Source organism: Phodopus roborovskii, unplaced genomic scaffold (genome assembly GCF_943737965.1).
Source record: "Phodopus roborovskii unplaced genomic scaffold, PHOROB, whole genome shotgun sequence".
Lineage (NCBI taxonomy): Eukaryota > Metazoa > Chordata > Mammalia > Rodentia > Cricetidae > Phodopus > Phodopus roborovskii.
In genome coordinates this window covers 90672-195115 of record NW_026126638.1, presented here as the reverse complement: position 1 = coordinate 195115, position 104444 = coordinate 90672, and the positions used below count along the sequence as shown (strand labels likewise).

At 44.6% G+C, this 104444-nt stretch overlaps 3 protein-coding genes and 1 pseudogene across 5 annotated transcripts; 2 read left to right on the top strand and 2 right to left on the bottom strand.

The window, feature by feature from the left end:
* Positions 1-13005: 13005 nt before the first annotated feature.
* LOC127212868 (sorting nexin-21-like) lies at positions 13006-13858 on the top strand (annotated as a pseudogene).
* Positions 13859-23457: 9599 nt separating this feature from the next.
* Necap1 (NECAP endocytosis associated 1) lies at positions 23458-37939 on the bottom strand. Its single transcript, XM_051207938.1, has 8 exons — positions 37807-37939; positions 29569-29669; positions 29313-29417; positions 28468-28549; positions 27658-27766; positions 27050-27230; positions 24238-24340; positions 23458-23847 (listed from the first exon to the last, which is right to left on the bottom strand). Exons 1-8 carry the CDS (start codon positions 37899-37901, stop codon positions 23799-23801), a joined length of 825 nt encoding a protein of 274 aa, XP_051063895.1. The 5' UTR covers positions 37902-37939; the 3' UTR covers positions 23458-23798.
* Positions 37940-55743: 17804 nt separating this feature from the next.
* C3ar1 (complement C3a receptor 1) lies at positions 55744-63890 on the top strand. Its single transcript, XM_051173171.1, has 2 exons — positions 55744-55945; positions 61101-63890. The coding sequence occupies exon 2, from the start codon at positions 61109-61111 to the stop codon at positions 62549-62551; it is 1443 nt and encodes a 480-aa protein (XP_051029128.1). The 5' UTR covers positions 55744-55945; positions 61101-61108; the 3' UTR covers positions 62552-63890.
* A 5710-nt stretch (positions 63891-69600) lies between these two features.
* On the bottom strand, positions 69601-90770 carry Foxj2 (forkhead box J2). 3 transcript variants are annotated; one of them, XM_051173268.1, is made up of 12 exons: positions 89878-90770; positions 89294-89368; positions 82455-82801; positions 79663-79737; positions 78292-78360; positions 77999-78139; positions 77376-77571; positions 73336-73761; positions 72890-72991; positions 71627-71836; positions 70982-71080; positions 69601-69708 (listed from the first exon to the last, which is right to left on the bottom strand). In XM_051173268.1, the coding sequence occupies exons 3-12, from the start codon at positions 82785-82787 to the stop codon at positions 69620-69622; spliced, it is 1740 nt and encodes a 579-aa protein (XP_051029225.1). In that variant the 5' UTR covers positions 82788-82801; positions 89294-89368; positions 89878-90770; the 3' UTR covers positions 69601-69619. The 3 variants fall into 3 exon arrangements, with proteins under 3 accessions (XP_051029225.1, XP_051029224.1, XP_051029226.1); XM_051173267.1 differs by lacking the exon at positions 89294-89368; XM_051173269.1 differs by lacking the exon at positions 89294-89368 and having other exon boundaries at positions 73372-73761.
* Between the last annotated feature and the right edge of the window lie 13674 nt (positions 90771-104444).

Genomic DNA, 104444 nt, shown 5'->3' with positions numbered 1-104444 from the left:
ACTGTACCCACAGCGCCCTCTTTAGCTGGACAGTCGGGTTCTAGGTGTCACTTTCTGAGACGCTCCTTGACCTGGCTGCTCTCCAGCTGTGTACAATGTGCACGACTGTAAAATGGGGCAGATTATTATCCTTTCAAGGTCAGTGAAGAATTGTGCTGGGATTTTAATGAGGATTGCATTGACTCTGTAGATTGCTTTTGGCAAGATTGCCATTTTTACTATGTTTATCCTACCTATCCAAGAGCATGGGAGATCTTTCCATCTTCTGGTATCTTCTTTATTTTTTAAAGACACAAAGTTCTTATTATATAGGTCTTTCACTTGTTTGGTAAGTGTTACCCCAAAATACTTTATGTTGTTTGTGGCTATTGTAAAGGATGATGTTTCTCTGATTTCTTTCTCAGCCTCTTTGTCGTCTAAATAAAAGTAGAGTTACTGGTTTTTTGTTTTTTGTTTTTTGTTTTTGTTTTTTTTTTTTTGAGTTTATCTTGTATCCTGCTAGTTTGCTGAAGGTGTTTATCAGCTGTAGGAGTTCCCTGGTAGAGTTTTTTTTGGGTCGCTTATGTAAACTATCATTTCATCTGCAAATAGAGAAAGTTTGACTTCTTCCTTTCTAATTGGATCCCCTTGATCTTCTTTTGTTGTCTTATTGCTTTAGCTAGAACTTGTGGATTCTAAGAGATTCATATAAGGTCCCTCACAGAAGGGGGAAGGGACAAGTTCTCCAGAGCACATGGGGGGGGGGGGTAGTGAGTGGAGAGGGAACTAGGAGAAAGAGAGGGGGAGGAGAGGAAAGCACGTGGGACTAGGAAGATTGAGTCGGGGAGGAATAGGAGACAGAAAAGAGAGAGCAGGAGAGAGAGAAAGAGAGAGAGAGCATAAAAGAGGGAACCATTATAGGATTGAAGAGGAAATTGAACCTAAAGAAATGTCCAGATACCTACAAGACTGACTCCAACTAACAATTTGAGCAACAGTGGAAAGGCTACCATAAATGCCCTTCCCTGATAATGAGATCAATGACGAATTTATCCACCATCATGGAGCCCTCATCTAGTACCTGTTGGTAACAGAAACAAACACCCACACCTAAACACTGAGCTAAACTAGAATCCAGATGCAGAGAGGGAGGACAAGACCACGCTGCAGAAACACAGAGACAGAGGACCTGAACAAGGAGGAGCTAATGGCCCCCAGACTGATGGCTGGGAATCCAGCATGGGACTGACTCAGACCCCCTGAACATGGGTCTCAGCCAGAAGGACTGGGCAGTCTAAGGGACCTCAGACAGTGGAACCAGGATGTATCCCTGGTGCATGGAAGGACCTTTGCGGACACATCCCCCATGGAGGGATACTGCCTTAACCTAGAGACAGGAGAGAAGTCCTAGTCCCTACTTCAAATGACTTGACAGATTTAGATGACCCCTCCTGGATGGCATCACCCTACATGTGGAGTGGGGGGGGGAGAATTGGAGGGGAGGGTGGTCAGGGTGCATGTGAGGGGGAGAGAGAGGGAAAGAGGAAGGGAGGGAGGGAGGGTTAGAGGGAGAGGGAACTGGAATCAATATGTAATATATATATATATATATTTTAAATAGTTTTAAAAAAAAAAAAGATGGGCCAGATTTCCTATGTCTCTCTGGCTCCCAACGTCTGCAATCTGTGTTCCTTCTTTGTATGAGTGAGGAGCTCCTGAAACAAGCCAACCAATGCCATGCCCTGGGATGGGCTCTGGACTTCCTTTTCTGCTGTGTCAAGTTCCCTGTTTGCTTTTCTAGTTGAGGCAGGGTCCGGGTGTCAGCCATCTCTTCCAGCTGTTCCTCAGCTTTCTCTAGAGTCTCTGCGGAGACTGCCTGGATGTCATCTACTGTCTTCATTCACGCTGTGTGCTGCTCCTGAAAGTAACCCTGCAGCCAGGCATGCACCCCACATATCCAGTGTCTCACAGCTGCTCTGATCTTCACAGGCACATGAGGGCTCAAGGCACTGGGTGATTAACCCTTACGTGTCTTCCCTACTGGGTCAACACAGTTCTTTTCAACTCAAGAACAGGAAGATATGCTTCGTAGGGCTTGGCTAGGAAGCGCAGGTGCCCCCAACACACACACTTCCACACTGTGGGGTTGGAGGGAACAGGCCCTCTATTAGTAATGTGGCAAAGTTGCAATAAGCAAGAGAAACCACGGAAAATCTCAGAAGTAGACACCAGAGGTGTGGCAGAAGAAAAAGCCAAATGTTAACAAATCAACAGGCATTCTTAAAATACCTGAAACTCAGAAAACAAATGCTAGATATAAATATAGATATAGACACATATATCTATACACATATAGATATATTTGGTTTTTTGAGACTGGATTTCTCTGTGTATTCGTGGATATCACGGAACTTGTTCTGCAGACCAGGCTGGCCTCAAACTCACAGAGAACCCACTGCCTCTTCCTCCCAAGTGCTGGGATTAAAGGCCTGCACCACCATCTTCCAGCCACATTAGATATCTTAAACTGAGTGCTGTGAAATATTTAAAAAGCTATCCAAACAACTAACTCAGAATAAACCAATGAACCATCCACCAAATCAATGGTGGTCCAAGCCCCAAAAGGAATTCACCAACATCCACCCAAGAGACATTGGAGGATGGTTGAGCACAAGGGGCCCATACAGGTACCTGGTGGCAATCTAGGAAATTTCTCTAATGAAAATGAACCATCGTGGGATCCCACATTCAAGTATCAAAAGCTGTTAACCCAAAATCACAGCTCTCACCTCAAGGAAAGTAAGGGACAGATTCTGGAGTCAAATGTGAGTGACAATAATCTGGGAACATGGAGTCATGTTCCCAACACCATGTTCTAAGGTGCTGACAATTTCATAAAGTTTTTACAGTTTATAGCAAAGAGACATAAACTGGAGTGCTTTCAAATGCCTTCGTGGTGTAGAGACATGGCTCAGCAGTTAAGAGCACTGGTTGCTCTCAAAGAGGACTAGGGTTGGTTCCTAGCACACATGTGGTATTTCACAACCACCCTTAACTCCATGCCAGGGCATCAGACGGTGGGGATCTGCCAACCTCTTTTGACCTCCAGAGACATCAGGAATGCATGTGGTACACGTGTCTGCAGGCAAAACACTCGCAAATATAAAATGCATCAAATTTTTAAGTATTTTATTTTATGTGTCTGGGTATTTTGCCTGCGTGTATGTCTGTGTACCATGTGCAGGGTGCACTTACATAAGAGGGGCATTGGGTCACCTGGAATTGGATGGAGTTAGAGACAGTTGTGAGCTGCTGTGTGGGGGCTACAAGTTGAACCTGGGTCCTCTGGAAGAGCAGCAAGTACTCTTATCTACTGGGCCACCTATACAGACCCATAAAGTTAATGAATCTTAAACATTAATTAAATTACATTAGTAGACAGTTATGGCAAAGTGGGGTTGCGGGCCTCACATGCTCTTGAATGACATTTTCAGATTCTAAGCTGGCGGAAGCTAGTGGTTAATACTTTCCCAAAGGGTTTATGTAGCAGTCACAAGAATGTTAGGTAAAACACGGAGGTGGGCAATGAATGATTAATAAGGGATCTAAAAAATATTAGAAGATAATGTGGTTCTGGGATGCTGCAGTACTCCAAATCTCCAGTCACGTGCGTTCAGCCAATCATCCCTGGAGAATCTCCACATGGGTGATTCTTTCTTTCAGCTCACACAGTAAAGAGGGCATCCATGTGATAGATCTGGATCAGGAAGCCCAGCTTCAAGCAGGGTGAGAAGGGCATTGAGAAACATGAAATCATTGAATAGGACTGCACAGCCCCCATCTAGCAGAAGAACACATAGAAACCAAAGTCTGGGGAGCCAAAGCAGAGGAACTTTCTCACAGACTCCAAGCTGCTCATAGATTGGGAAGAGTCTCACAGAGGTAGATAGGACATGTAAACCCCAAAGAAATGTACAGAGGAATGGCCAGCATCCGCCTGCAAAGCATATGCACTGTACCAGATCCATCAAAGGAAGATCCTGAGGGGAGAACAGAACCACTACTGCAGGGGCACTCCCAGGAGTGGGACAGGTTTCTGAGAGCTAGGGAAGCGACAAGAGGCTTGCCAGAAAGTTCTCATGTTCTTTGTTCGCAGCAGCTCTTTCCGGCCATATCTATTCTTCCCTTATTTAACATCCAGAATTAGTTTAGCCAGCTGCTACATCGCTCAGTCCTGCTGTTTTTGTCCTACATCCCTTCTATTCCTTGTTACTTTTGTTTTTCCCTTTACCTCTCTCCTGAAGAACACAGGCTGGCCTGATTTGTAGGGTCTCCATGTCCCATCCTCCTGGAAGATGGTGTTTTTAACAAAATCTCAATTGTTCAATTTTACCAATAAAGATTTGGGATCCAGATGCTGGGGTGAAAACCTCTAGCTCAGAGAGGCAGAGAAAACACCCAGCTGACCTCCCTCCTCAGCCGATGTCCCAGAACCTCTCTCCTGCCATCTCAAGTCTCCTCAAACTCAGTGCCCCTCTCCTCTACTTCCTGTGCACCTCTCTCTCCATCCTCCTGACTCCCTCTTACTCTCTATGGTTCTTTTCTCATGTCAACTTCCTGACAATTGGTCACTTGCTCCACCTCTTGACCTACAGTTGACTTCATATAATCCTGTTTACAGTATTCAAGCATAGAGCTCTTAGATTAAAGGGCTGAGCCACACCACAACTAGAAATATGTGTTTCCAGTAGTTAATACAATCTCAAGGTTCACAGTGTGATCAAATATCCTATAACAGGAGGGTCAGGCTGTTGTGTGTTATTTGCTCACACACAGCTCTACCTCTCTCGCTCCCCACACTCGTTTCCACCCCCACAGCCCCCCTTCTGTTTATGTTCCACTCATCTGCCTCTGGCACCCCCCAAACTGATCACTATGTGAGGTGGACTCATTTAAACCCTGCCTTCCACAAGATCTCCTGAGCAAATGGGGGGGGGGGTTAGGAAAAAGAGAAGGGGTGAAGGGGAGGGGACAGGAGAATAGGAGGGAGCAGGAAAATTGTGTCAGGAAAAGAATAGAAAAGAACAAAAAAAGAGATACCATAATAGAGGGAGCCATTATAGGTTTAAAGAAAAATCTGGCACCAGGGAAATGTCCAAAGACCTACAAGGATGACCCCAACTAACAATCTAAGCAATAGTGGAGAGGCTACCTTAGATGCCCTTTCCCTATAATGAGATTGGCAGCTACCTTAAACGCCATCCTAGAGACTTCATCTAGTAGCTGATGGAAGCAGAAGCAGACACCCACAGCTAAACACTGAGCCAAACTCCTGGAATCCAGTTGCAGAGAGGGAGGAGAGATGAGCAAAGGGGTCAAGACCAGGTTTGAGAAGCTCACAGAAACAGTTGATCTGAGCAAGGGGGAGTGCATGGACTTCAGTCTGATAACTGGGAAACCAGCATGAGACCGACCCAGACCCTCTGAATGTGGGTCTCAGTTAGGAGGCCTGGGAAGAGTATGGTACCTCTGACAGTGGAACCAGGATGTATCCCTAGTACAGGAACAGACTCCAGGAGCCCATTCCCCATGGAGAGATACTCCCTCAGCCTAGAGACACAGGGAAGGCCTAGGCCCTACCCCCAAATGATATGACAGACTTTGATGATCCCTCATTGAAAGCCTCACTCTCCCTGGGGAGTGGATAGGGGATGGGATGGGGGGGGTCTTGTGGGGAGAAGAGAGGATGGGAGGGACAGGGAACTGGGATTGATATGCAAAATAAGAAAAAAATATTAAAAATAAAAAAGAAATAGAAATATAGAAAAAATAAAATAAAATAAACCCTGCCTTCAACTAGACTTATTCTGCTGTTTTTCCTTTCCACTCAAGCACACAGTAACTACTAGGATCCCTTTGCTCTCTAAAATGACTGGCATGCAAGGAGTAGCTTATTGTTTTAGTGGACTCTTACTCTATTTTCATAGTAAATGGTTCACAGGTAATGTCTATTACTAAAGACAGTATTTTACTCTCAAAGCAGTGCTGGGGATCAAGTCTGCGTCACTGACAAGCAGCCCAACATGGGAAAAATCACACCTACTACAATCCTGTCTGTCTCAGAAACTATAAATAAAAGACTGGAGAGATGACTCTGTGGCTAAGAGCACTGACTGCTTCTCCAGAGGACCCAGGTTCTATTCCCAGCAACGCATGGCAGCTCACAACCTTCTGTAACTCTAGGCCCAGGGATCCTCCTCTGGCTTCTGTGGGCATCATGTATGCATGTGGTATACAGACATACATACAGGCAAGACACCCAGCACATAGATAATTAATAATAATACTTTTTAAAATATGCAAATGTTTCCACTGGAAGATATGTTCAAATCTTTGTTTTAATTATTCAACAACCAAACTCCAAGTGTTTTTCTAGTGGAAAACAAAAACCAAAAAATGTAACTCCTCCAAAATTCCCAATCCCACAGTAATTGTCCCCAATGAAAGTGACTTAGAAGAAACAGAAGACAAACAATGCAAAAGCATGGTAGTAAATTAATGTGGTTTAATAAGGATCAGGAAAAACAAATAGGCCAAATAGATGCTTATTCAGGGAGAAATAACTTACAACAGAGACAGATGAACACCAGCAGGTTCCTGGTCCCAAGGACGCCTCCAGATGCTCTTCTGTCCCTGTGCTGCAAGCCAGAGAGCTCCAGGACTCCTTCCCCAGACCTAGTTCCCCCAGGTAATGTCCGCCCCGTCCCCATCCCCAATGGGCATGGTGCGGACAAAGTGAATATGTCACTACAGTAAGTAAGTTCAAGTAAGTCAAAGAGGACACAAACTCCTGGATGAATTCCAAGACACAGACAAACGTGAATGAAACATGGAAGTCAATTCAGGATGTGAATACATAACAATAAAGAGATATAAATGCTGACTACAAAACAAACTGAAATGAAGCTGGAAATGAAAATTTCAGGAGGTCAAATGTAAGCTCAGTGAAAGCCTCTTTAGTGGGATAGATCACCATAAAGACAGACAATCGGGCTTCACAACAAGGGAAAGGAATCGGTACACTCAGTCAAGAACAATGTTTTAAGCACACAAGTGGGACACGCGGGATTTTGAGATGCTACAAAAACAGAACCTAGGAAGTGTGGCCCTAGAAAATAGGAAGAATCAAAGACATGGAAAAGATTTTCAACACAATCATAGCAGAATTTTCCCCAAATCTAGAGAAAGAGAAGCCTGTTCAAGGTCAAGAGGCATATAGAACACCAAATAGACATAACCAGAAAAGAAACTCCCAAAGCCATCTCTAGAAAGGGCATGGTAATGAGCTCTTCATGCTGACAAGATAGGTTACTAATTGCAGTCTCCTGCATTTTTTAATTCAAGCTCTTACAGCTATAAACTTTACTCTTAGGACTGCCCTGGCTATTTCTCTGGAAACATGTGGATAGTGCTCTCATTTCATGGTTTCTGGGAACATTATCTATTTCTATGTCCCCATTTCTCTGTATATGTGTGTGTGTGTGTGTGTGTGTGTGTGTGTGCATGGATAGGGTTCCATGAACATGTGCAAATGTGTATGTCGCCAGTGGTCAACACCAAGTTTCCTCTGCTGCTCTCCACCTTATTTTTTGAGAGAGCCTCACTCACTAAACCTAAAGCACACCAAATCAAAACCAGCTGGCCAAGAATCCCCCGGGATCCTCCTGTCTTCCTCTTCTCAGTGGTTGAATCACAGGTTCATGCCACGAAACCCACCCTTGTTTGTGGGCAGGCACTGGGGATCAAAACTCAGGTCTTCAGTGAATCATCACCCAAGCCCCTTGCGCTAGCTAGCTCTTTGTCAACTTGACACAAGCTAAGAGTCATCTGAAAAGAAGGAACTTCAGTTGAGAAAATGCTTTCATCAGATCAATCTGGAGGCAGGACTGGGGAGGATTTTCTTGGTTGATGTAGGAGGGCCCAGCCCACTGTAGGTGATACTATCGCTTTGCAAGTGGTTCTGTGCCACAGACCGTAAGATCACACAGTAATTATACAGCCATTATTTCCTGACACGACCCACTAGAGCCATGGGCTCTGTGTAGAGGTTTTTAAACCAATACGAGGGTCATATTTGGTGTTACAGTCTTATGAATAAAAGTGGCTCTTTCTTGCCGTAGATTCTTCCTGTAGCTTATTCCTTTCTGTAACAAACTTGGGATTTACTTCCCACAGTTCAGCACTATCTGATCATTTACTGGGCACAACTTCTCCATGAATTTGGAGTTTACTAATTACATTCCCTAGCTATGTGTGAAACCTGTCGTTCATTACCAGGCCCTAGTTTACTGATTACATTCCTTAGCTGTGTGTGAGGCCTGTTTCCACTATCAGGCCCTTGTTTCCCTCTCTCATGTAATTGTAGACGTCTGCCTTTCTGCAATTATCCTTACTGATTTGGTCAGTGTTTAGGGCCCAGGCAAAAGCACTCCATCTAAGACATTCCCAGATATCCAAGGACATAGAATTACTACACACCCAAAGCTGTTGATTCATAGCTGCCCAGATGGATAGAAAAAATAAGCATGCCCTAGCTTTACCTCACTGGCAGACAGAGAAGAATAACCTAACTAACCGCGCACCAAAAGCTTCTCAAGCTTCTTACATTCACCTTCATCCCAGTTATTGACCCAAGATCTCAGCTCAGAGATTTACTGCTTGTGTTTCCCCTGAGAAGATAACGGCAAAGGAAATCAACCCATCTGCTCACCCTCAGGTGAAAAGTAACCTTTCCTGAAGGCCTGTGCCCACTGAAGCCCGAGCACTGGAAGGGCCAGGTTCAGTTGCTTGTGCAAATTAAACTTAGATCCTCTCCTTGACTGACACCCCTAAGCAACTGATGCTAAAAGCCTCCCTTAGCAGGAAACTATAGTGAAAGTGCAGACAGCAGACCAAAAGCTGCTTGCTTGCATTCCTCTGTTTAGTTGCCTGGTTACCCAGTACTCCCTGTGCATGCTGGGAGAACAGCAACTGCTGAGTGAAAAGACAATCTTTGCCTTCCTCGTGTTTTTACTGAATATAAACTTTTAGCTTTCTATTTAACCACTTAAAAATGTAGCATAGCAGCCGGGCATTGTTGGGGCACACCTTTAGTCCCAGCACTCGGGAGGCAGAGGCAGGCGGGTCTCAGTGAGTTCTAGGTCAGCCTGGTTTACAGAGCTAGTTCCAGAACAGGCCCCAAAGCTACATAGAAACTCTGTCTCAAAAAAAAAAAAAAAAAAAAAAAAAAAAAAAAAGAGCATAACACACCAGTCGCCCTTTCTAGAATTCTCTGATGATTCAATCTTTTAACTAACCTCCTTCCCTCTTAAGGAGTTCACAGACTGCCAGGACTTGCCCTATGTGAAGATTCTGACCTGTCTTTTAATGGTGCAAAAGAATTACAGCCCTGGAACCCCCCCCTAGGGCTGTAAAATTGCTGGTCGTAATGATACATAAACTGGGAACATTTGTTGAGAGATATGGAGAATAATAAAGAGACATGGATAGAAGGATCATGTTGTAAGTAGTTTCTTTTTTCCCTCCGATTTTAGTTCCTTCGCTTATTTGTGGCTCCTTTTTTTTAACCTTGAGCGAAGATTTTTAGAAGCTGGCCTTCTAACGCTTTCGATAGTCCTGAAGTACATAAGAAAACAGTCTGAGCAAGCAAGGAGGTCCACGCCTATAAACAGCGCTCCTCCACCGCCTCTGCATCAGCGCCTGCCTCCAGTTCCTGCTCTGACCTCCCTGAATGGTGGACTCAAGATGAAATAACCCTTTCCTGCCTGGTTTGCTTTTATCACGGCAACTGAACCCCTAACTGTGACATCCATACTGCTCTACTTCCATCAATTATTCCCTGTTCATTCAAAAAGCCTGTTGTTCAATCTCCAAATATTTATGTGCTATTGATTTCTAACTTTATTCCTTTGTTGTCTGATAAGATACAAGGCATTGTCTTAACTTTCTGTGTTTTTAAGGCTTATTTTGTGGCCTATAACGTGATCAGTTTTTAAGATGGCTCCATGGGCTGCTGAGACTTATTCTCTCTCTATTCAGGAAGATCATTTGTAGATAACTATTGAATCTGGTTGGTCTTTGCTGTGCTTGGTTCTGAAGTTTCTTTGCTGATTTTAGTTTTAAAGAGCTGTCTAACCATGAGAGTGGAGCACTGAAGTCTCCCCTGTTACCGTATCAGGACCCTTTGTGAATTTTGATGTTTCTTTGACAAAACTGGGAGCCACAATATTTCACAACTGTTAAATCTTCCTAATGAATCATTCCCCATTCCTAATGAATGTTTTCCCTGGACCAGCAGGTCATTCTTCAGTGACAGGACCTTGAGAGGAAGGACCAAGGATGAGGGAATAATAAAGAAGAGAAGAAAGTTTGGGATCATTCTTGCCAAAATTGATGGCTCATGCAAGCAAGTTTATCAACTACTGCATCTTATATACAATTTTCAGGGGAGAATGAGAGTCAACAGAAGCTATCATATCATGAGACAGTCAACCAGAAGCTCATCAAACAATGTTGCACAAAGGGAACAAGGATATCTCAAATGCCTCACAAACCCAACACACAGCAGTCTTTGGAGTGATAACCACAGTCCTTTAGGGGTAGGAGCTGAGTTCCCAGAATCCAAAGCCACAGCTTCCTCAATTCCCTGGCCTGCCTCTGCCCTCCCAGTGCTGGGATCAAAGGTGTGTGCCACCATGCCAGACTAGTATTGTGCTTTTAGTCCAGATTTTCCCTTAATGGGATGATGTGGTTTCTCCCTCCCCAGGGATCATTTGTATCAGGGACCACCAGAGTGAGAAGGGTCCTCTAGTCTCAGCAGTTCAGACAAGTAAGTGTGTCCTTCCAGAGGAGGACAGAGCATAGGCAACTCTCCCTCAGGATTTCTTAGCTAGAGCTCTCCCAGCCACCCTCTCGGACTCCCAGAAAGTTGCAGCACTGCCTGAATGAATTGAGAGACTAAGTCTTCTATGGGCAGAGTGTTATGTGATGTGGGCTCTGAACTATGTAGAAGACCCACCCTCCTGAAAAGCCTGTGTGTGCCAGCAGCTCGCTGGTTTTCACAGTATAACATCTCACTGGTTTCTACAGCATGGCTCTCCCCTTGGAGTCATGTTCTCTGGCTGGTAATCTGGTGTTCGGGTTTCCTGGCCATGCTTCACATATTCTCTGACTTGTACTGACTCTGTGGCGGTCTCCTCTGTGTAGTCTTCACCAGCCCAGTTCTATCTGAATTCCTGGTGCCGCTCCTGCATGAAGATCGGTAGAGATAAGTAACACTAATCTGCCGAATGCCACCATGGCAGCAGCAGTAGGGTCCAAGTTCATTAATGATGCAGCTCCCAGGAGGCAGCTCACTGGCAGCAACATTTGAGGCTGACACACAGTGTGGCTGTGGCAGCCATGGCTCCAGCGGCTGCATTGGTGGGAGCAGTGGTGATGGGCGCTCAGGCCCATTCCTGGAGACATTCAAGGAGCTGGAAGGAGCAGCTTAGCCCCATGGCAACCACAACCCTCACTATACAGTCACCCCTCACTCAGGTCCAGCTTCTAAGCTTCCATGTTACCCACAGTCTTAATCATCTTGTCCTAAACATATTGGTTAAACATCTCTAGTGTTCCACCAAGAAACAAACATCCTTGGGGCTTATACTGATTATATGTATTAGGCAGAATATATCCAAAATTTATCAAATTTAAAATGGGGGCTGAAGATACGGTTCAGTTGGTGGAGCACTTCCCTAACATGTACAAAGCCCAGACTGAACTCAGTCCCCAACACTACACACACTGGGTGAGCTAGTTCACACCTGTCATCCCACTACCCAGAAGGTGGACGCAAAAGGTCAGGAGTTCAATGTCATCCTTGACTACCCTGGTATACATGAGACCTTGTCTCAAAAAAAAAATCTAAATATTAAAATGGAGCCCTCTTTTAAAAAGATTTATCTTTTATTTTATGTATATGTGTTTGTATGTATATACCACATGCATGCCAGAGGGTCTCCGATCCCCTGGAACTGGAGTCACACAAATCATGAAACTGGGTGTTGGGAACTGAAACTGAATCCTGGTACTCTATTAGAGCAACAAGTGCTCTTAACCACTGAGCCATTTTTCTAGCCCCCAACTGTTTTCTAGTTTTCTTGATTGTTTTTTGGGGGGAGGAGGGGAATAGGGTTTCTTTTTGTAGTCCTGGCTTCCCTGGAAGTAGCTTTGTAGATTCACAGAAGATCCACCTGCCTCTGCCTCCCAAGTTCTGGGATTAAAGGCAGGCGCCACTACTGCCTAACTAGTTTTACTTTTTTATGTATCAATTTTATCTTAGAAAATATATGCCTACGGGGCTGGAGTGATGGCTCAGAGGTTAAGAGTACTGGCTGCTCTTCCAGAGGTCCTGAGTTCAATTCCCAGTAACCACATGCTGGCTCACAACCATCTGTAATGAGATCTGGTGCCCTCTTCTGACCTGCAAGGGTATATGTAGACAGAACCCTGTATATATCATAAATAAATCATAAAAAAAAAGAAAATTATGCCTTAAATGTTCTCACTTAAGAGACATTTAGTGGTGTTTTGTTTTGTTTTTTATCAAAAATGTATGAAATGGGATAGGCACATGACTAGTAGAAGAGTGTTTGTCTAGCCTATGTGAGACCCTGGGCCCACCCTCAACACCACAAAGAAATCTGGTGATAATGGAGTCAGGCACATCCATGTATTGAGGAGCTTCGAGATGCTGAAAGGAATAATCTAAGCACTAAGAACACTAACAGGGCTGAGGAGATTGCCCAGCAGGTAAAGCATTTGCTACACAAGCATGAGAACCTCAGTTTGGATCTCCTGCACCACCCAAAAGCCAGGTGTGATGGTGTGTGCTTGGAATACCAGTGCTGGACAGGTAACATCAAGGGGATTCGTGGACTTGGGGGACAGCCAATCTAGCCCAGTCAGCCAGCTCCAGGTACAATGAAAGACCCTGCCTCACAAATAAGGTGGAGGGGCTCTCTCCTGGCCCTGGACTCTGGTGCGCTCCCCGCACCAGATTTCTGGAAGAAGTCTAGGAACACCCTAGTTCCACAGCGGCTGCTCTTTGAAGTGACTAGCGCCAAAGTCGTCAAGGACCCTCCCTCCAACTCTACACCTCTCTGTGATGGGCCCAGGGCCACCAGATCACCAGCCAGCCCAGATCTCCTGCCGCTACTCGGACTTCGAGCGGCTGCACAGAAACCTGCAGCGCCAATTCCCGGGCCCATGGCTGCCATCTCCTCCCCCCACCCCCACCCCCCTGCGGCGGAACTTCACTACAGAAACCAATGCCCGCCAGCCGGGCTTTTGAACAGTTTTTGAGCCACCTGCAGGCAGTGCCCGAGCTAGCCATGCTCCAGACCTGCACTACTTCTTCGTGCTGCCTGAGCTGCGGCAGGCGCAGAGCCTCGCCTGCATTGGCCTTTATGGTGAGGCTCTGGCGCTCTGGGCCAAAGCCTAGCAGCTGCAGATTCAGTTGGGCGCCGGTTCTGGCCCAGACCGCCCCCTGTTGACTCTGGCAGGGCTGGCTGTGTGCCATCAGGAGCTGGAGCATCCTGGGGAAGCTCGAGCCTGTAGTGAGAAGGCATTGCAGCTGCTGGGGGACAAGAGACCCCCAACCTTTCTTGGCATCCTTTCTAGAGACTCACATGCTGCTCTCCTGACAACGGCACACTGAGGCCCAACTTCAGTCCCTACCGGAGGCAGGCCTTACCCCCATCCCACCCACCCCACCCCACCCCCCATCCTCAAGGAGTGGTTTATCAAAGAGGTGCTGGACTTTCACCTGTCTTAAGGGCATTCCGGGAGAGGGGCTGCCCCAGGTCAGGGGGCTGGAGGCCATAGAGGATGCAGTGAGCAACTAGGGGATGGAAAGGGTTCTGGGAACCCCTAAAGTAGTTCCAGAAAGAGTCTGCAGCAGACTGAGAGGAACTTCGTCAAGTGAGGCTGGACTCCCAACAGGCTTTGGCTGGGGTTACCCTAGGATGATACAAGGAGGAAGTTTGGATACCGGCTTTTCGGCCTAGTACAGCCAGATCAATGTTTCCTTTTCCATGGGCCTCTGCATCAGTAAAACAGCTTGGCTGAAGGGCTGGGGACTACTACTGGAGTTTAGAGACAGGAGGAGGGCTGTATTTCTGCCCAGGGAAATGAAAGGTAAAGTACTCCCGTGTTAGCAATTTCTTTCTTGGATATGAGAGGTAGGCAGCCCAGCTCTCAGCTGTGACTCCTGCCTCAGGAAAGGCAGTAAAAGAGTTCTTTAAAGTCCCAGGCCAAGCCAGATATCTTTGACTACAGCTCACTCGCGGATGCCTGAGGCTTCAATCGGATCACACCCTCCTGGGTGCAGGTCCTGACGCCACAGCCGCCCACGCACTAGCCCTCTAGAGCCACCTGTGGACGGGGAAGGTTGAGGTTGGCCTCTGCTTCAGTACAAACTTGCTTTGCCTGTGGAAGGGGTTGACACAAGGCAGAGCTGCCCCACACAGGGGTGCATTGGAACAACCCGTGGTGAGCCTGTTATAGCCGCAGGGGGAGGGGCTACCCCTCCACTTGATGGCCTAAAAGCACTTTCACACATCTGATCACAGGGAAAGGCGCTCTGACATCAGTCTCCACAGGCTTGGCCAAGCAGACTGCTGCTTCTCAGGCCACTGGTCAGAAATCCCCTTCTTCCCTTTTATGATAAGCCAAGCAAGTCCTCCCTGCTGGTCCTCCACCACCAAGGGTAGAGGGTAGCTCAGAGAGGACCTGAGACCATGAGGTACGACCTCCTTCCCTTTCCATCTAGAGGTTCTTAGCCTTGGTGGCTATCCTTAGGAAGCTAACTTGGGCTCTCTTTACACACAGCAGAGCCCACTCTGGTCTAACTAGCCAGTAAGACAGTACACTAAATGACGCTAAAGTTCAAAGAGGCTCAGGCTTGGCCCCAAGGAGCAGGTCAAAGCTGACTGAGTGTCCTAACTCCAAGGTCAGGAATCTTGTCCTATGATGCTGGTAGTTTCTGAGTAACCCTTTCCTGGCTGTAAGGGATTGCTTAAGTTTTCTTTCTTTAAAGTGTACTTCATCATAAAAGAGCTAGGGCTCTAACATTAGACATCAGTGAGTCTGGGTTTCTCATGGTTCCCTACAAGAGCATCCTTAGAGACCACTGAGTACCCTGCCCCATCCTGCCAACTCAGGGAGCGCCTTAAAACAGTTTACAGCTGGGCATGGTGGCACTCACTTTTAATCCCAGCACTCAGGAGGCAGAGGCAGGTGGTCTACAGAGCTAGTTCCAGGACAGCCAAGGCTTCATAGAGAAACCCTGTCTTGGAAAAGCAAAACCAAACAAACAAAAAGAGCATTTCCTGGACCTGATCCAGGACCCACTGGGGCAGAATGCAATCTGTTTAGAAAAAGCTCCCTCAACTAGGAGCCTGGTGGCTTACTACGTTTAAATAGTGCTGTCTAACATAACCTGTTTATTCAGAGAGAAAAACTAAGAAGCAGGGCATGATGGCTCCTGCACTTGAGAGGTGGAGGCAGGGGGATCAGGAGTTCCAGGACAGACTCCACACCATATAAAGTTCAAGACAAGCAGGGGTTACATGAGACCCTGGTTGATTTAAGAGAGAAAAAAAAAAAAGGCTGGGGTGCAGTAGCACAAAGATATTCACAGTAAGTTCTAGGCAAGTCACAGCTCCATAGTGAGATCTTACCCTTACCCTTCCCTGCCCTTCCCCAAAAAAGAACCTTCAGAAAGGAGAAATGTGGTTTGGGTATCTGCACTGGGTATCTGAAATAAACACAATCATTCCTGTCCAAAAAAAAAAGTGAAAGGTTGTTGTTGTAAGTTTTCCGGCCCGGCAGGGTCCTGCTGCCCTTGATCCCCAAATAAACACACAAGGCTTATATTAATTATGAAACTGTTGCTGGTGGCTCACACTTCTTATTGGCTACTTCTGTCTCAATTATTAACCCATTTCTATTAATGTATGTATTTCCACATGGCCTTGGCTTACTGAAGAACACTGTGCATCCTCTCTTCCTGGGTGCTACATGACTACTCTGTCTGCCTACATTTCCCAGAATTCTCCTCACCTCCTAGTTCTGCCTATACTCCCTTCCTGGCCAATCAACCAATCAGTGTTTTATTCATCAACTAATCCGAGAAACACATATACAGAAGGGCAACCCCCATCAAATGGTGATCGAGGGAGGCCTCAGGCTTCCACTTGTACATGCACACACTTGTATCCACATACACACAGAAGCATGTACATACATACACAGAAAATAAATCAATACATACAAATATATAGGCATGGGAAAGAGTTCAAAACATCATAAATTCTAAGGTAAAATTTATTTTAGTATAAATTTTATCTAAGAATATTTAGGTAAACTTAAGCACACAAAAACTGATTTATAAAATGTGTCAAGATTTTGCAGCAGGCCAATGTACCAAGAATGATGGCTGCCAAGGGTTCAGCCATGAAGAGAACATCTGTATCGCCCCCTCCAAGGTCATGCAACATCTCAGGGAGTGGGGGGCTCTAAGAGCCAGAGGAGTAGTTGCATGGCCAGAGGGGTGACAATGACTTCTGCACTCTTGAACTCAGAGCAACTGGGATTACTGTATAAGACTGGGCCTGTAGACCCGGACTGGGGGATGCCTGAGGCCCTACCCCTCCCGAAGGGTTTGTGGGAGAGGGAGGGACATGTTCTTCAGTGGTATAGCCACAGAAAGGTGCCCGTGCTACTATACACAAACTCCCACCCGTGTTCCTGTAAGCATCCCTAATGAAACTCACTGGGTCATTTTTTAAAAAAGACACAAAAGGAGAAGAGACGCCAGCAGAAGTGGGACAATGACAAGACAAGGTAACAGAGGAGGTGAATGCGCTCAAAATACATCATGCGCCAGTGTGGAAATGTCATAAAGAAAACCACTATCGCAGTAGTTAATAAGTGCTAACAAAAACATTTTAACACATTCCACATTATTGCTATCAACTGATTTTACAACTAAATTATAAACCCATTAGTGGATCAAGCCACTGATCAGACCACAGCCCTTGTATTGATTGGGTGGTTTTACTTGACACAAGCTAGAGTCATCAGAGAGAAAGGAGCCTCAGCTGAGGAAATGCCTCCTTGAGTTCCAGCTGTAAGGCATTTTCTCATTTAGTGGTCAATGGGGAAAGGCCAGCCCATGGTGGGTCATACTATCCCTAGGCCGCTGGTCCTGGGATAAAGAAAGTGGGCTGAGCAAGTCATGGGAAGCAAGCCAAAAAGCAACTCCCCTCCATGGCCTCTGCATTAGCTCCTGTCTCCAGGATCCTGCCCTGTTTGAGCTCCTGTCCTGGTTTCCTTTAGTGATGAACAGCGATGCTGAAGTGTAAACACTTTCCTCTCCAACTTGCTCTTTGGTCATGGGGTTTATTGCAGCAATAGAAACCCTAAGACAACCCTCATGGCCAATTTACCTCTCACTGTCTGGACCACATTGGGCACACTTCACATCTAAACCCTAACACCAGCGTAGTTGTTTGGGATGGAAAGACCAGAAAATGCAAGGGCACTGAGGAGCAAAACAACTCAATGAAACTGAATCAGTATGGCTGCAGTATGAAGATGAATGGGGGTGTTTCCCTTTTTTAATGTAAGTACGTACAATGGCCAGAATCACTCAATACATAGCTTACCATCACTTTAGGCACACAAGGGTAAAGTTACATTTAACTTCTCTATGCTGGAGATGTAGGTAACCATACAACACCTTCGAGATTCTGTAGTGACTGAGATAGTTCATAAAGCACTTAGCTATTGCAAAACAAGGAATCAATGGTTCAAAAACGTAGACAGTGAGGCTGCACTCGGTTTGGGGTTTCCGACTTTCTGAATCTGCATGAGATTACAGAATGAAGAGCTTGGTCCTCCAGGTACATTCAGTCTCCCTAAATTTGTTCTATGCAGGTTGTCTCCCTACCATCTGACTCTCCATTTGCCCCTTATCCAATGACTCCTCCACTCCATATCCCAGAGGGTACCTACCCAGGTGGGGAACAATACCATGCTCCAGCTCTTGCCATCCCATCTCCTCCAGTGGTAGCCAGAGTGAGACCAGGCATCCGGACACAAGTGCAGGGGCTGGGATGGGGCTGCACAGTTAATGGTGGCAGATACTTACATAGAGCTTGCCAAGTGCCAAGCCTTCTTCCATGCGCGCCATTTATTTCCATCAGTGATGAAACCTACAGAAACTAACCATAGACCATTGATTATTCAAGCCACTTCACTGTCACAATGACTCTGTGATGTACTGCTTTCCTCATTTTTCGAGCCAGGCGGTAGTGGCACACACCTTTAATCCTAGCACTTGGGAGGCAGAGGCAGGTGGATCTCTGAGTTCGAGATCAGCCTGGCCTGCAGACTGAGTTCCAGGACAGCGGGGGCTCTCAAAGAAACTCTGTCTGGGGGTAGGGAGCAGGAAGAGTCGTCTTTGCCATACATTCAGCTCAAGGCTATCTTAAGCTATATGACATCCTATCTCAAAACACACAAATAAGCCTGGGGCATTTAATCCCAGAATTTGGGGAGAGAGGCAGACAAATCTCTGTGAATTCAAGGCCAGCTTAATGTACATAGTAAGTTCCAGAACAGCCAGGGCTACGTAGAGACGAACAAATAAACAAAAAAGATCTCAGATGACCTTCATGTCTTTCTTCAGGGTCCCCTTCATCAGCAAGTCTGAAACACATTATTCCAATTGTAGAGAAAGCATGCCCTCTAGTGGTCTCACAGTGACATTTCTTTCCTGCCATAGCATAGTGTCAGAATGAACAAGAATTTTTTTAAAATACTGAAGGGGGATAGGGCAGGAGGGGAGGGAGAGGGAACTGGGATTGACATGTAAAACAGGCTTGTTTTTAATTTAAATTTAAAAAAGGAAAAAATAATGAAAAGCAAACAAAAACATCAGTAGTAGCCCTTTTTATGCCAATTCTTAGAATGTGATATTATTAGATTGATGGAACAAAGCATGAGCTCACAACAGACAATCATTTTACTTCTGACTCAAATGAAAATATTACAAGCACACTAGACATTTTTAGAATATGTGCTGTCCTCATATCTTGTATATTTCAAAAGTAAACTAGGAATGGACAGAGGAATGAAGGAGAGAGAAAGGGAGGAGGGAGGGAGGGAGGGACCACAGCCTTAAATATGTTCCAGTCTTCAAGAACCAAAAAGTAGGGTGTGATGGCACAAGCTTTATCCCAGGTTTTAATCCTTGAACTCTGAGTTTGAAGCTACCCTGGTCTACACAATGAGTTCCAGGAGAGCCGCCGCCATTTACAGAGACCCTCTCTCAAAACACAAAATAAAACAAAATAAGTAAATAAACTTCACCCTCCTCTCTAACCTAGGGCTGGGGGCATGGCTCGGTGGGTAAGAGCACTGGCTGCACCAACATCCACAGAGGAGAGTCAGACAGACACTCACCTATGACCAGCATGGAAGAAATGGAAACTGAAGGGAGTCTGGGACTTGTTGCCCATCAGTCTCACTGAAGAACAAGCGAACGGCAAAGCCCCATTTTCACTGACTGAGCCTGTCTCAAGGGGAGAGATGCATGTGGTAGATCAGGGCACCCCAAATCTTCCTCTGACCTCTATGTTCTCTCTCTCTCCCCCTCTCTCCCACACACACACACACACACACACACACACACACACACACACACACACACACACGGCCCCCAGACCTTGGTAGATCCCCAGGCCTTAGCACAACTGACTTCATGACGGAGGTATCATTCAGACTGTAAAACTCGGCATGCAGACAGCACCACCTGCCAAAAACTAAAATAAAGTCTTGAGCCATTGAAGTCCACAGTTCTGGCAAAGCCTTTTGGCTTCTGGAGTTCTGTTTCTGGCTAACTGTTCTTGTTAACTGAAATATGTCAACCAGGATGCGGGTTTTGTACTTAAAAGTTCGAGACTGGGATTCTGAACACCCAGTGTAGTCACCAACTGACTAATAAAGACTTTCTATTGGCTGGAATCCATGTCTGAGCCGTCTTCTCTGGTGGACAGCCCACAACCACACACAGAGGTGTACATCACACAGCAAGGAGAATATTATTTAAGCTTTAAAGGTGCTGGGAAGATGGCCCAACAGTCACAGTGCTTACTTCTTTCACAGAGGGCCTGAATCAGTCCCATGTCACACAGCTCCCAGGCACTGTAACAATTCCAAGAGAACTGACACTTTCTTCTGACCTCCACAGACATGTGCACACAATAGTAATAATAAATCTCTAAATAAAGTTATAAAGAATATATATTATATATAAATTTCTGGTAGATAGGTAATCTTTCTGAGATATTTACACAGAAGAAAGACTCCTGGATTATATAGTATTTATTCTTTTAGTTTGTTTTTGTTTTGTTTTGGTTTTTTTGGTTTTTCAAGGCAGGGTTTCTCTGCATTGCTTTGGAGCCTGTCCTGGAACTAGCTCTGTAGACGAGGCTGGCCTCAGAATGTCTGCCTCCCGAGTGCTGGGACTAAAGGCATGCGCCACCAACACCCGGCTTATTTTTAGTTTTTTAAGATCCATTTGATTTTATGCGTTATGTGTATGTATGTGCACTGTGTGTGTGTAGATGCCTGCAGAGGTCTGAAGAGGGCATCAAATCTCTTGGAATTCATCCAGATTCCCTGCAAGAACAGCAAATGGTCTTAACCCCTGAGCCATCTCTCCAGCCTGTTTTTAATTTGTTGAAGAGCTGCATACTGATGTCAGTGATGGCTGGGACATTTGCTTTCTCACCAACAATATGAAAAGTGTCCCTTTTCTGCACTCTTCACCAACATTTGCTTTATTTACTCTCTCTGTGTCTATGTGTGTGAACACAAGAGCCACAGCACAGGAATGGAGGTCACAGGACTAGGTTCTCTCCTTCCCTCATGTAGGTTTCAGGGATCAAACTCAAGTATTCAGGCCTGGGGGCAAGCACCTTTATTTACTGAGCCCAACAGTTGCTTCTTTTATTATTATTATTGTTATTTACATTCCAATCCCAGTTCCCCCTCCCTCCCGCTCCCTTCACTCCCCTCTCCTCTCATCTGCTCCTCGGAGAGGGTAAGGCCTCCCCTAGGAAGTCTAAGTCTGTCCCACCATCTTGTTGAGGCAGGACTAAGGTACTTCTCCACCCCCACCACACCCCTGTGTCTAGGCTGGGCATGGTATCTCTCCATATCGAATGGGCTCCACTAAGTCAGTTTACGCTTTAATGTTAGATCTTGAACCCACTCATACATTGTCCCAGTCACACCATTGTCACCTATATTAAGGGAGTCTAGTTTGGTCTTATGCAGGTTCCCCATAACACTTGCTTATTTATTTATTTACTCTGTGTGTGTGTGTGTCTTAGTTGGAGTTTCTACTGCTGTGACAAAACACCATGACCAAAAAGCAAGTTGGAGAGGAAAGAGTTTATTTGGCTTACACTTTCATATCACTGTTCATCATCAAAGGAAGTCAGGACAGGAACTCATATAGGGCTGGAACTCAGAGGCAGAAGCTGATGCAAAGGGGTGCTGCTTACTGACTTGCACAGCTTGTGTCAAGTTGACCAAAATTAAAAAAAAATAAAAAATAAAATAAAAAAAAAAAAACAGCCAGCAGTGTCCATGGCACACATGTGATGAAGACAACTTACAGGACCAAAAGTCAGGTAATCAGGCCGGATGGCAAGCACTCGCCTGCTGAGCCATCTCACTGGCCTTTTTGACTTTTTGATACTAGTCATGCTTCATTTCCATACTATAAAATTTTCTTCTCCTTTTCACAGTGCACCATCACCTGAGCTGCTCTTGTGTCTGTGCACTTTACCCAAAGTGCCATTGCTGCACGGGTCACCAAGGCCCTTTCTGTAAGTTCTGAAGGGGGTGAGGGAGAGCTGAATGATAAATGTCTGCCACAGCCCTGTTTCTTAAGACTGACAAGTGCATGTGCCCTCTTACTACTGATGGCCCTTTTGTCCTGGGCCAGTTAAGTTAAAAAGGCAAACGAGGCTGGGACTGTAAGCGGTGAGGCACTTGCCCAGCATGCACAAAGGCCTGGGTTTAACTCCTACCATTGGTAGAGAGAGACAGGACATAAACCAAAAGATGAAAAACAACCTTTTTTTCATATCTTTAATCACCATTATTGCACCAACACAGCATACGCTTTATATACATATATCTTCATTTTCAATTTTCAGCAATTCAAATACATAATATATTATCATCTTAAGAATACAAAGAACACAAAATGGAGGAAGATTGAGAAAATAGGTTTCCCAATAGTTAGTCATTATATTGTCTATATTTTCCTCTTAGTGTTTTATTGGAACCTTAAACATCCTGCCATGGCTCTGCAAGAAAAGAGCTGCCTGGAAAGGGGAGGTAATAGGGTGGGAGGGAATGGACCCAAAGTCTGGAAAAGCTAAGAAAATTATCCAAGAGAAATAATGTATTTGAAATTAAATATAAGGACCCTCTTCAGGCAGAACATACATATTCAAACAGGTGCTCACAGAAGAATGTAAATCCTCCCAACCCCTCCTCAAATTGCCCAACAAACAAAGTGGATAGTACCCAGACCTGAACAGGGCTCTCTTCACAGCATTGTAAAAGGAATGGTGGGCAGAGGGAGGGAAAAGTGATGGGACTGTAACTCGCTTTAAGATATCCTAGCTGGGTATCAAAGCCTGGGGCAAAGGCTGTCACAGGTACAGCTGTGGTTTAGCCTCCTTCACACTGACAATTATATAATAGCAGCTTTCTGTGGAACAGCTAAATAGACTACACGAAATGTTTATGAAAAGGGATCCAAACCAGGCAGCAAGGCATGTGGGTACTGCATAAGAGCTAAGTGCTTCTACTGCTCTGCTCTGTACATCAAGTTAGACTCTTACGTTCGGGTCAAACACACGGTGAGTAAAGTTAACGCTATACATGATATGCAGCAAAAACAATTCTGTAGATTACAACTTGGGAAAGCTCAGCCGCATGATCCTCCTTCATCTCAGAAATATCCACTGTCAAAGATGCTGCACTATTCAACAAGTAGAAAACAGTGAGGTGCCACCAACACAACCTTTTACCAAAGGAGAAGACATGTAAACACTCAAGGTGATGGTGCTGGGGCTCACTGGATGCTCACTGAATGGGAGAAGCCAGAAGGAGGCCTTACAGGAGAGCCCTGGGATTCATACGGCTCTTTCTGCAAACCTACCCCCATGAAAATCCTAACTCTGTAAGTACTGAGACCAGCCTGCCCATTTTTAGTCTCCAGAAGGCATTTGTCTCCAGAAATTGATAACTGGGGCATCACAAAGAGATACACAGGAGTCATGAGATGATTCTGAAATAAATTCAAGAATTTACAAATGTTTGAGGTCACTCACACTCTCAAAGTTGGCCTTCTGAACTCTGCACAGTCGGCCAGTGTGATAGTTTCCCGCTACTCCCCTGCCTTGGTTGTGAGCAGGAAACAACAGGTGGTCTCCTGGCATACAGCAAGTAACAGAGGTAACAAAATAATCCAGCCTGAAAGCAACAGAGAAGCTACGGAAAAGATTGTCCACTGATTTTGGTTCTGGGAAATGAAGCGGTCCCTCAACTCCCTCACAGAATGGTGCCCTCAGGGTCATTTTTATTCTTCAAGTGTGTCCTTAACATCATGCCAATGACACTCAAAACTGGACCCAGTTGGATGGCTGTGGTGCCTGGTTCGGAACAGAGCTGCAAGACAGGGGAAGAGACAGAAAGCCAAGGCGGCACATGAGTATAAGAGTCCAGTCAGCCTCTCCCGGCAGCTTCCCCCCACCACCACCACTCCCACCCAGCATTTCTTCCTGGACTCACACTGAAACCCACAAGGTGGCAGCTGCTTCCCTGACTACACACATCCTCTACAACAGTGATTCTAACCTGTGGGTCACAACCCCTATGAGAGCTAAATAACCCTTTCACAGGAATGACATATCAGATATTTGCATATGCTTCATAAGAGCAGCAACATTACAGCTATAAAGTAGTAAAACAACCTTATTAAAGGGTCAGCGTTGGGAAGGGGGAGAACCACTGGCCACACCCTAAGGGACAGGCTGTTGGGTGCACTGTGCCCATTACCTGGATGCAGTGCTAAAGTCTCCCCACAAGTCACTGCTTGTAGAAACTGGAGCTGGTGCTGAAGTCGTGACAGGAGCAGGGGAATCCAGATCTAAAAGGATATCTGAACAATTGGGGGAGGGGGTGTTAATTATACGTCCACAGGGAAACCTACGTCACAGCACTCAAAACTGGAGACAGTTCAGATGCCCGTAGGTAATGGTTAAAACACTGCAGTAAATATGTACACTTGCCAACAAAAGGGAAAAAATTCCACATCGGAAAAAGCCAATCCATTGACCTAACACTCCTAAAGAAATAACTTGATATGAACACAAAGCAGATGAGAGATTGCCAAGGGTCAGGGATGGGAGAACGAAGGCTCGGAGGGGTGTGGCCATAAAGGGTGACACCAAAGATTCTTACAACAAGGCTGGAGAGATGGCTCAATGATTAAAGCACGCACGCACGCACTCTCTCTCTCTCTCTCTCTCTTAAGAGCTGCTCTTGCAGCTGGGCGTTGGTGGCACATGCCTTTAATCCCAGCACTTGGAAGGCAGAGGCAGGCAGATCTCTTTGAGTTTGAGGCCAGCCTGGTCTGCAGATCTAGTTCCAGGACAAGCTCCAAAGCTACACAGAGAAACCCTGTCTCAAAAAACCCAAAGGGGGGAAAAAAAATAGCTGCTCTTCCAGTGGACCCAAGTTCTGTTCTCAGCCCCTAAGTCTGTGGCTCACAACCATCTCTAACTCCAGCTCCAGGGGCTTGATGCCTTTGGCCCTGAGGCACCTGCACTCACATTAAATATAATAAATCTTAGCCAGATGTTGGTGGTGCAGATTTAATCCCAGAACTTGGAAGGCTGCAGGAGGATCTCTGAGTTGGAAGCCAGCATGGTCTAAGGGAGTAAGTTCTAGAACTACACAGAGGACTCTGTGTTTAAAAAAAAAAAAAAAAAAAAAAAACACCACAATAATAAATGTTTGAAAAGACAGAAAGTGATGCAGACTTGTTCTGCAGCCTCATGCCTCACTGTCACAGTGGATCCACACAAAACCAAAGCCACCTACCTATGCACTCATGTACACAGATGAGAAACTTGATTAAGATTAGAAGACAACGTCAACATCAATGGCAATTAAAAAAGTTTTGTACAACGTTATCAGTGAGGAATACTGAACAAAGAAGACACCAGAGTTTTTCAGTGTTTTTCTTTTTCTTTTTTTAATTTGAGGCAAAGTCCCAATAGTTCAGGCTGGCCAGGAAATTACATCATTTCGGGTGACACTAAACTGCTTCTACCTCCAAAGTGCTGGGATGTGAGGTGTGTACCACCACACCTGCTTCCCTTCATTAGTTCTTATGACTGTGCATGAATCGCGATAATTTTCAAAATAAAGTTTAATTTAAAAAAAAATCAATCTTCAACTGTATGGTCACAAGGTTTTAAGACATTGCATTTATATTCCCTCCTTTGATGAAATAGAACTAAGGTGACCCCAGAACACAGGAGGCAGAGGCAGGAGGATCTCTGTGAGTTCAAGACCAGCCTGTTCTACTGAGCAAGTTCCAGGACAGCCAGGCTTAAACAGAGAAACCCTGGGGAAAAAAAAAAAAAAAAAAAAAAACCTACCAAACTCTAACACCTGGTTTTCTAATATTAAATGGGTAAAATGCCTGGTTCTCTAATATTGTGTGTGTGTGTGTGTGTGTGTGTGTATGAATATACACATAAAACATGCACACGCCAGCCTTGGTTACACAGTAACATCCCCTCAAATAAAAAAGAAAAAGAAAGGGATTCCTTTGACTGCTAACAGTCTCACTTTTGAATGAGGAAAATACAACCACACCTGTTTTTTACGGCTGGCCAGTAAGGACAAGCACAAACATTTGTCTGGTGGGTTTCTCTTTAAGCAGAGGCCCGCAGCTCACAACGGACCATGCAGGCTCTGACTTTAGATCCTCTGGCTTCCCCAAGGACTGCCCTGCATGTATGGCTGCCACCTCGCTGAAGATGACAAACGTGAACAGACGAGATGTGGTCTCTTCATGGAACAGCTACTGTGCTCCAGGAGCTGGGCTAGGCACTGTACAGCATTCACCTCACGCCTGGGCAGTTTTTCTCCTCCACTTTGCACACAAGCACACTGAGACTCAAAACCTTAAGTAAGCCTGTGGTGGCACACTCCTAACCCCAGCACTTGGAGCCAAGCAGCTCAGGGATGCAAGGTCATCTTCAGCTACACAGCACATTCAAGGCACCTGGGCTACATCAGACCCTGTCTCAAAAAATAAAATTAATTGACAGTAAATAAGTAACTTTTTAGAGAACTTGAGTGATGTTTACTAAGCACATCCAGACATGAGTAGGAAAGCCACATTCAAAACCATGTCATACTTCTGACCTACAAGCCTTTTAGCCTCTAACCAACAAACAATGAAGGGCAGAGGCCTTCTTTTGCCCATTATTGTATTAGTTTTAATTATGTGTATGTGTGACTGTATGTGGGTCTGCACACGTGAGTACCTGTACCCTCAGAGCCCTCAGATGCCCTGTAGCTGCCTGACCCCGTGGGTGCTGGGAAGCACACTCACAACCCTATCTGTAGGAGCAGCACTTACACTTTAACCATCTCTTCTCCAACCTTTTAAATAACCATGTTGTTTTTGTCAAAGTACCTACTAGACACCACTTCACCAGACAAAACTGGCCCCTTGCCAAAATCACCATGATGGTTCCAAAGCAACTTCCTAGCAAAAACTTCTTGGCAAATGGCTATTATCCATTTAATCCATAATTCAGTTATTTTCAAAGTTAAGTATGAGATTTACCTGCATCATTGCCTCCATGGTTAGATTTTGGAATAGGCGGTGGGGTGACGTGGTTGCTGATGGCAACTGAGGACGGTGGGGGAATAGTGACTTTGCCTCCAGGTGGAGGTGGTAGTAAGCTCAGGCCCCCAGTCCCTGTGGCCCGGGGCTTAGAAGTACCTCCTTTCTTGGTTGTAATGTTCTGTGAGAGAGAGAGAGATCACTAACCTAAAGAACAATGTTTTTAAAAAAACTGATCTCAGCCGACATACACCCTTAATCCCAGCATCCAGGAAGCAGAAGCAGCCAGATATGTGAATTCAAGGTTAGCCTGATCTATATAGCAAGTTCCAGGCCAACCAGGGCTATATATAGTGACACCTTGTCTCCCAAAAGAAACAGAGGCTGGAGAGATGGCTCAGCAGTAAATAGCACTGGCTGCTATTTCAGAGGACACAGGTTTGAATCCCAGCACCACCTACAGCCGCTAACAGCCATCTGAAACTCCAGTCCAGAGGATTCAACACCCTCTTCTGGCCTCCACAGACACTGCATGCCTATGGTGCATAAACATATATGCAGGAAAACACCCATACACATAAAATAAAATAAACAGAAATCACACTTACCCCAATACTCAACTTGATGGTCTGTCCTTCCTTGAAGCCTAAATCCAACTTGGGGCGATTATCTGTTTCCTGAGATTCTTTGGAAATCTCAGTTTCCTGCTTCACCCACCTTTGGGGAAATAATTTATCTCAATTTAGAATTCCCTAAAGAAGCAGGATCTTAAACAAATCTGGCTAAATCTCACTCAGACGAACTGAACTTCCAGAAAGATATGAGAGGAAAAGGAAAAGAATATGCCAGAGAGGCCAGCTGGGTTCAGACTGGGGAGCAACAGGGAATGCATGTATACACCCCTCCCAACAGTCCTCAGCCCTCGGCAGAGTACTGCCCCAAAGGAGACGTGCCAGTTACCATGTTCTTAGAGTTGCCATCTCTGGGCTTTAAGTTTCAGGGTTCTGAGAATAAAGAGAGAGAGCTACACTGTCCTAGAGACAGGAAGAGATATGGTGCCAGGTGCTGCTCACTACAGCTGCTCACTCAGTCTGGCTGAAGAAAATACATAGGCACAGAACACGCCAGCAGCATACCTGGCACACAGCTGTCCATGGACAGGTTGGCTGCTGCCGTGTGCCACCCTCCAGCACCTTTTTAATAGAAACGTCAATTCCCCACGTCACAAACAAGCATGAACCCAAACCACCACACAAGGACTAAAATACATTACAGGCTGTACGGATAGACAAGAGCAGGTACAAAGATAAGGAAAAAGTAAAGGACAGACTACTGAATAAACCACATGGAGAGAGAAAGTAGAAGCACCCCCAACCCCTACCTATTAGCCCTGAAATCTAAACAAAAGCTTCACTCACTTGAAGTGATCTTGCAAGGAAACGTTAAAGTCAAAGGCGTCCCCCCGATCGGTGAAGCCAATGCCAATGAATGCACTACGCCCTGTGAAAAGGAGGAATCTCAGAAAACGTGTTCCTTATGACAACTTCTGCCTAACAGAGACAAACATGTCACACAAATTGCATAAAATCTGCTTAGTATTTTCTCACAGACCGGCAGTCAGCAGATAACATGCAACTGAATGAACCAACTCTTCCCACAGCCTGAGTCTGACAATGAAGTTCTACTGAAACACAGGCACATCGACTTGGACAGATGTGTCTGTGGCCACTTGACCCTGCAACCACCAAACTGGGAGCAGTTACAACTTGGCCCAAAAAAAGCCAAAAATATTTATTGTCTGGTTACCGACCTATTAAATAATATGAGGAGGCTGGGCATGGTAGTGCATAAGCCCAGCAAAGGCGGGCCAATCTCTGAATTCAAGACCAGCCTGACGTACTGCAAGCTCCAGGCCAGCCAGGATTACAACAGTAAGGCTCGAAACAAAAACCAAAAATTGCAGAAATGGCTGAGAACTACAGCCCTCAAAAATGGATGATCCGAGACAACGCCATCAAAAGCCACGCAGCAACTATAACAGGGTCTCTTCCCTTAAATAAGCATTTTGACTAATTGAACTTAAACTCAATTGAGCTTATGCTCCTGTCTACAAAATGTTAACCCCTTCCCTTCGATAGCCATAGTAAGTTTGCAAGCAAGGGAAGCAAAGTTGTCAAAAGGAAGAGAACTGTAACGGACAGTTTTATCCGAGCTCATTCGCTATTTCCTGACCGCACCCCACCAGGGACCCCAACTCCCTCACCGGTACCATCCTGGATCCTGATCACAAAGTAGCGGCTGGAGTCTGCCACCGTCTCCACAGCAATGCCAGGGTACTGCTCTACTGGTGCCTGAGCAAAGAGCTCCCCTAACAGCAAGAAAGAGACCTCCTTGAGCAGAAGAAAAGCTAACTCCAATTAACAGGTATTTGTCCATGCCAGCTCTCGATTTGAGGGGACTGGCGAGTACACCAACCCCGCCTCCCCCACCACCCCGTTTGAGAGGGCCCCTGAACCTACCTGAAACTTTATCTTCAAGTTTGATGTAGGCGATCTTCCCTTTTGAAGTGATTCGGAGGCGGCCAGTCCAATCAGGCTGGTCTAACTTCCAGTCAGATGCCCTGTGAAAACAGCAAGCCTGAAGCCTCAGGTAATACAAGGCTGGTCTTGAACTCAGAGATCTGCCTGCCTCTGCCTCTGCCTCTGCCTCCCGAGTGCTAGGACTTCACTGGCCATATCTGTTTTCCTGGGCTAAAGGGCCTTTTCTTTCTGCCTACTAAATAATCATGAGAAATTACTCAAGTTCCCCTTAAACTAGGGCCTCATTTCTAATGTATAATGCAGACGTGGTGGGGTAGGCCTACAGTCCCAGCACCAGGGAGGTAGAGACAGGTGTATTTCTGTAAGTTCTACAAATCAAATTCCAGGGCAGCCAGGGCTGTTACACAGAGAAACCCTGTGATAGTCTGAATAAAACTGGCCTCCATAATCTCATAGGGAGCAACACTATTAGGAAATGTGGGGTCTAGAGAGATGGCTCAGAGGTTAAGAGAACTGACTGCTCTTCCATTAGTCCTGAGTTCAATTCCCAGAAACCACATGGTGGCTGACAACCATCTATCATGAGATCTGGTGCCCTCTTCTGGCATGTGGGCATACATGCAAACAGAACACTGTATGTGCAATAAATAAATAAATCTTTTTAAAAAAGGAAATGTGGCTTTGTTGGAGTGGGTATGGCCTTGTTGGAGGAAGTGTGTCACTGTGGGGACAGGTTTTGAGGTTTCCTTTGGTCAGGATACTGCCCAGTGTCTCTGTGTCTGACTGTCCTTCTCTCTCTCTCTCTCTCTCTCTCTCTCTCTCTCTCTCTCTCTCTCTCTCTCTCTCCCTCCCTCCCTCCCTCTCTCCCTTTCTCAGCTACCTCTCCAGCATCATATCTACCTGCACGCTGCCATGCCCTCCACCATGATGAAAATGGACTGACTCTCTGAAACCATAATCGAGTTGTATCTCTTCACAGCAATGAAAACCCTAACTAAGGCAGGAGTTGGTACCAGGGACTTCTGTGATTGGCCTAATCATGTTTTTGTGTGGGGAAATTTGTACTTTGTCACTTTGGGTTTGGAAAGCAGTAAAATGCTTTAAGCACTTCTTAGTGGGCCATGCCAGTAGGAACATGGAAGACAGAGGTGTTAAGAGTTATTTGAGGGCTGGAGAAATGGCTCAGCAGTTAAGAGCGCTGGCTGCTCTTCCAGAGGTCCTGAGTTCAATTCCCTGCAACCACATGGTGGCTCACAACCATCTGTAATGAGATCTGGTGCCCTCTTCTGGCCTGCAGGGGTACATGCAGACAGAATAGTACACATAAATAAAGCCTTTAAAAAAAGAAAAAGTTATTTGAACTGACTCAAGAAGTTTCAGAGGAGGAGACTCTTAGTATGTTGCCTAGAAATAGTTCTCGAGATATTTTGGTGAAGGAAAGTGGCTGCCTTTTGCCCTTGTCTGAAGATAATACCTGAGGATAAAGTGAAGAGATTTGGATTAATTCTGTTAACAAAGGAAATCTCAAAACATTCTCTGCAGTGTGGTCACTAGTGTTCATGCTTATAAAGACTGATAATGAAAAGGAGCACGCTGAGCAGGGTAAATAACAAAATCTAAATTCTGAGGAGAAAAAGAGCACCAGGAAGCAGAATGGGACCTGCTTCTGTTCAAGGAGATAAGTGGATTGAGAAACGGATGAAGGGAGTGGTGACCTCGGGGCAAGACTGCAGCTAAATTTCCAGAAAAATTTAGAGCCAGGTGTGGTGGGACACACCTTTAATCCCAGCACTGGAAAGGCAGAGGCTTGGGGATCTCTGAGTTTAAGGCCAGTGTGGTCTACAGAGGAAGTTTGGGGACAGCCAGCTTAGGCAGTGAAGGACAGAAAGCTGGTGAGGACGAAATTGAATGAGGAGACTATGTTCCAGCTCTAGCAAGCAGCAGAATTTGGCAGCTTTAGCCACGTCTAAGGATAAAAGAACAAGCCTCCATGCTTAAGGAAAGTCACTGAGGCCAGGAATGTGTCAGCGGTGTCCCTGAATGGAGGCCTCATAGTAGAGAGGCCATTACATGAAGCTGTGAAGTCGAAGCCTGGGTTGCCTTGGAGACCCTAAGATGCTGGAGATGCCAGAGCTGGGGACGCCTGCGAGGAGAGATGCTCACAGGGAGTGGAACCAGCCCAGGTGAAGGAAGTGTGCTGCAGTCAACAAAGCTGAATGGAGTTGGAGACCTGAAGAGCGTTTGACATCAGACATTATAGAGTCCGGAGTTTGCCCAACTGGTTTTCAGTCTTGCTTTGGTCCAGTATTTCCTCACTATGAGGCCCTTAATTTGAGTCCCAACACCAGAAAACAATAAATAAATAAATAAATAAATAAATAAATAAATGCTAAGCTGGGATTCAAGGTTTATGCTTTCAATTCTAGCACTCAAGAAGCAGAGGCAGACAGACCTCTGTGGTTCAAGGCCACCCTATTCTACATAGTAAGCCCATCTCAAAAAAGAAAAAATACAATTTTCTCTTATGATGCTACTCTCCTACCTATAGATGACTTCTACCCAATGGTGCTTCATTACTCGGGGAACAACAAAATCCATCTGCCAAATGATGTGGCCTGAGTGACAGAAGCTTCCAAAATCACTAACCATATATCTTTCACTGATTTTAACCAGTATTTACAGGGTACTTATTAAGTGGGAGGCACCACTGTAGATGCTTGGGATATAACAGCAAACAAAACACTCTCCCCACTCAGAAAGTTCACATTCCAACAGAAGGCAAACAACAAAAAAGGAAACGTAATAAATAACAGTATCAGTATCTCGGGTTACTAGTTTAAGGTGAGAGGGAAATGCAGGGGCAGATAAAGTCTAGGAGTACAATTGGGGCACAGGTTACAGGATTTAAGAGCGTGACCAGGAAGCTGAGAGCAGAGCTCAGTGGTCAGATGCTTGTACAGCATTCACCAAGCCCTGGGTTCAATCCCCAACACCGAAACAGGAGGCAGTCAGGGTAGCCTCACCAAGAAGGTGAAACATTAGGCAAAAATTGGCCCAAAGGTTGTGGCGATAACCACCTGCTCCATAGGAAGAGTTCAGGTCTGACACTGTAAAACTGGCCAAAGCCTCCCGCTCAGGGGGACACTTAAAAAGGTAGAGCAGGTGAAGGACCTCTTCTGGGTGCCTGAGGGAAAACCCTGTAAGCACTGGGCTAGTGCAAAGGGGCTGAGGTAAGCGCACGCTTGCTGGGAGAAGGAAAGAAAGGCAGACCGTGCAGGGCCTTGTGAGCCACCGGAAGCACTGCAGCTCTCACACGGAGCGAAAAATTAGCTGCGCCAGGTATTAGAAAGACATGTGACTCAGTCCTTCTTGGATTCTAAAGGGATCACTTTGTCTGCTGTGGAAAAGAGATGTAGGATGTGATGGCTGAAGCAGGGCAATTAGTTAAGAACACTGTAATAAGTCATGAGAGGCGCTTGCATGGAAGACACAGGAGCCAAAGCCACTGGCTAGATTCTAGATGAATCTAAAGTAAAGGCAGCAGGATTCTCTGATGCTAACGTTAGGTGTAGGGGCCAGGAGAAAGAGAAGTCAAGGTAAACCCCAGACTGTTCTGCCAGGGCAAACAAGCCACAATGGCTAAAATAAGGAAGGCTAGTTGTGGACCCTGTCTGGGCAGATAGAGGTTGGATTTTTAGTATGCTTAATTTGAGACATCTAGAAGCAGACAGCTGAGTATATGAGAGCAAAGTTCAGGAAAGACATCTGCAATGAAATTACCACTGTTTATAAACCACCTGAAAACCCAAACACATGTTATCTGTGTTTATATGAACCTGATTAAAATCCAATATATTATTTATGACCAAGACTATCAAACATTGAATTTAGATATGTTTTGTTAAGAGTATAGAAAAGGGAGAAATATGTAAATAATTTCTTATGAACCCGAAGACTGCAGAGTGTGGTGTGTATTCGTCAAGTCCTTTAGGAATGAAAAGCAGGAATATTGTGACTTCAAGGGAAGACTCAGCAATACAGGGAGTGTGAGGCTTGCTTGAGCTACAAAGTTAAGGCCCTGACTCGAAACAAAACAAAAACAAAAACAAAAAATAAAAAAGACTCCAAGACTTACAGGCAAGAAAAGTAACAAGACATATCTGAACAAGAGAAAGATTAAAAAACGGTAAGCTAAAAGGAAAAATTAACAAAAAACAGAGGATTTTGTCTTTGCTGTGTTTGGGATCAAACCTAGGACCTTGAGTATGTTAGGCAAGCACTGTAGCATGCAGACAGGGGTCCCAGCAGAGCTGTGAACAGGACTGTAAAATAATCCCTGCTGTGCCCTTCCCTCTTGACAGTCTACCTTTAAAGACTCTCATTCAGATCCAGACTAGAACATTCTACATGTCCTCGTGAATTTTTTTTTTAATTACATTTGCTTGCTTGCTTATTTATTTTGGGGATGGAGGTACATACAAGTCATGAAACACCTGTGGAAGTTAGAAGACAACTTACAGGAATCTGTTCTCTCCTCCTATCATGTGGGTCCCAGGAATCAAACTCAGATAATCAGGCTTGGCAGTAATCACTTTTACCCACTGAGCTACCTAGCTTGCCCCTATTAATTTTTCCAATAAACCACTATTTATTGCAGTCAAACCACTGACAGACATAGCATAAATGGGAAATATTAGGAACAAGCCTATTGATGTATTTTTTGGTCAGGTACCTTATCTATCTTTAAATATTTAACAAATTCTCAATAAATAAATGGATACATGCCAGCAATTTCCTTCATCTTTGATCTCTAATCCCTCTCCCTCTCCAAATTCAAAATAAATGGATACATGCCAGCAATTTCATCTTTGATCCTTACTCCCTCTCCCTCTCCAAATCCAAGCCTAAAGATTCTTGGTTTTGCTGGTCTCCTAACAATACTATAAACAGGCCAGGTGTAGAGAAAAAGCGTTAAGTCCCACCAGCTGGGAAGCAAAGGCAGGCAGATCTTTGCAAGTTTGGAGCCACAGGACTACAATGAGACCCTGTGTAAAACATAAATAAACCTAATTTCAGTTTCTTTTCACCTTACCAATCAAAATGTAATTACAAAGGAGAAGGAAAGAGAGGTAATAGCCATCAAGCACCTACTACATGCCATATACATATTACATGAATACATCACACACATTCTTTTTTTTAGGGTTTTATTTACTTATTATGTATACAGTGTCCTGCATGTATGCTTGCACATCTCATTGTAGATAGTTATGAGCTGCCATGTGGGTGCTGGGAATTGAACTCAGGACCACTGGAAGAGCAGTCAATGCTCTTAACCACTGAGCCATCTCTCTAGCCCCTGTCACACACAGGTGACACCTGTCAACCAGGTGAGTGTATCTTACATGCTAAGTATCAGTATATCCATTTCAAAGTTCAAGATGTGACTTTCCACAAAATAAAAAGTTAAACTTACTTCATTGGGGGTTAAAGGTTTTTTCTTTTTCTTTTTTTTTTTTTTTTTTTTTTTTTTTTCTTCTTCTTCTTCTTTATGTGTACATGTGTACAGGTGATTGCCAAGGCCAGAAAGTATCAGATCCCCTGGAACTGGAGTTAAAGCAGTTTCCAGACTCTCACCGTATGTGCTGGTGAACCTAGGCCTTCTGCAAAGATCACAATGCTCTTAAGCATGGAGCCTTCTCTCCAGCCCTGCTTTTGTTTCTGTTTTGTAATCTAAGACAGAGCCTCCTGTAGCCAAGGATGGCCTTAAACCCCTGATCCACGTGCCTCCATCTCTCAGGTGCCGGGATTACAGATCTGTGCCACCTCTCCCAGCTTCAATTTTCATTTTTCTCTTTTCAGTCACTATTTTGTAAGAGTAAGTAATGGCAGAATGCTCCTTAGATAATTAGAAATGTCAAAATAAGCATAGGGAACAGAAAGATAAAGGGGGAAAAAAATAAGAGACTACTTTGATGGGACAATGGTGTGGCCTGATAAGAGGGTAAAAGCTGTGATGAACTAGAAAGTAAAGGAGACAGTAGCTGCAGGCAGGAGAGTGTAAAAAGGCCTGAAGTAAAAGAAAAATAGAAGGTGTCAATATATATGATATCATTTTGGCAGTCATAACCTCTAAAGGAAGTCATGAGATAGTTTAGTTAGCAGTTCAGCCACTGTTAGCTTGTTGGTTACAGAATCCAACGTCTTCTTTTTAATGTATTATCCGTGTGTGTATGATGTATGTGTGTGGGCACAGGCTTGCCACAATCTGAAATTACTTCTCTCCTTCTCCTTTTACCTGGAATGGGGGGTAGGGGGTCAAACTCCTTCAGTAAGGACTTTACCTGAGATGGCCCCAATTTCTTCTCTCAAAACCTACTATGTGCCAGACACTGTGCTGGTCCTGCTAATCCAAATGGGAAGTTTAACAGACTCGGGTTAGATAACAGGAGCAGAGATGGAGATGAGCATAACATGCTGTGAAAGTCCACACAGAGCTGGCCTAAACCAAAGTGGGTCACAGAGAGCGTCTCACAGAAGTCAGTGTGTGCCTGTGACTGGTCATAATACAGCACCTGTGACTACCAGCAAGAAGCATGCTGAGTTTAATTCCTAGTCAATGCCAGGTCTCACTGATGGATCCCTGAAGGCCAAGAGATTCAAGCATAGGGCCCATGCAGAGGTCTGCAGACACCAACTGGTGATTGATAATGAGCCCCTGCTTAGGAAACAAATGGAGAAGAACCATGACAGTGTGTCAGTCAGAAAAAAAACTAATATTTTATTATTATAATGCTTTAGTTATCCTACATTCTTTCCCATCCATTATAGTACTTAATTTTATGCTCAAAAAAAAAAAAAAAAGAGAACCCTGTGAGGGGACTGGAGAAATGGATCAGTGGTTAAGAACACTTCTCTTGCTCTGGCAAGCAGGGTTCAGTTGCAAGGACCCGTGTAGTGTCTCACAAACATCACTCTAGTTCCATCAAACCTGATGTAACCTTTTGACCTCTGTGAGCAAAAGGGATACACATACATAGATACAGGCAAAACACTCATACACATAATATAAAATAAATAAATACATCATTAAAGAAACAAAAACCTGCTGCTGGGTGGTGGTACATGACTTTAATCCCAGCACTTGGGAGGCAGAGGCAGGCAGTTCTCCAAGCTCCAGGACAGCCAGGGCTACTCAGAGAAACTGTCAGAGAAAGAGGAAGAGAAAGAGAGAGAGAGAGAGAGAGAGAGAGAGAGAGAGAGAGAGAGAGAGAGAGAGAGAGAGAGAGAGAGGAAAAAAGAAAACTCTGGGAGGTACATACAAAGTGCACAGTATACTTACATTACTTTTCCTATTTTACAAATGAGAGAACTAAGGCATGGAGAAGTTAAGAAATTAGCTTATAAATCAATTTAGTGTGCAGGGCTCAGACTCAACAGTTTTCAACACAAATCCCAGTGAATTCTCTTTGAATTCCATTAACATCCTACATCTTCAAGTCCTCAGTCACTGGAATACTGGGGTGTCGGGACTTACAAAGCTACAGGAGAGGTAGGAGACCAAGAGGTAGAAAGGCAGAAATCCCTATATAATCGAAAGCTATAAAGTGGACTCACACACACAAAATCAAAAGGAACAGCTAATCACTGGAAAACAGGATTATATCGTTTGCCCTCTGGCGCGCGCGTGCACAAACACACGCACGCGCGCACACACACAAAAAACCTAAAAGAAATCCCAAATGGTGGATGAGGATGACACTTGTCGAGAATGACAACCGTGCAGATGAAATCAGATCATCATACCATGCAAACTGTGGACAGCAACATTATGTGTGCAGGGAGTGTGCGGGGTGGAGAGGAGGGAGAGCGCGTGCTGTGTGCGTGTGCGTGTGCAGAGGCGCGCGTGGAGGACTACAAGCCAAAGGTCGCAGGGAGAGTAACAGATGGAGCAGGCATGAATGGATGCGGATGACGCGGAGCGGATGATGTGCCAACGGGGATGGGGAGGGCAGGGGGAGGGATGCATGAAGGCAGTACGAAAAGAAAACAAAATAAGAGTTCCAGAAAAACAGAAAAGTCAGGAGAGACGCTGACAGCCTGGGTGAGAAGCTAACCGGGGGGCACCGCTCGGAGGCAACGACGCGGGCCGGAGCGTGCTGCCCAAGGACACACCCGTTAACCCGGCGGGCGCGGGCCGCAGATCCCGCTCAGTACCTGTAGCCGCGGTTCGAGGCCCGCGGCGGGATCCGGTAGACGCTGACGTCAGGCTTCACACACAGCACAGACTCGTACTCCAGCTCGGTCGCCATCTTGGCTCCGCTGGCGCCGCGGGGGCGGGGCGGGGCGGGGGCGGGCGGAGGTGCCCGACGACTTCCCCTGCGTCACTTCCGCTCTGGTTTGGCTATGAACTTCACCTCTGGGCGGCGCTAGTTAACCGAGTCCCGCTAAAACCTGGAAACGCGACTGCGCGAGGCTCGCCATCTTGAGTGATGGCAAAGACAAGCTCCGTGGTAGAGCGCTTGCCTGCCAAGGCCCTGGGCTCTATTTCTAGCGAAAAATTAAAAATGAAAATTCAGTTCTTCTTTAGCCAAGACAAAAAAGTCACTGAGCATAAAGAAAACAGAACAGAGGTTGAACAAAATGAATCTCTGCTGTCTCATTCCATTCTCATACTATAAGCAACTGTCCCATGCAGTCTATTGTCCTCATTTTTTTTGTTTCTTTGTTTTTTTGTTTGGGTTTTTTGTTGTTCGTGGTTTTTTTTTTTTTTTGTTTTTTTTTTTTTTTTGCTTGTTTGTTTGTTTTGCAGTTTTGAGGATTTTATTGGTGACTCCACCATATTCAGGACGGCCTCAATTACAGTGCTAAAAAGCTATCTAGCATTCCTCAGCGTAAGAAGTGATGTGCCACATGTCATGATGGGCACTGAGTCCTGTCAACAAATGTGTTCTTTGTGCTGTAAACTTACAACCCTATAACTTAGAAATGTTTAGCTGGCACAGACTGCTAGGGGCAAAACCAAGTCTGCTCTCATTTTGTCGCAGGAAAATACCAGCAGCAGGCCTTCATCATCTCATTATATTAACAGGTTGACTTACCCTTCTGATTTGTCTTTGTCTGGGAAAGTCAATTCTTAAAATAAAGAATTAGATGTGGCTGGTAAAGTTTTGGAGATTTGCTATGTTTAAATATTGTTGCAAGAAATATAAATTGGTTCAACAGTGCTCTGAAGGGATGTTTAGCAGAACTGGTTCAAATATTAAGTGTGTGTTACCTACAGTTAACAACTGCCCTATTTTTCACTTGTTGATGTTTGATTTGTTGATGTAGTCCAGGCTGGTCTTGATCTCATTATATGGTAGAGAATGACTTTGAACTTCTAATCACCCTGCCACCAGAGTGCTGGCATTACAGACCTATGCCACCACACTCAATTCAAGATTTTATGAGAATCTTGGCAAGCATTCTATCAGACAGAAAGATGATCTATTACTTATTTCCTATTTCTCAATCTATGCTCTCAATTGAAGTCTAGGTCACGTGACTACTCCACCACATTGTACCCTTTCATTTCCTCTTTCTGTATCAACAGTGCTGACAATCGCTCATTGAGGAGCCTGTTCACCTTTTAAGTGTTTTGCATTCTCTCTATCCAAATCTGGTCATCCTAGAGACTTCCCGTTTCATATAAATCATTCTTCCTAATCTTGCACTCCTTCTTGCAATATGTAAGACATGATATACTATAACCAACAGCAGCTTACTCCAAGAATTCATAGTTGATTTATTATTTTAAAGTCAACAAACATAATACAACATATTAGCAAAATAAAGAGAAAACGCACATGGGTCTCCTCCATATCAGCATTTCCCGTAATCTTAATCGCTGTGTCCTCTCTAGCTTGACGATGTTATCTAATTTTTCAGTGATACCCTTGGTTATAGGTGGTGATTTGTTTGTGATAGCAGCTCATTCTCTAGGCCAGGTTACACTTGAACTCAAGGAACCCTCCTGTTATAGCTTCTTGAGTGCTATTATGGGTGCAAGCAACCACACTCACCTCCAGATTTATTTTTGCTTCTGAACATGTATGTCCACAGCTCAGCTCTTACTCATCTATTCCTTAGTAAGATGCCCTGAGGTCTGAAATCTAATTCTAAATACCACTTTCTCTGGAATGTGTTCCTCAACTTTTAAAAAAATTTTTTTTTTCTTTTTAATGTATGAGTGCTTGTCTCCAGGTACCCACAGAGATCAGAAGAAGGCATAGGGTTCCCTGGAGTTGCAGATGGCTATGCACTAGTGTGTGGGTTCTGAGAAACAAAGCTAGGTCCTCTACAAGGGCAACAAACACTCTTAAATATCGCTTCATCTCCTTCTCGCCAGTCTTAAATGGGACTAGTACTAGTACTTACCTCCTCCCCCAGATTACATGTTTTTATATCTGTTCCAGTTCTTATCACATTGCATTCAACTATTGATTGGTACCTCTGGTCCCATTGTTTCCTAGGGTTAGAGTAGGAAAGAAAAAAGAAAAGAAAAACTGGAATGGAATCTCTGGCCTGCATGGAGAGACTTAACCTTCCAGTCGGGCTGGTTCAATCACTTTGGTTAAGTGACCATCCCTAGGAAGGCAGGGTCACCTTAAGCCATGCTAAGGAGATGGACAGAATAATTCGTTCTTAAATGAGATACTGCACTTTTCCATCCTTCCCAAAATCCCAGGGTCTAATACAGTAACTGATAAACTGTACCCAGGGGGGGAGTGAATCTGCTCATTTTTCTGAATTATTCAGAAATTTTTACCTTTTCCTTTTCTTCTTTATCTCTTTTTCTAAGTGTAGTTTCCTTAACTCTCTGGGCTTCTCCACCACCCCAACATTTTGACCTTCCTACTCTTTCTTTGAAGCTTTTACTTTACCCATGTGGCTGCTTCTCTGCCATGTGTCTGCCCTGCAGCCAGCTTGCCTGGCATGGCTTTGCTTTCTCTCCTCCATCCTCCTCTGAACAGCTGCTGAGGTGTTACAGCTCACCTTCCTTAACGGCTTTCTTTTAAACTAACAAAATTGTCTTTGTGCTTCCATTTGAGTCAATTCTTAAATTCTTTTATTAATGAGATATCCAATTTCCCCTGTATCAATAACATTCAGCACAATCTCTTGTATATAGTACAAATTTTAGACAAATTTGTATTATATTGGCATTACAGTCTGATTGACATTTGTTATTTCCCAGTCAAGGTAATTTTTAAAAATGCCTTGGTGGGAGGCAGAGGCCAGCAGCTCTCTATGAGTTTCAAGCCAGCCTAGGCTATGTAGTGAACACCTGTCTCAACAGGGAATAGGGTGCCCTAATTGAAACTCACTTCTATCCATCACTAGAGGGTAGTGGCTATACAACTTACAGGTTCAAATTAGCTGCTAAAAATCAAAATAATTCTCTTATGTGACTTCCCAGGTATATGTGATTTAGCTAAGTTGTATAAAAGCACTTTTCTTGAAAATGATATCACTTCACCCACTTTACTTTAGATAAAATGCAAACATGAAAATGAGTCACAGTTTTATTTATTGACTTTTCCCAATCTTCTTTATTGACACACACAAAAAAGTTTGTTTGTTTTTTTAACAAGTTTATAACTCCTAACAATGTTACCAATGGTATTTATTAGGGTATAAAATTCCTAACTCTTGGGTCTGGAGTGGTGGCTCAGTGGTTAAGCACACTGGCTGCTCTTCCAGAGGACCCAGGTTCAATTCCCAAAACCCACATGGCAGCTCATACCTGTCTTTAATCCAGCTCAAAGTGATCTAACACCCTCATACAGACATAAATGCAGGCAAAACACCAATGCATATGAAGTAAAAATAAGTAAATCTTTTTTTTTTTTTCTTTTTAGAAAAAGAGAAAAGAGAATGTTGGGATGCCAGAGTGATCTAACGTGCCAGGATCAAGCTCAGCTCCCCTGTTTGGGGATTCTGATCTTCATATGGAGGCATGGGTCCGAATCCCACTTCAGAGGCAATGGTGGTTCACACCTTTAATCCCAGCATTCGCCACAGAGGCAGGTGGATCTCTGGGAGTTTGAGGGTAGCCTGGTCTATAGCGCCAGTTCCAGGGCAGTCAAGGCTACCAAAAAAAAAAAAAAAAAAAAAAAAAACCTGTCTCAAACAAAAAAGTAGAAAGAAAAAGAAAATCCCTAACTCTTGATGCTACTACACAGTGATAATAAAAATTATGAGATTTGAGTCACTGTTTGTATATATTTCTTAGCTCAAATGGCCCTGCATGGCATTAAGTATAAATTTTGTGTTTTACATGTAAGAGATTTGTATCCTGGTCATATCGATTCATTTGTCTAAACATAGTTGATGAAGCAGCCAGGATGAGAATCTCCTATCTCATCATTTTTGCAGTAACACTTTCACCACATCACACCAAAGATGCTAGTTACAAGATAACAAATGCAAGGTTTTTGTTTCATATAAGCCAAAAGTTATTTCTCAAAAAAAAAAAAAGTGTACGATTTGTAGGATTTGTCTCCTGGGTGATCCTCTCAAGTTGGCAATCCTGTTAACACAACACTCATAGACTTAACTACACACAGAGAACTTAGAAAAGGACCCACAGCTAGCATTTTACAACCCAGGGAATTGCACTTGAAAGGAGGAAGTGAGAAAGAAATTTAACTTCTCTTTAAGCATGTCTGCATTTGCTCTTTACAGTAGACATGTGCTAGATTTTTCATTCAAAAGAAGGGTACTTTTAGTAGAGAACAGGGCCTGAAAGATGGATGAGAGGATAAAGGCACTTGCCATGCAAGTCCAGCGACCTGAGCTCAATCCCTAGAACCTTCCATAAGGCAGCTGCACACAATAAAGCTAGGCTTGCTTCACAGCACAACAGAAACAAGACCCTGCCTCAAGAAGGGGAAAGGAGAACCAACTCTTGAAAGCTGTCTTTTGAGCTACACACACACACACACACACACACACACACACACACACTCACACACACACACACACACACACACACACACACACACACACACACACACACACACCACACACACACACACCAAGCACACACACCACACACCACACACACACACACACACACACACACACACACACACCCCTCATTCATGTACACTAAAATTAAACAATAAATAAATAAACAAATAAGTACATAGTAGAAAATATGGTGTCAGTTATAGCATAATTCCACAGTATCTTTTGTTTTGCTTTGTTCTGTTTGGGGGTTTTGACTTTTGTTTGTTTGTTTGCTTGCTTGCTTGTTTGTTCGAAACAGGGCTTCTCACTGTAGCTCTGGCTGTCCTGGAACTCACTCCATAGAGCAGGCTGGCCTTGAACTCACAGAGATCTGCCTGCCTCTGCTTCCCAAGGGCTAGAATTAAAGGTATGCCCCACCACTGCCCAGCCTAATTCCATGGTATCTGAATTAAACAGTGGATGATGTCAGCCACTGACCTAACAGCCATTCCTGGTGCTTGCACTCTGGTACTGTGCTATAGATCCTGAGTCAGGTTAAATTGGCCCAGCCTGCAACTCTCAGTTGATCATCTCTCAATCTGAGGAGTAATAAATTCTAAGCGATTTATTTACCATGCTCAGCACCCAGAGCAGCACCTGGGACCTGACAAGTATTTAGAGCTAGTGATTCATAATGACCTTGTGACCTAGAACTACAGAATTTAGGATCATAGCCATCTCAGACACTGGAGAAAACATTATCAAGTCCCACTGCCCTGGAGAGCAAAGGCTATGTCTCAGTTGGGGACACTGGCTTAAAGTCCCAAATGAGAACGCTTAAGTTAGGATTCTGTTTCCTGAAGGTTCCAGAAAAAAAAGAAAGAAGGGGTCCTCTTACTCTGCAGTGGCAACTGCAGGAGGTGATGAGTCAGACCCAGGAGGTTTGCCACAATGACTCACCCTTCAGGAATCCCCATAACAAGGATGTGAGGCATGTCGCAAGTACTAGCTGTAATTAGAAGAATAAGGCACTAAAAGCAGCATTGGCTTTTCTCACTAGCTACAGCCATTCCTTACTACATCATGAAACTGGTGGAGTCAGCATAGGCGCTCCAGCATGAGTCATTAATAAAGTATTTCTTTGCAGCATGATGCTTATTCTGTAAACAGCCTCACAGGATGTATCTCAAAGCCTTGATTGTCAGGGAAGATCTTTTTACATTTTTATTACATTTATGTATACAAATGTGTATGTGTGTGCCTGGGCTTGAGTGTGGAGGTCACAGGATAGCTTGCTAGAGCTATTTCTCTCCTTCCATGCGAGTGCTGACGATCAAACTCAAGTTCTCAGATTTGACAGCAAGTTTCTTAATCACTAAGCTATCAGGGAAAAACAATACAGTTTTTTGTTGTTATTGTTGTTTTTAAGATTATTTATTATGAATACAGTGTTCTGCCTGCATGTATCCCTGCAGGCCAGAAGGGGGCACCAGATCTCATTACAGATGGTTTGTGAGCCACCCAGTTGGTTATGCAGTCCAAACTGACTTATAAAGTTTGCAGATGCCTTTTACCTACTCAAGCATCAGACAGAGTATCATCTTTAGCTAACTTGTGCAAACTTCACATTCCATAACTGTGTTGGTACAGATGTGTATGTTACCTTTAAAAAAGTTTCTGTGTTTTCAGAACAAAAAGGACCAGATACCAATGAAGACAAGTAGCCCAGGCGATCTGGCCTCTCAGAATGCCTCTGTTACAGTTTCCTCAAAAATCTACATCCAGGACAATTTCAAAGTTGCTAGGTGAGAGGATCCAGGCTCACAGACTACTCTGGCCAGGACTTCAGATAAGCTCTGCACTTTCCCATTACACAGAGACTGGACACAAATGATACAACTAGCTCTCCCAAGACTTGACCATTATCAATTTTCTGAGGTTCTCCTAAAGATTCTGTCATCCCCAGACAACAGGAAGTAATTTTAAGAACATAATACCCTCATTCTCAAGAGGTGGGTGGGTGGTTTTGGTAATTGGTGGGTTATGGATGTTCGTCATTGATTAGGAGGGGGCTAGTTGCAAGTTGTTACTGGTCATGGTCAGGAAAAAAACTAAGTAAAGATGGTTAGATTCAGGGATCTCCTTCTAAAAGAAAAAAAGGAGATATAAGGATCATAAGATGAAAGCATAGACTATTGAATCTACTTTTAAACTAAAAAGCAACTAGTAATCTCAAATATTTTACAGTAGTATGAATTTCTGTACATTGATACAAATTTAATGTTATTTTTGTTAGAACACACTGCATATATGTTTCTACTGTTGTTTAAGGTATTGTACCTATGCAGCTCATTTAAAAACGCAGTGTAAAGTTTTAGTCCTTGGAAGCTATTTAGGACAATAAGATGCAGGTTAGCTGTTAGTCATCTACAACAATAGAATTTGTGGTCATGTTAGATATGTTTTCAAGGTCAAACAAAGATATATTTTATATAGATAGATGGTCTTCAAACACTTCAGAGACCTACATAATATAGCATTTAAGATGTTTTAACAACATAGGTTCTTCATGACAGTGAGACACATCTGCACCTGGCAGCACAAATGTAGTTCAAAAAAGTATGATGGGCATCAGAGAACCTCCACATGGAGTTTGCCTTCACTGTAGCAAAGTTATTCACTGAGCAAGAAACTGCCTTTGCCTCAACTCCTGACAGTATGCTGTCCAAACTGGACAGGCAGGACATAAAAGAAAGCTTCTGCTGAACTTTGCCAAGGCATAAGTGCTCTTAACCTCTGAGTCATCTCTCCAAGTGCCAGATTCTAACCCCTGAGTTCCTCTCTCATTGCCCAGAAGTCTCTCCTATTCTCTCCTCCCTAGCTGTTGGATATTCAGCTCTTTACTAAACAAATCAGGTGTCTTAGGCAGGTGAGGCAAACATAGACACAACTTCACAAAGTATGAACTTATATCCTGTAACATTTCCCCCTTTTTGTCTAAATAGGAAATGTTTTAACTCTAGCACAGTAAAACTATATTCAATAAGAGCAATTGTCAGATAAGGTTTGCATTCACAATGTCCAGGCCATTTGTATTTGGCAAGTTCAGAGAAATTACTCCATTATTTATCCTATCTTGATGAGTCCAGTTTATACCTAAAACACTTTCTATTATAACTTGTATCACCATCCTAAAAATATCTTTTTAGACCTTAAAACATCTTCTTAGATAAACAACTTAAGCTTTTATGCTTTACATCCTTATAAACTTAACACCTCTGATGTAAGTTTCTTTTTCTGAATTTGGTACAAGGAAAACTGTAACTATAACTATCTTGTCTTCAACTTCATCAAAAACTCAAGAAGGATATAATATTATCTGAGTTAACAGGAAGTGCAAAGCAAGCAATTTCCAAAACTTTAGAAATGACAGAAACATCTGGATGCCTAGACAGTTACCCTAAAGTTCCTCTGTAACATTAGGGCATCCATCTTCAGCCTACAGGCCTGGCATATCTGACAGACTTTTCTGTGAGGCAGGAATTTTGAAGGACTCTTCTATCACTCTGCTGGGTACCACCCAGCTCTTCTGGGTGTTTGTGTCTTTACATTTGAAATGTCCCCTCTTTGATTCTTTCTCTGGTCAAATAACAAAATTTTAGATTAATATGTATATGGTACCATTATCCTGTCTAGCTTTTAATTTTATGCCTAAATAATAGGAAAAAGAAAAAAAATTCCAGGTCAACCATCTAGCTCAATGTCAAGTAGCTATTACCATAATTGGAAGTCAAATCCTATCTCCAAATCCCTAGTCTCTCTACCAAGAGTCATAGTTTTCATTACTTTTCATCTTGTACCTTGTTAATGAGAATTAGCATTTCGTGTTGTTCACAGTTTTTGCACTGTTATATTTAATTTAGAAGATAGATTACTCCATATGAACTAATACGCCTAATCACTTCTCACATAAAATGTATCATATATTCGTTCTTAATTATCAGAGAAAATAGGCTACAGAGTCTATAATTTAATTTTTTATTTTAGGTGAATGAATTTTAATTCAGTCATCTAGCACTGACAGTGTAAGATTAATTGCCAATTCATAAAAGGTTTTAAAGAGGGTCTGTGTGTATGTTCAAATTTTCATTTCTTCCTAAAACATCTGGCCTTTGCTCTGGAATTCATACTTAAATATTCAAAAGAAAAGAAAACAGAAGTTAACACATAAATTCCCCAGCTTATCCACACTTCACCCCTAAGCAGAAAGAAGAAAGAAACGTCATCAAAAACAGGAACCCCATACAAGACATTCTCACTAATCTGCTTACTGGACCTAGAGATGTGGCTCATTAAAAGCCTTGCCTAATATGCATCAGACTTTGGGTTCCACCCCAACACAGCAAAATCAAAAATAGTAATTTATCTCACTTGGGAGGGAGAGACAAGAAGATCTGGAATTCACAGTTATCCTTGGCTGCATAATAAATTTGAGGCTAACCTGGGATACAAGAGATCTTGTCTCAAAACAAAACAAAATTTATTAAGCAGGGCATAGTAATAATGCACTTAAGATTCCAATTACTTCTGAGAGCTCATGGCCAGCCTGGGAAACATAGTGAGATCCAGACTGATAGTGATTAACAGTAATAATAATAATAATAATAATAATAATAATAAAGTAATAATTTCCTTAATGATCTGAAAACACAGCTGGAAGCTCTCAAATTGTTTTAAATTGCTGCATATCTTTTTAAAGATTTATCTTTGTCCTATGTGCATGAGCATTTTGCCTGTATGTGTGCATGTGCATTATGTGTGTGCAGTGCCTGTGGAGGCCAGAAGATGGAGATAGATGCCTGGAACAGTAGTTACAGAAGATTGCCAGCTGCCTCCTGGGTGCTAGAAATGAACATGGGTCCTCTACAAAAACAACTGAGTGAATATAACCACTAAGCCATCTCTCCAGTCCTTGCTGCATATTCTTTAGAAATACAGAAATCAATAAAGCTGTCTCCACTCCAGAAATAATTTTAAGAAGTCATATTTATTAACTTTTTGTATTATAATCAGACATCATTTTCAGGCAAACATTCATATTTTAGCAATGAAGCTGTTGCAAGGCACTGCAGAAGGTAGATGGGGATATAAAGAAACTCGGGTTCTAGTGGGACAGAGACAATTAAATTGTTACTTTACAGCATCTGTAATGTCTAATGTCTGTCAGTGTCTACCCATCCTTAACATATGGCTCCAAGCCTATCTGCAGTGGATCAGCTTACTGTTTGTTTCAGGGACAATTAATCTTTCCCACATCAATGCCCCCAACCTGTACTGTGCAGCCACAGCAGCCCTTACGATATTATAATTAAATGGCCTCTCAGAGCTTCTGCTTCTCCCACAATGAAGATGGGGGTATCCAAAGCAGAGCCTGAGAACATGTTTATGATAATGAAGCCATAGCTCCCTCTTGTTTGTTGGTAAGTTGAGCTATGCAGCCTATAGTAGAGACCAAGTCACAATCCTCCTGCATTCACCTACCAAGCAGTGTGATTACAGGTGTGCCCACTATCCCTGGCTAGGCATCATCATTTGTAAGTAGAAAAGATACTCTCATCACTGCTAGTGGGAGTAAAAACTGGTGACACTCTAGTGGAAATTTTCATATCTTTCAAAAATTGTGAGGCTAGAGAAATGGCTCAGCATGTCACAGCACTTACTGATCTTGCAAAGGATCTGGACCTGGTTTCCAGCCACACATGAAACTTCAGGTCCAGAGGCACCAACATCCCCTCCTGGCCTCTGGGGGGGGGCAGGGGGCAACAGGCACAAACATGGTGTGCATATACACATGCAAGCAAAACACCTGTACACATAACTAAAAAGAAAAATCAATCTTTAAATTTATGCACGTATACTTGCAGGGATAGCTCTTCCAATTTCAGGAATCTGTTTTTGTCTTTATTGTTTTTAGAAATATAGTCATATATGACTATACATGCCTACAATCCCAGCACTAGGGAGGCTGACTCAGGAGGATCAAGAGTTCAAGTCTTTTCTCAGTTACGTGAAAGTTTGAGATGATCTTCAGTGACATAAGACCTTGTCTCAGATGAGAGGAGAGGAGAGCAGAAGAGAGGAGAGATAGAGAGATTTATAAATGCTTTTTGTTTATAACAGTTTAAAATTTGACAAAAGCAGAATACTATGCCAGACAAGGTACATGCCTTTAATCCCAGTGTTCCAGAGACAGAGGCAGGAAGATCTCTGTGAATTTGGGCTCAGCCAGGGATACATGATGAGACCCTATCTCAAGAATCAAACCAAGCAGAAAGTTGCTGCTTGCCTCGGTAGCATGTGAACCACCATTGCACTGGTGGGCATATCTTGCCACATTGGTCATCACTGCAGTTCACAGGTTCACAGCTGGGTTAAACTTGCCCCTACTCCACCCTACAACCTATGTAGTACCTTCCAATACTGTGACAGCTGGCCAGCAAGGAGGAAACTTGCTGGTCAGTACCAACTTGATTTCTCCATGTTCTGTAGCCAGTGTGGTATCTTCAACAAGTCTTCCCGTCAGGTATTGGTGAGCAGCTGAGAGGAATTGTGGCAACTTATACATCCCTAGTACTGAAAATATGCCCAAGAACCCATAGTTGTGAAACACATAGCCTCTGGGATTGGACCTATCATTTTACTAAATGGACATAGTACCAAACTAATTCCTTATCTTCCTGTAAATTATTGCAACTCTCAGTCCTCATCAGAGACGTTTCTTTGTGCAATATATGGAGGTTAATGCAGAAATTCACAATGGTCAAAGTGCAGCTAAGAAGTGACTTGTTGAGCTCAGCTACAAATGGGACATTTATATCACATCCCCTCCTAAGGCTCAGGGACTGTCCCAGAAGACAGGGTGGGAAGAGTATAACAGGGCAAGACCAAAACAGTGTCTTCTGGACAGACAGACAAACCACTGCACTCACGAACTCACAGCTGCTGCAGTTCCCTGCACTAGACCTGAGCAAGATCAAGCCAACCAACATTCTAGCATGGAGTGGGAAGGAGTTCACAAGTCCCCACTGCTAAGTAAGAAATTATGGACAATGGATGGCTTCTGGAGGTGGAGGGCAGTCACTTTTCTTTAAGGATGTCATTCCTGGTAAGTCAACCATACTCCAGTGGACTGCTCCACACCCAGAAATATAGTGCCAACACAAACTGAAGTCAATGGGCTATTAAATTAAATCAAACAGACAAAAAACATGAAGTTAGGAGAGGGGATAGGAAAGTGGGAAAGGATCTGGAGGAGTTAAAGGGAAGAATCGAGGTGAATGTCATCAAAATACATTCTCTAAAAAGACTTATTAAAAGAGCAAAATAAACCAAAAAGCTAAATATTCGCCAATAAGCAATAATCATATAAAATAACATAGAGCAATTTTTAAAGATTTTTACTTTAACTTTTATTTTATGTATATAGGTGTTTTGCCAGCATAGATAGATAGGTAGATAGATAGATAGATACAGAGATACATAGATAGATAATAAGAATAATTATCAGGTAAGAATTACATTCACAATGTCCAGTTCATTTATATTTGACAAATTTAGAGAAAATACTTCATTATCCATCCTATTTGGTGAGTCCAGAATTTTTGTACCTATTTCACTTTCTATCCCAACTTGTATTACCAACCCAAATTATATATTTAGAACTCAAAACATTTTCTTAGATAAACAATTTAAGCTTTTATGCCTCTCAAACTTACACACTTTATACTTTTTGTTGTGAGTTTCTGTTTTGAATTTGGTAACAAAGAAAACTGTAACTATAACTATCTCATCTTCAACTTCATCAGAGACTTGAGGACATAATATTAGCTAAGTAAGCAGGAAGTGCAGAGCAAACAACTTTCAAAACTATAGAAATGACAGATATTTGCCTGCCTGGACAGTCACTCAAGGTTTGTCTGCAACATTGGGGCATCCACTCTCAGCCTAATGGGATAGAATGTCTCACAGAGTTTTCTATGAAGCAGGAATTTTGAAGGACTGTCCTACTTTGTCTTGGCAAAGTTCAGCAGACTCTTTCTTTGTGTCCTGCTTATCCAATTAGGACAGCATACAGTCAGCAGTCAAGGCAAGGGCAGTTTCTTGCCCAATAGAAAACTCCATATGGAGGTCTCTAATGCCCACCATCTTTTTATTAAGTATATTCGTGCAGCCAGGAGCAGATGTGTCTCACTGTCATGAAAAGCTTTATATTATTAAAACATAGTGCACGCCTTTATTCCCAGTACTCAGGAGGCAGAGGCAGTTGGGTCTCTGGAAATCTGAGACCAGCCTGAACTACAAAGTGAATTCCAGGGCAGCCAAAGCTGTTACACATAGAAATACTGTCCAAAACAAAAAAACCTTAAATTTGTATCAATATAGAAAAATCCATATCCATTTAAAATATTTGAGACTAGTAGTTCCTTTTTGATGTTGTTTAAAAGTAGGTTCAGTAGGGACTAGAAAGGTGGCTCAGAGGTTAAGAGCACTGGCTGCTCTTCCAGAGGTCCTGAGTTCAATTCCTAGCAACCACATGGCGGCTCACAACCATCCGTAATGAGATCTGGTGCCCTCTTCTGGTGTGTAAGCAGAACACTGTTTACATAATAAATAAACAAATCATTCTTTAAAAAATGTGGATTCAATAACCTAGCCTTTTTCTTATCATTCCTATATCCCACCTTTTTTCTTTTCAGGAGATCCCTAAATCTAATCTCTTTTACTTGGGTTCCTCTCTGACTACGACCAATAGCAACTTACAACCAACCCCTCTAAACAACAACAAACATCCATAACCCAATTGACAAAAAAAATCCATCCACCCTACCTTTTGGGAATTTGGGCATCATGTTCTTAAAGTTGCTTCCTGTTGTCTGGGGCCATCAGCATCTTTAGGGACCCTGAGGGAACTGAGATGACTGTCAGTGTGATGGGGAAATGGAGGGCTCACCCAAAGACCTGGCTGGAGTAGTCTGTGAGGCTGGACCATCATAGCTAACCACTTTGAAACTGCCCTGAGCAGCTGATCTTTGGGTAGTGTTTGTCAGCTTAATGGCATTACCACAATCCAGGTGGAATCATTGTTGTGGGACCCGATCATCCTTTTGGAGACTTAAAGGTCACTATTATGATTGGTCATAGTTCACTGCAGAAAGTCTAAACATTTTAAATGTCATATAAAGCAGAACTTGAATAGGTTAAAAGATCACAATCTATTAAATACATCTGGGAACAAAAGCTTAATTCATCATTACCTGATTCAGACTCAAGCCTGAAATCATGTGCAGGATTTCTAGAATTAGTTAGTACTCTATCACAACAGAAAAATGTGTGTGTGTGTGTGTGTGTGTGTGTGTGTGTGTGTGTGTGTATCTTATAAATTTTGAGGTAATATTTATAACTTAGAAAAGTTCTAAAGCATCAAAATAAAACCAAAGGATTATGAGATTAGTGGCAATAGGATGAAGATAGTCCCTTAATTTTGTTTTTTCTTCTCTCCCATACCAGGTAGCTCTTCTGACCTGAGAGAGATTTTGGATTTTCCTTTAACAAGCATGCTTGGGTTTAGAGAAGGAGAGAGCAATGCTCCAACTCCAAAGCCAGCTTTAATTTTTAATTGAATTGGAACTACAAAACCATCATTTGCATTATATGTCTGTAGAAAACAGAAGAAGCAAACATTTGGGGAGATTTATGAAATTTTTCCTGTTGGAAGTGTGCTATACCATTAGGCCAATTTACTCTGTTACTTGGAACATTTTCTCTGGATAATTCATCCTTCTTCAGGCATCTCATTTGTCCAGGGGCCTTCAGATTCCTTAGTTATATGTTTTTAGTCTCCTGGAAAGACAAAAACAAAAGCCTGCCCCAACCCTAACTTTGGGAAGTTTCCCTTTTTGGCAGGTTATATCTGACCAAATGAAAGGCATTAGTCTTATATGTTAATTTAAATTGAATGGTCACAATGTTGGATGGACTATCCCCTCTTCTAATCAAGGGGTCTCTTCTATTCAAATCTAATCTTTATCAATTTTGATGGTATCCATAGCTTCTCTTCTCCTGTAGAAACAAAAGCAAAACCTCTTCCCTAACATAATACATATCCTGGTATCTACCAGGCGATGGTGGCACATACCTTTAATCCTAGCACTTGGGAGGCAGAAGCAGGCAGATCTCAGGGAATTCAAGGCCAGCCTGATCTACAAAGTGAGTTGAAACCCTGACTAGAAAAAAAAAAAAAGCATATTCCATATTCTATTCTGGGGTAACATACCCTTAAAGTGCACAGATTGATTTAGTTTAGCTTTTTTTTTTCTACTATATGCATCCTATAATTTCTCTTCTACCAAAGCCAATTCTCTCAGCCTCAACTGATAATTTTCTTGGACTATTTAAGATATTGTCACCTTTTAAGGTTTGAAATAAATTACTTAGCCCTTGAATTATTAATCTGATTGTGGGCTATCATGAGTTAACATCTCCCAGGAATTTGGGGAAATCATTAAGAGTTTGCAATTGATCTCTCCTGAATTGTACTTTCTGTGGTTGAATTTTCTGTAAATCTATCTTATATCCTAGGTAGTTTATAGAATCTCCTCTTTGTATTTTTTCAGGAGTAACTTATAATCCTTAGCAAGGCAAAATTCTCTTCATTTCATCAAACATTTGTTCTAATTGGTGTCTGAATCAGCTAGTAAGAGATCATTACTATAATGGTAAATTGTACATTGAAAGAACTTTATAAATTATTTCCAACGAGTGTTGTTCAAAATATTGGTACAAGGTGGAGCTGTTTAACATCCCTTGTTGAAAAATGTTCCAGTAATACCTTTTTAACAGGCTGAGGATTATTATAAGTAGGCATTGTAAAGACAAATTTTTCTCTATCCTGTTCTTGTAAAGGTATAGTAAAAAAGAAGTCTTTTATAATAGACAGTCCTTTAGGTAATAAAGAAGGCAAGGGAATTCAGGCTGTAAAGAGTCCATTGGCTGGATCACCATATTAATAGTTCTTAGACCCATTACTATTCTCCATTTTCCAGATTTCTCTTTAATAACAAATACAGGAGAATTCCAAGGGTTGGTTGTTTGTTCAATATGTTGAGCATTTAGCCATTCTTATACCAGCTGTTCTGATGCCTGCAGTTTTTCTGATATCAAAGACCATTGTACCACCCACACAGTTTGTCAATTAACCTTTTAAAGGTAGGGCTGCTGCTGGCCCCTTTGAAAGATCAACAGCTGTATAACCTGAACAGCGTGACTGTGCTTGATAATACCGTTTAATATTTCTCTCTTCTTTATGGTTTGTTTCTGAGATTGCAGGAACGTTAATCTGGGTTTTCCTTTGTTGTAACAAATCACATCCCCATAAATTCATAGCTATGTTAGCCACATACGGTTTTAATTTTCCTCTCTGTCCTTCTCCCCCTATACACTTGACCCATCTTTCACTTTGTTTTACTGGAGATGAAGTTCCAACTCCTAGGAGCTGAATATTTAGCTCCTGAAGAGGCCAATTTAGATGCCAAGATGTTGGTGAAATTATTGTTACATACACATCTGTGTCTAGTAACCCTCCAAATACAATCCCTGCTGTGCCGTATAGAGAACCAAAATCAGCTTTAGTTGTACGCAAAAGGCTGACAGTGAGAAGTCTTTGCCTGTCCGTTTGAGTACGTGTCTCACTTTGTAGCTCATGCTGCCTGGAACATGTGATCCTCCTGCCTCAGCATCCCGAGTGCCTGTTTTACAGATGTGGGCCACCACACCTGATTGATGGGAAAGAATTCTTTCCAGCAGGGACTGTACCTTCACCTAGTGAAATGTAGCCTAGTGCCCACAGGCGAGGCCACCGGGAGCCAGCTGCCTCCTCACTAACCCTTGCCCGGAGCAGTTTTTTGCAATAGCACTGTACTGTCCGCTTGTGCAAGCCCTGTAGCCATTCAGGGCTGTTTACATCTCACTTCTCTCTTACTTTTTTCCCAGATTGTCTCCAGATAGACATAGCCATACACACTGCATTCCATTTCATTTCTACTTATAAGCAAAGTATGTTTGTATTGTGTGTGTGTGTGTGTGTGTGTGGAAATCTGCAGAGATTACATTGTTTAACTCATTCTGATTCTACTGTAGCCTAATTTATTATCTGCATATCAAACATTAAAGAGATACTACTTAAGATTAATTAAATGTGATTTTTACAGCATTTCTCCTCAAACCGCAGACCCCCAACTCAGCCATCTTTTTTGGTAAATGTGTTCTTATTTGTTCTTTAACAAATACATATGTATGCAATGTATCTTGATCATAGACACCTCCCATTCCCCCCTACCACCACCACCCACATACACACTCTTTGTTCCTGTGCTGGAGATTAAACACAAACACAGGGGCCTAAGACATACCAGGCAAGTGTTCACTGCTGATCTACAGCCCTGGATCTCTAATTGCTTTTTATTTTGAGATAAAGCCTTGATAACTTTCTCAGGTTTGCCTTAAAATCACTCTAGAGGCTGGGGAGATGACTCGGTAGTTAGGAGTTCAGTCCTCAGCACCCACTGGGTTGCTCAGGGCACCTCTAACTCCAATTCCAGGGAATTTGATGTTTGATGTCCTCTTCTGGCCTCCTGGTTAAACACACACACACACACACACACACACACACACACACACACACACACAAAATAAATAAAATTTAAAAAACCTTACACGTTAAATAAATAAAGAAATCTTTTAAACACTTCACTCTAGAGGGCTGGAGAGATGACTCCAGAGGTTAAAAACACTTTTTGCTCTGGCAGAGGTCCCTCGGTCCCCAGCATCCCGTTCCTGCCTCTGTGAGCGCCCAAACACATGTGGCCCACACAGACATAAAAACAAAATAAGATGAATTTAAAAGGAAAAAGAAAAAGAGAGAGAGAGAGGGGAAAAAAAAAAAAAAAAAAACCCCACTCTGTAGCCCAGGCAAGCCTGGAAATTTCCTACTTCCTGCGTCAGCACTCTAGTAGCTAGACGATGGCTCCTGCCTGCGGAGCAAGTAGCATCCACTCCCCTCTCCGTCCTTCTGCTTTCCTTATCTAAACCGCCTAAGTTTAAGACGTGACTCACAGAGGCCCTTCCTGAGCAGTCAGATAGCAGTCTAGATGCGGAGTTCCCTCTACCATAGGAAAGTAAGGGCTCAGCAACTCATCCAATGGACTTTATGACTCCCTTCCAGCCAAGTGTGGGGACCAGATAGGATTTGTTGGTGACCTGCAGATCAGTACCGGAGCCCTCTGCTTTCATCTCAGTGCACTTGGTAAGAAACCCTAGATGAACCTGATAGCTTGTACTTCGTTTAGCCTGCTATACGGTTCATGTACAACGGTTTCAACTTCGTTATCTTCTGTTTCAATCCATTCCTTCCCTAAGAGTTTTATTTATACAGAGTCTTAACTGTGTAGTCTTGGCTGGTCCGGAACTGGATACACAGACTGGGCTAGCCTTAAACTCAGAGATGTAGATTTTGCCTCTGCCTCCTGAAGGCAGGGATTAGAGGCTAGTGCCATCATACCAGAACTTTTATTTCTCCTGTCTTATCCCTATGTCTCCTTTCCTTTGCCTCTCAATACTACCCATTCTATTTGTCTTTGCTTTTAATATTTTCATTCTGAAAATAATGAATATTTATGACACTCCCTTTCACAGAGTGACTTTCTCCTGACCTGTGATTCTGTTTGTTCCCATTAATGCTGTTTCTCCCATCACTGATCAAAGGAACACTCATTATTTATATGTGTGTGTGTATGGATATGTGTGTGTGTGTGTGTGTGTGTGTGTGTGTGTGTGTATGTATCTCCATATGTGGATTCCCGTCCTATCTCTCTCTAAATTTCCTGTCTTTAGTGCTACTGGTTCTCTCATCCTATAATTAGTATTTCTCTGGGGAAACCACTTTTCTTTACTCATTATAGGTAAGTTTTAGTTTCAAGATTTTACATATCTTTTAATTACTACTGGTTAAGTCAATACTAAAATCTTAAGAAAAAAACTAATAAACTTACACATAGAGAGTTTTTTGTTTTTCTCAAAGTTTAGGGAAATATGAACTGTGATCTTGCTCTGGGTGACTGTTTAAAGGTGACTTGCATACAGTTTCAGGGCAGATAATCTGTGATATTTAAACCATAGCTCACAGCATGGTGCTCAGTTTCTCTTATATGGGGACTTGCCCTTCTCAGTTTACAGACAGCAACACTATTATTGTAAGCTGTACTTTATTATCAAGACTGAAGTTTTCTCAACTATGTGACCTTGCAGTAGAAAGAGCGCTGGCCGAACAGTTACTGGATGAAGCACTTGCAACCCTTCCCGGGCTGTAAAGGCTACACAATCTCCTGAGTTTCAACATCAAAAATTGTAAAGTGAGGACAGATGGCATTCGCAATATCTGTTTGTTTCTAGCAATCTCTGACTCTTTCTCTCACTATCTTGAGTACTGTGCATTAACATTGGGATAGGACAATAGATCAGCACTCTGGCCATTCAAGTTAAGGACTGCTAAGATTTGGAGATCTGAGTAGAGAAAGGCAGATAGGAGGATGGGAATCATTTCTCCTTTTTTCATTTTGTTGACTCGTTCTTTTAACTTCCGTTTGCCACATAAGACCTTGTGGTGATCTTTGTTAAACTCAGCAGAATGACTTCCAAATGTCTGGACTTCCGTAAAAAAAAAAAAAAAAAAAAAAAGTAAAGTGTTATTATATCCTGTAATAATTGGGAATTTAAACAGAAATGAGAAGAGACAGCATAGGGATTAAGAAAGCTATCTGGGTAAAAATGAAAAGGCTAAGAACTAAAATTTTAAATGTAATTGAAAATGAAAAGTAAGCATTCCCCTATCATGGTGGTGCATGCCTTGTAATCCCAACACTTGGTGACTGAAGCAGAAGTTCTTCAGTCAGAGGTCAACCTGGGCTATATAATCAGGCTTCATCTCAGAAAAGCCAAAGGAAAAGAAGTGACGGCCCATCCATGTGCTAAATCCCATGGAATAGGCATTTATAAACAGGTCTTGTCATTACCGTCACACAGTTTGGGGTCACTATAAGAATTACAAAGTAAAATGGAATACGACACCTCATAGAGCATATCAGAAAGGACTCAACCACACACACAGGCTTATGCACATGGGTGTGCACACCCGTGCAAGGAAGAAGACCGAAGAATCTTCAAGGGATTGTAAGAGAATATTTCAGACAAAAGGCATCAAGTTTTACCTTGAGGAGTAAGTATTTTAACAGACAGAAATTTAGCGTACAGAAAGGAAGAAGCTATACAAGGGACATAGTTCTAAACTGAAACCATTAGCCTCAGTGCAGGAATATAACATTGCGTTGATTGGAAAGACGTCATGGAGACCAGGAAAACAGACTGAAAGAACTGTCTTGTGGAAGGAAGATAGAGAAATCGGTCTGGGTTTGAGTTTGTGTTCTTGATGCAATTTTAGCAGAGCAATAGGAGCAAAAGACAAACTAAACCCAAACCTTGAAAAAGAAAATTAAGAATGGTTGCTCAAGCTAGGCATTGTGGCTATGCCTTTAATGCCATATCTCAGGAGGCAAAGGCTGGTGGATCCCTGAGTTCAAGGTTAGCCTGGTTCCCAGAGTGAGTTCCAGGACAGCCAGGGCTACTCAGAGAAACCCTGTCTCAAATAAACAAGCAAAAAGGAATGATTATTCATAATAATAATCTCCCCCAAACAAGCCATCAGCCTTGAAAGAGAAGCTGTGTTAAAGTTTACCAACAACCTAATGGAAGGTTTGGTCATAGCTTGGATCATTGTGGAGAAACCACTTATGAAAGATATTTAGGGGCTGGAGAGATGGCTCAGGGGTTAAGAGCACTGGCTGCTCTTCTAGAGGTCCTGGGTTCAATTCCCAGCACCCACATGGCAGCTCACAACTGTCTGTAACTCCAATTCCAGGGGATCCCATGTCTCTTGGACTCCACAGGATCCAATATGCATGTGGGGTACATAAGCTCACACAACCGTACACACATACACATATATAAAATAAAAGATTAAATACATAACAAAAAGCATGAAGACTTTTTAAAAAAAAAAAGATATTAAGGGAGAATGTTGGAAAATAATTTGATAAAAACTTGACACTCCTTAAATTGAATCTTTCTGTGTGATGTGGGGATTAAACTGAAACAGTGAATCTAGAGAGCAGTGTATATTATGTCTGTTACCGCTTTCTCTCAACCTGACACAAGCTAGAGTTATCTGGAAAGAGGAAGCTTGATTGAGAAAATGCACCCATCATATTGGCTTGTGGACAACTCTATGGGACATTTTTGTTGATTCTGCTGACGTGGGAGCATGCAACCCACTGCCCGCTGGGCAGGTAGATGGTCCTGGATGCATAAGATAACAGGATGAGCAGCCATGAGAAGCAAACCGGTAAACAACATTCCTCTATGGCTGCCTCCAGGCCTCTGCCTAGGCTTCCCTCAATGGACTCTGACCGGAATACGTAAGAAATTAACTCTTTCCAAGTTGCCTTCAGTCAGTGTTTTGTTACAGCAATGGAAAGCAGAGGAATACAACTGTAGTATTTAAATGCTCCAAAGGTAGGAACAATCCAAATGTCTGTGTCAGATTACCAGATAAATAAAATATGCTACACACACACACATTGAAATATCAAATCCATTCCATTTTGTTTTGAGACAAGCTCCTACTATGTAGCCCACACTGGCTTTGAACTGGTAGCAATGCTTATAGCTTGTGACTAAGTGCTAGGATTCCAGGCATTCACCAAGAGGCACCCTGAACCTTTAAAAGAAAATCCTGACACATCTCATACTTGAAGGACATCATGACAAGTGAAAAACAAAAAGAAAAAGACTGAGCTGGGCATGTCGGCTCTTGCCTGTAATCCCACTACTTGGACAGTTTAAGCAGGATTGCTGCAAGTTCAAGGCAAGCCTGGGTTATGAACTGAGACCCTATGGTTGTCACACACACACACATGAACACACACACACACACACACACACACACACACACACACACACGGAGAGTAAGGAAGACAAGTGCCACATGACTTTACTTACATGAAGTATGTAATCAAGTTTATAAGAGCAAAGTACAGTTGCCTGAATTGAGAGGTTTTCTATATATCTTCCTACCTGTCTCCTCTGTCTGTGATTGATCTATCTATCTATCTATCTATCTATCTATCTATCTATCTATCTATCTATCTATTTTTATGTAGGGCCTCTCTACATAGCCCTGGCTGTCCTGGAACTCACTCTGTAGACCAGGCTGGCCTCAAACTAACAGAGATCCACCTGTTTCTGCCTCCTGAGTGCTGGGACTAAAGGCATGCACTACCATACATGGCAAAGATGTTTAATGAGTAGAGAATTCATGTTTTTATTAAATAAAAACATCCTGGAAATTAGTTGCATAGAAACTGACTAAGGTACTGTTAAATTCTATATTTGAAGTAGTTAATTAGGATGGTAAATTGTATAGTTTATGTGTATTTATTTTATCACCATCGATTTTTAAATATACATGAATCAACTGAACCTCATTAAATTTTGTTTGTAAAATTTACATATGCATGAAAAGAATGGCTATAAGGAAGCTTGAATATAAGCTTAAATATGCTAAAATTGAGCTCCCAAAGTTGTCCTCTGACCTCCACGCGCACGTACACACACACACCGCACAATAAATAAACAATGAAATGACAATATGGGAAGTTCAACTTTTAGATGCTGTTGTCAGTGTTGTGAAATCTTCGGAAAGTCCTTTGGTGACTTCAGACTAGGGAAAATCCACCTAAAAGTTTTTGCTTATTTGCTCAATTAGACATCTGTTCAGTTTTAGTAGTGGACACTGAATGAAGGGAGAAGCTGTGGAAATAAGGAACAAAAAGTGTCACAGCAAAGTGTGGGGGCCATGTCTGTCATGCCAGCACTCAGAAGTCAGAGGCAGGAGGACCATGGGTTTCAAGGCCATTTACTCTACAATGTGGTCAGTTGGAAGTCAGCCAGCTCGGGTAACATAGAGTTCCTGTGCCAAAAGGCCAAGGGGGGAGGCTGCAGCTCAGTAGAGTGCTGCCCAGCATTTGTAGGCACTAGGCTTGAGTTTCAGCACTGAAAAAAAAACCAACAGCAAAAAACGGGGGGCATAACAAAAAAAGGGGGAGGGACTTGATTGGATGTGGATTTCCAAATGAAGTTATCTTTTTGATATACATTTAAATCAGTACCATATATTTTTAAATCGCCTATCAGAGAATGCTGTTGTGTGTCTATTCTGGTAAAGGAATGGGAACCAGACTCCTGAGAGTCTCTGGCATCTAAGGGATGCATCATCACATGAGGCCTCCTGAGAGTACCTATTTTCCCAAAGTTGCTACAAGCTTTAACATTCTCTTCATCTTTTTCAGGGTTGGCAATGGAGTCTTTCTCTGCTGACACCAATTCAACTGACCCACACTCCCCACACGTGTTTAAACCTCAAGACATCCTCTCTATGCTCATCCTCTGCCTCACTTGTCTATTGGGACTGCCAGGCAATGGGCTGGTGCTGTGGGTGGCTGGCCTAAAGATGAAGCGGACCGTGAACACAGTTTGGTTTCTCCATCTCACCCTGGCCGATTTCCTCTGCTGCCTTTCCTTGCCCTTCTCCCTAGCTCACTTGATTCTCCAGGGCTACTGGCCCTACGGCTTGTTCCTATGCAAACTTATCCCATCCATCATCGTCCTTAATATGTTTGCCAGTGTCTTCTTGCTTACTGCCATTAGCCTGGACCGCTGTCTGATGGTACACAAGCCAATCTGGTGCCAGAATCATCGGAATGTGAGAACAGCCTTAACCATTTGTGGATGTGTTTGGGCAGTGGCCTTTGTGATGTGTGTACCAGTATTTGTATACCGTGATCTATTCACTATAAACAATCACAGTGTATGTGGCTATAACTTTGATTCCCATAGGGATTTTGATTATTGGGACTACAATGGGGATCTACCAGAAAGTAATTCTACTGACAACTCCACTGTTCAGCTAACAGGACAAATAGATGACAGGTCAGATCCTTCCTCTTCCCAAATAAGTGATCACCTTCAGACAGCTGTCACTGCCCTCCAGTCACAGACACTCCAAGGATCTTCTGAAGATTCCTTCCCTCTAGACTCAGCAAGACTGTCTAGACAACAATCCCATTACAGTGTAAAACCTCCCAGTGTGCTCATGCCTGCCATACCCACTGGGTTTCCTGTTGAAGATCACAGAGCCAGCACACATAGGGCCCATGATTTTCTCTCTGCTCCTATAGAGCCTTTTGCTACTGCTTCTAGCAACTACATATCCCACCCTGAGCATTCACAAGATTTCCAGGATGATTATTCCGCCCAGTTCATGTATCATGAGCAAACACCTATGGTGGCAATAACCATCACGAGGTTGGTGGTGGGCTTCCTGGTGCCCCTTTTTATCATGACGGCTTGTTACAGCCTCATTGTCTTCCGAATGAGAAAAGCCAACTTCACCAAGTCTCGGAGCAAAACCTTTCGGGTGGCCTTGGTGGTGGTGACTGTCTTTTTTGTCTGCTGGACTCCATACCATATTGTTGGAGTCCTTTTATTGATTGCTGACTCAGAAACTCCTTTGAGGGAAGCTGCGTTATCCTGGGACCACATGTCCATTGCTTTAGCATCTGCCAATAGTTGCTTCAACCCCTTCCTTTATGCCCTTTTGGGAAAAGACTTTAGGAAGAAAGCAAAACAGTCCATAAAAGGCATTCTGGAGGCAGCCTTCAGTGAAGAGCTCACACACTCTACCAACTATACCCAGGACAAAGCCTCTTCAAAAGGAAACAATTTGAGTACAGATGTGTGAAGATGCGGAGCTGGGGACCTAACCAGCTGTTCTCAGGCCAATACTGGTGAAGGAGAACATGTGAGCAGGACACTTTAGTCAATCTGGTGGCTATCAGAGAGAGGTCTCTGACTATTGACATCAGCATCATCTGGAAACATCAAAGATGCAAAATTTCAAGTCCCAGGTTTGTTGACTCTGAATCTCCGACCCACAGGGACCAGCATTTTAACAGGTCAAATGACTGAGAAACTGAGCATTAATCAGAAACAATAGGGCCTGTTAAAGCACTGTCCCTAACTAAGCCGTGAGTGATAAATAACTTTCTCATCTGTTTTCAATACTAATCTTTTTTCCTTAGCGCCATCTAAATCATCTTTCAGTTTGCAGGGAAGGCTGCTTTTATTGTCCTGAAAGATATTCACTTATTGTAGAGCTTCATGATGGTGGTGGTGGTTTTAAGTGAGGAAAAAGAAAAGATACAAAAAAGATAAGGCCTGCGAAAGCAAGTAGTGATGAGTTAGAGACTGGAACAGAATGCAGGCCAAATGCCTGTTACTGAAAGCGTCTTCAGATAATCCCGGGTGCCCACGATCACCCCCAAATGAGTACAGATACACATGAACCCCTACTCAGGGGGTGTTTTGGAAGCTGTGGTTTGGAGCGCTCTCCCCTATGCATTCTGCTTGCTCATAGAACCATCTGTCCCTTTTCTTTTTCTTTTCTTTTCTTTTTTTCTTTTTCCTTTGGTTTTTCAAGATGGGGTTTCTCTGTGTAGCCCAGGCTCTCCTGAAACTCACTCTGTAGACCAGGCTGGCATCGAACTCAGAGATCCACCATCTCCTGCTGGGGTAGCACCATGCCTGGCCGCCTTCTTAGTCTTCCACATTAGACTTTGTGCCTCACATAGAATAAAGCAGTATTCTAAAGATGCCTTTCCCTCACCCCAATGGCATGAAGAAAAGTGGAACTGCCATTCCTCAACTCACTCCCAGGTCACTGCACCCTGGTGGCAATACCATCAAAATACTTGAAACACGAGTCTAGGTATCATGAATGCCAAAAGTGCCAGGCACATTCTCTTTGGGCTTTTCCAAATTAACGTTTAACTGGATCGTGGTATTTTAAAGTGATATATACACCCTATTTTAAAGGAACTAATGAATAATGAAATAATTATGAAATACAAGAGGCCTCTTTCTCCAATGCCCAGTAGTTCCTGTCTCTCTCTTGCTTCAAGAAAGCACTTTTGCAAGAATGTTAGCTGTTTGTTTTGACATTTACCATGATGTACCTAAATCATATGCTTACACTGCTGTTTTTCATAGGTAGGATAAAAGTGGTTGTTTTGGAAGATGAATATTTTATTCACTTTCATAGTCTCACCCAACATTGCAGTGTTGCTTAGTATCATACTTTAATTTGTCCATGACCATCCTTTTTCTTTTACTTTTTTTTGGGGGAGAGGTTCAAGACAGGGTTTCTCTCTGTGTAGCCTGTCCTGAAACTGGCTTTGTAGACCAGGTTGGCCTCAAACTCAGAGAGATCCACCTGCCTCTGCTTCCCAAGTGACGGGATTGTGTGCCACCACCGCCCAGCTTCTTTTACTTTTTGTTGTTAGGTTTTGTTTGTTTTTGAGCCAGGGTCTCTCTGTGTAGAACAGGCTAGCCTCTGACTCACAGGTCTCTTGTTACAGTACTAGACCTGAGCATTACACCCTGCCCCAGCTGACTACACAATTTTCTTGTCAACACATTTTGATAGCATACCACTTTTCTTCTGTCCTCTTGGTTTTTATATAAACACATAATAATCATACATATAAGGCAATGTGATTGATCCATACATGCATACTCTCCCACCCCAGTCTCTGCCTCATCATTCTACTCTCTGGTTAGCTTTTTGGTTTTTTTTTTTTGTTTGTTTTTTTTTTTTTAAGACAAGATCTCAAGAATCCCAGATGGTCTCAAAATTGCTACGCAACCAAAGAGTTTCCAATCCTCCTGCCTCCACCTCCCATCATACAGGGATTACAGGCATGGGCCACTATGTCCAGTCTTATATGCTGCTGGGAATCAAAACCAGGTCTTCATGAATGCTAATGAAGCATCCTAACTAACTGAGTTACTCCCCAGTCTACTCAGGTTGACATTTTTGGCTCTCCTATATGAGATTATGTGGTGCTTATGTGCCTACTTCATCTTACTCACATGTCCTCCAGTACCATCCTTTGTGCTAAGAATAACAGGATTTTGCTCATCTTTATAGCTAAATAAAACTGCATTTGTGTATGTAGCACATTGCCATCCACTTAACTGTCAGGTTCTACAGCTTAACTATTATACATAGTACTACACTAAAACTTTAGTAATTTTTAAGAATTAGAAACTCCCATCATCTTTTCTTTCTTTCTTTCTTTCTTTTTTTTTTTAATTTATGTGCATTGGTGTTTTGCCTGCATGAGGGTTATTGGGTACCCTGGAACTGGAGTTACCATGTGGGTGCTGGGAATTGAACTCAGGTCCTCTGGAAGAACAGCCAGTGTTCTTAACTGCTGAGACATCTCTCCAACCCCTGGTATTTCTATTACTATAAGTATACTTTTATGTGTTGAGTCACTGAAAATTCGAGCTTGTTTGCACAAATAAGATGATCTAAGATGAATGAATCAGTGTGAAGACAGAAAATTGAATGTATTTTAGTCTTGCAACACATTTGTTCAGTTGTTGCAGGAAGGGTCTTAAGCTACAACTGTTTTATAAACTATTGTACAGAAAAATTTCAATGACTAAGAATCTTTTTTTGTTTTGAGGCAATTTTGGGCCTAAGATATCAGTTTTGCCTTTCCAATCTAAACTCATGTATTCCATATGAATAAAAACTTTTAAGACTCACCAATCCTTTTAACTTTTTTTTAGATGTTATGTGTTTGAGTGCTTTGCTTGAATGTGAGTCTGTGTACCACCTACATGCCTGGTGTCCGGAGATTATAGGAGGTGTCGGATCTGGAGTTATAGGTGGTTGTGACCATTATGTGGGTGCTGAGAACCAGATCGTGGTTCTATGCAGGAGTAGGAAGTGCTCATAGCAACTGGGCCATTTCCCTGGGCCCCAACTGCAGGTCTGTGTGACACTCAAAATGTACTACAACCCCTAACAGGCAGCAAATGGACCTGATGGTGAGTGACTGCAAACTTGCCGCGGCAGCAATACCATGCCTCCAGTCCTCCAAGGCCCTGCATCTGGGTGCCAGTTCCTGGATTATACTGTAAGGGCAACAGGGTGGGTAATCTTGGCATAATGTGAAGACTGAAAGTTAACCCTGCCAATACCCGACTTTTTCCAAGAGCTCTGCTTACTTTGGGATTGTACTCTGAAGAGTTTTACCACTAGATCGCCTCATTCCAGATTTTACAACTCTGATGCGTATCTTTCCCTATTTTACACTCTCATCTCCATAAAAATCTAAAACAAGGCCCAGCCCCTCCCCTACAGTATAGTATCCTGAATCTTTTTTAAATCGTATAACATAAAAAATAGACAATATATTTGATCACATTCTCTCTCCTCCCCCAACTCCTTCAAGATTCTCCCCACCTCCCTACACACCCAACTTCATGTTCTTTCTCAAAAACAGAAAAAAAAAATCAAAACAGACAAACTAAAAATGGAAAATCAATAAGACAAAAAAATCCAAAATAACCAGTTGGTGATGGTGCACACCTTTAATCCCAGCACTTGGGAGGCAGAGGTAGATGAATCTCTGTGAGTTCAAGGCCAGCCTTGTCTACAGATCAAGTTCCAGGATGGCCAGAGCTGTTACACAGAGATGCCTTTTCATGAGGAAAAAAAAAAAAAAACAAGACAACAAAAAAGCACACATTGAAACACACACGCACACACACACACACACACACACACACACACACACACACACGCTCAGTCTGCTCTGTGCTGCTGGCCAGCTATTCCTGGGCATGGGGATGGCCTGGAGTGTGGCACTGCACTGGGGAAAAGTGACATTTCCTTTTTAGCAGGTATCAGTTGCAAATAGCTTCTTGGTTAGGGGTGCGACTTTGTGTCTGCCCTTTAAACTAGCAAGCAAACAAGAATGGCCTCCTCTACCCACTGACCTCCAACAAGATTTCACTACACTCACTAGCATTTTAAAGACAAACTGTGAAATCCGTGTCTAATTCACTTTTCCCATCACTCCTGCCAACAGTCAGGGTCAGCTGAGCAACTCCGTGGCATGGATGGTGCCAGCAGGAGCCGAGTGCTTTCACATATCTCCTCTCCCACCCTGGCAAAAAGAAGTTAGAAGTACCAATAAAGAAAACTGGAAGCGTTTTTTTTTTTTTTATTAAGAAAGCATGCAAAAAAAAAAAAAAAAAATCAAGTTGTGAGCCTATACACCCTCTTCCCAGCCTGCACCAATGCAAAGCATTATGGGAGGTATAAAGAACTCACCAAACCAGAAACATGGGAGTTGAGGAGAGGAAGCCTAGGATAGGTAGATCAATACCAAATGATCTCTCCTTTTGTCCTCCTCCTCTGCTCTTTTCCCTTATCTCCTCTGATAGGCAGTGAATCCTACAATTCTGCACACATCACCCAAGACAACAACGACAAAACTTCATGTCCAGCAACACTGGACCAACAAAATAAAGTAGTTTTCTTTCCACTTCATAGAGGGATGGGAAACTGAGGCCCAAAGGGAATCAAGTGCGTCCTGTGCCATTTTGCAAGCCTGAGCCTGGTGGAGGAGGGCTGGAAGATCAGGGAGTCTAAGGCCAGTCTCCAGACCCCACTTCAGCCGCTCTGGCTGCCCCCTGGGGCGGGCCCTTCATGAGACTGGATCTCAAGGTGTGGAGGAGCCAGAGTCATTTAGGAGTGTGAGTCAGCCTGCCCTTCCCAGCCTCGTACAGATCTGACCAGGAAAGGTGTTGAGAAAAGAGGAGTGTTACTCTGCAAAGACGAGATGTTGAGGGCCAAAGGGAAGCTGCGTAGAATACACCTGAAGGGAAGGGATAAGGAGATATCTAACCGGGTACCAGGCAAGGGCTTGTGCCACCCTCTAGAGAAACACTCCTTTCCCCAGTGGGAAATATTGCATCATACTTCAACCCTACCAAATGCTCTCCGGTACAGTCTCCCATCGTGTAGGAGGGCACCTGCTTTTTTCTTATACCCTCCCTGCTTTTTTTCCTTACAAAGGCTTCAAAAGAAATAAAGTGCTCTTTAGTGAACTGCCCCATCTTATGCCCCTTCACTTAGCCTCACTGGACTTCCAAAATCTCAAATTTTAACCCCCTTCCAAAGAAAAGAAAGAGGTTGGTGAGGGGGAAATCAGAATGGGAAGCCCAATATCTTGGAAATCATGGATAAATAAAAGAAAATGAACGAAAGTCAGAAACCACAAAGAGATTGGCTTTGTCTAAGCTACATGTTTTGTCCATTTCAGAAAAATGGAAGTAAACTTGGTCTTCCCTCTCTTAAGCCAAATTCAGCAAACCCACTAAGAACCCTGCAGCAGTTAGCCCCGGCCACTTAAGGCTAATAGAGATTACTCAGCTCTATGCCTAGGAGTGCCCCTTGCCCTCTCTGAATCCTGTCTGTATCAATTTCCCCCTTACATTTTTGATTGCCAGTCAAAAGCAAAAGCTTCAGCCCCACTGATAGGGATTCCAAGAGATGCACTCCCTGTGTAGCTAAACAAATGACGCATTCCCTACCCGTGTCTGTGCCAATCCCCTTCCTTCTCCCCTATTTCCTTCCTATAGGCAATACTATGGGAATGAGTCTGCTGTGACAGCTGGGAAAGAGGCTTCAACAGCATGTCTAGGACATGAAGAAACCCAGAGTGAGAATGGCTTCCTTGTGTCATTAGAATCCCAGAAAATGGGGGAAGAAAGCAAGGCAGGTGGATGATTTGGACAAACAGTTATAGGAAGACAAAAGAGGATTTGCTGAAGCAGAAAAGAAGATGGAAGATATTCGGTAATAGCCACAGTTAATTCTCAGAATTATATTTCTAAAACCAAATACTTTAAACTGAAAGTGTTTCCAAGAGGCTGAACCTGTGATGAACAGTGGTCCTCATGCTAACTTAAGAGCATTAGCTAGGAGAAAGCCAGGGATGCCTTGGCATGGCAGGAAGAAGTCAGGGATGCCTTGACATGGCAGGAAGAAGCCAGGGATGCCTTGGCATGGCAGGAAGAAGCCAGGGATGCCTTGACATGGCAGGAGGAAGCCAGGGATGCCTTGGCATGGCAGGAAGAAGCCAGGGATGCCTTGGCATGGCAGGAGGAAGCCAGGGATGCCTTGGCATGGCAGGAGGAAGCCAGGGATGCCTTGGCATGGCAGAAAGAAGCCAGGGATACCTTGGCATGGCAGGAAGAAGCCAGGGATACCTTGGCATGGCAGTGCACACCTAACCTCATGCTATTTATATCCACTCACTTCTCCATGGCTTTCTACTTAATTCAGCTGTCCAAGGCCACCCTTCATGGGGAATGAAGACAGCCAGAAGAATAAAGACTGGATGCATAAAGAAGAGTTAGGAGGACACAATTAGCACCATTGAGTAAAACCTGCAAAGTCATGGCTGCCAAGCAGTGTCTTAGACGCCCCCTCTGCCTGCTGAGGCCTCTCCGGGCCAGCCTGAAACAGACAGGAACAGAGCACAATTTAGAGCTGAGAGTGGGAGCCGCACTGAGTTTCTCAGAGAGAAAAGTGAACTAGAATCTGAAACCTCTCTCTACACCTATGATGGCCTCATCTTGCAGCTGGAAGATTTCAAATAGGGAAGAGGAAGGCATAGCCCATGGTGAGGGGCAGTAGACTGGGCAGTATATAACCAATAATAATAATAATATAATTAGAATAATAATAAAGAACTAGGAAGAAAAGAGAATAAGGAAGGAAAGGGGATTATCTTCGGCAGCATCTTGCGGTGGGTTCTCTGACAGAGAGAACTTTAAGAAGCTATATATTTATATACAGGTTTGGGGAGGATGGGTGGGAGCTGTTCTTCCTCCATGGCGAGAATTCACCACCAGGCCTTGGGCTGATGTCCACTCTGATTCTTTAAGTGATCAAGTCCCAGTCGAAGTCATCTGCAATCTCCTCATTGGCACCTGGAGGCGGGACAGATGGCCGCGGAACCATATGGTGTGCTGTCAAGAAGAAAGACAGACCATAAAGGAAGCTGGATGAGATGCAAGTCCATCAGTCTAGATGGGAAGTGCTCTGCCCCAGTGACACCATGAAGGACAGAGCAAAGAGCCAGACTCAGCAACTCACAGCTATTTCTGCCCGCCCTGGACTATTCATTCAGTGACATCTCAGGAAACACACCAAGCACATGTCCTAAACCCTGTGTTTTGGAAGACTACCTAACTGACAGAATAACTTATGAAATAGCACAGAAAGTTGTATTTGCAGTGCATGGACAAAGAAACAGACCTAGTCACCCTAGAAACTGAAATACTTGTGATCACATAAGATGTCAACAGTGAGTTGCCTAAAACTCATTTAAACATGAGGGGTCTGTTCACGGGTACCATCTACCGTGGCTCAGTGTCTCCCGTACTGTGCCTACCCCACCATCAAAGACAGTTCAATGCCACACTGAGCAAGCAACTTGCCCAGCATTTAAGAAACCCTAACTTTAACCCAACACTGCAAAAAACAAATAAAAAAAAAAAAAGCATGATAGTTTGACCCCAGATCCCTGATACTAATGGTCAGGTGACAGGACCTGGGTAAAATGCTTATATAAAATATTCATTTCATTTGCCTCTCTTCCAACTTGATTCCTGAGATAGACATGAATATCCCTCACAGTTTCTTTCACTTAATGTCTATAATTTTACTTCCTGTCAGTATTGCAGTTATAAGGTAATTTAAAAAAATTTTAAGCCTGTTTTATTATAAGTGCACATGTGTTTCCCCTGCATGTTCATTTATGTATCACATTCGTGCAGTGCCAGAAGCCAGAAGAGAGGTCAGATCCCCAGGAACTGGAGTTACAGACCATCATTTAAGTCATGTAAACCAAGAGGATGCTAGGAATCAAACCCAGGTCCTCTGGAAGAAAAGCTAGGGCTCTTGATCACTGAGCCATCTCTCCAGTCCCATAAGGTAATTTTAAAGCAATGCCAAGTTAGTGGTGTAGCTCAGAAGTAAAGCTCTTGTCTAGTATGTACAGGAACTGGCTGCACTCCCAGCACTAAAACCAAGCAAATTAATTAGATAAAACTGCCTTGCTTAGTCTCACCAGATGCACTCCTCCCTAGAGGGGCAGCTCATCTCATCCTTCAGCTTGGGAACCATGACCCTCCCCATCCTAGCAGAGACAGACAGAAGGGCAAAGAGAGGGTTCCAGAGGAAAGCAAAACAACACTGACAGATGAGCATGCCTGTATGTAAATACTCTGCAGCTCTTACCTGGGCGACTGTAACCTGTTGTGTCCTGGGTGGAGATTGGGTACATGGGTGCTGGGCCAGGGTAGAGATGGGAGGCTTGTGGATGCCCATAAGAGTTCACTTCAAAAGCAAAACAAGAGTTACTTGACTAGGGGATTATCGTAGTCAACAAAGCAGAAAGAGAAAACAGGTCCCCTTGCCCCATCAGTCTCTGTCTCTCTTCCTGCCTTGGTTTATAGAATCTGCAGGCAGGAAGCATTCTGCAGAAGCTACCGGTCCTCAGTTCTTAGGGTGAGAAGGGATGGATGTTAGAACTGTGAAATATCAAAGATCTGAAAATGACCACAAACATGGTCATCAAATCTGTTTTCACTGGCTTGACCCTGTGGTGAGTCAGGTGAAGATTATAACCAGGGCAATTTGGAATAAGGGCTTTCTTTATTTAACCAATCCCCTCCCTTTTTCAACCCTCCCAAACTAAGGCATGAGAAAGGACCGGGTCGGCTGCTTCTGCAGTTTGCCCCTGCAGGCCTTCAGTGATCACAGATGCTCAGTCAGTAACCCAGTCCCGCGCCTCGGCCTGTCCACTGCCTACAAAATCGGTCCCTCGTGTCTCTTTTCCCTTCACCCTTCACAGCCCACTTCTCTAGCAGCTCTGCGTAGTACCTTGGTTCATGGATGGCTCTGGTTTGCCACTGGTGAGAGCACAGGAGTCAGTGATGCGGGGAGGGGCAGGTGGCCGGTGGGAGCCCCCTTGTGGGGGCAGGTGACCAGTCTGGGTGAGGAAGTGGTTGAGGGAGTCACACAGGTTGGCGAAGTGATGCTGGTCGAGGGTCCAGTTCTTCTGCTCTGCCTGCCGTAGACTCTCCATCAGCTCTACAAATGAGAACCCAGCCATGCCAGCCCTGAGGAGCTACCACAAATGAGAACCCAGCCATGCCAGCCCTGAGGAGCCACCACAAGTGAGAACCCAGACACACCAGCCCTGAGGAGCCACCACAAGTGAGAACCCAGCCATGCCAGCCCTGAGGAGCCACCGAAGCCCCCACCACACCATCTCTGGTACAAGGTTTCCTCTCAACTTGCACAGCCACTATCGTGCACTAACAATAATGACTTATACCTTTTTCTTTTTTGTGTATATAAGTATATATTGAAATATGATATGACAACAAGTATCATTAAATATGCCAGTCTTTAATTACAATTTTTTTTCTCTAGGACTGCTTACATTAACCCTACTCATTTCACTCTAGCTAAGGATGCTTCTGACTAAATTTGAAACTATTTTGTTTTTCTTTTAGGGAAATCCCAAAATGACCATCTGGAGCCCATGAGTTACATCACTCTACAATTCCGCCTTTCAACTTTTCATTCCATTTGTTCCTTGCCAAATTCTTATTTTAATTTTCATCTCATCAATAAATAAAAATATTCAAAGTGGGGCTGGAGAGATGGCTCAGCAGTTAGAAGAACTGACTGATCTCCAGAGGACCCAGGTTCAATTCCCAGCACTCACATGGCAGCTCACAACTGTCTGTAACTCTGAAATCTGACTCCCTCACATAAACATATATACAGGCACAACACCAATGTACATAAAATAAGAATAAATAAATTATTTAAAAAATATTCAAAGTGACTTAATGAATTCACTATCATCTCTCTGTCGAGAAGTAAAACTACAAAATGGCGGTCCATAGTCTGAGTTCCCAGGAGCCTTTGATCTTCCCTGAGACACAAGACGACCAGCATAAAGCATTGTAACGTTTGAACAATGGCAAACTTTTGAAACAGCCTAAAGATACTCATATCTTTCTGGTATAACATGCACAAGTGATGAAATTCTCATTCCCACACCCATTTGGACATCCCTTGGGTCCTAGTCCATCCCTCTCTTCTGTCCACTTGGGTCCTTAAGGTGCCAACCTGAAAACTGGGATTGCTCAATGCTGGACCAGTTGAGCCGGTTCACCATCTTGAAGCTTTCCTTTAAGGAGTCAATACTGGAGCACCAGTCTGGAGGAAAGGCTGTGGGAAGGGGGTAGTGAGACAAGCTGGGAGACAGCAGTCAACACATGCAAGTCTCTCACCCCGCTGAAGAGCCGCATCACCAAGTCAGCTGAGGCCACGCCCTCACTGGAGACTCAGGGATGGCAGGCTGGCCTGTCCTTTTAGCACCACCAGTTCATAGGCAAATATGCAAAACAATGCTAATTCATCTATGAATATGAACAGGAAACCCATTGTACGGGGTTTTATGTCCAACTTCCATGCGCTGAGATGAGGGGAGAGGATAAGAGACTGAACCCCAAAGACCAACTGCCAGTTTTTTCACCCCTGGCTCCTCCCTGCCAGCAGGACAGTTCACTCACCCTCCTCCCAGCTTTCTGTGTGCCCTCCATGCTCACCAAAGCCAGTGCTATTGATGGGTGCCTGGCTCTGTGCTTGATGCTGTGCTGGCTGCTGGGCAGGATGGGAGTGCGTATGGTGCTGATGAGGGTGGTAGCCTCCATGCTGCAGTTGGGGAGGGTGCATGGCCATCACAGTGGGGGCGCCGTAGCCTTCAGCTCCGGCTTGTTTTCCCCCTGATGCAGTACAACCATCGGGGCTTGGGGTGTGCAGTGGAGGGGCACCCCCTACTGTTGAGGGGCCCTGAGTGGGTGCCTGTGGCTGCTGTGGCTGTGACTGTTGGGGTGGCGGCGGCTGCTGCTGCTGTTGCTGCTGCTGCTGAGGTGGCGGCTGCTGGTACATGTAGTAGTTGTTAGAAGGTGGCATGTCTCCCAGGAGTGAGGAAAACCCTGCCGGGGAGGAGGAAGTAGGTAAGTGATTTGGGCGAAACAGTTTCACTAAATGACATCTTCTCAGGATGAGAGCTTGGGCAGAAGAGTTAAAGGACAAGAGCATATCTTGTGACCGCAAGGACCCTGTGTCCCTCCTAGTAGATAACAGACCGGAAAAGCAGTTAGATTAGGGAAAGCTTTGACCCACTGGTGACCACAGAAATGTTAATAAAAATTCTTAAAACCCTCATTGGTGACCTTTCATGCTACCTTTAGGGGATTTAGATATAGGGCTGGAATCAGTTTCAAAGGAAGTCACATAGGGGGTGAAATTTAAACATTAAATTGTAACTAAAACAAAGCTATTAAGCAAGCATGGTTTACTGCACCGATTGCCTCTACTCTTCTTCTGCCTTCTCGTATGCACTACCAGGAAATGCAGCTTGGGTGGGAGGCAGCGGATGGACTGATTAACCTCTCCAGCCAACTAGACAAGAAAGAGCTAACTTGGGGGAGTGTCCAGCCTGCAGCCCCCAAGGCCGAAGGCAGTTTAGGGTAGCTACGACGACCACCAACACAAAACCATAAACTCTCAATCACTAAACCATCTCTCCAAATCATTAAGTTTCTTAAAACATTGAGGTTTTTTTTTTTTTTCCCCTTAAATTTTATTTTCTGCCTGGGTGGTGGTGGCGCACACCTTTAATCCCAGCACTGGGAGTTCGAGGCCAGCCTGGTCTACAGAGACCTTGCTAAGAAAAGAGAAGGGAGCGGGAAAGGAAGATGGCAGAGGAGGCCTGGGAAGAGGAGGGGTCAGAGAGGAAAGGAGGGAGACACTGGTGACAGACCAGCAGGTTCTGGAAGGGGCTCAAGCAATGTGCATGGGATGGCAGATCTCAGACAAAAGGTAATGTGACTGAGGCCCCTGTGCCCCTCATCATTCTGTCTGCCCAGGCTGCCCTCAAAGCACTACCAAGCAGACGAGAAGGCCTGACACCTCACCTGAATTCCCAGCCCTGTCAATACTTCTAACTTCTTTTTTAAGAATGTATGAACTGGGCTGGAAGGATGGCTCAGGGGGCTAATGCTTGCTCTGCAGCTGTGAGAAGCAGTGTTAGGATCCCCAGCACCTATGTGAACATTGGGTGGGCTGGGTGGGTGTGCAGCCACCTGCAATCCCAGTACTCAGGGGGCAGAGAGAGCCGGGCTCCAAAGCAGGGTGACTAACTAGACTTGTCTAATGGATCAGCATGGGTTCAGTACATAAGGTGGAAACAGCTAAAGAAAATAGCCGATATTGACCTCAGACTTTCACAGGCATACACATTTACACATTCACACAAACAGACAGACAGACGGACAGACACACACACACACACACACACACACACACACACACACACACACTTGAACATTCAAATGCAAAAAACGTGCTTGTGTGTGCAAGTGTGTGTGTGGTTGCTTTTTTGTCAACTTTACAGAAGCAAGGAACATCTGGAAAGAAGGAATATCAATTGAGAAAATGCCAATCGGACTGGGCATGTAGGCCTATCTGTGGCACATTTTTTTGGATTAATGACTTAAGTGGGAGGGCCCTGACCACTGGGCCGCACCATCCCTGGGCAGGTGGTTCAGGAGCAGGCTGAAGCTGACATGATAGCACACACCTTTAATCCTAGCACTCAAGAAGAGGCGAAGGTGGGCAGAGCTCTTTGAGTTCCAGACCAGCCTGATCTACCTAGTAAGTTCTAAGACAGCCAGGGCTACATAAAACAAACAAACAAACAAACAAAAAAGCCCTGTCCCAAGAAGAAAAGGAAAGAAAGCAGAGAGAAAGCCATGGGGAGTAGTCAGTGAGCAGCGTCCCCCACGGCCTCTGCCTGCTCTCCTCTCGAGGTGTCTACCCTTCCGTCGTGGTCTTTACCACAGCAACACAAAGCCAACTAGAACACTGTAAGATATAATCACGGCAGCACACCAAACCACACCGGCTCTCGGGAAGCTACCCAATAAGGACTTTCACTAGTTCTCACTCGATAATCGTGGAAATTTGCAAATGGGCAAGAGGCCAGCTGCTACTGAGGAAGTGGTATGCATTGTGTTGGGAAGGGTAACAGTGTGGTGGAAAACTAAAAGAGAGGCCTTTGTGATGCATACTGAAACTGAATTTACCGGGAATGATATAATGTCTGGGAAATTCACACAACTATTTCCTTTGAAACAAATGGCAAATAAAATAAGCTGAACAAAATAAATTTAAGTGATGGAAACCAGGGTTTTTTTTTTTTTTTAAATCCATTCTACTTTGGTATCTGTTTGAAATATTTTACAAATAATAAATAAATAAATAACATACTAGCTTTAATCCCAGCACTCAGAAGGCAGAGGCAGGGGGACCTCCTTGAGTTCAAAGCCAGACTGGTCTACAGAGTGAGGTTGAGGAGAGAGAACCTACATAGTGAGACCCTATCTCAAAGGAAACAATAATGTTAATAATAATAAAGCATTAAGAGCTGGCAGTGAGGTTCAGCAGGCAGCAGCCTCAGTTGTAGCTCTGATTGCACTAAACCCTGGCTCCCTCCGTAGCACATAAACCAGGTATAAGGGAGCACACATGTAATCCCAGCACTCAGGTGAGAGAAGAATCAGAAGTTCAAAGCCATCCTTGGCTACATTGTCTCAAACTCAAGGCCAGCCTGGGGTATCTGCCATTCTGTCTCAATCTAACTTACTAAAAAAGTGAATTACTTATACAAAGCATAAGGATTCTTGGGGTAAGGGTGCTACCACTGCCCCCTAGTGGCCATGCTCTGAATGACTTGCTCACAGCCCAGAATTAGAGGGTGTGGCAGGCACAATGGTAGAGTGCTCACCGTATACACACAAGACCCTGGTCAGTCCCCAGTATTGGGGCAGGGGTGTGGGGGAATCGCTGCCCTGGGTTGAACTTCCAATTCATTTTCTGAAGATGATAACCCAGTGGGCCCCTGAATCAGCTGTCTGGCACCAAATACTTTAGCCCTTACGTTCCCTCTGACCGATAACCTGTTTCACATATCAAAACAAGAAGCCAGGCATTGGTGGAGCATGCCTTTAATCCCAGCACTCGGGAGGCAGAGGCAGGTGGATCTCTGTGAGTTTGAGGCCAGCCTTGTCTACAAAGTGAGTTCCAGGACGTCCTCCAAAGCTACAAAGAGAAACCCTGTCTCTCAGACAAATGAATTGGCCACCAAGCCCAACTCAAGCTTGATCCGTGGGACCTTAATGGTAGAAGAGAACTGACCCCCACAAGCTGTCTTCTGAACATGTATGTGTGCCATGGCATGTGCAGTGCACACATGAACACACACAAAATGTAATTTCAAAAAAACCAAAAGGACAGGAAACTGGAAGAGAAGAGAATGTTACCATTATAAATAGGTAACCTTTAATCCCAATATATATATATAGGGAGCCTTTAATCCCAGCACTAGGGAGGCAGAGGCAGGCAAGTCTCTGTGAGGTTGAGGCCAGCCTGGTCTACAGAGTCACTTCCAGACCAGGGCTACAGAGAGATTTGTGTCAAAGAAAAAAGGGAAAGAAAGAAAAGAAACTCTAAGGACGCCACACGGCCATCGTCGCTGCAGGCTCACCGTGTTGTGAGGAGGAGGACCTCTCCAGCATGGACTTGTAGAGGTTGCGGAAGGACCAGCTTAGGTCCTGGAAGTTGATCTCTGAGTAGGAGAATTTGAAGTCGTGGTTGGTGTTGTAGAGGGGGGTAGCACCCTCTGTGCTTTCTCGACCTGGAGCCCCTGCTGTCGCTGCTCCACCATCCACAGACCCCGGGCCCTACGGAACAGGTAAGGACAGGGTCTAAGTCCCTTCTGAAGCAGTACAACCCCCCAAAGGCCACCAGCCTCTCAGGCCTGTCCTTGTCACCCTCTCCAGCTGACCCTTCCCTGGGGTCCTCCTTTCTCTCTGTCTTACTGTAGCTTTCCTGACTCTATGACCCTTCCCTGGGGTCCTCCTTTCTCTCTGTCACCACCCATTTCTTTTACTCTTCTCACCACTCATTTTCCTGATTTGCTCAAAATTCTGCCACCCCGCTGTCCCCCCCCCTGTCCCCCCCCCCCCGGTCTGGCTCTCTCTCCTTCCTGCTGCCTGGGTTTCCCTGTTTGGCTTTTTCCTTCTTTCCCATGTTCCTGTGAACAGGGCAGTATCCAAACCTACTCAACCATCCATCAATTGCCCTGTGCCCATAGCTCCTGCTTCCTACCTGGCTGTAGTTGGCCATGGAGGAGGGGCTCTGTAGTGACATCTGAGGGTTCCCCTCGTGAGGCAGTGAGGTTTCTCCACTCCCCGGGACAGCTCCCCGGGGGCTTTTGCTGGCCTCCTGTTCTGGGGAGTCTTGGGAGAGCTGAGAATTATGAAAGAAGAAAAAGCTATCTGCACAGGTGAAACACCCACTGAGGCTCAAGCTTTTGTCTCCCCTTTGCTGGTGTTAACCCACATTCACCGCAGAAATAACTAAAATCCAAGGAAGGGATGCCCCCAATGGAGAGAGCTTACGTCATCATCCGGAGGGTGTCTTCTCTTCCGGGAAACATCAGGGCAGGTGTCAATCGTCCAGTAAGAGCCCTGGAAGGGGAACCAACCCACCGAAAGGAAAATCATCACCTATAGAAGTTCCTGTTGGAAACAGGCACTCAGGAAGTTTCTTACAGCAACCATGCTGGAAATGGGGCGGGGCTGGGGAATATAACTAGGCGGTAAATGCTTGCCTAGCACAGGCAACGCCTCACATTGGATTCCCCAGTACAGAACAGAGGAGAGGAAGGAGGAAGTGAGATCAAGCAAGAGAGGGGGGAAAGGCAAAGGAAGGAGAAGAAGAGACAGCCGGACAGAGTCCCAAGGGAGCTGAGAACTAGTGAGAAATGACTCTGTCCTCAAAGGTCACTGAGCAGTCCTTATGACCTGAGGCTCAAGTCCAGTGGGCTCTAGCATCTGTCAAATGCACAGAATGCCCCCCTTCCTCCCTTTGGAAGGCAAATCTGAAGACTTTGCATAGAAAAGCTTCCAGGTTATGTGGTGGTGGCCCACGCCTTTAATCTCAGTGCTCAGGAGGCAGAAGCAGGTGGATGTTTGTGTGTTCGAGGCCAGCCTGGTCTACAGCGTGAGTTCCAGGACATCCAGGGCTACACAGAGAAACCCTGTCTCTGGAAACAAAAAAAAAAAAAAAAAAAAATGGAAAAGAAAGGAAGGAAGGAAGGAAGGAAGGAAGGAAGGAAGGAAAAGAAAGAGAGAAAGAAAGTGGCCTCAGCCGCCTGAACTACAGAGACAGACTATCTCAAAAAAATAAAAGAGGCCGGGCACAATGGTACATGTTTGGTTTTTATTTTTTAAGACAGAGTCTCTCTATAAGGTCCTGGCTATCCTGGAACTCTCTATGTAGACCAGACTGGCCTTGTACTCACAGATATCCACCTTCTCTACCTCCTGAGTGCCGGGATTAACAGTGCGCAACACCATGCCCATCTTGGTACATGCCTTTAACCCCACCACTCAAATCTGAGTTGAGGGCTAGCCAGGTCTACATATTAAGTTCCATGCCTACATAGTAAGATTCTGTGTCAAAACATAGGAAGAAAGAAAGAGAAGAAAAAAGGGATGAGTGGGGGAGGAGGGAGGAAGAGGGAAGAGAGCCTCAAAATCAGCTGTCATAAACATCCCTATTCAAAACAAGATGATTTACTAGTCTTTCTTAGTCACTGTTCTAGTGAGGAGCCAGAAGCTTGGCAGCCACGTTTTTCCTTCAAGGAAAACAGCAATGCTCTTAAAATTAGCATGGCTCCTTCTTTAGGTAATTAGAACAGCCACAGGGATCTGAGCGTCAACTAGTTCCCTCTCCTTTCCTCCCCCTCTGATTCTCCAGTGTCTCACCTTCCCGGGGTCATCCCGAGGTCTGGGCACCTTCCGGAAGCACTTGTTAAGAGAAAGGTTGTGTCGGATGGAATTCTGGGGAAGCAAAGAAGCAAGTTAGGTCTGAGCACTGGGCAAACCAGTATTTTCCACAGCAATACGGAAGAACATACAATAAAGTTCCGGGCACACTCGGCTCCTCTTGACTGTGTTGCTGGAGGGAGCATTACACAGAAAGCACTGGGGGTGAGGCGCGCTGGGGGAATCACCCAAGTTAACTGGGGCTCCTGAGAGTTATTCTCCTAGTTTTTCAGCCTTCCTACCAAATTGACAACAGGCTATAAATGCCTGAAGCCAGGAGCTGAGGTCAAGGTTAGCCTGGTGACAGCCAGTTCGGGGGCAGCCAGAGTCACATGGTAAGACCCTGTCTCAAAAATGAACACAAGAATAGCCACACCTGTAAGCCCAGCACTCGGGAGACATGAGCAGTAGAGTGGCCACAAGCTGGAACCAGCCTGGTCACATGAGTTCTAGGGCACCCAGGACTGCATGGAAAGACAACTCTCAAAAACAGCCAGGAGCAGGTGCATGCCTTTAATAAACCCAGTTCTTAGGAGGAAGAGGCCAGAGAATCTGTGAGTTTGAGACCACTCTGGTACACAGTGAGTTCCAGAGAGGACAACCAGAGTTACATGGTGAGGCCAGGGGAGGAGGGTGCTGACAGCTGATGAGATGGCGATTCCGGGGTCCTGATCCCTAAAACCCACATACAGATGGGATGGGGAGAATCAACTCTATAAAGTCATCCCCTACCTCCACACGCATGCACACACACACAAGTACACCATGCACAACACACAATAATAATAATGAATTTTAATTAGGATCTGGGGACGTGGTTCACTGAATAAACAGTGTGGTACCCAAGGAAGAGACCTAAGTTACCTAAGTTCAGATCTCCAAATTCACATTAACAGGGATAGGCAAACACACCTGTAATCCCAGAGGTTTAGGGTTAGATGTGGAGACATAAGCACCCAGGCAGGTGGTGGCGCTCACCTTAATCCCAGTGCTCGGCAGAGGAGGCAGAAGCAGAGCCAGGCAGATCTCTGAGTTCAAGGCTAGCCTGGTTTACAGAGTGAGTTCCAGGACAGCCAGGGCTACACAGAGAAACCCACTCTTAAAAACAAACAAACAAAAAGCAAAAAAAAAAAAAAAAAACCAAGAAAACAAAAAAATCCTGGAACACTATCCAGTCTGGCAGAAGCAGTGAACGATAGGGACCCTGCCTTAAACCAGGGGAGGATGAGGCCCCTACCTCAGGCTGTCTTCTAACCTCCATAGCCACACATAGTACAAATGTACTTACACTTGTACACACGTCATAAACATACATGTACACACACACCAACAAATAAACGCCTCAAATTCATATCTACCCCACTTCTCAATTCCCTATGAAAATCAAAAGAGCAGAATTTTATTCTGTGTGTGTATGTGTATACACACATACATATATATGGAGAGAGAGAGAGAGAGAGAGAGAGCGCCTGTTACACATGTGTTAATGACAAACGAGTTAAAAGACAAGGACCAACACCCAAGGTTCTCTTCTGACCTCCAGATGTATTGTGGTACACAACACATCACTCTTGTATCCTCACTAACACACAGACTTAAACAAAAGCACAGGTCAGCTTCATATCCTTAGTAACACTCAGAATGACCACATCTAGAGAAAAAGAAAACCTGTAGCACATATGTGTAGGTATGTTGAGAACTGTCGCCTAGAGGGGACACATTTACCAAGGGAAGATTGAATGCTTCCAATAGCCTCAATTCATCATCTGGCTTGTAAGTCAAGTGGCGATTTAGAGAGTGAAAAGTACATTTAACTCCCACTCCTACCCAACAATTGGCAAATGAGTTGCTGCTCCAAAGGATTACAAGCAAGCCTGGCTTGGTGATGCCTGCCTGACAGCCCAAAATTAGGAGATCAAGACAAGACAGTCAGTAGTTCAAGGTCAGCTTCAGCTGCATTGTGAGTTCCAGGCCAGCCTGAGTCACATGGGATGATTGTCACGAAATAAATAAATCTTTGGGGGTTTTGTTGTTATTGTTTGGATTCTTCTTCCTCCTCCTCCATCTTTTTCTTTTTAGGTTAGGGGAGGGTCTCACTACATAGCCCTGCTGGACTGAAACTTGCTATGTAAACCGGGCTGGCCTTGAACTCAGATCCACCTGCCTTTGCTTCCAAAGTGCTAGGATTAAAGGCATATATGACTAAAACTGGCTAAAATATAAACAGTTTAATATCAACTGTCTTTCTCCTCTATCTCTGTCTCAGGACCTCCTTGCTTGCTTAGTGAAGCAGCTAGCTATTGGTAAAGGGCCTGATCATTCTTTTTTTCTTAGTATATACAATGCTTCAAAAAACGATGACATAGAAGCTGTAGAAATTCAGTGAGTTTCCTACCAAAGCAAGAGTTGTGCCTTGCCTTGCTCAATGACTTGAACATAGCAGAGTGACAAGGAAGACATGAAATCAAAGACTGCCCTTTTGAGGGAACCAGACAATAAGAGCGCGTGGCTACCAACAGCATCCTACTTTCCCATAACTGTACTTAATGGCTTGGCATCACTAGTGTTTCCATGATAAAGTTTATGAAGCTGATTAATGCTAAAGTAAATAAAAGTAGGGGTAGACGATAAGGGACCTTGAGTTTATATATCCCTGAAACAAGTCAGAATGAACCAGACCGGGTTACAGGAAGAAACAAAAGTGGAGAAGGTAGCTATAGAAACGGGCCCACCTTCCAACCAATGCCAGCATTCTTGTAGTAGGGGAAGTTATCGCAGATCCAGCGGTAAATCTCACTGAGGGTCATCTTCTTGGCGGGAGAAGAGTTGATGGCATAGGTGATGAGGGTGGCGTAGCTGTATCGCGGCTTGCCGTCTTGGTGGACTGCTGCCTCATCTTTGCTGAGGGTGGCATTAGGATTGGTGGGAGAGCCTGGGGAACACTTCCGGCTGCCCCCTGGAGGCCCAGCCTGAGAAGCACTCCCAAGCTTCTCAATAGTAGCTCGGAGAGTCAGCTGGGGCAGCCAGTCTATGGAGGTGAGGCTGCTCTCTAGGTCGGAGGCCATGGTACTTCTGGGTTCTGCAGAGAAGAGGACAAAGTGGGGAGGAAGGCAGATGAGGTTCCTGTTTACTGGGACAAGAACTACTCTGTGTCCAAAGTATAAGGCAAGTAGCTCGGCCCCATTTTAATTCCCACTAGGGAACCCTCTCCTGAGCTGACCCATGACCCCAAGTGCAAGTACCACCAGCAACCCACCAGGTGATGGGGTGGCGCTTCACACCCCGCATCTTAATGGAGAGTGTGACCAAGTACCACAGTCACCCACCAGGTGATGGGGTGGCGCTTCACACCCCGCATCTTAATGGAGAGTGTGACCAAGTACCACCAGCAACCCACCAGGTGATGGGGTGGCGCTTCACACCCCGCATCTTAATGGAGAGTGTGACCACACTCTCCCTTCATGCAGGATCAGATATCACACCCCACAAAAACTGAACTCACTTCCCCTTATAGCTCCACAACACAGTATTTTTAAACTCTATATAAGAATAAGTTTTTAAAAAATCAACCCCACTTAGACAGCAGGTAAAATTAGCTGAAGTCTATTCTCCAATTACATGACACTTGTATGTTTATATATAGCATCCACCAGTACACAGCAATAGCACATATAAAGACAGTCTGAGCAAACACAAGCATCCACCAATGAAGAATCACACATCACCACTCTTAAAGATGTTTCCTACTAAATGAGCGCACTCAGCCTTTTGCTACACACATGGCTAATATACGGCAGATTGGACATGTCCCAAGTGCAGGATCTAGCAGCTGAACTGGTCTGGGAGCACTGTAACCTCAACTGCTCTGGAGGCTGAGGCAGCAGGATCACAAGTTAAAGGCCTTCCTGGGCTACACAGTGAGTCCATAGGCAGCCTAGGCAATTCAGTGAGAGCCTGTCTTAAAATAAAAAGTAAAAAAGAGAAGGGCAAGAGAAGAGATAGCTCAACAGTTTAGAGCACTTGTTGCTCTGGAAGAGGATTTGGGTTTCATTCCCAATGCTGACAACCATCTACAAAGCCCAATTCCAGAGAATCCAACAGCCTCTTCTGGCCTCCTAGAGCATGAGGTGCGCGCGCGCGCGCGCGCGCGCACACACACACACACACACTTGATAAGCATACATACATGTATGCAAAACACTCATCCGTAAAAAATAACTTTAAAAAGAAATTTAAGGGGTTGGGGGCTGAAGGTGTGGCTCAGTGTACAGCACTGGCTTGAGACCCTGGGTTCGGTCTCCAGCACTACAATAAAGGAATAAATAACCAAATGATGACAACCAGCAACAGCAAGATACAAGACTGACACGGGACAGTGGCGCGCTCCTAGAGACCACAACATGCACACGGCATACATTACCAAACAAAGTCACACAGAAGCAGCAGCTACTGAGTCCACAGCTACCCTCACACCTTGGAAGCTCCCCCACGCAGGCCCCGCCCACAGACACCAGCACCAGGAAGAAGTCAGCATCAGCAAAGACCTCCCACCTCCCAAGCCTGCTGGGCTTCACCAAGCCAGGGAGACACCCAGCTGTGTGCACACCGGTAACAATCAGATAGCCTGGCTAAAAATAGCCTCCGTGGGGCTAAGAGCTGGCTCCCCTTCCCCGCCCTTCTCCTCCCTCCTTCCTTCCCAGCCAGGCACGCAGACTGGCTGCACCTCCATGCAAACTCCTAGAGCTACGATTCCGCCCACGCCTGATGTTTGCCTGCCCTGCCGCCAACCAAACCGCCTAGGCTCTCACCACCGGGGAGGTGTGGATAGTGACATGTTGGTGGAAGGTGACAACGAATAGGCGATAGTAGCTGTATTGCAGGGTCTAGAAAAGCTGACAGGAACCTCTACGTAGCCATTTGGCACTTCCTTGGAGCTGAAGCCAGCGAGCCCCTAAGCACTGACTGTCTGACAGGTCTGTGCCTGCTCAGCTGCCGGATTCCAGTTAGCATGTCTTGCTCAGTCACAGCAGGACGGTGTTCTGCACCAGCCAAGGCTACCCCTCAGAACTTAGGAAGGGTGAGAACCCTGTTCTGCGGATGATGTCTCTAACAATCCATAGCCAAAAGGGGCACAACCAGACCAGATACAGGGAAGCATGCACAGACTCACACACTTGGCAAGCCCAAACCCTGTCTGTCTCAAGCAGGACCCCAACCCTCTCTCTCCTAACCCCAACACAGCACATACCTTTCAGGCTCTCACTTTTTCGTCCTACACTGTAGCTTTGCTGCAGACACTTGCCCTTTCCCCTACAGGTCAGAATTCCCATTCCTCCTGACCAGGTCCCCACCCTTGAAATCAGCCTGTACCTGGCCCAGTGTTCCCGGCCAACAAGACAACCTAGCCCTGAAGAGAACATCTGTGCTTGGGGATCTGGGCAGCAAGAGACCTAACTGCACCCCAAGAGTTGTTTGAGCAGAGAAAAACAGCGGGGCCCTGTTTGTAACTTGTACCAAGAAAGCCTTTCCCGTTCAGCCTCAGCACGCTCTCCAGCTCTAATCCTTTCTTTCTAATATCACCACCTTGCCCCAAACCTTGGGAACTTGGAAAACAATGGGAACATGTCATCACTCCAGGAAGCCACACACCTAGCCTTTTGCTGTGTCAAAACATCCCAGCCTCTGGACTACAGCAGGGAGCTTGCGCAGTGTCCGTTCCATAGCTGGGTTCTCACAACTAACAGTGACAGGCCAATTAGCAAATTCTCAAGGACCAAGTTCATCCCTAGAAAGATACTAATTACCCTGTTCCTTAGTCAGTCAGCCTCTGTCCTTCTCAACCAGGGTGAGAGTGTGTGTGTGTGTGTGTGTGTGTGTGTGTGTGTGTGTGTGTGTGTGTGTTTTGAGTCTGCTGTTCACGATGGTCTCAAGCTCCCAGACTCAAGCAATCTTCCTACAATCAGCTCCCCTGGGTCTACAGGGCATCAGTCCCTAGCCCCTATTATCTCCTGCTAAATAACCCCAGGAAATTTCATCTTTCTAGCCAGAAATTTTCAGTCATTTCCTCTGAACTGCTCTAGATGGCAACCTGGATGGAGCATGAGAGTAGAGGCTTAGAAAGCCCATTTGACACATGCCAGCCACCAGGGATCCCTGGAAGGGAAACACTCCCTGCCTCTTTCTAGCTGCCCTATGCCTCCTCTCCCTTACCCACACAGTGGAACCCTGAGGTTAGACACCTTTCTCCACTACCCTCTCTCCAAATGCAAACCTCAGCTCTCAGGATACATTCCAGTGTAAACTCTACAAAGCCCACGGGGCCTGGTCCTTCCCGGTCTCCCAGCACCCTGTTCTTCAGCCTGGCCTACTCCCTTACCCCCTTACTTCCCCATCCATAAAGTGGAGACTGAGCTTCCTCGTCCTATTTATTCCCAACCCCAACACTGACTCACTAAGTGCCCCTAGCCATCCCTCACTCCCTGATGAAGTCTTGATGCCTCAGTTTCCCCCTCCAGTAAAAGAAATGAAGTCATAGCCCCAACCAAGGCTTCATCCCTGGAGGGACAGGAATGGAGCTAATGGGCTCGTAGCTGCCACACATTCCACACTCCCCAAAATAATGGCACAAGGCTAATGTCCAGGGCTATTATTAGAAACACAAACAAGAGGTGGTTCCATTTCTCAGGCCAGCCAACCTAGTTACCCAGACCTCTCTCCAGGTGGGCCGTGTGCCACTGGGCTTAGGCAGAACCTGAGTCAGGCCACATTCTTCTCGGCATGCTGGAAGACTGAAAGGAAATACACACAGAATCTGGGAAAGGCAGCCAAAGGGCAGACTCCATCACATCCATGGGACAGCTAACAAAGACTACAGTGCTGGGGAAAGGCAGCACACACAACAAAGGCACACAAAGTCTTCCTGGGGAATGAACGGCCAGAGGTACAGGACTTGTAGGGCCACAAGAAGCTGCACTGTTTACTGCCCGTTTTACCCAAACAGCTAGTTACCACTGCTCTCCATGTGGAACCCAAGTCAGGTATCCAGGAAGGATAGCTTCCTGAGCCGTACATAATGCCAAAGCTAACAGGGTAGCGATGGGGTGATCGGCCATGCTGCCTGGGTTGCAAGTCCAGCCCTGACAGACCAGTCATTTAACTTGTCTGTATCTTAATTTCTAGCTCTGTAAAATAAAATAAAAATTCTAAAAAGTTAGATATAGTGACTAAAGCTTGTACAGCTAACATTCTGGAAGGCTGAAACAGGAGGATTGCCATGAGTTTGAGCCAGCAATGAGCTGCATAGTAAGCTCATGGCCAGCCAGCCACCAATACATAGTGAGACACTGTTTCTCTCTCTCTCTCTCTCTCTCTCTCTCTCTCTCTCTCTCTCTCTCACACACACACACACACACACACACTCTCTCTCTCTCTCTCTCTCTCTCTCTCTCACACACACACACACACACATCTACAAAGTTTTTTAAAAGATTTTTTTCTTTTTCTTTTTTCTTTTTTTTGTTTGCTTGTTTGCTTGTTTGTTTGTTTGTTTGTTTGTTTTTCTGGGTAGCCCTGGCTTCAATGGCTACACAGATGTCCTAGAGCTTACTCTGTAGACCAGGATGTCCTCACTCAGAGATCTGCCTGCCTCTGCCTCCAGTTCTGGGATTGAAGGTGTGCACCACCACTACTCATATTAAAATCCTTTTAAATAAAGGTTAATTATTCCTACAAGAGTTGTTGTGAGGATTATCTAATATCTCTTAATATGCCTAAGGCACTTAGTAAGTAAACCATTGTTTTTGAATGAAGAAAAAATGAATATTAGTAGGCTGTATGTATGGCTCAGAGTGTTTAACATGCATGGGCAGCCCAAAGGCCAGCACCAAGCACCGAAGTATTTTGATGAAAAGAGAGTGTGAGGTGCTGGAGAGATGGCTCAACAGTTAAGAACAGTGGCTGCTTTTCCAGAAGGCCTGAATTCAATTCCCAGCACCAATACAGTCGCTCACATCTATCTGTAACTGTGGCCTCATGGAATGATCCCTTCCTCTGGTGTGCACACATGCAGAGGAAATACTTCCACACATAAAACACACAATAAGTCTTTAAAACAAAGGAAAGAGAATGTCAAAAATTATAGCAGATCATAGAGGCAGCATTAGAAACAAAGGTGCAGTGGTTGAGTTTCAAATTCTAAAGCAACTCTGCAAGCTGTCAGAATGTCTGCATTTCAAATGTCTCGTCATTCATATCAACCCCATACTGATTAGTGTAAGGTCGGGAAACCTCCAAGGATGAAGGGGTGGAGGAAATATCATCATCTGTCTTTCAAGCAGATTTAGATGCAGTCATAAGATACAGTCCAGGAAATAGAACACTCCAAATCATAGTTAATCCAACCAGCCCCACACTGATTCCTGTCCCAACAGAGCCAGTCGAATGAGTGGTCCGCCTGGAGCAGCTACAGGACAGTTCACACAGCGCCATCCAGAAGTTGCATTCCAGCATCTGGCAAAGTGCTTCGTAAGAAAACAAGCCACTACTACACCAGAGACATCACTTTTTCAAAAAGTGGGGCAGGCGATTCTAGACATGGGAGTAAAGGAGCCTCATCTTTTTTGAGACTGGAGGTATCCATAATGAAGCTCTTCTACCAGTCCCGGGAGAAATGGGCCCAACCTGCGAAAACGCTGCCCCGCTGCCAGATATGATTGCCAGAAGGGGGCATGAGAATTCCCACTGGTGGCAGAGGGACTGCTAAGCTTTCCTCACTTCTTCTAGGTCCTTGCAGAAGGTGACCTGCTTCTACATGCCTGCCAGAAATGACTCTAAGGGATCAGAGAGCACACTCGGGAAACACTAGTGCACCCTGCTCCATGTACATGCCCAAAACACAGACACCAAGCCACCTTCATCTCCACTGAGAGCCGAGAACATCATTCTATAGCACAGCCATCAGACTCGTGGACTACAGCCTCATCTCACACACCGCCACTACAGAAACCTCCAGGACTGAGAGTCTGCCCACGGCCCATCTAGGGAGGCAGACACTAAAAACCCAAGGGGAGGAAGCCCCAGACAGAACATGAGGCATGGTCCAATGAACAGACCAGAGAGCAGGCCTGCAGATAGTGACCTCGGGTGAAAACTCAGAGCTCTGCTACAGATACAGTCCAGGCTCAACTAGGAAATTTTCTTGGTGCCTTTTGTCCTGCTTTTTCTAAAGATTCTAGATTTTGATGATTCTCCAAGGTAAGATGAAAATTTTCACCACGAGGTTCCTGGGACCCAGAAATAAGCAAGAGAACGGGAAGGGAGATGATGGGACCAGTAGATGTTTTCCTGGAAGGAAACTTAAAAAAAAAAAAAAAACTCTGCCGAAGTCAGACCTCCTGGGTGATCAACTCATGCAGATGAGGTATGGAGGGAAGCTAGGAAACATTCTCTCTCTGCCTCTTAGCCACAATCTGATTTTTCGGAGGAACTGTCAGCCAAAGGCAGGACCACTATCTGGGAAGACTTAAGCCCACCAGGGTGCACTACCCTAGACAGTTTTGTTTTGTTTTCTCACCTCAGGGCATGTGGATTCACATTTCCCTTTGGATGGTAGATACCCAGCCTGAAGCAGGGACGTCAGAAGGGCCTCCTGGTATTCAAGATAGAGAGAGTGGGTAGGGACAGATTGACAGTCAGGCAAACAGACATTGCACTAGACTGGAAGGAAGGCCTCTGTGGCCATTAAATTGACGTTGGCATGCCCTAGGCAAGACACAAGGTGTCCCCATCACTTTCGCAGGTCCATTCACCAGAGGACAAGACCCAAGGATGGGGCGTGCTGTGGGATTCTGGCTGTGCTGTATCCTGCATTACTAACAGTAACCATGGCGTCCTGAAAACGCACCTGTTGTCTGTTCTCAGTAAGAGCATCCACTTCTCTAGGGACTGCAAATGACCCATCCCTTTGGTCTCCGAAATCTAAAAAGCCCGTTTCTCAGTCTGCAAAAACACACAGCTTCCAATGCAGAAGCTCCATCAGAAGACATTTCCCAGGGGACTCTACCTTCCACAGGAATGAACCCCAAGATCCACCATTTCAGCTCCCCATGCCTACTGGTGCCTAAAGACAACAGATAGAAAATGCACGAAAGCACTAACCTGCCTCCAAGGTTCCCCCAGCCACTGGAGGAAACCACCTGCTACAGAAGTTTGAGGTTGCAGGGATTCCCCTCTTCACAGGCAGGTGACAGGTCTCATCCTCTGTGACTCTTCCAGTGTCTGGAAGAGCCTCCCTAGCCGGAGCGGGGATTTGAGTCCTCCGAGGAAGAGGGGCCGAAGGAGGGGGAGAGGGAGGACCTACCTGGGGAAGGTGGCACACCCCCCACACCCTGCCTGCTACCCTAGGGAGGAGGGGAGGAGCCTCTCCCAACCAGGAGTTGTCTCCTCCCCTTTGGGGGAATCCCCCTCCCCCCCAAACTGGATCCTTCAGGGGTTGAGGGCTCTTTCTGTCTGCTGGAGATCTGAGCGGAGGGGCTCTGCCGGGGTCCACTGTCTAGGCGCACGGAAGTTGAGGGGCGAGGTCTTCCACTCTCCAGCAAACTGGAACCGATTGCTGCGGGTTCCCTGGAGGGTCCTGGCTCGTGCGTGTCAGGACGCCTCTCGGCGGTGAGTACTGGGTGGGATGTGGGGTGCCTACTCCACAGGCATGGCTCCCTTTCTCTTTGCCTCCAAAGTCCCGAACTGTCTGGAGTGCGTTGGGGAGTGGGGGCGGTCTCACTCCGGCTCCTTCAGGTCCCACTACCCTTCCCGACTTCTGGGGGTCTCCTCCAAAGCCAGCGTGGGAGGGACAGCGCGCGCCCTGCGGCGATCTCCTCTGGCTGTCCCGGGAATGCGGGGGTCCTCCCTCCCACGGGAGAAGGAGCAGGTCCCGGCGCCGGGTGCCCCGAGGGTGGGGTCCACGCACTCCCGCTCCCGCCCGGCCGGCCTGGGCAGCTGGGCAGCAGGGTCCCGGAGGCCGCGGTCCCGGCACCCGTCACCCGCTGCCGGGCGGCAGCGCCTCTCCAGTCGCGTCCCCGGTTCCCCGCGCCTGGGGCTCCCCGCGCTGCCACCACCGAGGCTCCGGCCGGTCGGGGTTCCCGGGAGCCGGCAGGCGGACGGAGCGTCGGGGCTCGGCTCGGGCTCGGCTCGGCTCCGCTGCAGGCCCCGGCTCCTCCCCGGCCTCGGCGCCGCGCTCCGCGCCCCTCCCCCTCCCGCCGCGGCGGCCACCGCCTCCCGGCGCGGGTTAAGGAGGAGCGCGGATCCCTGCAGCCCGCGGGTCGCTGGCCCTCGGCTCTCCGGCACTAACGGTGCCAGTGTCCACACGAATGGCCACGCAGACCTCTCATTGTGCGGCGGTCTCCTCCTACACGAGCATTCCCAGTTTTCTCAGAAACGTATTTGATGGCTTCTCTCTTTCTCTTCCAGGCAGCTTATAAAGGGTTATGGAGACTGGCGTGAAGTTAAAGTTTACTCTTATCCTGGAGGCCAGTGACTGGTTCTTGGATCAGTGGATGTATAAAAGGACAGATGAGCTTGCTCTAGAGAAATAAGCATCGGAGCTGGGGGTCTTGTGTTAGTTCTGGTTCCGTAAACTTGTGCAAGGCCCTTGTTTCTGAGTCATAGTCACCCAAGAGGGGACTTGGATACTCTGGCCTGCCTACTAATATGGATGTCGCAATCACTAAAGTAAATCACTAAAGTGCAAAGTATGATTATTAATTTCCCTTGGCATACCTTATAAAATATCATTTTTTATTTTACCTTTGTGCTAAAATCAAGTGACATTTCTATAAAACATTTTATTCTGAGTGCCACAGGAGGGTTAGATAGAATGTTCTCTAAGCACATCCCTCTACTCGGTCCAGATTAATCTCTATCCCCGGGCAGAAAATGCCACCAGGGTAGCCCATCTCCACTTCCACCCCTCCAGTCAGCACTATCCCAGTACAGACGCTTACACATTTCACCCTCCAACTTACTTTTTTCTAACTGTGTTCTTACATGAAATGATAAGGCAAAAAAAAAAAAAAAAAATGTTCATCTGATATATTTGAATTGCTCAAAAAGATTACAATTTGATAACTACCTTTAGGTAGTAATACCATTTGTCTTCTGGCTAAATATATGCTATGTACATACAATTACATTACACATACAATGTGTAGGCATTAAGCCTTTGCACTTTCCATGTGTTATCAGATTTGATTCTTCTGGGGATTTCATATAGCACTATGTTATTATGCCTTTTAGACTATAACTATGGCTTGGAGATGTTGTCTGTGTCTGAGTTCACATAATTCACACCATGACATAATTAGTAGTACTATTTTAAGTCAGGTGTTAAATCCAAATGGCCTCAGAACCTCTAGTATATCATTGGCTTGAACTGTGAAAACATAAGCCAATCTCAAATTGCCAGCTGTTTCCCTCCCCATACTTCTAATGTCCAGTTTAAAGATGCAGTTTTGCAGCATGGCGGCACACCCCTGTGATCACAGGGGAGGCTCTGGAATTCAAGGCCAACTAGACTACCTTATGAGACCCTGTCTTTAAAAAAGGAAAGTGGAGGCTACAGTTAAGCTCAGTTGGTAGAGTGCTTGCCTTGCAAGCATGAGGCCCTGGGCTCCATTCCTGGTACCACAAAAGCACAAACCCTATATGATAACAAGTTCCTACCGTCCCAACACTGGGGAGGAAAGACCAGGAAGATCAGGTGTTCAAGGCCAGCCTGCACTACTAATCAGTTGTGAGAGGGGATGGTTGTTACAAGATAGGTCGGGGCTGGCCTCAAGCTCACTATGTCGTAAGGGGTGACTTTAAACTTCTGATCCTGGTGGCGGCACACGTCTTTAATCTCTATACTTGGGAGGCAGAGGCAGGTGGATCTCTGTGGGTTCAAGGCCTATGGAGTGAGTTCCAGGACAGCCAGAGCTACATAGAGAAACTCTGTCTCAAAAACAAAACAGAACAAAATCTTTAAGCTTCTGATCCTGAGCTGGAGAAAGAGCACCAGCTGCTCTAACAGAGGACCCAGGTTCGATTCCCAGAACCTGCATAGGAGCTCATAACCATCTGTAATACCAGTCCCAGGGGAATTGATACTCTCTTCTGACCTCCATAATTACAAGGTACACATGTGGTGTGTATGCATATATGCAGACAAAGCAGTCATAGGCATAAAAAATAATAAAGTAAATAAACCAAAAAGGTTTAAACTTCTGATCCTCCTGTCTCCAACAGCCCAGGTGCTGGGATTATAGGCCTGTGGGCACAGTTGCTCTCGTGGTAGTAATTTCGTTTCAAGATAACATTTTTAATTTTTATTTCATGTTTTGAATTATGTATCTCTGTGTGTAGTGCAGCTGTTCTTAGAGGGCAGAAGAGGGTATAGGAATCCCCTGGAGCTGGAACTGTGGTGGTTGTGAGATGCCTGACTGGGTGCTGGGATCCGAACTCGGCTCCTGGGCAAGAACAGCACTGTGTGTAACCGCTGGGCATCTCTCAAGCCCCTCACACCCAGTTTCATGCAGCACTGAGGCAAACATTTTTACCAACTGAGCTATGGGAGATGCTTTCCATGGCAGACAAGACAGCTGGACATAGTGGCTTACATCTATAATCCTCAGCACTTCTAAGGCTCAGACAGGAGGATTGTCACAAGTTTGAGGCTAGCCCAAGCTACATAGTGAATTCCAGGCCCAGGCTAGACTTCAGAGCCAGAATGCATCTACAGATCTTTCTGGATCTGTGTTGGATGGTTTTCTTTAATTTTTCAGCAGTTTCTGTATCACATTTGCAGAGCAGAGGTTAGAGGTAGAAGTAATATAAAATGGAAAGGCTAGGGTCTGTGGACATGGTTAATAGAGCATAAGGAAGGCCCTCACAGAGGGCCAGAATTGGATTCCCAGCACCCATGTCCAGCATGCACAATTGCCTGTGACTCCAGAAGAATCGGGCACCTCTGAGGGCACAGGCATTCATATGCAAGACCCACACACGTGTACAAAGTGAGTTTAAGAATCCTTTTTAGGACCTCTTAAAGATTTGGAAAAATAAAAAGCTCAAATATTGTTCATATAGATAAGATGTTGGCTGTACCATTTTTATAGAAGCAAACTAAGTATCCACAATTAGGCAAATAAAAAAGAACTTATAGTAAATCTACATAATAGAATATAGTTTGGCATTTTAAAAAGTAATTTAATTCTATGTGAGCCCAAATAAATCCTTCCAAAGAGTAAGAGAATCACATTTCAGGAGCTAAAGAGATAGCTCAGTGGTTAAGAACACTTCTGTAACACAAAAAAATAAAAGACCCAGAGGCTGATATTGGGGTTCAAGCTTCAAGTTGAAGATCAGAAAAGCAAAGCAAGTGACCTCTAGCACATGCTGAAAGAGCTGGCCCACAAGCTCTCCTTGGTGTGGCTGGACACTGAATGCCTCATACTGACTACTAAAGACCCTACTTTTATCTTTTATAGCCCTCTAGTGATGGGACTAAAGGCATGCAATTCGTTAGTCTTTTAGACTGATTTACTCTTGTGTAGATCTGGATGACTTTTTTTTTTTTTTTTTTTTTTTTTTTCCCCTTTGAGACAGGGTTTTTCTGTGTAACAGCCCTGGCTGTCCTGGAACTAGCTCTGTAAACCAGGCTGGCCTTGAACTCACAGAAATCCACCTGCCTCTGCCTCCCAAATGCTGGGATTAAAAGCATGTATCACCCCCCCCCCCCCCCGCTAGAGATCCAACTACCTCTTTATCCTGAGTGCCAACACCTCCTATCTTCTGGCTGCTGGGATTAAAGGTGTGTGCCTGGCTTCTATGGCTTGTGGCTGACTTTGCTTTCTGAATCCTCAAGCAAGATTTAATAAAGCATAAATAATGTATCACTACACGTTTCTCTTGCAGAGGACCTGGGTTTGGTTCCCAGCACCCATGTGGCAGCTCACAACACTCTGTAACCCCAGTTCTGGGAGATTCGACACCTTCTCTCCTCAGGCCCTTACATGCTCGTGGTGCACATACATACACTCAGGCACACACATATAAACATAGCTTTTAATAAAATTACATTATTATAATAGTTTATCTAATATGATCAAGTAGGTGTGTCTTAAAAATATATGTCTGGGAGATGGAGAGATGGTTCAGAGCTTAAGAGCACTGGCTGCCCTTCCAGAGGTCCCGAGTTCAATTCCCAGCAACCACTTGGTGGCTCAACCATCTATAATGGGATCTGATGCTCTCTTCTGTCATGCAGGCATACATGTGGATAGAGCACTCAAATACATAAATAAATACATCTTAAATAAATAAAAATATGTGTCTGAACAAAGATGACACAGTAGGCATACTTAATGTGGAAGGGGCAAAGCTCACAAGGCCTCAACCCTAGGAAAAGAACTATAAGCAACAAAGGAATGCTGACAGTAGCAGGCAGATCTGTGAGTTCAAGGCCAGGCTGGTCTATAGAGCGAGTTCCAGGACAGACTCCAAAGCTACAGAAAAACCCTGTCTCAAAAAATTTAAAAAAGAAAGAGTATAGTGATTGGTTATCCAACACCAAATGATCAACCCTGAAAATATATACATACGAATAATATCAGACCATGCTGTATTTAGGAAATAAATGTATATACATAATACATATAACAACACAGAGAAATGGGCCATAGATTTGAAAGAAATGTGAAGGAGGATTGCACATGGGAGCCTTAGCAGGGAGGAAAGGGAAGGGGAAATGATATAATTATATAATTTTGAAAAAAAGTTTATTGGGATGCTGAGATTAAGGGACACACCTTTAATTTCAACACTTGGGAAGCAGGAAGATTCTGATTTTGAGGCCAGCCTGGTCTACAGAGTGAGTTCCAAGAGCCAGGGCTATGCAGAGAAACACTGTCTCTGAAAAGACAAAACAGATATACATATTATTATTCTCAGGCTGGAGAGGTGTTTAAGAGTGAGTACTGCTCTTGCAGAGGACCCAAAGTGGGTTCCCAGCACCCAAGTCCAGCCTCTCATAACCACCTGTAACTCTAGCTCCAGGAGATCGGGACTTCCTCTTCTGGATGTTGAGGGGTGCATACAGTCACAAGTGTGCCTACCCGCCTGTGTACACACATTAACAAGATTAAAAATTAAGTTAGGGCTGTAGAGGTGGCTCCGCTGTTAGAGTATTTGCTGCTCTTCCTGAGGACCCCAGTTGAGTTCCAGCACTGATATCCAGGGGCTCACAACTACCTGTAACTCCTGGTTCCAGGGGACCTAACTCCCTCTTCTGACCTCTGCTGGCTTCTGTATGCATGTAATGTGGATATATACACATACACAAATACTAATAAAAATAAAAAATTTAAGGATTCAGTCTACTTTGTGTTTGCAATTTTACAACAGCTTTAAAAACTGCAAAAAAATGCCAAATACAAGATGTTTAATATCATGTTTTGTGTATATACTGTTGCTCAATATCTGCACCTTTCATTTACACGTCACCAAATCCAGGAAGGAGCAAGTTTTCATCCATTTTACAAAGATCTTAAGATATTACCACCTTGGCTCTTAAGCTCCCTCTAGCCACAAGGGGTAGGCTGCAGCCACTGGACTCCGGGTTCCTGCTTCCTTTAGTTACTGTCATCCGGGGCGGAGGGGGATAAACCGACATACAAATGATTCATCTGTATGTTCATCAGACAAAATCTGAGTTCCTATTGGTCCATCAAAAAGCAAGGAAAAAAAACTGCCCCTTAAAGACTGTAGTCCCTGGGAAAAGAACGCGAGTGATTACGTGATAACAGTTCTCTGCGTAGTTTACATCTCTTTGACATGACTTTTGTCTTTTCCAGTTTACACATTCATTTTATATCCTGGTTAAGTCCTTAAACTAAGTGGAGAACCGAGGCTGGGGATAGCCCGGTCGTGAGCAAGCGGGTGGAGCAAGGCTGGAGGCGGGAGCGACACAGCCAGGGAGGCCCAGCCACGATCGGTTCCACCTTAAGAGACGCCAGCCTCTCCACCAGCCAGCTCTCTGCTCCGCCCACCCCGGAGTCAGCCGGGCCCGGAACGCGGAGGAGAAGAGGGAGGAGAGCAGCGGCGAATGGAAAGATCCGCGCCTCCGGCCGCGGGCCGCGCGTCCCGGGCTGGGAGCGCAACGGGCTCGGAGATGCGCCCGCGAGCCACTGCAAGACCGGCTGGGACGGTGACCGCGGGGCCATCCCGGGTGGGCGCCAGGGAACCGAACGAACTGGATCCGAGAGGGAACAGAATGGATCTGAGATGGACCCGGAGGCGGGCAGCACTGACTGTAGAAAGTTGTTAACTTTCCTTGTCCCGGAGGCACCGCGTCAAAGCATTTCCAAAAGAGGGGCAAGAGGTCCGTGCCTCGCCTTCGTCCTGATTGGTGGACTTGAGGATGGGCTGGGCCCTGGGTGCTCGAGAATTGGCCGGGAGGGTAGTCCATCAGAGGATGACGCAGGAGAAGGATGGCCATTTGGGGAGGAAGTGAAGTTTATTTTGGTACCTCCTCCCCTTGCTACTGATTGGTGGAGGTTTGCAGTGATGTAAAAGATGGCATAAAATGATCTACTAAAGATACCGGCCTATTGACCGGGTTCTCGGGGAGGAATTCTAGGGTGGGCTGTGAAGACCTAGACGACGCTGTTTTTGTAGGGAAGGACCAAATGGCTTGACATCCGGAAATGAGTTAGAAAGGGAACTCAGAGAAAGCGAGGGAAATCTGCGCACCTACTTTGCCCTCACACAAGGTCATTTCCTGCATAGGATCGATAGTTTCCTGTTTACTCACTCCGGAGAGAACCTGTATGCTGGCTTCCTGGAACATACCCGATATCCAGTGTACCAACGAAAATGAAGGAGATGGAGAAAGGGAACAGCATGGGATTTATCTCTGTGTAGAGAAAGATAACGGAAATAGAGTGGGGCTGGGGGCAAGGAGACCTGAGATAGATCCCTAACAAAACTAGGCGTGGTGGCTCCCACCTGTGATCCCAGCACTTGGAGAGATGGAAGCAGGATGTTCAAAAACTCAAAGTCATCCTCGACTTCATAGAGAGTGAGAAGCAAGTCTGGACTAAATTTTACGACGATTGATGGAAGAAAGTGGAAATAACCTAGCGTGGTGACTCACGCCTTTAATCTTGGCACTAAGGAGAAAGACTGGCAAATCTATGAATTTGAGGCAAGCCTGGTGGTCGACATAGCGAGTTCCAGGACAGCCAGAGCTACAAAATTAGATGCAAAAATGACTCTGAAGCTTTTCTGCATGGGCACATTTTACTCTCCTGTGTCCAGGGACAGGCACTGAATCCAGTAGATGGTGACCACTCTCTGAAGTGAAAAAATACTGTTTTTAAAGGTGTCTTTGCCTACTTGTGATTTTTTTCTTGGTTTGGTTTTTGGAGACAGGATTTCTCTGTGTAAGAGTCCTCAGAGATCCCCTGCCCCCGAGTGCTGGGATTAAAGGTGTGCACCACCACTGCCCGCCTATTACCCCGCCCCTATTTTTTTTTTTTTTTTTTTTAGCCATAACTTCAGAAATGGGTCTCCTTCCCAAGCCTTCCCGAGAAGCTGTTAACCTAGGAAAACAGCATCGTGTACCCACTAGGCTGATCTCACTGTGTGGGGGAGGCTGTGTAATCAAGGGTGACCTTCATCCTTATGTCATCACCTCCCAAGTCCTGGGATTAGAGGCCTGTACCACTTACTACGCCTTGCTTATGAATTGCAGGGGATGAGATTCAAGGCTTCATTCACATGCAAAGCAAGCATATTATCAGTCCAGTCTCTACTGGGTTTGGGTTTTCCTTAATACCCAGAGGTCTTTAAATTTTGAAGCAAGATTGCCCCTCAAACTACTTTACTGAAAAATGGAAGTCACAATATTATGGAAATCTGTCTCCTACAGTAAGTGAAAAACACTCGGCACAAATGTCTGCTTGCTTTCTTTCTCCCCTCCTCCCCCCCAAGTGGTACACAGTTTTCTTAGAGCTGCCATTCAGGCATGCTTTAACATTGTCTAGAATCTGCACTGTCCAAAATAGAACTATTGATTAGCCTGGGAAAGGGCATGGACAGTCCCCAACACCACAACCAATAGTGTAATGAATAGTATACCTGCATGTTACAGAATCATGCTTCATCATTCCTCCTACCACAAAACACTACAAGGGCTATTGGCCAAAAGTCTACAACTGACATTTTCTCCTTATCCAAAGAAATCCCATATTTGCATGGTTCTTCTAGGATCTTCCAAGCCCCAGTGTTTCAAGACTATACGCTGGGACTGAGGGAAGACAGCTCAGTCAGTAAAGTGCTTGCTCCAAAAGCGTGCAGCCTGAGTTTGATACCAGAATCCACATTAAAAACCAAGCAAGGGGGCTGGCTCAGCAGCTAAGAGCACTGGATGCTCTTCCACAGGACCCAGGTTCAACTCCCAGCACCCATGTGACAGCTCACAACTGTCTGTAACTCCAGTTTCAAGGGATCCAAAACTTCCCATGGAAAAACACTAATGTGCATTAAAAATCAAAACCAAACAAACAAATGGTTAAGAGGGTGAATATTTGCAATCCAAGTACTGTGAGGCAAAGGAAGGGAAGTCCCTGCTACTCACTGGCCAGGCAGTCTAGCCCAATGAGTGAGCTTCAGGCCAAGAGAGGCCACATTTCAAAGGAGGAGAGGCAGATGGCATTTCTGAGGATGATACCCAAGGGTGTTTTCTGGCCTCCACATGCACACACACACAACCATGCCTTTGTGCACCCATACACAAATGCACCTGTCGGGGTGCACTCCAATATGAAACTTTAAGGCTATGTGGCAGCAGGAAGGAACTTCTGATGGACTAAACCCTGAACAGCTGTACAAAGGCTTATTTATTGAACATTACACAATATTTCTTCATACCAAGGCCCCTACTCTACATGTCTAAAAGGAGAGCATCACATGCCCTCATGTCTCTGGTCCGTTATTATGTATCTTTTGCAATACACAATAATGCAAGAGCCTCAGGTGTGCCTGAGGTGTCTTATGATCAATCATGGGATGGCTGCAGTGCCCTTTCAATAAAACAATCATTGTTTTCCACAAGGATTCTTCAAGGTCAAAGTACTACTTAAAAGAAAAAAATGCCTGTTCATTCTAATAACTACCCCGATAAAGCGACTCTGCTAAATTCTTACAACATGCATCCTCACAAACATGCTCATAAACATGTCCATGCATTACAAAACAACAAGAGTGTATACCATACTTCTCTTTAGCATCATTATTGAAGTAATTTAGAACATGGTTAGCAAAACTATCATGGGGAAATGATAATACCAAAAGGAAAGGAAAATGTCAGATTTTCCAAAATAATGAATTAATTTTTTTTTTTTTTTTTTTTTTTTTTTTTGAGACAGGGTTTCTCTGTATTACTTTGGAGCCTGTCCTGGAAGTAGCTCTTGTAGACCAGGCTGATCTCCAACTCACAGGGATCCACCTACCTCTGCCTCCCAAGTGCTGGGACTAAAGGTGTACGCCACCATCACCCGGCAATTTTTCAAAAATCTTAAGAAAAGTTCTTAAGGGCGGGAGAGATGGCTCAGAGGTTAAGAGCACTGGCTGCTCTTCCAGAGGTTTAATTTCCAGCAACCACAAGATGGCTCACAACCATCTGTAATGAGTCCTAGTGCCCTCTTCTGGCCTGCAGGGATACATGCAGGCAGAACACTATACATAATATGTAAGTAAATATTTATAAAAGGAAAGTTCTTAAGAATGTGCACTTTGGGGTTGGAGAGATGTACCACCGGTTAAATGTTCTGGCTGCTCTTCCAGAAGACCTAAGTTCAATTCCCAGCACCAACTGTCTGTAACTCCAGCTGCAGGGGATCTGATGACAATGAACATAAAATAAGTTAATTTTTTTAAGAGAATATGTACTTCATTCCTAGTGATGGTTAAATACATCATGCAAACACAAAAACTTATTTTTGTTTAATAATAAACTTAGCACAATTGCTTTCCCTTTGATTATGTCCAATAAGCCAAAGTAGAAATTTTTGGAAATGTCAGGGGGCAGTAATGTTAACCATCCTGAGCCAAGAACCAACTATAAGAGGATTGTTCCTAATCACAAATCCAAGTCCACCGACAGGGGCAGTATTGTTTTTTTGTCCTCCTGTGGTCCTGAGAAGCCAGCCCCAGGGTCTTGAGCATGCTAATCAAACATTCTACTACTCAGCCCCATCCCTAGCCCAAAGAACTTAAGATCTTGGCCTGGGGAGATGGCTTAGTGGTTAAGAGTACTGATTGCCCTTCCAAAGCACCTGGATTCAGTTCCTAGATCCACATGGCAATTTACAACAGTCTGTAACTCCAGTTCCAGAGAATTCTATGCTCCCTTCTGGCTTGTGTGGGCACTGCATGCATGTGGTACACAGACATACAGGCAGGCAGGCAGGCAAAACACCTATCACATAAAATAAATCTAAAAATAAGAATAACATGAGATCTTGACTCAGAACCTTGGACTCTTGGAAAGTCCTTGGTTCCCTGAAGCCTGGCTCCCTCTTTTTCTGAAACACATAAGGAAGGGTAAACAGGGAGCATGAATATAAGAAAGCACAAAGATATGTATGTTTGAAAATATCCTAAGGAAACCCACAGTTTTATATGCTAATTAAAAAATGAAAAAACAATAACAGGGCTCATTATCTGAAGGTGCTTTCCACTAAACCTGACAACTTGAGTTTAACCCCCAGGACCCATATGATAGGAGAGAAATGACTCCTGCAAGTTGCCCTCTGACCTCCATATCCATATTATGCTACCTATGCACACACATGCTCACACACACATAAATGTAACGAAAAAAGAAAAATTAGGGGAACCAGGTATACAGGTGCATGCCTTTAAATTCAGCACTCAGGAGTCAGAGACAGACAGATCTCTGTTGGAGGCTAACCTAGCCTACACAGAGAGTTCTTGGCCATCAAGAGCCACATAGAGAGACTCTGTCTTAAAAATAAAATAATTAGCCAGGCATTGGTGGCACTCACCTTTAATCCCAGCACCCAGGAGGCAGAAGCAGGTGGATCTCTGTGAGTTTGAGGCCAGCCTGGTCTACAGATAAGTTCCAGGACAGGCTCCAAAGCAACACAGAGAAACCCTGCCTCAAAAAACCAAAAATAAAATAACTAGGGGACTGGAGAGAAGACTCAGAGGTTCCCAGATCTCACATGGCGACTCATAACTAGCTGTGACTCCAATGTCAGAAGATCTGACACCCTCTTCCGGCCCCTCTTGGACATCAACCATGTATGTAGTGCACATACACACAAGCACGTAAACATGCATATGAAAAAAATAGTGCCAGGAGGTGGCGGTGCATGCTTTTAATCCCAGTACTCCAAAGGCAGAGGCAAGATGCCAGCCTGGTTTAGAAAGCAAGTTCCAGGACAGCCAGAGCTACACAGAGAAATCCCATCTAGGAAAAAAAGAAACTAGGGGGAGCTGGAGAGATGGCTGGCAGTTAAGAGCACTTCATGCTCTTGCAGAGGGCCAGAGTGTAGCTCCCAGCGCCTCTGTGTATTGGCTCACAACTGCCTTTGGCTCCAGCTCCATGAGGTTCTGATGACACCTCTGTCCTCTGAAGGCACTTACACTCACAAGCACAACCCCCACACACACATACATTCACATGCACACACCCACACAGACACAAACTCACTTGTACACACCCACTCAGATACACACATATACTCACTTGAACACATTCCACTTAGACGCACAGACTCACATAATCAAAGTAATTTTAAAGCACAAAATATAAAAACCTAGCTGTTGTAGAACTTTATTTTAACTAGGCAAAGATGTGTTATATTTGTTTACACTGCATTTGTTTAATGACATAAGGATTTGTGGGATATGTGTTTAATTATGTAAAGATGTGTTACATCTGTTTCACTTTGCCTACCTAAGGCACCTAATTGGTCTAGTAAAAAGCTGAACAGCCAATAACTAGAAAAAGAAAGAATAGGCAGGGCTAGCAGAGAGAATAAACAGGAGGAGAAATCTAGGCTCAAGAGAAAGGAAGAATGAGAAAAGAAGGAAAGGATAAGGGACACTCCTGGAGCAAGAAGCCAGGCAGCTGCCAGCCAGACATAGACAAGCAGTGAACGTAAGAGATATATATGAATGAAAGAAAGGTAATAAGCCAGAGGCAAACGGTAGATAAAAGGAAGGGATTGATTTAAGTTAAAAGAGCTAGCCAGAAACAAGCCTAAACTAGACCTAGTATTTAAAACTAATAAGAAATCTCTGTGTTATGGCTTGGGAACTTATTGATGACCCAAAAGAGCCTAGCCCCATTTTTCAAGATAAAGGTTCAGTTTTTTAAAAATAACAAATGGCCAGGCACTGGTGGCACACACTTTTAATCCCAGCACTTGGAAGGCAGAGGCAGGTGGATCTCAGTGAGTTAGAAGCCAGCTTGGTCTACAAAGCTAGTTCCAGGACAGCCAGGACTGTTACACAGAGAAAAACCAAAACCAAAATAAAACCAAATGTCTTAACTGACAAAGAACCATACGATCAATCATGGATGGATCTTAAGTCTCAAAAGGAGTTAGATAAGAGGTTCAAGGCCAGCCTGGTCTACAGAGTAAGTTGCAAAATAGCCAGGGTTACAGAGAGAAACCCTGTCTCAAAAAAACAAACAATGTATGAATTAGATATCCGTGCCTATAATTCAGCACTGTGGCAAGAGGACTACTAGTCCAAGGCTAGTCTGCTTTGCAGAGTGAGGCTCTAACCCTAACCCTAACGCTAACCCTAATGCTAACCCTAACCCTAACCCCTGTCTGAAAAAGCCAAAACCAGGACTGGTTTGACTGGTAAGAGTGCTTGATGATCTTCCAGAGGCCCTGAGTTCAGTTCTCATCGCTCAGACCAGACAACTCACAACTGCCTATAGCTCCAGATCCGGGGACTCTGGATTCCCTCTTCTGGCCTCTACATTCAGGCACAGGAGGCACAGGCGCGAGCACACACACACACACACACACACACACACACGCACGCACGCACGCACGCGCACACACACGCGCACACACACAGATTTTTTTTTTTTTTTTTTTTTTTTTTTTTTTTGAGACAGAGTTCCTCTGTGTAGCCTTGGCTGTCCTGGAACTTGCTCTGTAGACCAGGTTGGCCTTGAATTCACAGAGATCTGCCTGTTTCTTCCTCCCGAATGCTAGGATTAAAGGAGTGTACCACCACTCCCTGGCTTTATATGTGTGTGTGAGTGTGTGTGTGTGTGTGTGTGTGTGTGTGTGTGTGTGCGCGTGCCTACTTGCTTTTAATTTGAAGTTCCCTAGCTCAGTTGCACCCCTTTGCAAAAATGTGGGTTTGTCCATTGCAATACCCTTTTTGAGAGGTTCAACTTCGATCTTTATAATAACCCTGCCACAGCTCCGGGCCATCGCAACCCTGTTCTTCCGCCGCCTCCCAAACCTAGTCTTGTGGGCTGAGTATTTCCCCAAAATACCAATGGGGCAGCAGACCTTTTATGACCCCGAAGCACCAAACCCCCACAAGTCCTTTAAGAGAGAAGGCGAACTCATTGGTTTTGCACCTATGTGCGCAGTCCCGGGGGTGTGGAGGCGCGAGGGGCATCGACCGCT

What these genes read in the sequence shown, in the direction of transcription:
- Necap1 (XM_051207938.1), bottom strand. Translation starts at nt 37,901, where the DNA reads ATGGCGACCGAGCTGGAGTACGAGTCTGTGCTGTGTGTGAAGCCTGAC. An exon ending in ACTTGAAGATAAAGTTTCAG is followed by an intron (nt 29,418 to 29,568) that starts GTAGGTTCAGGG and finishes TCTTGCTGTTAG; the next exon opens with GGGAGCTCTTTGCTCAGGCA. An exon ending in CAGGATCCAGGATGGTACCG is followed by an intron (nt 28,550 to 29,312) that starts GTGAGGGAGTTG and finishes TCCTTTTCACAG; the next exon opens with GGCGTAGTGCATTCATTGGC.
- C3ar1 (XM_051173171.1), top strand. Translation starts at nt 61,109, where the DNA reads ATGGAGTCTTTCTCTGCTGACACCAATTCAACTGACCCACACTCCCCA.
- Foxj2 (XM_051173268.1), bottom strand. Translation starts at nt 82,787, where the DNA reads ATGGCCTCCGACCTAGAGAGCAGCCTCACCTCCATAGACTGGCTGCCC. An exon ending in CACAGAAAGCTGGGAGGAGG is followed by an intron (nt 72,992 to 73,335) that starts GTGAGTGAACTG and finishes CCCTTCCCACAG; the next exon opens with CCTTTCCTCCAGACTGGTGC. An exon ending in AGAGCCATCCATGAACCAAG is followed by an intron (nt 71,081 to 71,626) that starts GTACTACGCAGA and finishes TTGCTTTTGAAG; the next exon opens with TGAACTCTTATGGGCATCCA.